The 138193-nt window shown below is 42.2% G+C and overlaps 2 protein-coding genes across 5 annotated transcripts; one reads left to right on the forward strand and one right to left on the reverse strand.

Moving 5' to 3' along the window:
* Window positions 1-27856: 27856 nt before the first annotated feature.
* Window positions 27857-91726, reverse strand: LOC140122050 (cytochrome P450 2J2-like). Of its 3 annotated transcripts, XM_072142427.1 has the most exons (11): window positions 91681-91704; window positions 82920-83192; window positions 82151-82344; window positions 76158-76320; window positions 63200-63349; window positions 48328-48488; window positions 42809-42982; window positions 36457-36598; window positions 34009-34196; window positions 30861-31002; window positions 27857-28533 (listed from the first exon to the last, which is right to left on the reverse strand). In XM_072142427.1, the coding sequence occupies exons 3-11, from the start codon at window positions 82316-82318 to the stop codon at window positions 28358-28360; spliced, it is 1464 nt and encodes a 487-aa protein (XP_071998528.1). In that variant the 5' UTR covers window positions 82319-82344; window positions 82920-83192; window positions 91681-91704; the 3' UTR covers window positions 27857-28357. The 3 variants fall into 3 exon arrangements, with proteins under 3 accessions (XP_071998528.1, XP_071998525.1, XP_071998526.1); XM_072142424.1 differs by lacking the exon at window positions 82920-83192 and having other exon boundaries at window positions 91681-91726; XM_072142425.1 differs by lacking the exons at window positions 82920-83192; window positions 91681-91704 and adding an exon at window positions 85590-85767.
* A 33201-nt stretch (window positions 91727-124927) lies between these two features.
* FYTTD1 (forty-two-three domain containing 1) lies at window positions 124928-135146 on the forward strand. 2 transcript variants are annotated; one of them, XM_072142428.1, is made up of 9 exons: window positions 124928-125171; window positions 126878-126994; window positions 127086-127192; window positions 128376-128482; window positions 129711-129807; window positions 130522-130583; window positions 133059-133127; window positions 133244-133364; window positions 134245-135146. In XM_072142428.1, the coding sequence occupies exons 1-9, from the start codon at window positions 125117-125119 to the stop codon at window positions 134338-134340; spliced, it is 831 nt and encodes a 276-aa protein (XP_071998529.1). In that variant the 5' UTR covers window positions 124928-125116; the 3' UTR covers window positions 134341-135146. The 2 variants fall into 2 exon arrangements, with proteins under 2 accessions (XP_071998529.1, XP_071998530.1); XM_072142429.1 differs by having other exon boundaries at window positions 129738-129807.
* The last annotated feature ends 3047 nt before the right edge of the window (window positions 135147-138193 follow it).

Genomic DNA, 138193 nt, shown 5'->3' on the forward strand with positions numbered 1-138193 from the left:
GATTGGGTAGCTAGCTCTGACTTCTCCCCCAATTTCTGAGTTGTTCTGACATCTTTTCCATAGTCCAGACACTGTACAGCTGCAGTGCATCACACGCAACCATGTGCTCTCCTCAGGGGGTTCCAGGATCTTCCCACCAGTCACAGGTGTCGGACTTGCTCACTGCTGGATTTTTCCCACTATCCTATGGTGGGAAGGAAATTTTCTGCTGCATAGGTGCATATGTTAACTCTTGTAATGCTGGAGCAGTGAAACACAATCAATCAGTACAGTTAAATAGTGCAGGGGTTTCTAACCCGATCTAGAAACCAGGTTCAGGCAGGTTTAAAGCTGATATAAGGCACATAATTAAAAATCCTGCCACTTGCAATGTACTCACCAAGGACCCACAGTGGATGGGGCCATTTAGGTGGCTAGGAGTGGAGGCTCTGGCTTGGTAGTGGCCCTGCAGCCAGTGTCATGGTGGTTTGGTCCTATAATAGCCTTGTCTACTGCTGTCTGGGTCAGCAGGGTAGAAGCAAGAAAAGGACGGAGAGGCCGTAGTATGATAATTCCCCTGGAGCACTCCCAGTCTATATAGGTGGTCAATCCCTTTCAAGTGACAGAAGGGTTAATGGCAGGCAAGGGATGCACACTGGAGATGATGAAGTAATGTGGTAAAAACTTCTTCATTTCATGGCAAACAGTCCAAACAGCAGAGTACCGGCAACAGTTTCTTCTGTGGTTAGTAGGTCTGTCTGTTGGCTGGCTGCTGATGTCGGCAGTAATCCTGTCCCACCCGTGCCTGATGATGCTACCTCAGACACTAGTAGTCAGTGACACAGTGTGTCATTATTATCTAGTATCTTACAGGTGATGAACTGCTCCATCAGGAAGGGGACTTTATGATTTCTCCCGACCATAGTTTTTCTCCGCTGAATTCTTCATAACATCAAGTCAAACATCTTCACATCTTCACTCTATACAGCACAACTTCACATGGCGCCCCTAAAAATAGGGGCCCATTTGCAGTGAACTCATTAGAAACACTACAGCTCCTTTAGAATACTTATATACAGTCTCCAAGACAGAACGCTAAGAGAGTAAACCCTTGGTGTTCCATGACATACTATTACATAAATGAATTTTTTCGTTAGGTGATTCGGGCAGGCATGGGCACCCGAATCACTCGCCTCATGGCAGATGCGGCCCTGGCTACAAAGATAAATCCAGGCACACTGCATTACTTCCTTGAGGCTGGTACGCTGCTTGATTCTGCGCCCAAAAAGTCGCAAACTGCAAAAAGTCCCACAAAAAAAAGAAAAAGGAAGCAATGGGAGTAATACATGTCCCATGGCCTTTAGCAACCAGGGGACTGTCTGTTCAAGTAAGAAGAGGAACGGAAACACAGGCAAGCTCACACAGGTGCTGTCAGTGGGATATTTAATTATTAGGTGAACAAACAGGGCAATCTGTCACAAAGACTGTGCATACCAAACAGTGGGGCACATTTACTAAGGTCCTTGTAACAGTTTTCTGTCTGACTTTGCTCATTCTTTTCAGTAAAAACTGCTTGCACAGGTATTTAACCCCTAGGCACACCTGGACGTTATAGTACGTCCCGGTGGCTAGATACTTAGTGCACCAGGACGCACTATAACGTCATGCTTCTGGCACCGGCTCACGAACGGCCACATATTTGGTATTGCCACATATTTGGTATTGCCGTGTCCGTAACAATCTATATAATAAAACAGAATCATTACTAGACCTGCATGGTAAACGCCAGGGGGAAAAAAATGCTAAAAACCTTCCGAAAAAAGATAATTTTTAATTAATACCTTTAACCCCTTGAGGACGCAGGGTTTTTCCGCTCATTTCTCGCTCTCCAACTTCAAAAATCCATAACTTTTTCATTTTCACGTGTACAGACCTGTGTGAGGGCTTATTTTGTGCGTAACAAATTTTACTTTCCCGTAATGTTATTTATTTTAACATGCCGTGTACTGGGAAGCTGAAAAAAAAATTCCAAATGTGGAAAAATTTAAAAAAAAAAACGCACATGCGTCATGTTCTTGTGGGCTCAGTTTTTTCGACTTTGACTGTGCACTCAAAATAACACCTCAGCTTTATTCTTTGGTTATGTGCGATCCCGGTGATACTAAATTTATACAGGTTTTATTGTGTTTTAATACATTTTCAAAAATTAAACGAATGTGTACAAAAAAGAAAAAAAAATTTTTGCCATCTTCTGAAGCTAATAACTTTTTCATACTTTGGCGCACAGAGCTGTGTGAGGTGTCATTTTTTGCGAAATGAGCCGATGTTTTCATTGCTACCATTCTGAGGTCTGTGCGACATTTTGATAATTTTTTATGTGAGGTAAAAAGGTGTAAAAGTCACATTTCGGACATTTGGGCGCCATTTCCCGCCTCGGAGGTCACCGCCGGCCGTAACCGTTTTTATATTTTGATAGATAGGGCATTTTGGGATGCGGTGATACCTAATATGTTTGTGCTTTTTACTGTTTATTATGTTTTATATGAGTTCTAGGGAAAGGGGGGTGATTTGAATTTTTAATATTTTATTATTTTTTTTATTTTTTAAACTTTTTTTTTTTATTTTTTTTCCCACTATTTCTTAGACCATCTAGGGTACATTAACCCTAGATGGTCAGATCGCTCCTACCATATACTGCAATACTTCTGTATTGCAATATATGGCATTTTTGCAGCACATTCATTACAATGAGCCACTGGCTCATTGTAACGAATCTGCAGAAGCCATGTAGCCTCGTGTCAAAAGAAGACCCGAGGCTACCATGGCAACCGATCACAGCCCCCCGATGACGTTCGGGGGCGCGGCGATTGTAATAAAGATAGCGGCGCCCTTGCGCCGCCGTCTTTTAAACGCTGCCGGCGACTTTGCCGGCGGCAATGAAAGGGTTAATAGCCGCGATCGGTGCAAGCACCAATCGCGGTTATTAGCGGTGGGGGTTTTCTGCAATATGCAAAAACCCCCACCCTTGTATGAAGAGGACTCAGCCCGTGAGCCCTCTTCATACACTCCTTATACCTCTGCACCGTAAGGGGAGAGAAAAATGCTAAACATAAAAATTTTCCTAAAAATTGATGATTTTCATTTCCTCCACCAACAAACAGTTAATAAAATCTCCCCAATTAGCTATAGATGCCCCAAAATTACGTACCAGAAAAGTGCATCTCATGTGGCAAAAGAAATAAGCCCCTATAGGTCCTCAATAAAAAAAGAAAAAAAATTATAGCCTGTACAATGTGACATAGCAAATCTGCTCTGGATGGCGCCTCCTTCCCTTCTATGCCCGGCTGTGCGCCCATACAGCAGGTTACCACCACATATGGGGTATTGGTGTACTCGGGAGAAATTGGGTATCAAACTTTGTGGAGCCTTTTTTCATTTAATCCATTGTAAATGTTTAATTTTCCACCCAAAATGAGTGTATTGTGAAAAAATATTACAATTTGTAGACCGCATCTCCATTTTGTTTTAACCCCTATAAAACACCTGAAGGGTTAACAAACTTCTTAAAAGTGGTTTTTCATACGTTGAGGGGTGTAGTTTCCATAATGGGGTACTTTATGAGTCTAGCTATTATTTAGGCCTCTCAGTGTCAATTAGAAGTTGAGCAGGTCCATCTAAATACGGGTTTTTTACAAAAAATGTGAAAAATTATACCTAAATTCTGAGCCTCATAACCTTCTAGTAAAATATGTGGAATCTTAAAAAAACATCCAACATAAAGCAGACATTTGGGAAATGTAAGTTATGAATTTATTTGGGTGCTATGACTATCTGCATCAAAAGTAGAGAATTTAGAACGTTGAAAATAAAGAATTTTTCCAAATTATTGCCAAATTTTGTTTTTTTCATAACTAAACACAAAAGATTTCATCCAAATTTTTAAACTAATTTGAAGTACAATATGTCATCTCAAAATCCCCTCAAATAAGGGGGCGTTCCAGAACTCATTCCGACCGTGCGCCAGATTTATCATGCAAAGTCAGAAAAAAGTGTGTCACAAGCCCTTTGTTAAAGGTGCACCACTAAAAAGTAGGGGAACTCTGTCCAGCCAGTGCAGGGAAGTGCCACTTTTTTTATGAATCTGGCACAGCAGTTTTCACTACTCTTAGTACATGTGCCCCAGTGTGTTGTTTGCTGGGGGCTTGGGTTCCACATGTTATTTCAGGGAATTAGGACATAACATGGTAGTTTTCTCTGAAATACTTCCTGTACCACGTGCCACACCAGAAAGGCAGTTTAGGAGATAAGCAAGTGGCTCAAAAGATGGCGTAGGAAAGAGTGGTTTGGTTTCATGGAGAACTGGGTTTACCGTATTTTGCTGTAGGTTAAAGGCTCTACAGCAGGGATGAGCTGCAGCTCAATGAGGGTGCAGCTGTTTTGGGGGAAAATGGCTAGAAGGTTGGACATTTTTGGGAGGTTTTCAAAAATATTCTATAAAGTTTGTGTGAAAATACCCATGTGGGAGGAAGCATAAGAGCAACAAGAAAACCCCCCACTAAAACAGACAAATCACTGCACCCAAATGGCATACACTCAAGGGTACTGCATGAATTATTGTCCAGGCAGTCACTTACCTCGCTGGTCGGATGATGCTTTGCTTCGCCAGCTTCCCTAAGTAGTTATAAGTACTGGATTATGCTGCCAGTGACAGGTATTATGTGGAGCGAAACCAAGGACAGGACTAGCAGATGACAGAGCAGTGTTTGGAGTCAGAAGTTGGATAAAGAACAAATTGAGTAGATCACGAACACTAAGGTCATTAAACAGCATTAAACGGAGCAAGCAGAGGGCTAGAACACACAAAAGAGACCTAATATTCTAAGCAAGACAAATGGTTCAGGAAACAGATTTATAGCCCATGCCACAGAGAAGATCTGGTGAACTCAGGAGGAAGTTGCTGGATAAAACTGCAATGCTGAGAACCAGCCACCAGATGGGGCTTAACAAGTAATCTGCATACTAGCCACTAGAGGGAGTCAGATGCAGAAGTTCAGTGCTATGTACTGTGATAAATAAAAAATATTTTTTAATATTTAAAGATTCATGAAGGGCAGGTTCTGTAACACAGTTTAACTTTGGTTGTACGGAAAATATTTGAGGGGTTTGTTATACATAACCTTAAAACCCAGCATCAGGATGGGGGATGGATCCTGTAAGACTAATTTGATGAGCTCTTATGAGGAGGTAGGTTCTAGACTACACCTGTGGGAGGCTGTGTATGTTGTGTATCTGGACTATTTCAAGGCATTTAGTTCAGTGCTGCATAAAAGGTTGATACATAAAACGAGACTGTGTATTTAGATTAGCAATTGACAGTGAAAGAAAACAGAGGGTCATCATTAATGACACATTCTCAGATTGGGTTGAAGTTACCAGTGGAGTGCCACAGGGGTCAGTATTGACCCCTTCTTTTAAATATTTTTATTAATGACCTCATAGAGCAGTGATCACGAAACTTTTCAAGACTGAGTGCCAAAATGACTACAAAAACCTGCTTCCTTATTGAAAAGTGCCAACATCACAATTTAAACAGTAACTTATTTCTCGCTGCTCTGTCACAGCTTTCAATCGAATCAGCATCCTGAGGACACAAATACAGTAAAAAGAAAGTGGAGAAATTTGGTGTATCATTGTAGCTTCCCTCCAGGGTCCCCTGAACAGGAAAAATGGTGGGGCCTGCTGCAAATCCAGCTCTATCCACACCTTCTGGCTCCTCCAGTAGTCTCAGGTAGTCTACAGGAGGTGAAGTTCATAGTAGAAACTGTTAGTGTTAGCATGCGCTGTATGGCAAAATGGCCACCTGCACATGTATAAGACAACACAGAAGTTGTAATATGGCCGCTCCTACATATACTGTATGTATCTAAACAGTTTGGTGTATTAACATGGCTACTATCGCTGCAGTTAGACGCACATGCGTGGCTGTACACAGATTAGAACTAACATGGCCCCCCGTCTTCGTGTCAGATGCCGTGCCAGAGAAGCCAGGCCCAAGTAGTAATATACCTGCTTGCGCATGCGCAGAATGAATCTAACAAAATGAAGAGAATGCACCAAAAACTCATCAGACGGTAGATAGAGATAAATGGAGGCTATAAAACATACATACAGTACATGCATGGAAATGCCTTGATGCACAATTGAAAACCTTAAATACGGAGGAAAAACATTAATAAAATACAAAATGAAAAAATAATAAATTATATTGATAGATAATTGAATAAATAAATAAATGAAGTGGATGGTGAATCAAATAAATGAATACATACTATTCATGAGGGAAACTATTACTATGTTGGCACACAATTTATAAAAAGCAGTGAAACTACTATGAATAACAAGTAAATAACGACAGTGGGACAGTGAGGGAATTCGTTAAAATGCATGCCTTATTATGTTGCTATGCATTTTTCATCTTTGAAAGTGTCTTCTTTGCTGAAGTGTAAGCAGCTGTGTCCCAATGTGAACGCAGCTGCCTACACCTTCAGCAATAAAAATATATATATATATATTTGTACACACATGTTTATATAATCACATACATTTATACACTCATATATACACACATTTTATATACACCATAAAGTTCTACACTCAAACTCACACTTTTATATACTCTTACACATGTACTTACAGCATACAGGTATAAACTCATACACACACATATATGTACTAAGTGTCAGGTTACGGGATGAGTGGATCCTCTGGACCACCGCGGGAGGTGGTACTAGCCGACACCTGGGACCGGAGTCTAAGTGGCACCCGGTCTTCACCAGAGCCCGCCCCAAAGCGGTTATGGTCTTGCTGCAGCAGGGTACCACCAGGTTGTTCCACAGGTGCGACTAGCACGCGGTGGTAGCTGAGGTTGAGATACCTTAGCGGAAGACAGTCTTGTGGTCAGGTCCAGACACAGGGTCACGGCAGGCGGTAGAGATGCAATGTCAAGTCCAATCTAAGGTCAGCAATGAGAGGTCCAGGCAGATGAGAATGGGAACAGAGGCACATGATACACAGGAACGCAGGAAATTGGAACTCAGGAGCAGGAACACACAGGAGCAGTAACGCAGGATACATGGGAACACACAGGAATGCTGGAGAGACAGAAACGCGGGAGACACAGGAAAGCTGGAGAGACAGGAACACTGGAGACACAGGAAAGCAGGAGACACAGGAAAGCAGGAATATCGCTGAAGAGCTTTCTCTAAGGCGTAGGCATAAAGATCTGACAGGGTATGATGGGGGAGGCAGTTTTAAATAGCCTATTAATGGTGCACTTAGCCAGCTAGGACATGGAATCAGGAGCCGGGTCAGGCGAGCAGTGCTGCGGCTTCGGCCGCGGGCAGTGAGGGCACGGGTGAGCTCGTGACCAATGATATGGGTTGCGGGAACACCTGTGCCCTGCCCTTAGGCCTCCCACTCCTCTTGGGCTGGAGAAATCTCTGCAGGAGATCATGGTCCAGTTTGTTGTCCTCAGGCTCCCAAGATCTATCCTCTGGCCCAAACCCCTTCCAGTCAACCAAGAAGAACCGCTTACCCTTCACAGTCTTTATATCAAGGATCTTCTTTACTTCATAGATGTCAGAGGAGTCAGCCACAGGAGCAGGAGGAGATACTTGCCAGGAGATGCGGTTCAGGACGATAGGCTTGAGTAGGGAGACATGGAAGGAGTTTGGGATACGCATGGTGCAAAGAATCGTGGACCAAGCTTGTACCCGGGAATCTTAAGCCGGATGTACCTAGAGAAGTGATGGCGAACCTTTTAGAGACTGAGTGCCCAAACTACAACCGAAAGCCACATATTTTTCACAAAGTGCCAATTTAAAGTAAATCATTGCTCCCAGCGCTGTCACAGATTCGAACGTATTGGTGTCCTGAAGACACCAATACAGTAAATAGATAGAGAAATTTGGATTATTATTGTAGCTTCCCTCCAGCTCTGCCCACTCCTCCTTGCTCCTCCCTTACTCTTCAAGTCACTCTAAAATAGTGCTGACCATGGCACGTTCTGGGCTGCCTGTGGCTGCAGGAGGAGGAATCCTGAATGGTGACCTTTGTGCTGGGTGCCCACAGAGAGGGGCCCGAGTACCACCTCTGGCACCCGTGCCATAGGTTCGCCACCACTGACCTAGAGGATAACCAGACCTTGTCACCAGAAGAGAAGACAGGAGGAGGCCTGTGTCTATTGTCAGTCTGGAGCTTGGTAGGGGCAGAAGCCTGTAACAATGAAAGGCGAGTCTGATCCCAGATGGACTTTAGATCTCTTACCAACTCTTCAACAGCAGGGACATCCGAGGGCGTGGATGCTGTCCATAGACAATGAAGAAGGGAGCGGAGCCAGAAGATTCGGAATCCAGGGAATTATACAAGAACTCCACCCATGGCAACAGAGCGTAACAGTCGTCTTGATGGGCGGAAATAAAATGACGGAGATAACATCCCAGAGTCTGGTTAACCCTCTCCACTCATCCATTGGACTGAGGGAGGTAAGCTGAGGAGAAATCAAGATATATGAAATGTCCATCTCGGGTGTTAAATTCTATCTTCCATTCGTCACCCTCGAGGATCCGGATGAGGTTGTAGGCCCCACACAGGTCAATGCAAGGATGCAAGGAGCCTTCCCTCTTGGTAACAAAGAAGGATCCTGTGCCTGCAGGAGAGGAGGACTTCCGTATGAAACCTCTTTGCAGGTGCTCCTTGATATACTCCGACATGGCTGTAATCTTGGGAATGGAGAGCGGGTACACCCGACCTCGCGGAGGAGAGGTACCCAGCAACAAATCAATAGGACAGTCATAGGGTCGGTGAGGCGACAAAGTCTCTGCCTACTTCTTGGAGAACAAGTCTGGAAAGTTCCGGTAACAGGTTGGTAGACCTTCCAAGGGCTTGGGAGACACGGAGGAGACCAAGACGGGTACTGGTAGAAGCGCCACCATGCAGTGGGACTGGCACTCTGGACCCCAACGAAGAATTTCCCCCATCATCCAGTTGAGTACTGGTGCAAAGAGCTGCAGCCACTGAAGGCCCAACAGGATGGAGGACATGGACCGTGGTAGTACACCCGTGACACTGAGATATACATTTATACACTAATACATACAGTATTACAGTAAGGCACTCATACAGAATATGCATAAACTCACATACAGTATATACACACACAAACAGAAATCAATATATATGCATATAGAGATAGATACATGCATCACATCTAAACTTATATATCTAAACTTATCAAGTATATTTTTACCGCCCGGGCAAAATAAACGGTTGTCAAGGGCTTCAAACAATGGGAGCCCCTCCCCCACAGGATAGTGCATTACGGAAGAAAAAGAAGACGTCAAGAAAATTTAAACACAAAGAGGCTTGACATGGACTGTAATACTTTGATGAAATCTAATACCAATAGGGATACCATGAATAGAATCCCTTTTGTCACTACATATAGCGACTGCAGCTCTGAGACAGCTAATATTATTAGACGACATTGGACTGTGTTGATGAGAGATCCCAAAGGGGTCCAGAATTTACTACTCCTCCTCTCATGTCATATAAAAGAGCTAAAAATCTAAGGGACAGGTTGGTTCGGGCGGATGTAGGACCCCTTAAGACGTTAACACAGACGGGAAAACACTATTTAGATTGCAACAGCGATCATGTTATCTATGTATTGAAATGTCCATGCGGGTGGGCGTACATTGGTGAAACTACATTGGATTTTAAAATCCGGTTGACAAACCACAGGTACACCATCCGCAAAAAAAGGAAAGACCTCCCAGTACCTAGACACTTTGTGGAGATGGACCCTCCGAACCCAGTTGAAATTTTCTCATAGACCACATACTTCCCCCCCCCCACCATCCACACGTTGTGGGGGGGATAGAGAAAGGATGTTACTAGAGATGAGCGAGCACTAAAATGCTCGGGTGCTCGTTATTCAAGACAAACTTTTTCCGATGCTCGAGTGCTCGTCTCTAATAACGAGCCCCATTGAAGTCAATGGGAGACTCGAGCATTTTTCAAGGGGACCAAGGCTCTGCACAGGGAAGCTTGGCCAAACACCTGGGAACCTCAGAAAAGGATGGAAACACCACGGAAATGCATGGATGCCTCTGAGGCTGCTTAACCCCTTCCCGACGCGCGCCGTACTAGTACAGCGCGTGCCGGGTCCCGGTGCATGGAGAGGACTCGCGGGCCGAGCCCTCTCCATAGCCGGTAAGTCTTTGCTGCATATTGCAGCAAAGGCTTACCGGTAACACCCGCGATCGGTGCTAGCAAAGAGATGGCGCCGCCATCTTGTTGTGGATCGCTGCTCCCCGATGACGTCACGGGGAGCGGCGATCCGTCGCCATGGTAACCTCGGGTGTTCGGAACACCCGAGGCTACTTCGTTTTAACCCATGTATTACAACGTGCTAATTGCACATTGTAATGCATGGGGAGTAAAATCCACATATACTGCCATACTGTAGTACCTAGGGAGTCTGAAAAATAGTAAAAGTAAAAATAAAAAAAAGTTTAAAAAAAAAAAATTATAATAAAAAAACCTAAAAATTCAAATCACCCCCCTTTCCCTAGAACTGATATAAAAATAAATAAACAGTAAAAATCATAAACACATTAGGTATCGCCGCGTCCGAAAATGCCCGATATATCAAAATATGATAATGTTTTTTCACTATGTTTAACCCCGTAACGGAAAATAGCGTCGAAAGTCGAAAATGGCATTTTTTTGCCATTTTGAAAAATATAAAAAAATTTATAAAAAGTGATCAAAAGGTCGCACAGTCCCAAAAATTATAGTAATGAAAACGGCATCAAAATTCGCAAAAAATGACACTATCCACAGCTCCGTACACCAAAGTATGAAAAAGTTATTGGCCCCAGAAGATGGCAAAATAAAAAAAAAATATTTTGTACAGGAGGTTTTAATTTTTTTAAATGTATGAAAACATTATAAAACCTATACAAATTTGGTATCCACGTGATCGTACCGACCCAAAGAAAAGAGTAGACATGTCAATTGGGACGCAGAGTGAAAGCTGTAAAAATCCAAGCCCACAAGAAAACGTCACAAATGTGGTTTTTCAACATTTTCACTGGATTTGGAATTTTTTTCCTGCTTCCCAGTACACGCCATAGAATATTAAATACCATCACTATGAAGTGCAATTTGTTACGCAGAAAATAAGCCATAACACAGCTCTTTATGTGGAAAAATAAAAAAGTTATAGATTTTTGAAGTTGGTGAGTGAAAAATGGAAGTGAAAAAACTAAAAAAGGCCAAGTCGTTAAGGGGTTAATCGTACCATTATGCCAAAATTATGGGCAACAGCATGGCCATGACAGAGTGACCGAATGAGGCTAGATAGCATCTAAAACATGCAATAATTGACCCTGACACTATAGGGGACGGCATGCAGAGGCAGCGGCAGCAGCGGCAGGCTAGAGAGTGTCATGGCGACATACCCTAAATGGACTCAGGTTTCACCAAAGGAGGTGAAATGATTTCCTATGTGAACAAAAGGTTGACGGTATATTTAGTCGATAACACAGCATGGTGGCGACATAGTGACCAAGTTCCATAACGTATCTGGTGAAACACCCGAAAAATGAGCCTGACACAGCTCTTTTGATAAGGGGATGACATGTGGAGGCAGCCATGGAGACAACTTCCATGATTAAGAGCGACAGTATGGGGCATCCATATTGCGCTGCTATGATTGCAACTTCAGGTCTCCAGCATGGCGGCGACAGATGGGCCGAGTTCCATTATGTATCTGGTGAAACACCTGAAATTCTGCCTGACACAGCTCGTTTGATAAGGGGATGATGTGCTGCATATCCTCTCGTGCTCCAGCGTCTGGGGTATAGAGAGTTGAAAGTTGCGCATGGAGACATTGGTGGACGCTGTGGAGGATCGTGGAGGCAAAATGGACAGGAAACAGCAGGGGCAGCATGCATGGATGCCTCTGAGGCTGCCTAATCTTGGGATGGAGCTGGCGGTCCGCTGCCAGGCGAGCTTTCGCCTGTCCAAGCCCCTGTCTCTCGGCTCCTCCTCACCCAAAATGGGCCTGGGGGCCAGAAGCGTTTACTTTGAAAAAATTATAATTTTCAAAGCAGGCCGGGTCGTTTGAATATTTCACCTAGGAATAATGGAATAGCATAGTGGTTCTATTTTTAATAGTTTTTTCGGAAATGGTTCCATGATTAAGAGCGACAGTATGGGGCATCCATATTGCGCTATGATTGCAACTTCAGGTCTCCAGCATGGCGGCGACAGATGGGCCGAGTTCCACTATGTATCTGGTGAAACACCTGAAAATTCTGCCTGACACAGCTTGTTTGATAAGGGGACGATGTATGGAGGCAGTGAAGTAGTAGTAGATTAAAGGTGCTGTAGTTAAAACTATGTTAGTTGGATCTTGGGATGGAGCTGGTGCTCCGCTGCCAGGCGAGCTTTCGCCTATCCAAGCCCCTGACTCTCGGCTACTCCCCAAACAGCACTTCTAAGAACCTATTGTATAAGATCAAGTGTAGTAGTGTTCTTATAAGTTTGGGTTATGGCGGGTGAGGGGAATGTAAACAGATGCGCAAGAAGCGCTGAAATAATATCGGTAAATGATAAAAGTTTGCCAGTATATTTTGTGGATATCACAGCAGGGTGGCGACAAAGTTAACAAATTTGATGTGGAAGCCATGAAAACAACCCAAAATTCTGCCTGACACAGCTCGTTTGATAAGGGGACGATGTATGGAGGCAGTGAACTAGTAGTAGATTAAAGGTGCTGCAGTTAAAACTATGTTAGTTGGATCTTGGGATGGAGCTAATGCTCCGCTGCCAGGCAAGCTTTCGCCTATCCAAGCCCCTGACTCTCGGCTACTCCCCAAACAGCACTTCTAAGAACCTATTGTATAAGATCAAGTGTAGTAGTGTTCTTATAAGTTTGGGTTATGGCGGGTGAGGGGAATGAAAACAGATGCGCAAGAAGCGCTGAAATAATATCGGTAAATGATAAAAGTTTGCCAGTTTATTTTGTGGATAACACAGCAGGGTGGCGACAAAGTTAACAAGTTTGATGTGGAAGCCATGAAAACAACCCAAAATTCTGCCTGACACAGCTCGTTTGCTCAGGGGACGATGTATGGAGGCAGCTATATGGACGACTTTTGGAGGCAGCTATGGAGACAATTTAATTTGGAGGTAGCAATGGAGACAATGGGGCACATTTACTTACCCGGCCCATTCGCGATCCAGCGGCGCGTTCTCTGCACAGGATTCGGGTCCGGCTGGGATTTAAGATGGTAGTTCCTCCGCCGTCCACCAGGTGGCGCTGCAGCGCCGAAAATAATCTTAACGCCCCGGAATGCACCATCCCATAGAAGGTGAAGGTGAGCGCTCCCCAAGCGACACAGTTTCGGTTTTTAAATGCAGCGGTTTTTCCGAATACGTCGGGTTTTCGTTCGGCCACGCCCCCCCGATTTCTGTCGCGCGCATGCCGGCCCCGATGCGCCACAATCCGATCGCGTGCGCCAAAAACCCGGGGCAATTCATGTACAAGCGGCGCAAATCGGAAATATTCGGGTAACACGTCGGGAAAACGCGAATCGGGCCCTTAGTAAATGACCCCCAATGTGTGGAGGCAGCTAAAAAGACGACGTGTGGAGGCTCCTATGGAGACAATTTAATTTGGATAGTGCCTGTATGTGGCAGTCCAAAAAAGTTTTCAAACCAGAGGAGCAGGTAGGTGGTCCTCCAGAAAAATTAAATACATAGAGTACTATAGCTAGAGCCAGTTGGCCCTGGCAAAAAATAGCCAGTTTCCTCTGCTTTAGTGTACAAAGAGGAGGAGAAGGAGGAAAATGAGGAGGAGGAGTGCATAAATTATTCAGGTTGAGCTTCCTTTACCTGGTGGAGAATGGAAATCCTGAGAAATCCAGGCTTTATTCATCTTGATAAGCGTCAGCCTGTCAGCGCTGTCAGTCGACAGGCGTGTACGCTTATCGGTGATGATGCCACCAGCTGCACTGAAAACCCGCTCGGACAACACGCTAGCGGCAGGGCAGGCAAGAACCTCCAAGGCGTACAGCGCCGGTTCGTGCCACATGTCCAGCTTTGAAACCCAGTAGTTGTAGGGAGCTGTGTGATCATTTAGGACGATGGTATGGTCAGCTACGTACTCCCTCACCATCTTTCTGTAAAGATCAGCCCTACTCTGCCGAGACTGGGGACAGGTGACAGTGTCTTGCTGGGGTGACATAAAACTGGCAAAGGCCTTGTAAAGCGTACCCCTGCCAGTGCTGGACGAGCTGCCTGCTCGCCTACTCTCCCTCGCTACTTGTCCCGCAGAAGTACGCCCTCTGCCGCTAGCGCTGAAATACTGTTTCAGCTTGTGCACCAGGGCCTGCTGTTATTCATGCATTCTCACACTCCTTTCCTCTCCAGGGATGAGAGTGGAAAGATTTTGCTTGTACCGTGGGTCCAGGAGAGTGAATACCCAGTAATCGGTGCTGGAATAAATTCTTTGAACGCGAGGGTCACGGGATAGGCAGCATAGCATGAAATCTGCCATATGCGCCAGAGTACCAACACGCAAGAATTAACTCCCATCACTGGCCATTTCCTCCTCCTCCAACTCCTCTTCTTCTGCCCATACACGCTGAACAGTGAAGGACTGTCTCGCCAACATTCTCCTCCTCTTCCTCCTCATCCTCCTCCACCTCCTCCGATATGCGCTGAGAAACAGACCTGAGGGTGCTTTGGCTATCAACAAGGGAATCTTCTTCCCCCGTCTCTTGTGACGAGCGCAAAGATTCCGACTTCATGCTGACCAGAGAGTTTTTAAACAGGCAAATCAGCGGGAAGGCGAGGCTGATGATGGCGGCATCGCCACTGACCATCTGTGTTGACTCCTCAAAGTTACTCAGCACCTGACAGATATCAGACATCCACGTCCACTCCTCATTGTAGACTTGAGGAAGCTGACTGACCTGACTACCAGTTCTGGTGGAAGTTGACATCTGGCAGTCTACAATCGCTCTGCGCTGCTGGTAAACTCTGGATAACATGGTTAATGTTGAATTCCACCTCGTGGGCACGTCGCACAACAGTCGGTGAGTGGGCAGTCGGAGGCGGCGCTGCGCTGCCCTGAGAGTGGCAGCATCTGTGCTGGACTTCCTGAAATGCGCACAGATGCGGCGCACCTTCGTGAGCAAATCAGACAGATTGGGGTATGTCTTGAGGAACCGCTGAACTATGAGATTTAACACATGGGCCAGGCATGGCACATGTGTCAGTCTGCCGAGTTGCAGAGCCGCCACCAGGTTATGGCCGTTGTCACACACAACCATGCCTGGCTTCAGGTTCAGCGGTGCCAGCCACAGATCAGTCTGCGCCATGATGCCCTGTAATAGCTCTTGGGGGGGTGTGCCTTTTATCGCCTAGGCTCAGCAGTTTGAGCACCGCCTGCTGTCGCTTAGCGATGGAACTGCTGCTGTGCCTAGAGCTACCGACTGATGGCGCCATGCCCACAGATGGTAATTCGGAGGAGGAGGTGGAGGAGGGGTGGGAGGAGGAGGAGGCAAAGTAGGCCTGAGAGACCTGGACCGAGGTAGGCCCCGCAATCCTCGGCGTCTGCAGTATATGACCAGCCCCAGGGTCAGACTCGGTCCCAGCCTCCACCAAGTTAACCCAATGTGCCGTCAGCGATATATAGTGGCCCTCCCCGGCAGCACTCGTCCACGTGACCGTGGTCAGATGGACCTTGTCAGAAACGGCGTTGGTCAGGGCACGGATGATGTTGTCTGACACGTGATTGTGCAGGGCTGGGACGGCACATCGGTAAAAGTAGTGGCGGCTGGGGACCGAATACCGAGGGGCGGCCGCCGCCATGAGGTTTCGAAAGGCCTCGGTCTCTACCAGCCTATAGGGCAGCATCTCCAGGCTAAGCAGTTTGGATATGTGGACGTTGAGGGCTTGGGCGTGTGGGTGGGTTGCGCTATACTTCCTTTTGCGCTCCAGCGTCTGGGGTATGGAGAGCTGAATGCTGGTGGATGCTGTGGAGGTTCGTGGAGGCGAATATGGGGTTTTCGCACGGGAGGTGTTTGGGCCGGAGTCCTGGGCAGGGGGCTGACTAGCAGATGACACAGGGGAAGGAGCAGTGGTGTGCCCGGCCGGAGGTGAACGGGCTTGGTGCCATTGAGTGGGGTGTTTAGCATTCATATGCCTGCACATACTGGTGGTAGTTAAGCTAGTAGTGGTGGAACCCCTGCTGATCCTGGTTTGGGACAGGTTGCACACCACAGTCCGTCGGTCATCCGGTGTTTCTTTAAAGAACCTCCAGACTTCTGAAAATCTAGCCTTCGCCACGGGAGCTTGACTACGTGAAACATTTGGCGCTGATGCACCAGCTCTGGCCCTACCTCTCCGTCTGGCCCCACCACTGCCTCTTCCAACCTGTTCTGGTATAGGACTCGCCTCCGTCTCAGAAGCACTGCCTATCAACCCAGCTTGGGTCTGTCACCTCATCATCCTCCGATCCCTCAGTCTGCTCCCCCCTCAGACTTCCTGCCCTGACAACAACTTCACCACTGTCTGACAACCGTGTCTCCTCATCGTCCGACACCTCTTTACACACTTCTTCCACTACGTCAATAATGTCGTCATCACCCACAGACTGCGACCGGTGGAAAACCTGGGCATCGGAAAATAGCTCAGCAGCAACCGGACAAGTGGTTTGTGACTGTGGGAAGGGTCCAGAAAACAGTTCCTCAGAGTATGCCGGTTCAAATGCCAAATTTTCCTGGGAGGGGGCAGACTGGGGGGAAGGAGGCTGAGGTGGAGGAGCTGAAGGAGTGCTGATTTCGGTGACATGGGTGGACTGCGTGGAAGACTGACTGGTGGACAAATGGCTAGAAGCATTGTCCGCAATCCACGACATCACCTCTTCACTCTGTTCTGGCCTCAACAGTGCTCTACCACAGGTCCCAGTAACTTGAGATATGATGAACCTAGGGAGTGTAGCTCTGCGGCATTCCCCTGCTCCCTCATCAGAAGGTGGTGTCTCACTCCGCCCAGGACCACGGCCTCTGACCCCTGCAGTAGTTGGACGCCCACATCCACGCCCTCGTCCTCTACCCCTAGCCCTCGGGTTAAACATTTTCAAAATTAAAGTGTAAACTGTAAATTTTTTTGTTTTTTTGTTTTTTGTGTTTTTTTTTTTTTTTAAACAAAACGATGCTATCCTATTGCTATGGCTAGTTTCTAACCTACACTGACAGCACACAACTGGATTTTGTGCTGTGCCTGATGACTTTAAGTTATAAAAGTAAATAAACGTAAAAAAAAATAAATCAGCAGACTGTGCCTAATTCAAATCAACCCCTAATAAATTGTCCCACTTCGGTGTTTGAGGTGGATATGTGTGTCACTAAGAGCTAAACACAACGGTCGCAAGTCTCCCTGCAAATTCCCCACAATATGGTACTAGCTGCACTACTAGTGCCAGCAAGCCCAGCCACAAGCAAACAAAAAAAAGTAAAATATAACGCTATTGTAGGCCTAAGTAAGCCGTTGGGGTTCTCCTATGGCTATTTTCTAGCCTACACTGAAAGCACACTGCTTTGCCAGATTACTTTGAGTTATAAAAAAAAATAAACGTAAAAAAAAATAAATCAGCAGACTCTGCCTAATTCAAATCAAACCCCTAATAAATTGTCCCACTTAGGTGTTTGAGATGGATATGTGTGTCACTAAGAGCTAAACACAACGGTCGCAAGTCTCCCTGCAAATTCCTCACAATATGGTACAAGCTGCACTACTAGTGCCAGCAAGCCCAGCCACAAGCAAATAAAAAAAAATATATATATAACGTTATTGTAGCCCTAAGAAGGGCTGTTGGGTTCTTGTAGAATCACTCCTGCCTAACACTATTCTAATAGAACACCCTAAGGCCCCTTCCACACTAGCGTTTTTCACGCGTGAGTTCTGCGCGTGCTTTTGACGCGCAGAACTTGCATTGCACTCTGTCCCATTGTTTCCAATGGGCCTTTCCTCATTAGCGTTGTTTTTCACGCGCGTGCTTGCGTTTGTTTTGACGCGCGTCAAAATCGCAGCATGCTCTACTTTTGCATTTCACAAGCGTTTTTCCCGCCCCATTCAAGTCTATGGAGACGCATCAAAAATGCATTGCACTCGCAAGCATTGCAAGTGCAATGCGAGTGCAATGCGTTTTAAATGGATAGGTTGCTAGGTGATATGAATAATTCCCCTGCTCGAGATCGAGCATTTAATTAAAAAAACACAGTGAAGAACAGTGAAGAATAGAATAAAAACAGTGAACACAGTGAACACAGGATCATTTAAGTGAAAAACACAGTAAAGAACACAGTGAAGAATAGATTACAGATGTTCGGCACATCTGCTTACTTGTCGGGAGATACGCGCGGAACGGTGCGAACAAAATAGCATGTGAAGAACACTATATATGTGTGTAAAGAACACATTGCAGATGTTTCCATACATCCACAATGTGTTCTTCACACATATATATTGCGCGCAACAGTGAAGAAAAGATTGTAGATGTTTGCATACATCTGCTAACTTATCAGAAGACATTCTTTTTCAATTAAATAAAACATTTTATTCCCGAACCACGGTCCCTTTGAAAAATGCTCGAGTCTCCCATTGACTTAAAAAACGCGTGTGAAAAACGCACCGAAAACGTAAAAAACCGCAAACAATACGCCAGTGAAAAAAGCAAAAACGCTAATGACTCCAAGGAAAAATGGAACAAAAACGCAGCCAAAAACGTCAGTGAAATGCAACGCTAGTGTGGAAGGGGCCTAACGCTTTCCCTGACCAGCAGCAGCTCTCTCCCTAACGGCATCCAGACAGAGAATGATCCGAGCAGCGCGGGCATGGGCTAGTCTATTCCAGGGTCACCTGATCAGGCCAGCCAACCACTGCTATCGACGTGTAAGGGTACCACGTCATGCTGGGTGGAGTGCAGAGTCTCCTGGCTTGTGATTGGCTCTGTTTCTGGCCGCCAAAAATCACAACGGCGGGAGATGCCATTTTCTCGAGCTGGCGAAATACTCGTCCGAGCAACGAGCAGTTTTGAGTACACTAATGCTCGAACGAGCATCAAGCTCGGATGAGTGTGTTCGCTCATCTCTAGATGTTACGCAAAAGAGAACTAAAATGGATATATGAATTGAACAATTTGGAACCACACAGCCTTAATGTAGATTACAATATTAATGCTGTTTTCTAGATGATACAACACCCTACATAGAAGAATGTGTTGACCTTATATGTAGCCATAAGATAGCAAAAAAAAAAAAATGTTGTTATGAGAAACATTTTGTCTCTGTTTGAATTTAATTTTGTATTCTTTTTTTTCTTAGATCTCTTTAAATACTTACCTTCAATCACTGTTATGAAGATCAATTAGGAAACTGACAATATTTTTTGTGGCCGCTTTTGCTGAACAGTTGTAATTTTCTGTATGAAATTGTATGGCATTCTTGTGCCCATTATCCTCTCCGTAATATGGGAGTATATATTCCCCGCTACAAGTGGTGTATGCAGTCACTCATGTGAGCGACTGACCACATTGGTTTGTGGTAAATGTCGCTTCCTAGTGTACACTGTGCTCCGGCTATGTGCAGTATGTGCTCCAGGATGTGATTGCCGACATGCATCCCATGCGGATAAGAGACGCCAGGTACCATGATCTCATTAATATAGCAGTTGTCACATGATTATACGGTATAATGTTTTTGACCTGTATGTATGAATTTGATACACATGAATTTTTCATATATATGTCTATGCACTTGCACTTTACTATATGGCCTCACAAATTTTATATTGTGTATGTCTATGATTAATACTATTGACCCTTTGTATAATTAGCCACACCCATTTTGAGTATATATATGTGTTTGTAACCGTTTGCACATTGCTTAAAAAAAGGTGCACACTGCACCGAAACGTGGCCTGTCCTGGAATAAATCACACCCTCCTTTTATATCAACTCTCTGGAGTGCTGCTTCCTTTCTTTTGGATAAATTTATCTAAAGACAGTTACATGCATTTTGGAAGGCCCGAAGATGAATTGCTTGGTGGGTGGGCTGGTAGCCTGAAGATGAGGTTTGCCTGCCGGTAGGTCAGCAGCCCGAACATGAGGTGCTCTTGTGGGTGGGTCAGAGGCTCGAGGATGAGATGCACTGGTGGGTGGCCGGGGGCCCAAAGCAAGGTCCGCTGGCAATCTGGTGGCAAGAAGATGAGGTGCGTCGGCTGGAAGCCCGAAGTGGCCGTAAGATGCACACACATGGTCAGGGGGTGGGCAGAGAGATACGGGCCCAGGAGAATGGCCTTAACAAATTTTGGTACAGCCATCCGTCCCAGGCCCCTATGCACTCACTGTATGGGAGTATGTTGCATATGGCCCTGTATGTATCTGTACATGCACATGAGTGTATTTATATGTGTGTGTATACTAATATGCATATTTTTAAGTGGGAAGGGGGGCCCTGTTCAGTAGCCTGCTAGGGAGCCCTGTCTCTCCTAGTTACGCCACTGGACACAAATATAATTGAAAGCTGAGTGGGTCCCTTAAGGTCATGGGGCCCAGGGACATCACTCCCTTTTGTTTCCATACATCCGCAATGTGTATGGAAGCTATGCCTCTGCTCATAGTATAACATTAAAGAGGGATTTGTGGAAGCTGGAGAAATGGGCGTAGAAAAGGCTGACAAGGTTTAATATAGATAAATATAAGGTGAGGAGGAGGAAGGATGTCATGTAACAGTGCTCTGTTCAGGATGGTTTTCAGGACTGAGGATACAGATATCTCCTACACAGAATAGTGAGGTACAAGATTTCCCCTGTTCCCTATCAGTTCCTTCATCCCAGTCTGTGATTCTAAAGAAACTTCTGTCTCGCTCTTCACTTCATGCTGCACCCCTCCCCCACCTTGTACTAGGCACTTTTTGTGTCCTGCAGAAGCTATTAATCGTTAGAGCTTACGCAGCATAGATTATACACTTCATGTAACTGTATTACTTTTGATTACTACCACTTATTACATGTTGCATACTCTTATGTGTGATGAAAGATGTCAGGCTGTTAAGGTAGATGATCTCCTTATGAGGAGACCCCCCTTTTTATTAGTTGTTGCTCCTGTTTAATTGGGTTTAATTGATTTATACCAAGTGCATGGGTAAGGATGAAACCAGACAGGAAGACAGGAAAAAAGTATTCTGTAATAATTCCCTCTTAGTCAGAGGCAATGTCCATTCTGCTTTATTCAAGAAAGTACACAAACTCATATAGAAACAAGAGTAGGTTTTGCGAGTTTTTTCTCTTTATGTCTCTTCTAGATAGGAAGTTCCACAATGACCAAGTCTTCAGGGTGGGCACATTCCAGTTTATCTCAGATACAATGTCATCTGACAGTCTTCAGACATACACGCCATCTTTAGAGCAGAGTAATTTCACAGTAGTTGTAGACAGTTATCTGATCACATGATGAAAGGTTAATAAATGTATTTTGTGCACACAAGCAACCTACGAAGCATAATCTTGAGATTTGTCCTTTGACAAGGTTAGTTACCATATACATCCTGTATGTACAATATATAATGTTCAGTAGATTCACTTGTAGGAATCTCACTGGATTTGCTGCTAAATTCCTAAATGAGAGGTATCATGGGATCTATGGGCAAAGTGTATTGGACTCAGCTTATGGGCAGATACAGGAAGAAGCTAGTGTCACCCACTTCACCACTGGTCAAACACTTTCAGAACAGAAAATGGCATAACTTTGGAAAAAAAGGGTGAGTAATATGACAATTGGGTAAAATCTTAATAACTTTGGAGTTACTCTTTAATTTTAGAGCCAGGCAGCTGCTAATAAAGCAAATAAAATTGATGGATCTATCAAAAGAGGAATAAATTCTCATTGATAAGGACAGAGGGGTACATTTACTGCCTATGTAGGGTGCAGTTTGCGCCAAATTCATGATTTCTGTCTCACATTCTTTAAGAATCTTGCGCCCCCTGCACTGCTCTGACAGAGTGCACCATTATTTTTCTGGTGCACCTTTAACATGGGGCGTGCAACACATTTCTGTCGGACTTTGCATGATAAATGTGGTGCATGGTCCCACTGAGCACTGGAACGCCCCCTTCAGTTCAGAAATTTGTGTTGCATCGGGTATAGTGCGGCATGCGTTACAAAGTGTCACGTACGCCACATGTGTGTAACATGCACCAGAAATGTGTCTCAGACACAAGCAGTTTGTACTGAAAAGAAGGAAAGAATGGCTTTGGCCTTATACAAATCACTGGTCAGAACACACATGAAATATTGGCCCACATTTACCTAAGGGCTGTGTGCCAGTTTTCTGTCAGACCTTGCACATTCTTTTATTGCAAACTGAACTGCACTACTTTCTGCACTGTGCTTTCCAGTGCTCAGTTGGACCTTGCACCACATTTAGCATGCAATGTACGACAGAAATGTGTGGCATGCCCCATGTTAAAGGCACACCATAAAATGGTGCACTTTATCGGAGCAGTGAAGAGGGCACCAGATTCATGAAGAATGGGCACCACAAATCATGAATGGGCACCCTGCACATTACACATAGTGCAGCTTGCACTGTCCTTAGTAAATGTGCCCCATTGTGTACAGTTTTGAGAACCAGTGAATGAAAAGGACCTAGTAGAACTGGAACGGGTGCAGAGGAGAGCAACCAAGATTATTAGGGGAATGGGGGGGACTAGAATACAATGATAGAGTACTAAACTTGGGGTTATTGGGCTTAGAAAATGACAGCTGAGGGGAGACCTCATACCAGTACAAATATCTGAATGAGCAGTACAAGGATCTCTCTAAGTATCTTTTTATACCTCGGCCTGTGACCAGGACACGGGGGCATCCTTTACACCTAGAGAGGCGGTTCTACCATCACCATAGACGAGGATTCTTAACCGTAACAGCAGTTAACTATGGAACTATGGAACTCTCTGCCACAGGAGGTTCATATTGTGAATTCTTTCTACATGTTCAAGAGGGCCCTGGATGCCTTTATTGAGAGCAAAAATATTACTGGATATGAGGAAAATCCATTTGTTTAATTCTGATTGGTTGGACTAGATGGACTTCCTTCCAACTTTTTCCAACTTTCTATTCTAAGAAATTGGGGCAGATAAATGGTTGAACACTGAGCTCTGCTTCCTCTTCCTGTACACTTTGAGCCTGGCATGATCTCCTGCTGTGCTCCACCCCCTCCGCTGACGCCAAATGCTGCAGTGAAAAGAGATGAAAGGGAGAGCAGGCTGGCTTCCAAAAATGCAGGCCCGATGCTTAAGATGGCTCTGGGATGGCTCTCCTGTCTGGGCCCCTGAATGGAGCCCTAGTACTTAACACATAGTAGATTGACATTAATACGTTTTGTTTTAATCACCAACATACTGTTATTTACATTGTGAATAGCACTGCAAATTATCAGTTTAAAATTGCATATGGTTTGGTGAATTAAAATATTTAAAATATTTAGATATATATATATTTACATTAACCAGATCTTGTTATCATGCCCCTAGAGTTTTTAGCAATGTATTTTGTTATGAAGACAAGGTATCCAACGGAGCCCTAGTTTTCGCGATCTGCAGAGGTCTTAGTACTGAGACCCTCACTGATCAGGAAGTTAGGCCCTATCCAGTGGATGCCTAACTTCTCTTTGTGGGAAACCCGTTTAAAGAGAGACTGATGATGTAGATTGGTCCCACTTCTGTTTGTTACACATAACCCCACCCCTACCCTCACCCTATAAGCATTTAAACATGTAAGATAGGATGTGCTATTGCCATTTCACAATGCTTCCTGAACATATGACAAATATTATCATTTGTGGATTTGAGAACCACAATTTGAATATATGATACTGTACCTTCTAAGTTGTTATTGTGTTTATAACAAAATAATAAAAAGACATATACAAAAACAGAGACTGATTCATGAGAAGGGCCTAATACAATATCATGGAGTTCCTATTCAGGTTCTGCCAGATTTCTCTGCATACACTTTGGAAATGAGAACGAACACAAGGCTGAGGGACTCACTTCTTGCTGTTTCATTATTTAACACTTCTCATCTCTTTTTTGTCCTTTTATTGAAACTGGGTTTGATAATGATATGCCGCCCTCCTATGGTGCCGCCCTACTTTCTGTGTACCTGGCTGTGACCCGTTGCCCAGAACGTTATACATAAGGTTGTTAGGCCCGAGTTTAGAGGCCCCTGACTTACCACTGAGTTCTTAGTCCAGAAGTTGGCACCCAGAGATCCTTCTGGCTTTCTGGAATATCATTATTAGCCCAATTTATTGCCCCTACCGCAGTGTGCTGTTTCCCTTCACCATAGAGCCTGGGGTTGCTAGTTCTGGCTCTTTGATTGCCCTATGAGGCACTCCCAGGTGTGCTTCTGGTTAACCTTTGGAAAGTTAATTTCTACTTTTATCACTACATATCTGTGTATTGTAAGACAAATTCTAACCCCCCTGCTCTAAGTGCTCTCTTTCTCTGTGCCTCTTAACTTTCTCAGTCTTTTTCCCTTTCTCTTACTTTCTTCATTTTGTCCCCCATTTTCTAAACTCCTTTTTTATCCTCCCTTCTCTCAACCCCTCCTCTCTTGGGCCTGTTACCGTTACTGTTATTGAGGGAACCGTGCACCAGAGAAGCAACAGTTGAGAGCATAAGTAATCTTTCTTCAAGAGAGATTCAGAGATTCTCCAGCCATTGCTTTCCCTTTTGGCACCTTGGTTGCTACAAAGGTGTGAGCATACTCCTGTCCCACATGATGCCATTGGTCTTTATGGACTTGAGGTCTGACTGTAAGGTCTTTTTGTATTTGTCAAGGGAACAATCTACTGTCACCTTTGCGGACCTCGAGCTGACTGGCTCAACCAGCTATCTTGGCAGGGCCGCCACGAGGAGCTGTGTGGCCCCTGACTGAAAGATTTTTGTGCTCCCCCCCCCCACCACCAATATCCATTTCCACATTGATACATAACATTATACGCTATTTTTTTTTTGACCAAAATATTTTTGAGCCAGATTCTGCATGTGCCCACTCAGTATATAGATAGCCCCTGCACGTCCCCACTCAGTATATAGTTAGTCCCATATAGTCCCAGAAATGTCCTGCCAAATTCCCCCTTTAGTGAAATGTCCTGCCAGATGCCCTCCTTTAATGAAATGTTCTGCCAGGAGCCCCCTTTAATGAAATGTCCTGCCAGATTCCCCCCTTTAATGAAATATCCTGCCAGATGCCTCCTTTTAATGAAATGTCCACCCTTTAATGAAATGTCCTGCCAGACCCCCCTTTAATGAAATGTCATGCTAGATGCTCCCCTTTAATGAAATGTCCTGCCAGATGCCCCCTTAATGAAATTTCCCAACCAATTCAGACTCAGTCTCTAATGCTCTAGTTTGTTAGAATAAGGCACATAGATGTTACATCGGAGATGTGTTTATGTGAATGTGGGAGAGTGAAACAGGAGCAGTACGCCTGTAAGGCCTTAATCAACTTTGTCTGAGAGCAACTACGCTCTCTATATTTGGTAAATGTGAAATAATTTCTGGAGAAGTGCCACAGAGTTTTTTATGAACATGGTAGTAAGCCCATTAAAATCGTGCAAAGATCGGCCAATTATGTCCCACACATTAACCGCAGTATCTGTGCCAAAGTCCCTTTCCCAGACAGAATTGCAAAGTCTTTCAGAAATTTTTATTCCTTTTTGTTTCAATTGCAACCCCACAGACCTCCCACAAATAGGAACATTAGACAATGGGGCTCATTTACACTTTTATTGGGTTTCCCGAATATTTCCGGTTTGCGGCGAATTGCCCTGGGATTTTGTCGAACGCGATTGGATTGTGGCGCATCAGATGTCATCAGTCGGACTGTGGGAACCCAAGAGATCAAAATAGTGGCTTATACCAATGATTTACTGTTTTTTCTTTGTACTCCACTAGTCTCTGTCCCAAACTTTCTTAAGGAACTAGCCACATTTGGGAGACTCTCGCATTTTAAAATCAACATGAAAAAATGGCCCTTAACATTCCCCTGCTATGCATTGGAACACCACTTTATGTGCACGTTGGGCATTGCTCCTCCGTGGTGTTTAAATTGTGTTTTAAAACTCAATGAAAAGGTTGTTGAGATTCCGGCACAGGCACTTTATAAATACAGTTGCAAGCAGTTTGCATGTTCTTTTTAGTGCAAAGTCAGACATAAAATTGGTGCAAACATTTTAACCCCTTAACGACCTGGCTTTTTTGTTTTTGCATTTCCAATTTTCACTCCCCGCCATCAAAAAACTTTTTTATTTTTACACGTACAGACCTCTGTGAGGGCTTGTTTTCTGCATAACAAATTGCACTTCATAGTGATGGTATTCCATGCCGTGAACTGGGAAGGGGGGAAAAAATTCCAAATGCAGTGAAAATGGTTAAAAAACGCATTTGCCCCGTTTTCTGTACGGCTTTTACTGTTCACCCCAAATGACACGTCTACTTTATCTTTGGGTGCCTAGCAAACTCTCCATATACTGCAATACTGTAGTAACTCCAATTTCAAATCTCTCCCCTTTTTCTAGAACTCATAGAAATTAAATAAACAAATAAAATCACAAACATGTTAGGTATCTTCGCATCCCACAAGTCCCGATCTATCACTATTTAGACACTTCCTGACACTGAACCCCAGAACGGCAAATAGTGCCTGAACGTCCAAAACGCCACTTTTTTGTCATTTTTCAACAGCAAAAAAATTCATAAAAAGTGATCAAAAGGTCATACAGTCCCCTAAATGGTAGCAATGTAAATTACATCATGTACCGCAAAAAATTACACCTCATAAAGGTCTGTATGACGAAGTATGAAAAAGTTTTTAGCATCAGAATAGGTCAAATTAAGAAATTTGTTTGCACAAGAGGTTTTAATTTTAACAAGCCTGCACACATTTCTGTAAATGGGAAAAATAAAAAAGTTATAGCTTTTTGAATGAGGGGAGTAAATAACAGAAATGAAAACAGGGCTGATTCCTGAAAGGGTTAAATGGCCAATTTAGGTAATTACAGTAAACCTGCATCATGTATTAAACTAAGGCTACATGGACACGAACGTGTGACCGCCCAGCCGTAGCCGAGCGAGCACACATCCAGCATCATGTATCCCCTCTCCATAGGGATACACGGTGCATGGTGCCGTAACACAGGTAAAGATAGGACGTCTTACCTTACCTGTGTATGGAGCCATGCGTGTACAGCACCGTATTGCTCAGTGCGGCCATTGCTGTCTATGTGGGACATATATACGGCTGCAAGCTTGTGGCCATACATACGTCCCCCCGACAATCGTGTGCATGGGGCCTGAGGGTCTACTCCCACTGGTGTATTTTTCACATCAGTAATGTTTCACATATACAAATTGGTTTTCTCTTCCTGACTTAGTGATTTTTCGACTGACTGAATTATTCTTTTCAATGGGCTTTATCACACATCAGTGGAAATAACTTTTGAGCCACGTCCTTTTTTTTTGTTTACCTAAAACATTGGGTCAGTGGAATAAAACTATAAAACTACAGCCTACAGACCAGACTGTGATTGATGCAGCTGACTCCCCAGTCCAGACTCTGGGTGACACCCAGAATACACTCTGGATGATTCTGCAAATTCACCCACACCAGACTGTGGCTAACCCTGCCCCCCCCCCCAATCCCCTCTCCCCCAATCCCCTCTCCCCCACCAGATATACAGATACATATAACAGAGATCTTGGATCACTGTTATCGGTGATCTGTATACACAGCCATGCAGAGATGATGCCAGCTCAGATCCCAGCTCAGAAACCTGTTAAATACCTGTCAAAGCCGTGTAATCCCCAAAAGTCCAACAAAAGTGCGATCCGCGACCCTTAGTAAATAAGTCCAAGTATGTACACAACATACACGGACTGCAAATGCACGCCCTAAGCAAGTAATTTTAAAGTTATTGCTCATTGATGTATATTTCTAGGTCATAATTTGGTGATAGAAAAGTATGATTTAAGAAACAAGAACATGCGTAAAATAAGGAATAATGGCTCATTTAGTCAGAGGTATCTCTGCCATGTCTGCAAAAAATGCACCTTGATTCAGTTTGCTTGTTGTCCATATTGTATCCTTGCCTGTATGGCATTTCATGTCTGCAAAAAAATCGTATATCATTGTTGATATTAAAAACACCCATCTGAATGAGCCCTAAACAAACTAACGGGGGATAACACAGATTTTATATGGATGAGGTGTAGATGTAGTTCCCCGTCCATTCAAGTTACTTTTAGTGACTCCACTGGGAAGGTGAAATCTTAAAGTCTTCATTAGGATTGTGAAGAAAATAAAGATCTCAGTCCTGGCCATTTGTTCTCCAATACAAATCCGAAGACCTGTCAAAATATGGGATAAATATAATTTCTAAAACATTCTTATCAAATTAACCAAGGAAATCCCTAACTCAAACTGTCAACTTAATTGGACTAACTCATCTTCCTCCACGTCTTACTATATTTATGGCTTACATAGCATCCCTTGGGTCTTAAAGGGGTATTCCCGTTTCTTAAATGTACTCAGGACAATAAAATAACACATTCATTAATTCATTGTTATTAACAAAAATGCAGCATTTCACAGATATAATTCCAACCTGTCTCTATCAGTCCTGGTGTACACAATTTTGGTTGCCCCTAGACCCGACTCTGGATCTTCTGAGTTTAGGGTCGGCACACATCTTGTTCTTCTGACTGAGCTGGGGTTCTTTTTGCTCTCTGCCTCTAGCCCCGACCCTTGCATTCCAGGACGAGCTCACACAGACACACACTGACTTCCTGTCGGCAAACAACTGCAGCAAAGTGAGGAGAGTAAATCTACGAGCTACAGACAGATAAGATCTTTATCCAGGAAAGGGGGAGAGAGGCATATAGCAGACTGTGTATGTTATGGCATTGATAGTAGAGCTCATATTGTCATGTGTAATATGCATCTCATGGATCTCATTATCTCTCATCTCTGAATGTCTCATCTCACTTTTTATGTGTCAGATACTAGTACAATGTTCAAAAGCTAAATGGGAGTGCATATGAACCTGTACCCTGATAATCTAACCACATTGATATGACATAAAACTCGAGGAATCATGAAGTGTCTTTTAGAGAGTCCCCATCCACACTCTATCACTGAGTTATAGGAGCTTAAACAGCAATAAAACTGAGTAAAATTGTAAAATAAGGGGTTTAAAATGATCTTTATTGTGTAAACATAACTAGGGGATTGAAATTTGAGAAGTTTCTTTCATGGGCAACCCCTTTAAGGTGCATGTGCAGACTCTGTGGGGGAGATTTATCATTAGGCAGGCTCTTTCTATGATTACCCTTGGAGCTATGCTACCTTTCAGATTTATGGCATTAGCCTTAATAAATCTTTTTGAGATTTTTTTTCTTAACAATCAGAAAATAATAGCAATTAGAATATAATAAGTGCAACAGCACATACACTGGGAGAGGTACTGTCCTTGCAACTTTTTTGTGACTATTTTGACTAAAAAATCATAAATCTGGCTTTTCACTGCGTTGCCTTAGCAGTGGTTTTATATTTAAGCCACTATTGCGGATATGCAGGAAAAGACCCTTGCGATTTTTTTCCACCTTTACTCCAAAAAGTCAGTGGTAAATCTCCTCCAGTTGGCGCCCTGTGACTTTTGGCCAGATGGTTCCCTATGACTCTGGCCAGTGGGGACACTGTGACTCTTGGCCAGTGGGGCCCTGTGACTCTTGGCCAGTGAGGGCCCTGTGACTCTTGGCCAGTGAGGGCCCTGTGACTCTTGGCCAGTGGGGGCCTTGTGACTCTTAGCCAGTGGGGGCCTTGTGACCTTTGGTTAAAGACAAGCCTGTTTGGGGCCCTATCATTTTGACACATTTCACAAAGCCTTCCAAATACAGTTTAAAATAATAACTCTCATCCATGCATAATGAGAGTTATCTCTGTATCTCTCTTCTCTCATCTCAGTCTGTTGCCTATCCTGTGATCTCCGACCTGCCAGTGATGTTCAATTAATCTCTACCTTAATTTGAACCTTTCATGCATGTCTCCAGGACTTCTCCCGAGATGCACCAATTCTCTGGAATGACCTTCTCTGGACAATTGGACTAATATCCAGCCTCCAGAATGTCAAAAGTGCTCTTAAAACCCATCTCTTTAGGCAAGCCTATCACATTTGCTAACTGCAGTCAAATCTCTTTACCAACTCATCCTCTGTCCTCATCCAATCTGTTATACAGCAGACACCAGATATATACCAAGTCCGAGGCTTCTCTGTAGTACCATTCACCTTGAACTCTGTATATAAGATGGTGATTGATGATAGGTTCAAGCAGCAGAACTTGTATTTATTAAATTATTTAATTCTGTTCCCTTTTAAAGAATGGTTGGCCCATAATACAAGCTTTTATAACTCTTCCTCATAGACTGTAAGCTCTTGTGAGCAGGGCCCTCGCACCTATTGTTACATATGAATGTTTGTACCCTGTGATGTAATATTATATGTCCCCTATAATTTGTAAAGCGCTATGGAATATGATGGTGCTATATAAATAAACATTATTATTACAGTAAAACTGCGGCTTAAGACTAGCATACATACTACATGACTTTATATCATGGGGACAATTTACTTTGTAAATGTGTTTTCTTTAAATCAGCACCAATACCAAGAGTTTACCTGTCGAAAATGGAAGGAATGCTTCATTGTCTTGAAACTTTCCTTCTTTGTTCAAAAAGTTTGATGGGTTGAATGAATCTGGAAATTTCCATTTCTTGGGATCCATGTGTACAGAAGCCAGGTTAGTTTCAATAATAGTACCCTAAATGATTAATAACACATGTTAATGGTGTAAACAAATACTGTAAGTTTCAAGAAGTTTTATACTAAAAAACATTATATGGCAGTTGGGACATTCAGTCTCTTTGAATTGACATGTTCAATGGGCCACAAACAATGGCAGTCATGTCCATGAAGCCTTACATCCAGGAGAACAGCTCAACTAATACGGTAGTATCGGGGCTTGTAATGCAGACAAGCCAAGATAAATAGTGGTTGTAGGGGACTCTATAATCAGGAAGAATGATAAATACTTTGTTGCCAAGACCAACCCAAATGGGGTCTCCCTGGTGCCATGGTTTTGGCATGTGGGAGAAAGAGTGGATACATTACAGGGAGAGCTATTGATGACTGAACTGTTGTGGTCCAAGTGGGAAGCAAAGACATAATAAAAGACGAAAAACTAAGTTCAAAGCTCAAGGGAAGGAACTCCAAGGTAGTATTCTCTGTAATACAACCTCTGCCATGTGCCACAGCAAAAAGACAGCAGGAGCTCAGGGAGTTAAATCCATGGCTCTGAGCTTGTTGTAGAGCAGAAGGGTTTGTGTTTCAACATCACTGGGCAGACTTATCATTAAGGTATGCTGTATTTTGCAGATAAGTTGAATACGGTAGACGGTCGGCTATACTGGGGAGAAGATCCTAGCAGGAGTTAAGGAGTTTATAAACTAAAAAGGAGGAGGGAGGAAAAGGAATAAACTATAGGTATAGATGGGTCAGAGAGTGTCCCCTGCCCATATATAGCCTGCAGCCCCTGCCACCCAGTATATAGCCTGCGGCCCTTGCCCCCAATATAATGCCTGTGGGAAAAAAACAAACAGTGTACTCACCTTCCGACACCCCCCAGGCAGGCCCTCTTCCATACATTGCGGCATCGTCTCCGTGTCCCCGCGCTGTCCGTCACAGACACCATCACATCAGCCGCTTGCTGACATCATAGGGTGTGCCAATGCCGGTGCACAAAGTGGAGCGAGTGGATGACGTCACGATCCCTGCGATGGACAGTGCGGGGACACAGAGCCGACGCCGGATCATCATTGTATAGAAGAGGACCTGCCGGGGGGGCGTCAGTAGGTGATTTGTGTTTGTTTTTTTCTTGACTTGAATATAAGCTGAGGTGTGGTTTTTCAGCACATATTTTGTGCTGAAAAACTCAGCTTATACTTCAGTATATATGGAAAAATAAAAAAATTAAAGCCATTCATCTGTGAAGGAGAGACATTTAATCAACTTATGTGGGCTAATACTATGGGACAGTTTCCTACAGGACCTGATACTTTGTTGAATCTTGTAATTTGTTGAAACTTGTCTAGCATGTCAGTGTCCAGTGGCCTTGGGAACAGTGATCCTAATAAAATTATTTTTTTCCTTACTCTAAGATATACAGTAGTCTGTGAGCAGTTAGTGTCACGTAATGATACTAATTTTAAATGGGAGACCATCAAATTTCTACTGGTCATTATATTCAAAAATTTATATATATAGGTAAAAAGTATAGACAGACTAAATTACATCCTGCACGGTTAACAGCTCGAATTAAAAGGATAATAAATAATAAAATTAGGGCATTTAAAATAGTGTGTATAAATCTGAAGGGTCACTTGAAGCATTAATTATCACAATTTACATCAATTAAAATCTGTAAAAAATTGTGTAAATTGAAATCCATAGTAAGCGACCCGTTATGGAAAATTTTCTGTCCTACAGGCCTTAAAATAGACACAATGGGGCACATTTACTTTCATGCAACACAAATTGGGGGCATGGCCATAGGACAAGCCAACTGATTTGGACTAAGTGCGGGATTTAACATTCAAAAGCCATGTACTTACATCCACCAGGAAGAAGATGGTGAACACAGGCGGACCTGAGCGGGGAAGCGTCACATGCAGGAAATTGGTCGCACGATCTTAGTGAATCGCGGCAGCTCCGAATCCTCGTCGGACAATGTACCTCAGGGATCGCGACGGGACGGGTAAGTAAATGTGCCCCAATTACTGCATAGCCATGAAATGCAAAAATTTCCCCTTTGTGCACCTCCAAGTGGTTGTAGAGGAGAATGAAAGGGGCAAAACCCAGCCACGGAGAGGGCTGCTGTGATACTTTCCGCCTTTGCAAAAGTGATAGCCTGGGCCAGGAACTTCCGAATGTTAGAACACAATACTACTCCAGGCAGGAACTAGCATAGAATTGCCTGGCCATTTTCATTTATATTTCAGATATTTATTGATGAGAACGCTTTCTGGGTGGAGGAAAATAAAAGCATCAATTCTTGTTTTTAGCACTTTTTTATGGTACTGACTCATTGGGGCTTATTTACTAAGGGTCCATACGGCAGCACGGTTGCTGAGTGGGGAGCACTTATGCCTTGCAGAACTGGAGTCTTGGGTTAAAGTCCCACCCAGGTTAACATCTGCAAAGAGTTTGTATGTTCTCTCTGTGTTTGCGTGGGTTTCTTCTTTGTACTCTGGTTTCCTCTCACACTCCAAAACATACCGGTAGGTTGTTTAGATTGTGAGACCCTAGGTGACAGGGACCAATGTGGCATTCTTTGTGCATCGCTGCGTAATCTGTAGGTGCTATATAAATAATTATTATTATTGCGCATTTTTGTCGGACTGTTCGTCTTTTCCAGGGATTGCACAGTTTTTATGGGGTATTTAACAGGTCTGCGCTGGCATTATGTCGCATGCGATCGGATTTTGGCGCAGCTGCGGTGGCTTTCATGCAACACAAATTGGGGGCGTGCCGTCAGACGATCCAAATGATTCGTACTGAGCGCGATTTAACTTTCAAATTGTGTCAAAAGACAATGCACTTACATGCACCACGACGAAGAAGGTGAACTCCGGCGGATCAGAGCGGGGTAGCGACACATGCAGGATATCGGATATTTTTTTTCAGTCTTCAATGAACAAATTTGTGTCTAGTTAACATCTTTGTTAACGTTTTTTTTTCTAAATAGTTGTCCCAAATTCAACACTCTTACCTTTGTGATTGAATAATTCTGCAGTTTAATATCTTGTGTACAAATCTTCGGCAGGCCTAAAGGAGCCACATTAGAGAATCTCTGTATTTCATGGATTACAGCATTGGTGTAAGGCAAATTCGTGCAATCTTCATACTGAAGATTTTCATTGTTTTCTAGAAATGCATCAATTTCTTTGTGGACTTTTGCTATAAAAAATTAAAATATTTGATCTTTTAAAAATAAAATGTTATTGGTTTAATACTCTGTTAAATATGTTCAAAAAACTCCCTAGGAAAATTATCATGAGGATTAAGGCCCACAAACCACAACAAACTATTCCAAAATGGTGTAAAGTACCCAATGATTTTCTTTTAATATTCCTGGAGATTACTGTATATACTCGAGTACAAGCCGAGTTTTTCAGCACAAAAAATGTGCTGAATAACCCAAACTCGGCTTATACTCGAGTGAAAAAAAAACAAACAAAAAAAACCCCTCACCTCTCCGGCGCCCCGGCAGGTCTTCTGCGTGATCCATCAGTCAGCGGCAGGTCCCTGTGACGTCGCAGGCCCTGTTGTCAGCGGCGGCCGCTGGAATAGTATTGTGTGTGCCGGCAGCCGGCACACACACTGATCTCAGAGGCAGCCGCTGACGTCAGACCTGCCGCTGACTGATGCATCACACAGAAGACCTGCCGGGGCGCCGGAGAGGTGAGGTTTTTTTTTTTTTTTTAATCTAATGTCTGTATACCAGGGCGGGGGAGGGGCTACATAACGCGGTCTTTTAGGTATAACAGATCGGGGGGGGGGGCGCCTGCATTACGGGGTAGGTGATGGCTATAAACTGGTGCACGGGGGCTGGCAGGCTATACAAAGGTAGGGCATGGGCTAGATGGGTATATACTGGAGCACGGACTGGATGGCTATATACTGGGGCAGGGGCTGGATGGCTATATACTGGGGCAGGGGCTGGATGGCTATATACTGGGGCAGGGGCTGGCAGGTTACATACTACAGGGGCTGGATGGCCATATACTGGGGTAGGGGCTGGCAGGCTATATACTACAGGGGCTAGCTGCATACCACAGGGGCTGGTAGGCTATATACTACAGGGGCTGGTAGGCTATATACTACAGGGGGTTGGCTGGCTATATACTGGGGAGGGCTTTGACCAATGCATTTCCCACCCTCTGCTTATATTTGAGTCAATACGTTTTCCCAATTTTGGTGGTAGAATTAGGGGCCTCGGCTTATACTCTGGTCGGCTTATACTCAAGTATATACGGTAAGCTTTATACTAAAAAAAACTATTAAGGTAAAGAAAAGACATCCCCTACTAGCTTAAATAAAGAACAACATTGAAACACTGAAGTCGTTTTTAGAGTTTTATACATTTTTATTTACAAAGCTTTTTTGGGGGGTGGGAGGGAGGTGTATATTGTTTCAGTATTTGAGCCATCACATTAAAGGAGCAAAACCTGTGCACCTAAAGGGGTGTGTTAGTACTTAGTCAGATTTTTCACCACAATTCAGCAGTTTGAACAAAGTGCACCAAAAAATATGATGAACACTTCCAGAGCAGTGCAGCGGTGGCCAGATTAATAAAGACCTTGCGGCAGTTTTGATGATTCTGGAGCAGCCTGCACACTCCAGACAAACTGCACATAGTACAGACTGCACTAGTTATGATAAATGTGGGCCACAGTATATTAAATTATGTTTTTCAGTTTTCAGGTTTCTGTAATCTTACAGCTGTAGTCTGGATTTATTTTGTATCTATTCTAGCGACATTTTGTTTATGCCATGGGTGGATTATTGCGAAATAAAAATAGACTGCACATAAATATTATCATTTTTATTTGCGAACTCATTGATATTAGTCTGTTGTTCACAAATCTGAAAAAAAAAAAACCTTCTCTAAACCTAAGTGATTTTAGCTTCCACCACTCATCATGTGCAATGTGCAGATCAGTGACAAACATTGTAGGTTCAGGTCCCTCAAACCCGGACTTCAGTCAGATTTGGAGTTCGGCTCACCCCCTGGTAATCTAACAGCTGATATTGGTTGTTAACTTTTAAAATGCTGCCGGGTATTTACATGCCAATGGTGCATGACGCTGCCATTTTGGCGAAGGGCATGGCTCCCCGATAGCAGCTTTGCAATCAGCAAGACGTAAAGTAGGACTCCTGAGGTGCTCTGGCACTTCAGCCTATTTTGCATATTTAGTATGTAATTTTCGGCCTGGAAGCAGCAGATGGAAAATAAACATGTGGTTGGCATGTATGGGAATACCCTCATGTCTTTCCATTATGTCCTGATAAAACTTACTGTGTGTACTTTCTTATTTCTTTTGACTGGAAATGAATGTGCCTCGGACCTTTAGATGACCTTTATCAGAATTTGTTATCAAAGTAATTCCCGCCTCCCCCAATATGTACACTGCAAAATAACCAAGAAAAAAATAACCTTGTACATCTTGGTGCACTGCCATGTTCAGTAATGCCATTTGTAGGGTAGCTGCCACATTTGCATAACCAGCTAGAATTAAATCAACCAGCAATTGAATCAGATTCTCCTCATTTATTGTGGTAGAAGGATCATCGTGCACCTAGGGGATAGACACAGATAAGAATACAGAAACTTGAAGGCAACCTGTGACCAGCATGTTCACTTCTAAACCAACAGAAACTTCATTTTGTAAGAAATGTAGCTATGTATGTTCCGCTGTCTAGATCCTCCATGTGCTTAGCAGCTACTGTGCTCCGGGCCGGATTATAGGCGGGGCTCCTGGGCCTCGAGCCCCGGGGCCCCCACCATCTTGCCCTCCCTTGGGGCCCCCACCAAATCGCACCCCCTGCGGGCCCGCGCCCCCCCTCCTGAGATGCCCGCAGCATCGCGCTGCATGAAGGAGCCGTCCACCCCCCTTGGCACGAGTGACACCAACTCTGCCTCAATGCCTGCCATCCCCACCCCCACCTCGACACAGGTGACACTTCCTCCATGCCCACCCCGGCACAGGTGAAACCACCTCCCCCCCCGGTACAGATGATACTGCGCTCGCCTTTCCGCCCGCACCCCCAGCACAGGTGACCGTCTCCCGGCCTGCCCATCCCCCGGCAAGCAACACCGCTCGACACCCCCCCCCCCCCCCGCTAGAACAAGCACCCTCCGCGCCCCACCTTCGGCCCCCGCTAGAACAAGCACCCGCCGTGCCCCCCCCTAGGCCCCCCCGCTAGAACAAGCACCCGCCGCGCCCCCCCAGCGCCCACCGCTAGAACAAGCACCCGCCACCCCCCTCCCCGGCCGGACAAGCTACCCCCCTCCGCTCTCGCGCTAGAACAAGCACCTGCCGCCCCCTCCCCTTCCCTGGCCGGACAAGCGACCCCCCCCCCCCCGCCCCAAGCTTGAACAAGCACCCACAGACCCCCTGACCGACCCCCACCCGCCTGAACGCCCGCCTGAACGCCCGCCTGAAGCCACGGCCGGTCACCCTAAAAGGTAACTATATACATATCAATTTATCTGTGTGAATATACACTCACTGGCCACTTTATTAGGTACACCATGCTAGTAACGGGTTGGACCCCCTTTTGCCTTCAGAACTGCCTCAATTCTTCGAGGCATAGAGTCAACAAGGTGCTGGAAGCATTCCTCAGAGATTTTGGTCCATATTGACATGATGGCATCATACAGTTGCCGCAGATTTGTCGGCTGCATATCCATGATACGAATCTCCCGTTCCACCACATCCCAAAGATGCTCTATTGGATTGAGATCTGGTGACTATGGAGGCTATTTGAGTCCAGTGACCTCATTGTCATGTTCAAGAAACCAGTCTGAGATGATTCCAGATTTATGACATGGCGCATTATCCTGCTGAAAGTAGCCATCAGATGTTGGGTACATTGTGCTCATAAAGGGATGGACATGGTCAGCAACAATACTCAGGTAGGCTGTGGCGTTGTACCAAGGGGCCCAAAGAGTGCCAAGAAAATATTCCCCACACCATGACACCACCACCACCAGCCTGAACCGTTGATACAAGGCAGGATGGATCCATGCTTTCATGTTGTTGACGCCAAATTCTGACCCTACCATCCGAATGTCGCAGCAGAAATCGAGACTCATCAGACCAGGCAACGTTTTTCCAATCTTCTACTGTCCAATTTCGATGAGCTTGTGCAAATTGTAGCCTCAGTATCCTGTTCTTAGCTGAAAGGAGTGGCACCTGGTGTGGTCTTCTGCTGCTGTAGCCCATCTGCCTCAAAGTTCGACGTACTGTGCGTTCAGAGATGCTTTTCTGCCTACCTTGGTTGTAACGGGTGGCGATTTGAGTCACTGTTGCCTTTCTATCATCTCGAACCAGTCTGCCCATTCTCCTCTGACCTCTGGCATCAACAAGGCATTTCCGCCCACAGAACTGCCGCTCACTGGATGTTTTTTCTTTTTCGGACTATTCTCTGTAAACCCTAGAGATGGTTGTGCATGAAAATCCCAGTAGATCAGCAGTTTCTGAAATACTCAGACCAGCCCTCCTGGCACCAACAACCATGCCACGTTCAAAGGCCTCAAATCACCTTTCTTCCCCATACTAATGCTCGGTTTGAACTGCAGGAGATTGTCTTGACCATGTCTACATGCCTAAATGCACTGAGTTGCTGCCATGTGATTGGCTGATTAGAAATTAAGTGTTAAAGAGCAGTTGGACAGGTGTACCTAATAAAGTGGCCGGTGAGTGTATGTATGTACAGTGTATATGTGTATATACAAGGTATATGTGTATATACAGGCCATATGTGTATATATGTATATACTGTGTATATATGCATCTACTGTGTATGTGTATATATGTATCTACTGTGTATATATGTATATACTGTGTATATATGCACCTACTGTGTATGTGTATATATGTATATACTGTGTATAGATGTATATACTGTGTATATATGCATCTATTGTGTATATGTGTATATACTGTTTATGTGTATATATTGTGTACATGGGTATATATGCATTTACTGTGTGTGTATATATATATATATATATATATATACTGTGTATATATGTATGTACAGCGTATATATGCATCTACTGTGTATAGGTGTATATACTGTGTAAATGGGTATATATGAATCTACCATGTATAGATGTATATACTATGTATATGGGTATATATGCATCTACCGTGTATAGATGTATATACTGTGTATATTGGTATATGTGCATCTACTGTGTATAGGTGTATACACACTGCGATCACCTGTCCTCCTCTCCAGCACGCCCGACGTGTGCCTGCCAGGCTATAGTCAGCGGTATTACTGGGGGGTAGGCGGCTGTATGTAGCTGTGTTACTGGGGGTGAGGCGGCTGTATGTAGCTGTGTTACTGGGGGCGAGGCAGCTGTATGTTGATGTGTTACTGGAGGCGAGGCGGCTGTATGTAGTTTTGTTACTGGGGGGAAGCGCGGCTGTATGTAGCTGTGTTACTGGGGGCGAGGTGGCTGTATGTAGCTGTGTTACTGGGGGGGGGGGGAGACGGCTGTATGTAGCTGTGTTACTGGGGGCGAGGCGGCTGTATGTAGCTGTGTTACTGCTAGGACAGTGGAAAGGAAGCAGGAAGACATGTGTGTACGCTACACTCAGGGGGGGCCTCCACCAGATTTTGCGCCCAGGGGCACCCACCAACCTTAATCCGGCCCTGACTGTGCTGCTTTCTTAACTGTGACCTGCTGCTCCCTCTAATGAGAAGATGCCTTGAAGAGAAGAAGCTTGATATGAGGGTAAGAAGTCTGCTGAATTGTACATATAAATACTGTATGTATATGTTGTATATGTGAGTGTATATGACATATATGCTGCATGTAGTTGTATATAAACGGTTTATTTACTGTATGTGTGTATACATCATGTGTATAACTGTATGATGTATATAAAAATGTGTGATTTTATAAATCTATCCTAATGTACCAGCATGTAGAGCATTATACACGGACAATGCATTCCAGTGACCCTGTAAGTAAATGTGCCCCATAATCTTGATCCACACTGTGGGCTTGAACACCAAGCTAAGTAAACATGCCAAAGTGGACACGGGACCAATAATTGTACCTCTGCCTTGCCTTACTAGTAGGTCCAGAAGGTATGATATTTGAATATACTAGAGACCACCACAAATACTACGAAATATGGTATAGACGGTTACCTGACATAAAGAACTCTTAAATCTCTACTGGAAAAATATCTGTTGTTGTAGGGTGTCCTGGATATTTCAGGGTCAAGAGCCTCTCACAGTTTGGGGGAAAGGGCACAATCCTATTCTTTCCCTAGAGTGTCCCTGAGTCTACCACATCGCCGTGATGTGTTTCTGCTTGTAACCAAGCATCTTCAGAGGTAAACTTTAATGATGACTTAGGGTCCATATACATGTACTGTTGGACGGTACAAATCTGTGGTCCCACAATAGTAGGGGAAATGCAGTGCCCATCTCCTCTGTGGCAGTGAACCACAATGTTCACACTAGTTGCTGGTGTGTAATGTTGAGCCCACGTGTGTGTGCTCACGCTGGAAATAGAGAACAGCTTACCTGTCTCTTGGTAATGAGGCAGGGAAGTACTCTGGGCCGCCATGCAGTCGATGATGTAATCTGTACTGGGAAGTCTGTGATATTTGTCCTTACCCCTCAACCAATCGGAGTACACTGATCGTGTGTCATGCACAGAAGCGTCACCAAAGTAAAATGATCCCTGAGAGGCCACTCCTAGGTGTAATAATGGCTTATATGCCGAAATTATACAAGAGGATGGGGTGAATGTAACATTAACTTTATCCAGAGAAATGGAGTAGGCCCCTTTTACAGGATAGCATATATCATGAGGGGTAGAGATAATGGAAATAAAGAGGCATCTATGATACAAATATGCAAAAATACAAACATATCCTGATAGGGCCACTTTGACTATACAAAACATGCATAGTGCAGCTGTAAATTCAAACAATTAGGCACAACTGTATTGAGTTGATAAATGCATCTTGCCTCTCCTTGTAGGACTTTTTGCTCCCAGTAACCTCTCCTCAGTAAATGTGGTACCAACTTCATACCTACAGAGGACATTAAGGCCTTCCTTGATGGAATTGGTGTATATGTCTGGCTATGGGTGCATCCCTAGAATGTTCAATATCATTAAGATGATTTCCCATTATCCTTTGGAACACCTGTATTGCCTTAAAGGAAACCTACCACTTGAAGTGGCAGGTTTCAGAAGAAAACACCTTATTTTTGTTAGTGTTTTAAACCGCGGTATTGCGGTTTAAAACACTTTTTAAACTGTATAGCCGGCGCAGGGAGGTACGCGCTCGGCGCTTACCATGCGCGCGACCGTGCGCGCGGCTACATAGGAAGTGAAGGAGAGCCGTGCGCATGGTAAGCGCCAAGCGCGTACCTCCCTGCGCCGGCTATACAGTTTAAAAAGTGTTTTAAACCGCGGTACCGCGGTTTAAAACACTAACAAAAATAACCACCGGCACCAGCTCAGCCTGAGCTTGTGCTCGGTGTTTTCTTCTGAAACCTGCCCCTTCAAGTGGTAGGTTTCCTTTAACTATGTATTCGATCCAGCGCATGGAGGTGGCTACCCCTACTGACCTACAATTGATTAAGTCTCTAATTGTGTAGGTCCTTTAGTGACATTGCTGTGAAATGTTTTCGCAGTTGCAAGATATGGGCAAGCTATATATCCGCTGCACCTTTTTTTGACCACAAAATGACAAGCCGATCCCAAATGGAACATCTCTTTCTGAACGTAAGTAGTGATTGGTCCATTATTATTTCAAAATGGACTGAAATTGTCTTAAGATTTCTCTCACTTTCTCTGCCCCATGTTCGTAGGTGAATATCACCAATTATCATTTGTGTAACGCTAGAAAAGTTCAGCTCTTTCAATGTTATTTGAAGGTGATTTGCCAAATTACCCTGTGGTCTCCCACTAGGCCAGGGGGTGCAGGTACCCATCACTGTACCCCTGAGCTAGTGGTATATCTCATTATCTTATAGAAACAAATGGAGTCAGTGAGAACTGTAAGAGGTCTAGTACAAACTGATCCTGCTCTCTAAATTGTTGGATGCCTACTGCTTTCACTCCCTTATCAAGCGGAATGGATGAGTACAGAGCCTCAACACTGGCCAGATTTGTATTTCTTTTTTAGCAAATTCTGTCTCTTTCTCAAATTTGCTTATGTCAGTTTGTTCTGTCAGGCGCTTCTGTAGTGATTCAAGATTTATTCCCAGCCAGATGAAAGATGTGAATGCTTTATTTATGTCTTGGTTGTCTTGAGTTATAGCGGCAATGTCTGTATAGGATACAGGAGCCTGGCTAAATCTATGATTTTGATTAATTGAACTCTCCCTGATATGTTGGGCAGTAGAGTTTCCCACCGCTTCAGCTCCACTTTGATTTTATTAAAAAGCTCTGCATTGTGGGTGGGCGAGACCAGACCCTGACAGGTCGGTTTAATTCTAAATTTTTACAGTGCAAAGGAAATCAACCTCTAGCCTTGATCAATCTCCCCCTTATGTGTACAAAAAGACATACAATCACCTGAGCATCATTTATGTAGAATTAGATGTAGCATTTAGGGGCTCAGAAATTTATCTCAAAATTGTTTCAGGTACAAAGTCACCTATAGCAATCAATTAACACTCAGCTTTAACTTTGATAAAATGTAGTAATGGAAGATTCATTGGCTAATTATTTGCTACGGCAGTTTTATTTCCTATGTAATAGAGACATCCTTGATGTCTGAAGACACAGTTTTACTACTTACTTTTGAGATCTGCTCCAGGTAATAATCTATAACATCCTGAGGTTCAGCTGAAGGATTCTGTTGATGTTGCCTTATTTCATACAACATATATTGTTTCAAAAAGTGAAGATGTTTGTACATGCTCTGTTGAGGACCCGGGAGACGATGCATGAACCAGGGAAAAGCATCATACAACTGAATGACAACAGAAGAAGAGACATGAATCAAAATGAGCCAATACCGCAAGTGATTTTTTTTAATACACACTTTTAAATGTAAGTTTATGTGTACAACAAATAGAAAAGTTTAGTATCTTCTCTTTACTCCATGCTTAGAAACAGGTAAAGTACAATATACAGCAGTCTCAAAAATGCCTTATGTGTTGTATGATTCCATCTTTTGCAATCATAGACAAAGGTTTTACGGACAAGTACCTTAAAGATATCACCTAAAATTATCTGCCAATGAGACACTGTACTCTAATAACAGCCGTTTTTCTGATATGCAAATCGATAGAGAAGAGTTCCTTAAATAAAATTACATAAACGGCACAAACAAGAAATGTTAGTGACATTGCGTTTTATGAAAAAATAGAAAAATGTGTGTTTGCCAATAATACACAAAATGGAAAGCGTATTTTTTATTAAGGAATCCACAGCAGAAATGTCAGACAGACTTAGTTTCAGGTTTATTCCTTGCTATGAACGCTGTTCCTGATGCTTTTGGAACATAATTTCTTTGGGGGTGATTCATTATGCCTTCTCCAACTGTTTTCAGGCAAAAAAAGCACATGAATCCACCTTTATCTCTGCCAGGTTTTGTTGACCCACATGCCACTTTGGGTGTGATGGAGCAAAGAGTGGGAAATGGCTGGGGAGTGAACGCTAGCCCCTACACATTCACTATAGTCTATAGGCCAAGGCCTCTTAGAGGATATTGGTGCTGGAGCACCAGTGGTGGTAATTTTAAGACTGGAGTTCAAATGCTAGTCTTAATGCTGGCTCTCTTATCAGATGGAGGAGCAGGGAAGTGAAAGAAATCATAAGTAAGCCAGTTACATGCAGTGTATAACCTGTGCTGTCTGAGAAGGGTAAATAGCTTATCTGCACAGAGCGGATACTGCAGATGACAAGGTGGGGGAGGGGAGCAGCATGAGGTGCAAAGAGACAGAAAAGTTCTGTAGAATCACAGACTGGGATGGAAGGACTGATAGGGAACAGGGGAGATCTTGTACATCAATATTCTGTGCAGGAGAGCTCTGTAAACACAGTCCTGAACACTCTGAGCTCTGCTACATACACAGAGAGAGCTCTGTCACATGACCTCCTCCTCTGTGAGCAGGGAGCAGCAACTCCTCCCCTCCCAAACTATGGACTCACAGGGCTTATCAGCACATGGGGAGGAAGCAGCCATTGCAATAATGAGGTAATCTGAAGGGTATAGCAAAGAAACTACTAGATATAGGTAACAAAGATAATAGACAAAGTTGTTTTACATCCCAAGAGCTATTGATTTGTGGGGAAAAAAACCTTTACAGTTACTCTTTAATAAAGATGAAACCTACTGGTAGGTTTAAGCACAGAGGTTACTCTACAATGATTATAAAAGTAGCAGCAAAAAGGTAAAGCCTAGAATAGTGAAAAGGCTTAAGAACGAAGCCTGAATTTAAGTTCTAAGAGATAAGCAGTGAAAAACCTTATCAGCAATTTCAGTACAAATCAGAAATGTGGCTCTGAAATATACCGTCACAAAAGGCAATTTAAAATGTGTTCTAACTGCATCAAAAATTGTTCTAAATGTACCTTTATCATGAGAATATGATATTGGTAGTGATGAATCGACCAGAACAGCAAAGTTCGGGTCCATACCGAATTTCACGGGTTTGGTACCCACAAGACCAGAGCACAAGCACCCATCATTTTTTGGTATCCGGGTCCATGTTCGGAAAAAATCACAAAGCTGCTTGATTGACTGCAGAAGCCCTTAGTGAATGTGCCCCTATATGTCCACACATCTCCTGCTACTGAAGGATGGGTCCTCCTTCTTCAATTTTTAGGTTGGAATCTTTGACAGAGCTTGCCCTCTATGCCTTGAATGTGCTGTCCTGCCCTGCAGCAAGTGCGCTGTCAGAGTGCAGTGTTCTGCACCGCCAGTGGTGTCATCACCAGCAATAGGATCCACCTCTCCAAGCATTGTGAACATCCTAACATTTATTAAGATGAAGAAAGCATGAATCCCACACAACTGCCAGTTTTGTGAAGTGTCTGAATAAGTTCCGCATCCCCAGAAGATCACTTTCCAATTTTTCAGTTCCACATTCCCAGAACATCACTTTCCAATTTTTTGGTAACGCATTCCCAAAACATCACATTTAAAATTTTCAATTCCACATTTCCAGAACATCACTTTTCAAATTGGAACTTTAAATTCAAAATCTTTGAGTAGCCTATTGTGGGCAGGCCAACTGTCCTGTTATTACTACAATTCTTCAGCCCTTACTAGCACCTTTTACAGCCATTTTTGGATGTTAAAATCCGGGTCACCATTGACTTCAATGGTTCATGTTCAGGTCAAAGTTGAGCCTGAAGTCTGGGTCCCGAACTGAATTTTGTCCTGAAATTGGGAAATGCATCTTCAGTTTCAGGGCCATGTGCAATTTGTTGGCATCAATTTGTTGTCCCAGTGCTATTGCAGCACGTAGAGCACTAGGGAGACCTTGCTGCTGAAGGGACAGTGAGAGATATTGCTATATAATGTCGATTTTAAGACATGGTCAGAAGTCATAGTCATAGATCATATAAAGACATATTTGATACCTGAGACTGACACCTGAGACTGACACCTGAGATTGACACCTGACAGCTGAGGCCAAGACTGACACCTGAGGCAGAGACTGACACCTACTGCCTATAAAACATGCTCAAATGATGTGTGAGGCTGATATTTGACAGTCTTCAGACCTCCCAGCTTGGTTTCAGAGGCTAGTGTACTGGATACATTGTATATTTTTATAAACTGTGGCTTTTAATGAGGAAGGGAGCAAGGGGAGGGGAAATGACCAAGAATCCAGTGCAATAGTTGTTTAACCGGTTCGCGACCGCCCGCCGTGTATTCACGGCGGCGGTCGCGTCGCGCTGCATGGAGAGGGCTCACGGGCTGAGCCCTCTCCATAGCCAGTAAGTCTTTGCTGCATATTGCAAAGCTGCCGGCAGCCTCAAACAGATAGCGGCGCATGGTAGCCGTCTCCATGGTAGCCTCGGGTCTTCCGAAGACCCGAGGCTATTTCGTTTTAACCCCTTCATTACAATGTGCTGATAGCACATTGTAATGAATGAGGAAGAAAATCCCCATATACTGCCATACTGTAGTATGGCAGTATATGATAGGATCGATCAGACAACCTAGGGTTAAAGTACCCTAGGGAGTCTGAAAAATAGTATAAATAAAAATAAAAAAAAGTTTAAAAAAAAAAAGTTAGAATAAAAAAACCTAAAATTTCAAATCACCCCCCTTTCCCTAGAACTGACATAAATATAAATAAACAGTAAAAATCATAAACACATCAGGTATCGACGCGTCTGAAAATGCCCGATCTATCAAAATATGATAACGGTTTTTCAATGCGTTTAACCCCGTAACGGAAAATAGCGCCCAAAGTCGAAAATGGCACTTTTTTGCCATTTTGAAAAATCTAAAAAAATCTATAAAAAGTGATCAAAAGGTCGTACAGTCCTAAAAATGATATCATTGAAAATATTATCAAATTTCGCAAAAAATGACACCACGCACAGCTCCGTACACCAAAGTATAAAAAAGTTATTATCGCCAGAATTTGGCAAAATCAAAAAAAAAATTTTTGTACAGGAGGTTTTAATTTTTGTAAATGTATGAAAACATTATAAAACCTATACAAATTTGGTATCCCCTTAATCGTACCGACCCAAAGAATAAAGTAGACATGTCATTTGGGGCGCTCAGTGAAAGACGTAATATCCAAGCCCACAAGAAAATGGCGCAAATGTGTTTTTTCACCATTTTCATTGCATTTGGAATTTTTTTCCCGCTTCCGAGTACATGGCATGGAATATTTAATACCATCATTATGAAGTGCAATTTGTTACACAGAAAACAAGCCATCACACAGCTCTTTACGTGTAAAAATAAAAAAGTTATAGATTTTTGAAGGTGGGGAGTGAAAAATGGACATGAAAAAACAGGAAAGGGCCCGGTCCTTAACCGGTTAAAAAGCTTCTATATGTTGTATTGAGCTGTGGAACTTTGTAGTGTAGTGTTTCACACAAAATCATACAATTGAATGCAACGTATGAGTTATCATTTCATGTAGGTTTATCTTTGAGGTGTGTGGGATATGGACTGTGTAGTGATAAGATTTCACTTGTATAACATTTACCCAGGAAAATATTCCAAGTATTATGGTTATACATGATGCAGGGTGTCCTTATGCTGTTGTGCTGTCCGTCTCTGTTAGTATATAGAGACTGGTGCTGCCCGGTTGGTCTTGGTTAGTATATACAGGCTGGCGGTGCGCTGTTGTCTCTGTCAATGTATACAGGCAAGCGCTGCCCTGTTGGTCTCTGTTAGTATATACAGGCTGGCGGTGCGCTGTTGTCTCTGTCAATGTATACAGGCAAGTGCTGCCCTGTTGGTCTCTGTTAGTATATACAGGCTGGCACTGCCCTGTTGGTCTCTGTCAGTATATATAGGCTGGCGCTGCCCTGTTGGTCTGTGTGCACAAATAGACAGTGGCCGTGACAGACTGCACAACAGCTGATTTTCAGTGATAAGAGATGTGTGCAAATGATTGACATATATAGCAGCTATAAGTCAATTACATACCCCTGCCGCAAACCGACATAACAGTATGTCATCGTGTGGTAAGGGGTGTATGGAGAGGGCTCACGGGCTAAACCCCGTCCATACATATCAGCATATTGCAGCAAACATTACCGTTAACACCAACAACGCTGGTACCATGGTCTTTACATGCCACCAGCAAAGCTTCGCAATCTTGGTCATCTGTGTCATCTGTGATCATCACACCCCATGAAGTCACCGGAGAGCGATGTTCCATTGCCATGACAGCCTGGGGTCTTTATAGGACCCTAGACCCTGTCTTTTCAGCAGATCTGTTACAAAGTGCTAGTGTCTCATGTGCAAAAATTACCTATAGTTCTATACTGTAGTACGGCAGTATATGGCAGGATCAATCACATAAAAAATAAGAAAAATAGTAAAACTAAATTTTTTTCAAAAAGTTAAAATCTTCCCCCTTTTCCTAGAACAGATACAAAAATAAATAAACAATAAAATTCATAAACATGTCAGATATTGCCGCATCCCAAATGTCTTGATGTATTATTGTTATTCCCAGTGGTGAACCCCATCACGGAAAATGTCCGAAACACCATTTTTTGGCATTTGCAACTCATAAAAATTAAATTCAAATTCTTACAGTTCCACAAATGGTATGAATGTAAATGTCATCACATCCCGCAAAAACAGAAGTAAATCTTACTTACCTGACCACAGTAAGTACGAAAAAAATTTGTCATCACATCAGAAGATTCAATAATACGATGTAAGAGTAGATCTTTTGGTGAGAAGGTATGACCAAAGCATACAGCAGACATCACATTAGTGATGGCAAGATTTATGAAATATTTGTGGTCAATGGGGATTCCTGAAAGATTAAGAATTTGAACAGAGTTTCAAATGTGGAAAATAATATAATTAAAAGCACAAACCAGAGGAAACTCAACATGACATCATGCACATCATGCACAGAACATAACTGTATATTAGGTCATCAACATCACTGTTCTGAAAAACTTTTTATTTTATTTTAATATATTGTAAAGTAAAACATAACATCCATTTATATGGATACACCTAAATAAAATGGGCATGGTTAATGATATCAACTTCCTGTTTGTGGCATATTAGTATATGGGAGGGGGAAAATTTTTTAAGATGGGTGTTGATGACGGGGGGAATGTAGTACCCAGGTCATTGCAGCAGATTTCAATGTAAAACACCCCACAAGACAATCTCCCATGCTAAAGTTAGCAAACTGCTTACCGAGTTCTGTACCTTAATACTACAAAAGTGGTGGGAGTGCAAGGGAGACTGGAGCGTGAGCATGTAAAAGTCACACCTAAATGATTATATGTGATATATATCATCATTTGTGATTCATGTATGATCTGTTGTTTGAAATGTGAAATGGACTGCGTTCCTGTTCTTCTTTTTGTACTCTGGCTACCAATGAAAATAAAAAAAACTGCTTGCCAAATTTCGTGAAACAGGTTCAGTGTTAGATTTGCCAAAATATGGAAAACCGCCACAAATGAAGAAACAGCCCATGCCATGGCACTCACCGCATGTCACCGGAGAGTGGCATCAGTCGAACAACAGCTGCTGCAGCATCTCCATGAGGATCCAGACTTAAGCGACTGTTGATGGAACTGCTACTGCTCCTACCTCCCCAGCTCCCCACAGCAGCCGTGGTGGTAGTACATGAGCAATGACTGCCAGGAATCCCCCGATCAGACCTGACAGAGGATGGACATTGGTGCACATAGGCAGCGGCCAACTGTGTGCTCAGTATTTCTCTATAGTATGCCAGTTGTTCCTTCCTCTCAGCAGCAGGAAAAAAGTCACCCATTTTGGACCGGTAGCAAGGGTCCAAGAGGGTGGAGAGCCAAAAGTCATCCCTATGCCGGATATTGACTATTCGGCTGTCACTAGTTAGGCAAAGCAGCATGCTGCGGGCCATCTGCGCAAGTGACTCTGAGGGACTCCCGGTCTCCATATCCACAGTATACTGCCACGGTGCTTCTGGGTCATCTGCCTTGTCTTCTACCTCCTCCGGATGCTCCTGCTCCTCCTCTCCTGTCACCTGAGTATAAAAACCACAAATTGAACCAGACTCTGCTTGTGCTCCAATGTCCTCCTCCTCCTCCTTCTCCAGTTCAGCCCCCAGCGGACTCATGTGGCCATGAGATGTAGTCTCCACTTCTCCATTGCCCTGACCAGATGGATTTTGCAGCATGAGTTTCAGGACATGAAGCAGTGGAATGACGTTATTCATCCCGCAGTCCTGGCGACTGACAAATAACGTGGCCTCTTCAAAAGGTGTCACGCATGAGCTGCCAGTGGCTGACATCAAAGTTACACAGGGGAGTGCTACGGTCCGCTTGCATCATCAAAAAATCATTAATGGCTTTTCTCTGTTCATACAGGGGGTCTAACATATGGAGGCTGGAATTCCAACGGGTGGAAACATCGCATATCAGACTATGTTGGGGTAGGCCGTTCTGGCACTGCAACTCGAGGAGGGTTTGCTTGGCTTTGTAAGAATGGCTGAAGTGCGTGCACAGTGTCCTGGCCATTTTTAGAATGTCTTGCAGATGGGTGTAAGACTTACGGAGCTTGTTGACAACCAGATTGAACACATGCGCCACGCGGGGCGCATTGACCATCCCTCCTCGGTGCAGCGCGGACACCATGTTACTCCAATTGTCTGTCACCATGGTTCCGATTTTTAGTTGTCGTGGAGAAAGCCACACATTGATTTCTTCTTGCATGACGCGGAGCAGTTCCTCCCCTGTGTGACTTCGTTCGCCCAGGCAAACCAGGTGTAGAACTGCGTGACACCGCTGTGTCCTGCACATGTGGTATGATGGAGCAGCATGTGTGGAGGCTGAGGTGGTGGTGGAGAAGGAGGAGGCGGACACTGGCGCAGGAGCAGCAGTTTGACAACGTGGAGGAGAAAGCGTCGTCTCTTGTGGAAGTTGTTGGTGTGGCTGGGCGGGAAGCACATTCACCCAGTGGGCCGTAAAGGACATATACTAGCCCTGACCATAATTACAGCTCCACACGTCCGCGCTGCCGTGCACCTTGGAAGAAACTGATAAGCTCAAGGACTGGCCCACCTTCTGTTGTACATATTGGTGAAGGGCTGGCACAGCCTTTTTGGAAAAAAAATTGCGGCTTGGAACTCTCCACCTCGGTTCGGCACAAGCCATTAGTTCTCTGAAGGGTGCAGAGTTCACGACTTGGAAAGGGAGAGACTGCAGCACCAACAACTTCGACAAGAGCACGGTCAGCTTCTGCACCTTAGGATGGTTGGCATAGAGTTGTCTTTTTGTAATCGCCTCGCTCAACGACTGCTGGCGCCATGCGTAGCGAGGAGCAGGAGCATCTGGACCAGGAGATGATGTCAAAGACAAACAGCTCCCTTCGGCAGAGGTGCTGGAGCCTTGACTTGCTAAAAAACAGAATGCGTGCCACTAGGTGCTGCTGCTGTTGCTGCACCTGCTGAATGGACCGCATCTGACACCCGTTTCTCCCAGGCCATTGGATGGTGATGCTACATGTGTTGGCGCAGGGCCGTGGTGCCAAGGTTAGCTCCCTGGCCATGCTTCACTTTCTGCCTGCAGATACGACATATACCCACGCTTGGCTCCTCTGGTGTCTTTACAAAAAACTGCCACGCCGCTGAGGTGGTAATTTTACCGCCAACACTCTGCACTGAGCGACTACTACCGCCGCTGCCTCGCTTAGCCTCTTTGCCACCGCTTATTTGGGCCTTCGAATTGGGATTTGTACCGGACATTTGGCTCCCGTCCTCGCACTGCTGCCACCCTGCTGACTCACAGCCACAGTAGCAACTTGCTGCCTGCTCAGCCAGCTGACACTCACTTCACCCGGTGATGAAGAATCCCCTCCTACACCCAGCTCCAAGTGCGATTGGCTACATCATCGTCAATTTGCGTTTCCCAGTCACTGCTACTCTCCTCACCGATGTCAGTTTGCACAGCCTGCCCACTGCAGGGAGCAGTGGAAGTCTGCCCCACCTCTTCACTGCAAAGCAGCTGCTGACTGTCCTCAAACACTTCATCCTCGCTGAATAGTGGCGCTGAGCCCAGACCACCTAGTAGCTCTCTGGCTGCGGAAAGGAACAGGACAGAGCCTGGTTGAGGACAGGTGAGGGCCGCTGACCTGCTCCTGGGCCATGCCAACTAATTGTTTATCAGAGGAACCTACGGACTCTTGGCTGGGGTTGTCAAATGTTATATTTAAGAAATTGGATGACCTAGTCAACCATTCAACAGCCTTTGGGTTGTTGATCAACACACTGCCACTAGATGACAACGGCAGTTCTAGCCTCAGAGTCACCCCTGCTGCGACATCCCCTTACTGTGCTGCCACCTCTGCCTGCTCCACCTGCCACCTTTCTGTCTGACATAGTGGTTTATAAACTACGTGGATGTGACACGTAAATCTGGCTGTAAACTAGAGCCCCCAAAAGGTATTGCAATGTGCGTTTTACAGATACCCCACAACTGACAGTGTAATTTCAGAGAAAATCACTGTATAAACTATGTGCATTTGACACGTAAATCTGTCTGTAAACTAGAGTCCCCAAAAGGTATTGCAATGTGCGTTATACAGATACCCCACAATTGACAGTGTAATTTCAGTGAAAATCACTGTATAAACTATGTGCATGGTCTATAAACTAGAGCCCCCAAAAGGTATTGCAATGTGCATTATACAGATACCCCACAATTGACAGTGTAATTTCAGCAAAAATCACTGTATAAACTATGTGGATTTCACACGTAAATCTGGCTGTAAACTAGAGCCCCCAAAAGGTATTGCAATGTGCGTTATACAGATACCCCACAACTGACAGAGTAATTTCTGTGAAAATCACTGTATAAACTATGTGGATTTCACACGTAAATCTGGCTGTAAACTAGAGCCCCCAAAAGGTATTGCAATGTGCGTTATACAGATACCCCACAACTGACAGTGTAATTTCAGTGAAAATCACTGTATAAACTATGTGAATTTCACGCGTAAATTTGGCTGTAAACTTGAGCCCCCAAAAGGTTTTGCAATGTGCGTTATACAGATACCCCACAACTGACAGTGTAATTTCAGCAAAAATCACTGTATAAACTATGTTGATTTGACACGTAAATCTGGCTGTAAACTAGAGCCCCCAAAAGGTATTGCAATGTGCCTTATACAGATACCCCACAACTGACAGTGTAATTTCAGCGAAGATCACTGTATAAACTATGTGGATTTCACACGTAAATCTGGCTGTAAACTAGAGCCCCCAAAAGGTATTGCAATGTGCGTTATACAGATACCCCACAACTGACAGTGTAATTTCAGCGAAAATCACTGTATAAACTATGTGGATTTCAGACGTAAATCTGGCTGTAAACTAGAGCCCCCAAAAGGTATTGCAATGTGCGTTATACGGATACCCCACAACTGACAGTGTAATTTCAGTGAAAATCACTGTATAAACTATGTGGATTTCACACGTAAATCTGGCTGTAAACTAGAGGCCCCAAAAGGTATTGCAATGTGCGTTATACAGATTCCCCACAACTGACAGTGTAATTTCAGCTAAAATCACTGTATAAACGACGTGGATTTCAGACGTAAATCTGGCTGTAAACTAGAGCCCCCAAAAGGTATTGCAATGTGCGTTACACAGATAACCCACAACTGACAGCTCACTACTGCAGATACATGAATGTCAAACAGATTTCTTCCTATTCGATTTTGTCACTAAATAGAACTGCTATTTGGGGTATACAGATCCCCCTTAAAGAACAACCAGGGATTAGACCACCAATCACTACTGCAGATGCATGAAAGTCAAACAGATTTCTTCCTATTCGATTTTGTCACTAAATAGAACTGCTATTTGGGGTATACAGATTCCCCTTAAAGAACAACCAGGGATTAGTCCACCCATCACTACTGAAGATGCATGAAAGTCAAACAGATTTCTTCCTATTTGATTTTGTCACTAAATAGAAATGCTATTTGGGGTATACAGATCCCCCTTAGAGAACAGCGAGGGATTGCAGCAAGAATCGCACAGCATAATAGCAGCAACTGGACGCTACAACATGAAGTGTGAAGTGCTGAGATAGAAAATGGCTGGATTTTATAGGTCTGTGTGACATCACATAAGTCTGCCGGTCGCTGATTGGCTTACAGGTATGCAGATGTCATCGGGGGTGTTCCTTTCTCCTTCCCAGAGTTCTCTGCCCCATGTAACACGTTGTTCTCGCGTCCATTTAGCAGAAACATGAGGGGGAAAAAACAACTTCGTTCCCGCGAATCAGCATAAACTTCGGCTTCGTGGCGAATCAAATTTTTCCTAAAATTCTAACCGAAGTTAGAATCATTAGAATCGATTCGTCCATCTCTAGTTAACACCTGTGACTGGAGAAATCTCTCATCAGACGTGTTATGGCTGTAATATACCAGCTCCACAGTGCCATTACCAGAGGCAGGACATAATAGTATGGCACAGGTCAGGAAACTACCTCGGCCCTTTGCAGTTCTGTTACATCCAGCATCGGCAAGGGTTAACTATTAATGACAATTCTTTTTGATTTGTTCCTGGATTGCAAACAATCAAGTTAGCTCAGATGGACAGAATCTTCCTTAACCTGGATGACAGGGAACTGGTCCAATCACCTACTGGGCAAGGACACAAATAACAAATATCTCATAAAAATGTTAGCTGCTATTTCCCCTATGGTTGCTATAAGTCTACTTGGGATCTTGCTAGTATTTATCTTGACTTCTGTTTCTTGGATTCCTTGACCGTTTGCCTATTGTCTAAACATCCATTTTACCCATTGATTCTGTACTTCATTTTTCTCTTGGTTTTGACCTATAGTTGTTGACTACTCTTCTATGTAGTATTGTCCAGTCTTTGTCTCTGGCATTTTGGCACTGGAAGGAAATGGAAACCAGGTGTCACCTACCACTCAAGTGTTTACTTACTTGCTATTTGATCATATCCAAAATTGGGGGAATTCTGAAATCAGGTATTAAGAAATACATGGTCGTCTTTGAGATTAGATTCCGTTATTTCTTGTTTGCTTCTATAGTAAGAAGACAAATTCCTTAAGAGGAAAGATATATGATGAGCAAAATCTTATTCCTAGCCCAGTGTTAGCGAGCTGTGAAATACGCAGATTAGAGTGCATAAGGCCTTATTCTGTGAAAAATAACAGTTGGGATTGCAGTGTTTTTTCATTCTTAAAAAGAACCTGACATCCATAAAAAGACACTAGGAGCTGCTTACTGAAGTAAACAGCTCCTAGTGCTACATCAGATATAGCAATGTTACACTGCTAGCTTTATCTGAACCCCCCGATAAAGATAGCAGACACTGCCGCACTGTACAATAGAAACGCAAGGGGGGGGATCAGGGGTGGTGACTGCCGCATGAAGCTCAGCAGTCACCGCTGGCCTATGCAGTGGTAGGGGCAGTCCAGGGTAGAAGCAGTGTATCGGACCGCCCCCTTATGAATACACCAGACGGCTTACAGCGTTGTCAAGCATTTGCATTGTACAGCACGGCAGTGTCTTCTACTTTTATCTGAGGTTTCTGATAAAGCTAGCAGTGTAACAATGCCACATCTGTTGCTACATCTGTTGTAGTACTAGGAGCTGCTTACTTTAGTAACCTCCTACTGCCTTTTTATGGATGACAGGTAGACATGGGAAAATTTGTTAAAATTCGGTTTGTCCCGATTCGCCAAATTTTTCGAAACAAAATTCAGTTCAACCCGAATCGAATCATGGCGAATCACGTTAAAAAACAGGTATTTCCTGGCTGCAGAGAGCCTGTAGGGTGATGTAGAACATTGTGCAATGCTTAAACAAGCATAGGGAGCGTGGTTTGGTCTTCAAACAATGCTGTGTTTTAGTATGACATGCACATGGCAGCCGCTGCTCTTAGAATCGCTTCACTCTTCACTTCCATGTGCACTTACAGAGGCCAACTTCACCAAATAAGCGAAGCGGGAACGCAGCCTGACAAGGTAACGCCTGTGCCAGCTCGAAAGGACTGAGCTGAGAGCCAAGATCCCACTATAACATCAAAGAGTGCACTCTTTTTACAATGACATCAGATGATTCCATAGATTACGACAGAACCTGTTCTGTTAAACGCAGATACATGTAGAAACCCCCCAAAATAGTTGAGAGGGTGTCGGCAGTAATTTTGCATTGACGTCACTGATCATTTTGCCCTTCTTTTCACCCGTCAGTGTCCTCTTTCAATCAGTCAATAATCCATCAATATTGCTAAAGCCAAAAACAAACAGGAGTTGATCCAGAATAGAGATGAGTAAATGGGATACTTGCATGTCCTCTGTGTTCTGTATCCACTCCTGCTTTTGTCTATTAATCCTGAAGCTTTTCATCCATCTGACAGATGAAATGAAGGGGAAAACCAAATGTCATAGAGTGGTGGAGGGTGAAAACAGCATTATGGAAATCACAGGGTGTTCCAGGGAGACAGCGGTCAGTTGGCAGCAGCATGAGTAGGCTGCAGAGTGGCACAATGACAAACTATGGAGGTGGCAGAAACATGGTAGGCCACAAAGTGGCACAATGATAAGAGTGTGGAGGTGGCGGCAGCAGAAGCAGCAGCATGAGCCCACAAGTGGCAGCAACATGGTGGCAGCAACATGGAAAGCCACAGAGTGGCACAATGATATAGTGTGAAGGTGGCATCAACAGGAGCCCACAGGTGGCAGCACCATGGAGGCAGCAACATGGAAAGCCACAGAGTGGTTCAATGGCAGAGTCTGGAGGTGGCGGCAGCAGCATCAGCAGCAGTAACAGGAGGCCACAAAGTGGCACAATGATAAGAGTGCGGAGGTGGCAGCAGCAGAAGCAGCAGCAGCAACAGGAGGCCACAAGGTAGTACAATGATAAGAGTGTGGAGGTGGCGGCAGAAGAAGCAGCAGCAGGAGCCCCCAGGTGGCAGCAACAGGGAAAGCCACAGAGTGGCACAATGATATAGTGGGGAGGTGGCATCAGTATCAGCAAGAGCCCACAGGGTGGCACAATGATATATTGTGGAGGTGGCATCAGCAGCAACAGGAGCCCACAAAACCCACAGCAGAGGAGGCCACATTGTGGCATAACGATGAAGTTTGAAATGAATTTGAATTCAAAATATTCAATGTAAATTTTAATTTGTAGATTCAAGACACCACATCCATAATACATTACAGTTTTAAGCGAAATCACTGTATAAACTACGTGGATTTGAGACGTAAATCTGTCTGTAAACTATAGCCCCAAAAAGTTATTGCAATGTGCGTTATACAGATACCCCACAACTGACACTGTAATTTCAGCGAAAATCACTATATAAACTACGTGGATTTCACACGTAAATCTGGCTGTAAACTATAGCCCCAAAAAGGTATGGGAATTTGCGTTAATAAGATACCCACAACTGACACTGTAATTTCAGCGAAAATCACTGTATAAATTACGTGGATTTGACACGTAAATCTGGCTGTAAACTATAGCCACAAAAAGGTATGGCAATTTGCGTTATACAGATACCCCACAACTGACACCCAGTGAGAGGTCCACAAATCACTACAGCAGCTGCATGAATGTGAAACAGATTTCTTCCTATTCGATTTTGTCACTAAATAGAACTGCTATTTGGGGTATACAGATCCCCCTTAAAGAACAACCAGGGATTGGTCCACAAATCGCAACTGCAGATGCATGAATGTGAAACAAATTTCTTCTCATTCGATTTTGTCACTAAATAGAACTGCTATTTGGGGTATACAGATCCCCCTTAAAGAACAACCAGGCATTGGTCCACAAATCACTACTGCAGATGCATGAAAGTCAAACAGATTTCTTCCTATTCGATTTTGTCACTAAATAGAACTACTATTTGGGGTATATAGATCCCCCTTAAAGAACATCCAGGGATTGCAGCAAGAATCGCTACTGCACAGTACAGTAGCAGCAGCTAGACGCTACAGACAGCACATGCAGTGTCAAATGCCGGGATTGCAAATGGCTGACAGTTTTATAGGGCTGTGAGCCTGTGTGACATCACATAAGCCTGCTGGTCGTTGATTGGCTTACAGGTCTGCAGATGTCATCGGGGGTATTCCCTTTTCCTTCCCAGAGTTCTCTGCCCCATGTAACACGTTGTGCTCACGCCCATTTAGCTGATAAAAGAGGGGAAAAAGAAAACTTTGTTCCCACTAATCAGCATAAACTTCGGCTTTGTGACTAATTGAATTTTTTGTGAAATTCGTATTGAATTCCACTTCGTTAGAATCGATTCGCCCATCTCTAGTGACAGGCCCTCTTTAAGCTAATTTTGCCAGGAGCTACAGGTACAAATCATCAATGTTTTCAGGTTTTGATGAGAACTATTAAAATTGCTTAGTAAAGTACCAATTTCAACTCCAGAGGGTGGAGCATGTGAGCGGATGTCCGGTCCGCCGCCCCCGCCCCCCGTGCCGTGGCACCTAGACGGCCTCGCTGGGATGCATCATCTCTAGCCTGCACTGGACCCCGGGACCGGCGCGTAGCTCGATTCTCGATCTGCGCGCTAATTAGTTAGAGACACATGAGCACCACAAGGAGTGGGCTGCAGAGCGAGGAGCACAGACTACCATCGTTTTCTCCTGTGGACGAAGGGCGTTCGTTTTCTTACCTGGCTGGAGCTGTCGGCTGGTTTGCATGTCCCTAAGGGGAGGTGTGGAACCTGGAAGAGGAGCCTGCCCTGGTGGAGCGAATGCCGATGTCTGCATAGAAGTTGAGGAAGTTTCCTGTTGCTATAGCTCGACTGGATGCAGTTAAGTGTCTGCTGAATTCCCTCCTGTTCCTGGGCTATACATCTTCCTAGGAAGCGCCACAGTTGGCCATATCTCTAGAGTATTCACACAGTTTTTTTTTTTTTGTTTTTTTTTTTCTTTTTCTCTTTTTCTTTTTCTCCTTTCTCTCCCCTCTTCCTGTTGCATTTCATTGGTGGTCAGCTCTCGGTTCGAGTGGTCAGTCCCCCTAATAAGTTTTGGTCGACTTGAGAGCACTGAATGAAAGTTTTGTCATGGAATATTAGGGGGCTGGGCCCCAGGAACAAACAAGTTGCGATTTTTGATTTGATCAATAAACACCGTCCTGATATTGTTGCATTACTGGAAACCCATTTGACCACTGAATCAGCGGTCAAAATTGGAAAAAAATGGATTGGATGGATGTATCATTCTTTTTTCTCCTCATATTCGAGAGGGGTAACATTAATTTTTCGGCGGGATTTGGAGTACCAGGAGATTCAAGTAAAGGTGGATCCCGAGGGGAAATACATCTTTGTGTATTGTATTATAGAGGGTAAATCATGGGTTATTGGTAATATATATGTCCCACCCCCATTTTCCACAGGCGTAATAGTAGAATTTTTCACCTTTTGCACAAAGATGGGAGGATTATACACGCTATTAATAGGGGACTTCAACACAATTTTGGACATAGAGGCGGACGTTGCCCAGTTGGGTCCGGCTAAGCGTTCCTATCACAAACCTCATATGCTTAAAAATTTATTGGAGTCATTCGGATGGTATGAGACATGGCGGGAATTAAATAAAGGAAAAAGGGGTTTTTCATATTTCTCTAAAACTCACAATGTTTTTTCACGGTTAGATATGGCACTCATTAATGCTAGTACTTTGACCCTCTGCACGTCATGCACTTATGGGACTAGAGGGGTCTCTGATCATACACCTTTAATATGTAATTTTAATTTAGGGAAAAAGATAAATACTAGGTGGTTTAAAATCACCCCATCATGGATAAACACATTAGGGAAAAGTGATTGGGTGGTAAATCAAATTAATGAATTTTTTTTGTTTAATAAGGGGATCTCCCCACTAGATTTAGTATGGGACACGGCCAAGTCTTTTATTAGAGGTATATTTAAGGCACAAATACTTAGGCATAAGAAGGAAACACAGAAAGATACACAGGTTTTGGAAAATAAAATACAATTACTTGAGGAAAAATATATGTCAGACCCCTCGGAACAAAATAGAATCAATTGGGAAGAAGCACAAAATTTACATTCTGACCTTATCCAGGCCCAAGTAAATAAGAAAATGGGGGACCATGCCAGAAAGGGTTATATAGAAGCCAACCTCCCTGGGAGAATGTTAGCAAATTTAATTAAAGAGGAGAAAAAGCGGGTGATAATTAAATCTATAGAGGGGTCAGGAAATGGGACTCTCCATCGGCCGGAAGACATCCAGAAGGCCTTTGTGGAATATTATGAGGAACTTTTTGAGTCCAAGAGTACAATGACGGGCGATCAGTTAAGGAAATATCTTTCGCAGATTCCATTACCGCACCTATCAGGGGAGGAGAGAGCACTGTTGGAGGCCCCTATAACCCATGAGGAAATATTGAAAGTCCTCTCACACACGGCGCGGGGCAGCTCCCCCGGTTTGGACGGGATCCCGTTTGAACTGTACGAGTTATATAAAGATGAACTAATATCCCATTTATTGGAAGTATGGAATCACGCGATAACCAAGAGGGAGCTTCCTCCATCCATGAGGGAAGCCCTCATAACTTTGATCCCAAAAATAGGGAAAGACAGTAATAAGCTGGACTCATATCGGCCAATCTCCCTGATCAACACAGATAATAAGCTGTTCGCTAAACTATTGGCTGAGAGACTGAAGAGATGTATTAGGAGTGTGGTCCACGTGGACCAGTGTGGCTTTATGCCGGGCTGCTCCACGATGGACAATCTTAGGAGACTGTTTCTTAATCTCCAGTTGATCCCAGCCAATACGGGGGAACGTACTATCCTAATGCTGGATGCATCTAGAGCGTTCGATACTATAGAATGGGACTATCTTTGGGCAACTCTGGAGATAATGGGGTTCGGTGATAAGTTTATAAACCTGATAAAAACTTTATATTCAGGCCCCTTAGCCAGGATTTTGGTGAACGGGGAAGTTTCTAGGGTACTTAAACTAGGTCGAGGTTCTAGACAGGGTTGCCCTCTTTCCCCGTTATTGTTTGCCATAGCCTTGGAACCCCTTGCATGTCAAATTCGGCAATCCCCAAATATTAAAGGATTTAATCAAAGGGGTACCGAGGAAAAGATTTCGCTATATGCGGATGACATCCTGTTATTTCTGGGGGCCCATGAGGCCATCCCGAGGGTTTTTTCAACATTTGATGTGTTTGGGAGGGCCTCCGGGTTGACCATTAACTGGCAGAAGTCGGCATGTCTGCCAGTGGACCCTCTGGTAAAATCTATACCCCGGGGACTTAAGACGATTGAGGTAAACGGATGGGTGGAATATCTTGGGATTAAATGCTCAATAGATATAACCAGATATACGGAGCTTAATATAATGCCAGTGATAGGGTATATTAGAAGTAAGATCAAAACGTGGAAAAAACTACCCATTAATTTGATAGGTAGAATTGCCCTTATTAAAATGCAACTTCTCCCTAAACTCCTTTACGTGTTGGCTGCGGCTCCTATTTGGATCCCAGTAAAAATCTATCGGATTATAGAAAGCCTCTTTAGGGAGCTAGTTTGGAGAGGTAGGCAACCACGCCTGAAACTGGAGGTTATGATGCTCCCATATGAAGAGGGGGGCTTCAACCTCCCGGATATAAAAGTTTATTTTTTAACATCACAAATTAAACATATCTTGACCTGGGATTGCTCTCCCCTGACAGGTCTTCCGGGTAGTGTGATCGGTTCAGGGGATCATACGCTTAAACTTAACATTTTTGAAGCTCTAGAGACTGGTAACTGGGAAAGACAGCCTATGAGGAAAACGCATCCCACACTATCCCTGATGGTTCAAGTGTGGCGTGAGATTAAATCCCTATGGGATATTGAAGATATTTTCCCCTTCTCCCCCATATGGAAAAATGCAAACCTGGGTTCACCCGATATTATAGAACGTCCATGGATAGAGAAGGGAGTAATTCATGTCCACCAGCTTGTCAGAAACGGTAAAATAAGGCCATTTTCAGCTATAAGAGAGGAGTATGAGATTCCCCCCTCATGTTTTTTTGCATACGTACAATTGGCCCATTGGTGGTCCTCTCTTAATAAGACGGTCCTGGAATGGGAGGGGCTACCCCCAATTATAAGATTATTGTGGACATTTAATAAAAGAAAGATTAAGACTCAAAAAATATATTCTAGTATAGTCATACAAAGGCACCGTAGGTTACTTAATAGACCCAGGGAAAAATGGATGGAGGAAATTGGAATTGTTGAAGATCAGGCCTGGGGAGATACCCTGAGAGATATAAAAAAGATACTAAAAATCCCTGCACATAGGCTGATGCAATTGTCAATCCTGCATAGGATATACTATACCCCAAAAAAAATTTCATTATTTTCAGGAGAAATGGTCCGGTGTAAACGATGCGGGGGGGAGAATGCTGACGATGTTCACATGCTATGGTCATGTCCATTAATGCAAAACTATTGGGAAGGAATTATTAAAGAAATTGTAAATTGCTTTGACACCCAAATCCCATTTCACTTCACCACCTGTATTCTAGGCATATGGCATAGGGAAGATGATAGAGCACTAGGGAATTACGTAGTTAGAAAACTGCTGTTTCTCGCTAGATTTTGTATTGTCAAAAAGTGGATATCCTCAGACCCCCCCTCACTCGCTTTGTGGAAACGAATCACGAACAAGACAATCCTAGCTGAGGGTTATGAAAATGGTAGAACAAACACCAGCTCTAAATTGATCTATTTGAGAAACTGGCAGAAATGGATAGATTCCTATTTTGCAATAGAGGAAAAGAAGATTTTAGGGGTATTATAACTTCCCGTGAGATAGGGAAGGCAATATGGAAGTGGGGAGAGGGGCCATGAAATTGCCATACTTTGTTCACTCATTAATTTTATAATTCTTTTTTTTTTTTTTTTTTTTTATTCTCTTGTTAATGATTTATGGTGATTATCTAGGGATATGACTGGGGGGGGGGGGGGGGGGGGTAGGTAAGGGGTAGGGAGGGAAGGGAAATGGGGAGGGAAGGTAGGGGAAGGTCAAGGGGATATGGGAAAATTGTATCATGTTTTATAACGGTGACTACCCAAGTTAAAATTGTAAAGTTTGTTGTATATAAATGTAGTACCTTATACGTGCTTAAAATGTTTGCTATGTCCTGGTTTAAACATTGTTAATATTGATTATGCTATGTTTATGCGGATGGGTAGATGTATAATATATGTGAAAGATTGATTTGATCTATGTATAATGCAAGCTAGAGGCCCACCTCTAAACCTGAAAGTAAATAACTAGCCAGTTGGACTGGCAATTATTTAGCAAGCATCCATAACTAGTAAGGGTAGAAACCTAATACATGTTATAAATTTCTTATATGTAATGTAGCACTTTATTTGTTATATGATTGTATTGCTGGAAAAATCAATAAAAAAATTTTTATAAAAAAATAAAAAAGAATAAAAAAAAAAAAGTACCAATTTCACAGATATATCAGATAAATTACCTTTTTGAGAAACCAGTATTTCTACAAGCTGGCATGCTTCTGTCTTGATTCTCAATCCCAGAACCTTTTTGTCTAAGTCCATGTTCCGCAGAATCTTTACGACAAGACGTCTCTGCACTGTCCAATTGTGTCCATTAGCAGCAATGATTCCTATAATTAAATAACAAAATAGGGAACATTTTTAGATTTTGCTACTAGCATAATACAACAGTATACTGGGGACAAACTTTTGATACTAATAGTAAATCCAGGTTAAACCTGTTTTCCTATTTCCCAATGATCTGTCATGTTTGAGAAAATTTCATTTAATTTTAAATTTCATGCAAATGAGCTTCTGAATGTATTGGGGCACAAATGGCTGCACTGGTTTTTTGGCATGGTTTGCACAAAAGTACATAAATACAATTGTGCGGCAGTTTTGTGTAGGCCAAAAAAAACGAGTACTATCAGTTTAAACGCGATTGGCGAGTGCACAGTACGCTAGGTTATTTAAGACTATGCACTGGTCTTCATGTAGTGCAGTTTGTCTCACTAATGATAAATCTGGGCCATTGTATTTGTGGGTGTACCTGCTGATACACTCAGTTTCATCATTCTACCCGTTAACTCTTCTCGGACTGCCCGCTGACTTTAGACGTCGCTGCAGTTTACTACTGCTTCTGCACTTGCCGCGGTATCAGGACCCAGTCTCCGAGTGTCAGAGACAACCAAAGACCCTAGGGAGGAGGGATATGCGGTTCTTTACCGCTACTTTCTTCTCCGCACCTTACAGCATCTAATTAGACCCAATACAGCTCTGATCAGCACCACCAATAACAGAGATGCCTCATTTGCAGAGGAAAACTTGCAAAGTAAAATTAGAAAAAAAAATGAGGGAAAATGTTACCCAGGGGTCTTATATGACCTCATGGGGGACATATAAAGTAAAAACACACACACAGAAAAAATATTAATAAATATTCATAAAAGTACAATGACATTTCTCCATATAATAAAAAAAAAATCCCTCGCTACACTACAAAAAGCATTGCCATAGTCGCCCCATTTGCCCGAGACTATAAATATTATATATTAACCCCTTCCCGACCTTTGACGTAATAGTACTGTATGGCGGGAGGTGCGTTCCCGCATTTTACAGCATTATTATTAAGCTTCTGGCACCATAAACTGTGGGATTCGGCTGTTGTATTATTATTCCTCCTAACATGGGTGTTAACCCCTTACTGCCGAATTCACACTTGACCGCGGAGTGCAAGGGGCATTTCAAGTGATTCAGCCCCCCCCCCCCCCTGGCGTTTACCGGGGAGGGGGGGGGGGTCTGCTGCTCTGGACCTCTTCCTTCTAGTAGGAACCCGATGTAACACACTGAGCATGCGCAGCATACACAAAAACATAAAAAAGCCCCAGATATTTGGTATCACCGCATCCATATCAATCTGAAAATAAATCAGTAACATTATTGGACCAGCTTGGTGAGCGGCGTAAAAACAAAACCCGAAAAAAGGTGCCAAAAATGTAAATTTTTCATAAAATCCCATCACAACAATGTTAAAAAAAGTTATAAAAATAGGTTATGTGCGCCAAAATAGTACAACTGAAAAGGACAGCTGAACACGTAAAAAAATAAGCCCTAAACCAGCTCGGTCAACTAAAGAAATATTAAAGTGTCTCTATTAAAATGTCTCCGTAAAGATGGCAATATGAAAACAAATTAGATTTTCTCTATATTCGTTTTTTTGCAGTAAAATTGAAAAAATATACTAAAAAAACTATATAAATGAGGTATCACCATAATCATATTGATCTATAGAATAAATATATAGTACTTTTAGTGTACGACCCCCAAAAAATACAAAAAGAAAGGTTTTCTTTTCCTCCATACATTTCAAATTTAATAAAATATTATCAATAAGCTACAGACCTACTAGAATGAAGTATTTGTAAAGTGCATCTCATGTCACAGAAAAAATGCCCTTATATGTCCAAATTGCCAAAAAAATAAAGATTATATAGCCAATAAAAATGGCATAGCACTGAATGGCACAGCTTCCCTTTGATGCCATGGCGTGTGCCCATACAGCAGGTTAGCACCACATATGGGGGATTATTATACGTATGGTTATTTACGTTTATTTACGCTTTGGTATTTTATTCACTGAGAATTTGTATATTTTATGAAAAACACATTCTTTTAGCCAAAAAAATTTCAATTTCAAAATTGCATTTGATTTTGTTTTAACCCGGTAAAACAATTAAAGGGTTAACAAACTTCATAAAGTTACCCATGTTGGGGTAATTTATGGGGTTTTACTTTTATTTAGGCCTCTTAAAGTAACTTGGAACCTGAGCAGGTAACTCAATAGTATGATTTTGTTTTTTTTCTGAAAATTTTAAAAATCACACTTAGTTCATAGCCCCATAACAACCTACAAAAATGAGAGTATGCATAAGAAATCATGTCCACATAAAGTAGACATTCTGTGAATGTAGGTTATGCTGTTATGACTATGTGTGGAAAAAGTAGAACATTTTGAATTTCGAAAATCGAGAATATTTCCAAATTTTCACCAAATATCTGATTTTCTCATAAATAAATGCAAAACATACCACCAAAATGTTTCCACTATCATTAAGTACTAAGTGTCACAAGAAAAAAATTTCAAAATCACATGGATATGTTAAAGGGCTCCAAACTTAAAAGCACTTATAGTGCATTGAGAAAATGGGCCGTGTCAGGAAGATGTGGCTTCGGCCACAAAATAGGGAATTCATTAATATTGTTAATTTTGAGTTAATTTGAACATTTTTTATGAAATATGAACTATAGTAGAACTATAATATACCTAGAACTAGAACTATAAATTACAAAAAAAAAATACTTTTTTCCATTTTTAACCCCAAATAAGAATATAAATTTTTTTAAAAATCAAACTTTTATTATGTTTATTAGCTCTATGTGTCCCGGAAAAACACTGCAAAAAATGTTAAGGTAGCACCCAAAAAAAAAAAAAAAACTGTTATGGCCCTTAAACCGCTGCTTACCAGACCTCAGGGGTTAAGAAGGCTAATTACCCGAAATTCAGGGCTGCACTACAGGATATAGACTGGGATCAGTCACATGATGATACTAATGTTAAATTTCAGACATTCAAATCTATGCTGGGTCATTATACTTCTACATTTATCCTTGTAGGTAACAAGTATAGACAGGCTAGATTACACCCCGCGTGGCTTACAGCTACAGTTAGAAGGGCAATAAGGGATAAAAAGAGGGCATTCAAAAAATATAAATCTGATGGGTCACCTGAGGCTTTCAATACTTACAATACACTTACCAAAATCTGTAAGAAGGAAATAAAATCAGCCAAAATACAAAATGAAAGACAGGTGGCCAAAGATAGCTAAAGGAATTTAAAGGAAACCTACCACTTCTGATGGTAGGTATGAGATGTAAACACCGGGCACCAGCTCAGGGTGAGCTGGTGCCGGAGCTTACCTTAGCGAGTGTTTTAACCCGCTATATCGTGGTTTAAACACATTTTGATTTACATCCCCGAGGCAGCTTCGGTGCTGCGCGCGGCCGTGCGCACGCACGCCTCCATACGAAGTGCCGGAGGCGTCGCGCACGGCCGCGCGCAGCCCCGAAGCTACCTCGGGGCTTTAAATCAAAATGTGTTTAAACCGCGAGGTAAGGTAAGCTCGCTAAGGTAAGCTCCGGCACCAGCTCACCCTGAGCTGGTGCCCGGTGTTTACAACTCATACCTACCATCAGAAGTGGTAGGTTTCCTTTAAAGGGCACCTACCACCACAAATCTACCTATAAAGGTAGATTGGGTGGTAGGTGGATTAATGGGACGTGAGGATAGCCCTTTTAAGGGCTAATCCTCACGTCCCTGCACTTTTTTAATAACTTTAATTTGGTATTTATTCAAATTTACTTATGCGGCTACCGGGGCGTGGAGTAGCCGCATATGAGATTACACGAGGCGGCTACTCCACGCCCCGGTAGCCATTTTAGCCCTCCTACTCACCCATCTTCGGCGCGCAGCTCCGCGTAGCTGCGCGCCCTCGTCCGGCGATCCTGCCGTCTGCGCATGCGCAGAAGAGCAGGCCCGCGCCTGCGCGGTCACAACTCCGAAACAGGCGCGGGCCTGCTCTTCTGCGCATGCGCAGACGGCAGGATCGCCGGACGAGGGCGCGCAGCTACACGGAGCTGCGCGCCGAAGATGGGTGAGTAGGAGGGCTAAAATGGCTACCGGGGCGTGGAGTAGCCGCCTCGTGTAATCTCATATGCGGCTACTCCACGCCCCGGTAGCCGCATAAGTAAATTTGAATAAATACCAAATTAAAGTTATTAAAAAAGTGCAGGGACGTGAGGATTAGCCCTTAAAAGGGCTCTCCTCACGTCCCATTGATCCACCTACCACCCAATCTACCTTTATAGGTAGATTTGTGGTGGTAGGTTCCCTTTAAGTACATCAATGCAAAAAAAAAGGTCAGAGCAGGTTGGACCCCTATTTTCTGAAAATGGGGCATTGGTGATTGGAGACCAAGAGAAGGCAGAGATGGGTTTTTTTAGCCCCATTTATACAATAGAGGAAAGAACATCTGGAGTGGCTGTGCCAGTGTGGGTCATACATCCTGTAATATACAAAACTGGCTGAATCACATGATTCAATCTAAGCTCAATAAAATAAATGTGTACAAGGCTCTTGGACCAGATGGGTTACACCCCAGAGTTCTTAAAGTTAACAAATATCTTGGCTGCTGAGAAGTGAGCAAAACAACTCAGGGCTTGAGGGTGATGTCACACATGGCGTTTTTAGGCCGTTTTTGGGCCGGTTTTAGTTTTCAGATCGTTAAAAACGTATGCATTAAAAAGCGCATCTGTTTTTTATTCAAACGCATGTGTTTTTGTCCGTTTTTAACATGATGTTTAACTAAAAACGTCCCAAAAACATCCTAAAAACGCCATGTGTGACATCACCCTTAACCTTTACTTGCCTCTTAGCTCAGTCCTGTAAGTACATGTCAGTAATTATGTGGGCTTTTAGCTTAACCCTCAGTTTTGCAGTCAGCTTCAGTTTTTGTAGACCAGTGGAGGAGAGTGAAAGTGGAGTTGTGGCACCTCTCAATGATATGTTCTCACCCACTATGATATGCAGCTGCTTTCGGCTTCAAAAACTGCATTTTAAAGTCTGAGGGAGCGTCCACACGTTGAAGTTAAAATATCATTATCATTTTTTAGGTGATTTTAGGTTCAGTTTCTCATTTTAACAGGTGAACATGAACTGAACAGATGAATCCCATTTATTGAACAGGTTAAAGGAAACCTACCATTTCAAATGGTAGGTTTAAGCTGTAAACACCGAGCACCAGCTCAGGGTGAGCTGCTGCCGGTGCTTAGTTTCGTTAGTGTTAAAACCGCGGTATCGCGGTTTTAACACTTTTTAAACTTTATAGCATAAACTGCTTCGGCGCTGCGTGCGCACGATCGTGCGCGCGCCTACATAGGAAATTCCGCAGGTGTTGCGCGTGCACGGTCGCGCGCAGCGCCGAAGCGGCTTCTGCCTATAAAAATTAAAAAGTGTTAAAACCGCGATACCGCGGTTTTAACACTAACGAAACTAAGCACCGGCACCAGCTCACCCTGAGCTGGTGCTCGGTGTTTACAGCTTAAACCTACCATTTGAAATGGTAGGTTTCCTTTAACCATTCAAAATAAAATTCACCTGTTTAATTAACTCCTTCGGAACCTATTTTTGCCTCTGGGACGTGGCCCCATTTTTTAAATTTTTCCTGTGTCCTTATAAGTGGTTATAGCTTTAGAACGCTATAAGATATCCAGAGGATTTTGAGACTGTTTTCTCATGACAAATTATACTTCAAATTGGTTAAAAAATGTGGATGATATCTTTTGTTTTTTTTATGAAATAAACGGAAATTTGGCAAAAAGTTGGAAAAATTCTTTATTTTCAAAGTTCTAAATTCTCTAGTTTTGAAGCAGATAGTCATAGCACCCAAATTAATTCATAACTACCGTATTTTCTGCCCTATAGGGCGCACCGGACTATAAGGCGCATTAGTCCGATGTGCCTTATATATGTAATAATTACATATATAAGGCGCATCGGACTATAAGGCGCGGGGTCCGGCGGCCGGGGGCGTGGCGGAGGTCCGGGGGCGTGGCGGAGACCCGACGTGACGCGGCGACGGGACGCGGCGACGAGACGCGACGCCGAGACGCGACGGGGAACGCGGGGAAGGTGAGCGGGGAAGGTGAGGGGGAGGTGGAGGAGGGCAGCGGACCATACTTACATAGGTCCCCGCTACCGGAGACAGCAGATCTCCCGCTGGAGATCTCCGGTAGCGGGGACCTATGTAAGTATGGTCCGCTGCCCTGTGCCCAGCGCCATACATAGGGCGCACCGGACTATAAGGCGCACTTTGGATTTCCACGGAAATCCAATGCTTTTAAGTGCGCCTTATAGTCCGGAAAATACGGTAACATCTACCAAATGTCTGCTTTATGTTGGCATGTTTTTTTAACATTCCACGTATTTCACTGGAATGTTATGAGGCTTAGAATTTGGGTTCCATTTTTCACATTTTTTGAATATCACCAAAATCCGCATTTTGATGGACCTGCTCAACTTTTAATTAAAGGGGTATTCCGGGAATATGAACGTCTGACACAAAAACCCATGATGAGATAAATAAAAGAATACAACAATACTCAATGTCATTAGTCACAAAACGGAGCAAAAATAATATGATTTTATGATTTACAAAATTTATGGCCTCTCTAAAGTAGGTGGAGTTATCGCTAAGATGGCCGCCACTGGAAACTACAAGTTCCATGATCCTTTAGTTCTCAGTAACTCCTCCTACAACTTATGCTCTACTAACAGTGATGATCTAACAGGTTTTCTTGCTCTGTTACCATAGTAATGAGGTGTAACTGCCATCACCACAACACTGGCCATGCTGGATGCAATGCAACCAACTGACAACAGCCAAACATAGTGGTGATCACATGACCTGCCCAGGCAGGTACAGGACATGTGATGTGGACATGTGACCAGCAGCCATCTTCTGTCCTGCAACGGACCGCGCGGAGGAAATTAACGGACTGATTAAAGGGCCAGTAGCATTTTAATTCTTCATCACAGTGTATGTCATCAGCATTTTCTGCTAAGGGGACCAAATTTTTAAATAACAACTAATTACACATTAGCTTATATTTTGAGTGCCCACTTGTATATGAATTATGCTGATTCCTGGAATACCCCTTTAACTCTGAGAGGCCTAAATAATAGCAATACTAGTAAAATACCCCATTATGGAAGCTACACACCTCAACATATGAAAAAGCTCTTTTGAGAAGTTTTTTTAACCCTTTAGGTGTTTTATAGGGGTTAAAATAAAATGGAGGTGCAGTCTACAAATTGTAATATTTTTTGACAATACATTCATTTTCGGTGGGAAATTAAGCATTTGCAATGGATTAAATTAAAAAAGGCTCCACAAAGTTTGATACCCAATTTCTCCCGAGTACACGGATACCCCATATGTGGTGGTGTCCTGCTGTATGGGCGCACAGCCAGGCATAAAAGGGAAGGAGGCGCCATCCACAACAGATTTGCATTGTCAAATTGTACAGGCTATAATTTTTTTTCTTTTTAATGTGGACCAATAGGGGCTTATTTTTTTGTCACATGAGATGCATTTTTCTGGTACGTAATTTTGGTGCATCTATCGCTAATTGATGATATTTTACAACTCTTTGTTGGTGGAGGAAATGAAAATCATCAATATTTAGGAAGATTTTTTTGAGGTTTTTTTTTTTTGGCCGTTTATCATACCATAAAAATAGTGAATTATTTTTATTCTATGGGTCGCCATGATCACGTAAATACCTCATTTATATGTATTGTTTTTCCAATTTTACTGAATACAAAGTAATTTGGGAAAATGATGTTAACTTAGCGTCACCATCTTTCATATGCATAACTTTTTTATTTTTCGGCGGATAAATCTGCTTAATGGCTTATTTTTTGCGAGAAGCGTTGTTCTTTTTAGTTGTCTAATTTTGGAATGAGCAACATTTTTTAAATTACTTTTTAGAGCATTTTTTGAAGGGTATTATTAAAATTATCTTTTTGGATTGTTTTTTTTTTTTTAATGAGGTTAACTGTGCAACCTGCACGATAACATTTCTGTTTTATTATGCAGATTGTTAAGGACGTAGCAATACCAAATATGTGAGGGGTTTGTGTATTTTATTCAATTTTACTGAATAAAAACTAATTTGGAGAAAATCTTGTTCATTTTAGCATCACCATCTTTTTAAAAAAAATTACGTTGTTAATTTTTTGCTGACGAATCTGGTTAAAGGGGTTTTCCCATGAAAGAAATTTCTCATCTCTCAATCCCCTAGTAATGTTAACACAATAAAGATAATTTTTTACTTTTTTTTAACTCTTTACTTCACAATTTGCTCCTATCACTTCCTATGTTGGTCCCAGGGTGCGGGTGGGGACTCTTTAAGCAGACACATTATGATCCATCTGGGTGGCAATGTGATTACATTATAAGGGTACAAGGTTTAAAGGGCATCTACCACCAGGATAAAGGATTGTATGCAAATGAGCCTGAGTGGCTCCAGGTTCCATTAACACCCATGGAGCCTGGAGCATACAGTCCTTCATCCTGGTGGTAGATGCCCTTTAAATACACTTTCATTTAGCTTCTGAAATTGTACTAAAACACTGACACATAGAAAGAGAGATATGAGACAGATATGAGATCCACCAGATGCCTCAATATCAGATCTCCTCCTACATCTCTGCTATTCCACAACACACTAGATCTGCTGTGCCTCCCCAGATAAACAACTTAGCTGTAGTTTGTTGTTGTCCCCATGCTGCTGCTCCCTCAGGAACTCATTGGGGCAGATTTATAAAAAGTGTCCTAAGGTTAGACACTGCAGAGTTAGACTGGACATTCTTATTCTCCACCAGATTTATAAAAGTGTCTAATTCTGGATGATAAATCTGTCCTAGTATAAGACTGTCTAGTTGTACTCTGCACCTCCTATTAGTTCCTATTAGTACTTTGCACTAAATCAGTTAGTGAGGTCACGCCCCTTATGTGGAGCTAGTCGCAGGAGAGCCTGAAAACTGTCTAAAACCTTATATAAATGTGGTGCAGACAGTTTTTAGTACAAACTACTACTATGTAAAAAACCTGTCATCGTGGGAATACCTCTTTAAGACCTTATTTTTTTGTGCAAAGAGGTGGGTTTTTTTAGTGGTCTTATTTTAGAGTGCGTAACATTTTTTATCACCTTTTAGAGCATTTTGTGTTTGTATGGGAAAGTGACATTTTAGGGTCTCATATTTTAAGTCATTTATTTATTTTGTTATTTATTCTAATGTTTAAACTTTACTTTTTTTAAACTTTTTTACTTATACTTTTAACTTAAATGATGCAATGCTCTGATCGCTGGTTCAAGTCCAATACACTGTTCTACAATACTAATTCATTGTAGAGTAGTATAAACTGTCTGCCATGCAGACCCATGCACAGACAGTTTACAGTCAGACCCGGAAGGGCTCGGACTGCTTACGACATGGGCCAGCCCCGGGGTACTCGGCAGACCACGGGGCTGCCAATAAGAGGATCAGTTCCCCTGGTAAGCAGTACAGGTGATCCGATCCATAGGGGGAAGACCCTTACAGGAGTGGTTAAGATTAACACTTGTGATCGGTAATATACAGCTGACAGTCGCTGCCTCTGGTGCCAACTCCTTTCATGAGCCGGTGCCAGAAGCGGGGCGTAATAGAACGTCGCAGTGAGGGAAGTATCCTCCCTTAGGGATTTATTATAACGTCCTGGTGCACGTAGGGGTTAAAGGGGTATTCCCACCTCAGCTACTACAGTTAATTTAATCCCTTACCCCTCAAAAAAAACATTTCTTCAAAGCATTGTTTTTTTTTTAATTACCTTTATTCCCATAACAGTGTAAATGGGGCTTACCTGCCACCTAGTAACAGCCCTCTGTTATCACTAGATGCGGCCACTGCTGCTCTTCAGCAGCGGTGGCAGTGCAGGCGCTTAGAATAAGGCTTCTCTGAACCTGCCGCATAGCTAGCACATTTGAAGTTCACATATGCCTCGCTTGATCAGGACGGCTGCCGGGCATGTGCGGTAGCTTCACAGCAGTCCTGGTTGATCAAGCCTTACCGCGGGACAGCTGTGTACTGCAGCAAGCCGGCACTAGTAAGTTCTCTTCATCTAGTAGTGCTGGCTTGCTGCAGTACACAGCTGTCACGGGAAGGCTTGATCGACCAGGACTGCTGTGAAGTTATGGCGCATGCCCGGCAGTCGTCTTGATTTAGCGAGCGAGGTATATGTGAACTGTGCCTGCGCTAGTTATGCGCTTTCACACACTCCCAGCAGGTTCAGTGAAACCTTATTCTAAGCACCTGCGCGGCCACCACTGCTGAAGAGCGGCAGTGCCGCATCTAGTGATAACAGAGGGCTGTTACATTGTTACGGGAATAAAGGTAATTTTTTTTTAAATAACAATGCATTGAATAAATGTTTTGGGGGGGTTAAAGGATTAAATTAACTGTAGTAGCTGAGGTGGGAATACCCCTTTAATGTCTTGTACCTGTTTTAACAAATTAACAAAACTGCATCTAAAACCACATCAATACTGATCACAATGTAGTTTTAACTGTAACATGAACTGCACCCTCAGGGTGCGTTAACATGGGGCAGTAACACGTGTTTTCAAACGCATCAGAACTGCCGAGAAGAGTAGATTTTTTGTTTTATAACTTTTAACACTGTTACTTATCTTTGCGATTATGAGATTGTTTTTTCTTCACATGTTGTACTTCATTTTAGTGGTAAATTTTGGCTGATAATTTTTCAGTTTAATTTTAAAAAAAGAAAAAATTATGAATTTTTTAAAAAATTTGCCATTTTTAAATTCAAAATCATCACGCTTTCAGGCAGAAAGATTTACCACCTAACATTTCCCATATGTCTACTTTACATTTTCATCATTTTGGAAATGTCTGGATAATTTATTTTGATCTCACGCGGCTTACCGATCGAATATTGGTTTTCCATATTTTTTCCATATTTACAGAATATTTTGGGGATAAATACTGTTTTGAATGAAGTTTTAAGTATTTAGCATTAATAAAAAACCCTATATGATGAATCTATTTTCAAATCTGCAACCCTCAAACTATCAGAAACAGCTTTTAAGAAGATTGTTAACCCCTTGATTAACATCAAAATGGAGGTGAAATTTAGAATGGTCAAATTTTATCGGTTATACATTCATTTAGCCCTAAAATGTACACCTTTCTAAAAGATAAAAAGAGAAAACCCATCTTACAATTTGTTATGTAATTTCTCCCTAATACAGGGACCCCCCACATATGGCTGTTCCTTATCGGAACACAGCAAGACGCAGAAGGGAAGGAGCACCCTGCAGCTGCCAGGATTTTAGTTTTCTGATTGGCCCCTTTTGTCGGCTATAAAATGTTAGCTTTTTCGTTATTGGGGCCATATAATTGCAATTTTTTTTACAGGATGAGATGGTTTTTCCAGTGTTACCATTTTGGGATTGGTATCCCCAATTATTGAAAATGTATGAACTTTTTTTGGTGTTCGCCCTATAGCCCACTAATCATGTTATCTTTATTCTATAGGTCAATGCGATTACGGGGATACAATAATTGAATATTTTTTCTTATGGTTTTATTAAATTTGACAAATAAAAAATCTATCATTTGTTCGTCGCCGTCTTCCAAGTGGCATAACAATTTTACTTTTTAGGCTACAGAGCTGGTTGATGGCTTGTTTTTTGCGGGACAAGTTGTTATTTGCAACAGTATCATTCTGAAGAACATATGTTTTTCTGGTTATTTTTTACAGCATTTTTCGTGGGATTAAATAGTTAAATATATTAAACAGGTTTTTTTACGGCATTTATTGTGCAGGTTTAATAATTATTTACTTTTCTTCTACAAGTTATTACGGACACGTGATACTATATATGTGGGGTTTGTGTTATGATTTAGAATTTTTTGTCTCTTTAAATTATATGTCTTTTTGAATGTTATGATATGGGATGATTTTTTTATTTATAAATTTATTTTTTATTGAATGACATTTTTTTTTACTTTTTTATTAGATCCACCATGGGGCATGAACAAGCCTATGCATATATGAACAAGCCTATGCATATACTGACACTGTGCCTTTAGGAGCCATCTTACAGGCACTGCTTGCAGGCAGCCTTGGGGTCCTGATTGGACCTTAGGGCTTCCATAGGCACAATCGGTGCCTTTCGAAGACAGGAGGGGGGGCGATCGTGGCAGTGTAAACGGGTTTAACACCCGCGATCTGAGCCCACTCTGACCGCAGGTGTTACACTGGAGTGTCGGCCGTTAGTTACAGACAGCAAACCCGGATATCCAAATGCCGGCCCGACTCAGATCTCAAGCTGGGCCGGATTCAGCTCGGATGCTTAGCGGTAAAATCCAGTCATATATATGAGACGCAGAGTGCCAAGGGGTTAAATAGCTGTTAACATTAAGTTTACAAAATGTATGCTTTAGCACATGCGTCAATGCATGTGTTTGTTAACGCAATGTTAAAACATATATATAAGGAACTTAAATGCAATATTAACAGCGATGTAAGCAGGTAAATCTCCTCTTCTCAGCTGTTCTGATGCTTTTGAAAACACGTGTTACTGCCACGTGTGAATGCACGTTGAACGCGTGGACACACCCTCAGCATGATGAGCAGCTGCACCTCTGCCGGAGTTTATTGACCATAAGGCATAAAATTACATTCAAGTATCCTATGATATCATAAATTGGATTCTGTAGACTATTACATGTACAACTTATTTCATATTAGTTACCTTTTCCTTCGGCATAGTTCTTAAAGAAAGGTGTTATAGCTCTTTCAGAAACATGTCTTGAGTTGATTATTAGACATTCTCTTACAGCTTCATATCCATTCAGCACAATCAACGGTGTCTGTCCAACCCAAATTGTAATGATATTTCCATAAATCTCAGATAACTGTGTATAAATGAAAACGAAATGTATTATCAAAGGGTCCAGTTGTCACAAGTAAATATTAATTGTTTGAATAATGAAAATTGATACAATTTTCCAATATACTTTCTGAAGGAAATCCATGCATTTTCTAGATCTCAGTTTGTTAACATTCTGTAGGAAGCCTTTTTTTTAAACACGTAATGGAAACTTATTATTGGAAAGAGTGAAAATTGATAAAAACACTTTAATCATAACTAATGACAGTCAATTTTTTTCATATTATATGCACATAAATAATTAAAATATTGGAAGAAATCAAGAAATCTTTTTCTGTAACTTTGATAGTTGGCTGCTGGCCTCTGAAGTTGAAGTGTAATAATCCTGTGACTTTTTTAAAATTATTATATATTTAAAATTTTAACTGTCAACTGGAATAACTACATTAGAAATTTCCTTAACCCCTTAAGGACGGAAGGTTTTTCGGCTAATTTCTCGCTCTCCAACTTCAAAAATCCATAACTTTTTCATTTTTACGTGTACAGACCTGTGTGAGGGCTTATTTTGTGCGTAACAAATTTTACTTTCCCGTAATGTTATTTATTTTAACATGCCATGTACTGCGAAGCTGAAAAAAAATTCCAAATGTGGAAAAATTGAAAAAAAACCGCACGTGCGTCACGTTCTTGTGGGCTCAGTTTTTACGACTTTCACTCTTCGCTCCAAATAACACGCCTACTTTATTCTTTGGTTCGGTGCGATCGCGGTGATACCAAATTTATATAGGTTTTATTGTGTTTTAATACATTTTCAAAAATTAAACGAATGTGTACAAAAAAGAAAAAAAAATTTTTGCCATCTTCTGACGCTAATAACTTTTTCATACTTTGGCGCACGGAAATGTGTGAGGGGTCATTTTTTGCGAAATGAGGCGACGTTTTCATTGCTACCATTTTGAGGTCTGTGCGACATTTTGATCATTTTTTATTTCATTTTTTATGTTATGTAAAAAGGTGTAAAAGTCGCATTTCGGACATTTGGGCGCCATTTCCCGCCTCGGAAGTCACCGCCGGCCGTAACCGTTTTTATATTTTGATAGATCGGGCATTTTGGGACGCGGCGATACCTAATATGTCTGTGATTTTTACTGTTTGTTATGTTTTATATCCGTTCTAGGGAAAGGGGGGTGATTTGAACTTTTAATATTTTATTAATTTTTTTTATTTTTTAAACTTTTTTTTTTCTTTTTTTTTTCACTATTTTTTAGACCATCTAGGGTACATTAACCCTAGATGATCAGATCGCTCCTACCATATACTGCAATACTACAGTATTGCAATATATGGCGTTTTTGCAGGTCTTACATTACAATGAGCCACTGGCTCAATGTAACGAACCTGCATAAACCATGTAGCCTCGTGTCAAGAGAAGACCCGAGGCTACCATGGTAACCGATCGCCGCCCCCCCGATGACGTTCGGGGGCGTGGCGATTGAAAAAAAGATGGCGGCGCCCGCGACTTTGCGGGCGGCGTTTAGAGGGTTAATAGCAGCGATCGGTGCAAGCACCGACCGCGGTTATTAGCGGTGGGGGTTTTGTGCAAAATGCAAAAACCCCCACCTCTGTATGAAGAGTACTCAGCCCGTGAGCCCTCTTCATACATCCCTTATACCTCTGCGCCGTAGAGCTACGGCGCAGAGCGTTAAGGGGTTAAAGGGGTTGTCCTGTTTCAGCAAATAAAATTATATTGTTTGTATAATTAACCCCTTAAGGACACAGCCCTTTTGAGTTTTGGCGTTTCCAGTTTTCACTCCTCACTTTCAAAATTCCATAACTTTTTTATTTTTCTGCATACAGTGCTCTATAAAGGCCTGTTTTCTGTGTAACAAATTGTAGTTCCTAGTGACGGTATTTAATATTCCATGCCATGTACTGGGAAGCTGGAAAAAAAATCCAAATGAAATTGATAAAAACCCAATTTGCACCATTTTCTTTTGGGCCCTGTTTTAACGGCTTTCATTGTGCACTCCAAATTATACCTCCCCTTTATTCTTTGGTGCAGTACAATCACAGAGATACCACATTTATAAAGGTGTTCTTAAGTTTTAGTAGATTTTTGAAAATGTAAATCTTTTGTACAAAAAATAAGTTTTCAGTGCTACCAATATCAGGACTCTATGACATTTTGATCGCTATTTTCCGTTACAGGTTTAAATATTGATACATCAGGACTTCTGAGATGTGACGATATGCAACACGTTTATGATTTTTCATTGGTTTTTTTATGACTTTTTAGACCCCTTAGGATACTTTAAACCTGCAGGAAGGGTTGGTAGTAACCTCAGGCCGGGCTTGTAAAGATGGAGCCGAGTCTGGACAGTGGACCTCTGCTATAGCCTGGTCCCCTGACTGGCAACAGGTGTCAGGCAGCAGGCCTCAGACAACTCTGCTTCCTGGTAGTGTGACACTGACTCCTGCAGCACAGGTAGGTGCTGCACTCTGTTTACTGCATGTTGTGTGTATGAATTAAAATTATTTTTGTATACATGGTAGGCTGTAATTTCTAAAAAACAATATGATGATTTTAGGAGCTTTTTAGTTAGTGTGTTATATATTTTTTAACACATTTTATGGTTTGGTATATATAAGTCTATGTTATTATTTTTACCTCCATTTTGATGTGGGTTTTATGTAAGAATGAGTATAAGTCGACCCGAGTACAACCCTAGGCCCCTAATTTCACCACCAAACCTGTGAAAACCTATTGACTAAAGTATAAGCCGAGGATGGGAAATGCATTGGTCACAGCCTCCCAGTTTATATCCAGCCAGCCCCCTTAAGTATGCAGCCAGCCCCCTGTAGTATACAGCCAGCCAGCCCCCTTTAGTAGCCAGCCAGCCAGCCCCCTTTACTAGCCAGCCAGCCCCCTTTAGTAGCCAGCTAGTCCCCTTTAGTATTAAAACAGCCAGCCAGCCCCCTTTAGTAGCCAGCCAACCAGCCCACTTTAGTAGCCAGGCCCCATTAGTAACCAGCCAGCCCCCTTTCCTAGCCAGCCAGCCCCCTTTAGTAGCCAGCTAGCCCCCTTTAGTATTAAAACAGCCAGCCAGCCCCCTTTAGTAGCCAGACAGCCAGTCCCCTTTAGTAGCCAGACAGCCAGTCCCCAGTTTGTCCAGCCCATGGCCGTGGCTCTGCCAGCTGTTCAGCAGACAGAAGAAAGAAGAGGAGTCGTGGTGACAGGAGCATCACAGAGAAGACAGAAGAGAATGTGAAGGTGAGTATTTTTATTGACTCGTGTATAAGCCGAGGTGTTTTTCAGCACATTGTTTGTGCTGAAAAACTTGGCTTATACACAAGCACTGTATATACGGTTTGCCATTGTATTTTCAATGATTTGTTTTTACATTTTTTGTGTTTTTTTGGTCACAATATTGCATGATAGTGATACAGGCGGCTGTCAACTGTCATTCAAGACAAATGCAATCACCAGTTTGTCTTCTTTCAAAGAATATCTAGATTTTTGGGTCTGCCTTTGATTTTTAATCAGTTTAGTTGCTATATTTTGCCAGTTGTGACAGTCTTAACAAACAAATGGAAAGCTTTTTGTTTTTTTTGCAAATCAATAGCTCTTGGAATGTAGAACAACTTATTGGCTACTTATCACCTATTATCTTTGTTACCTATATCCAGCTATTTCTTTACTATACCCCTCAGATTATCTCAGTACTGAAGTAGTTACTTTCTCTGCCTGTTCTGACAATCCCTGGAGTCCATCCTATAAATAAACTTTACGGACTCATGGGAGGGGAGGGGCTGCTGCACCCTCCTCACAGAAGAGGAGGTCATGTGACTGTGCTCTGTGTGTGTGTGGAAAAGTTGTTTGTGTTCACAGAATGCACAGTATAGTGAGGTACAAGATCTCCCCTATTCCCTATAAATTCCTCAATCCCAGTCTGTGATTCTATAGAACATTCTATGTTTCTCTCCACTCCTCTTACTGCAGCCCTTCCCCCACGTTGTACTCCCCAGTGTAAGCTCTGTGCAGATAACCTATTAACTCTTAGTACTTATACAGCACAGACTATAGACTTCATGGACTAATAATTTCTTTTACTTATTACATGTTCTCTGCTCCTCCATGTGATGGAAGCTGCCAGGCAAGTCACCATATACATCCTCTATGATGTGCAGTGTTCAGTGGATTTACTTCTAGGAATCTGACTGGATTTGCTGCTAAATTACCTTGAGAGAGAACACAAGGCATCATGGAATATGTGGGCAACTAACTGGATTCAGCTGGAGGGTAGATACAGGAAGATCTAAGTCACATCTGGTAAGAAAGATTTTTGTCAAACAAAATAACTTTACCATTTAAAATTTGTATCTGCAAAGCAGATTTTGGGATATTTCAGTGATTTTATAATCATTTATTCATGTGAACATATGACTATGAGGTATTTGTAAACTGTACACATGTTTATCTATTTCATTTAGTTTCTCTCTCTCTCTCTGCTCCCTTCTCTCTAGCTCCGTCCCCTGCAGTCCAGGACGGAGCTGACACATGCATTGACTTCCTGCCGACAGCAGCATGAGGAGAACTATGAGCTACAGACAGATAAGTTTTTTATCTGGGGAGGCATAGTCGATCTAGTTTTACAACATCCTGGATGTCCTTACAGCTTGATAAACTCTGACCTGAAGTATATATTCTGTGATGGCTTCTAAGGACATTTGGTCATCTCTTCTCCACAGAGTCCAGGAATATTTAAACAGTTCTGTGTTTCCAAATCCTGATGCAGGGATGGGGGTAGGTGTGGAGAACAGATGACCAAATGTCTTATGAACTCATCACAGAACACACTTCAGGTCAGAGTTTATCAAGCTGTAAAGACCTCCAGGGTGTTGTAAAAACTAGCAGAATGCTTCAAGAGATACGAATTGTCATATAGGTAAAAAAATTCTACACACTGAATATAAGTCCTTGACTGACAACAATAGACATCTAATGGATCTCGTCATCTCATCTCTCTCTTTCTATGTGTCAGTGTGTTAGTACAATGTTCAGAAGCTAAATGAAAGTGTATATAAACCTGTATCCTTATAATCTAACCACATTGCCAGTTCACAGAACTAGATGGATTTTGTAGTGTCTGATTAGAGAGTACCCACCCACACTCTGATATTTTGCACTCACCATCACTGAGTGATAGGAGCTAAAACAGCAATAAAACTGAGTAAGATTGTGGAGCAAAGGGTTAAACAATATCTTTATTGTGTTAATATCACTAGGGGATTAAAATTTGAGATTTTTCTATCATGGGAAAACTCCTTTAATGCAATATTAAAAACGGGCAAGTGTCTGCTTTCGGAAAATATATTGTTTGTTGGGGTTTAGTATAATTCTTTATGCTGCAATTTAAGTTGTATTTGTACATGTCAAGATTGAAAAAATTGCTCTGGCCAATAACGCAACAGAAATACCTAGCAGGAAAAGGGTGCCAGAGACATTACTAGATTTATCCCTAGTTCCTAAGTCAAGAGACTACTTGAACTTTCTCCAGGTGTTTTAAAAAGCACCACTCTCTGCTTAAAGCAGAGCATCAAAGCAGAACACTACTTCTGCACCTTTGCAGACTTGCTTTGCCCTTCTCTGCAGAAAAATATTTCACGACCCTGTTCATATCCTGAGATTCCAGGCAGCACACCTGTTCCTTTCAAGGACTCCAATACATAGAGGGTCCGCGAGATGCTCCTCCTTTTTATGTTTGACATGCCAATATCACAATATTGGCCCTATTTAGATTTAAATGTGCAATATTATTTATTTATTTAAAAAGTACAGAAGCCTTAAAAAGTACCTTTAGTAGGATTCCATAATTAAGCTGAAATTTTGTTGTAAAAAGATTTCCAATAAAAGGCAGAGGAGTTGGTCCCGGGGGCAGAGATGCTGAAATATGACGAATTTTCATAAACTGGATACTGATGAGACTGAACAGCAGCACCACAAATAACCAGATGACATCCATCTTCTTTGGATACACAAATGTGTTCTCTAAATTTATTAACAAAAGTCCAAAGGGAAAATAAAATCAGTTCAGTTATTTTTTTCAATTTACTTAAATTAATATCCCATCAGAGTTAATGTTGCAGTTTATGTAAAATGTTTTTTTGATGATCAATTTTTATTGATTTAGCAAATTACAAAAATTTATTTCTGTGCTGAAACAATAAAATAGGAGGTATAAAACAGAAAATGTAGAACAGAAACAAAACACATATGGTAAATATATAAATAAACGCAAACATAGTAAGCACAAAGTGAAAGTCCACGGGGGCCAATTGTAAGTTCAGTTCATAGAAGTGACCACATTTAACCCTAGGACTTTTATGATGCTGGCTAGCAATAGAAGATGAATCAATCCTCTCTAGAGTAATAGTTGACCAGACCTATTGGTGCGTATTTACTAAGGTCCCGCAGCCGCATTTCTGTCGGGCTTACCAACGTTTTCGGGGATCGCGCCCAGGATTGCGTCAGAAATCGGGGGGCAGGCCAACAGACGATCCGACGGATTTGGACAACATGCGGGATTTAACATTAAAAAATTGTGTCGCAAGCCAAGTACTTACATGCACCGGGAAGAAGAAGGCGAACTCCGGCGGACCTAATCAGGGAAGCGACAGATGCAGGATATCGGGCGCACGCTGGTAGTGAATCCCAGCAGACTTCATCCTCGTCAGACATTCCGGATCGGGGATCGCGCAGGGACCAGGTAAGTAAATGTGCCCCATTCTATGTTCTTACTTTCCAGATGTTACATCACTTCTGAAAACAATCTGTTTCCATGAAGCAGCCATGCTTGGTCTGAATACCAGAAGGACATGCTGTGTTATGTACAAGAACTGAAAAAATTAACATAAAATATAGTAATATAAGATATAACTAAAATTCCATACAAATAAAAGTCCAAGTAAAGTATTTCAGGTATAACCCTTCCTAAGATATAGGATAGAATAGGACAACCATAGCACAGCATGGGGCATTCAGTAAGCTATACCCAGCGGTAATGCTAGATAGGTCTCTGCATGTATATGTACCTGTACCTTTGCCTCCTCTGAGAGATTCAGCCTTTCACCATTGTCCACATGCCGCACTCTGTGGGGTACATTTACTTACCCGGTCCTGCGGGATCCCTGCTGTGCGCTGTCCGACGAGAATGAACTTTGCCGCGATTCACAAAGATCGTGTGCCTAAAAATCCTGCATGTGTCGCTTCCCCGCTCAGGTCCGCCGGAGTTCACCTTCTTGTTCCTGTGGTGCATGTAAATGCATGTCTGGCCACACAATTTTAAAGTTAAATCCTGCGTTCAGTCCGAATCCGTCAGATAGCACACCCCCCCATTTCTATTGCATTAAAAAATTAAAAAAATGTTGCCACCAAAATTCAATAGCGTGTGACACAATCCCCTTCTAAATAGCTTTTACAGTGGCGTAAATCCCAAAAATTTCTAAAAGCCAATGAAAGTGCGATCCACGGGACCCTTAGTAAATAAGCCCCTATATCTCTACACAAGTTCCTGTTTCTCACTCCTTCAGTCCGTCCATAATGGCAGCCTCCAGTTTGTTTAAGGCAGTAAAAGCACATGGGTAATTTTTGTAAAAGAGTTGCCAACCCCTTTAAGGACCAGGCCAATTTTTAATTTTAATTTTGCACTCTCCATCTTTAAATATCCATAACTTATTTATTTTTCCCATCTACAGAGCTGTATGTGGGATTGTTTTCTATGTAACATATTGTCCCCCCTAATGACAGTATTTCATATTATATGCTGTATATTGGGAAGCTTAAAAAAATGTTTAAATGTGATGAAATTGTAGAAAACACAAATTTTTTGTGTATACTTGGGAAGCTTCAAATTCCGGCGTAGGTTGCACCACATTTACAAAAGGTTTTAGACAGTTTTCTGTCTCTCCTACGACTAGATCGACAAAACGGTGTGGACTTAAAAAGGGGTCGTGTCTCTTAGCAAATAGGTCTGGTATAAAGTAAGCCAACTAATAGGATGTGCAAAGTACGACTAGACAGTCTTAAAGTGCACCAGATTTATCACTCAGCACCAGACACTTATATGAATCTAATGCAGAAAAAAACAGTCTAGTCTAACTCTACACTAGACAGAGGGGCACATTTATCAGGGCCTCTGCGCCAGTGGGGCGTGAAGGGACATGAAGGGAAGGGGTGCGGCAGGCCGTGAGTCGACCGGCACGGGACGTTACTGTCTATTTTTCTGGTTGATATGATCACATGGATACCAAATTTGTTTTGGTCTTATGTTTTATGTTCTTCATTTTGCCCTATTCTGTACAGACTTGTGTGAGGTGCAATTTTTTGTGGAACGAGCTGATGTTTACATTGCTACCATTTTATGGACTGTACTACTTTTTGAGTACTTTTTATTCCGAATTTCCATTTTTAATAATTTATAATCATTTTTAATACTTTTGAGATCAATACTTTTGAGACCCGGTGATACGCAACATGCTTATTATTTTATGCAATATACTGCAATACAACTGTAAAGTAATAAAATATGGATACACAGATTTTTATTACAGCATGTCTCCAGTAGGCTTTCATAGAGAGCATTAATTGGCAGCCATAAGAGCCTCCCAGTGCCTCCCAGCAACCAATCAGCAACCCCTGATGATGTTGTGGCGTGCCGATTGGTAGTTATATGACTGTGTTATGGTGCCCGCCGTGTCAGGGGGCCCCTTCATATATAGCCATTATATTCATATTATGCAGCATTTTGTACAGCATACTATGTATATAACATATATGAGATTTATTTATGCTGTTTATGTGTGTGTATCTGTGATGTGTAAATAAGCTGTACATCTGTATATGGCAATGTATGTGTGTGTATCTGTCATGTGTATTATCTATATTTTTGACGAGGAAGATGGTCCATTCAGAAACTACCTATGGTCCCTCCTTCAACTAGTTATGTCCCTGATGGAGAGTCTGAATATGGTCAGATGGTAGAAAGAGATAAAATATGCAGGTATTTTCAAAGCATCAGGGTATGTTTTGAATAAGGTGTCCTGCCATAACTGATTATGGTTAAGTCCTTTAATTTCTCAGAGGTTATAAACAAAAGGTCACATGCTCTTTAAATACATTAAAGGGGTATTCCCATGAAGACAAGTTTCTTATATGTACTCAGGATAACAAAATAACACATTCTCGAATTTACTGTTATTAACAAAAATACACCATTTCACAGATATAATTCCAACCTGTCTCTATCAGCCCTGTACACAATTACAGTTGCCCCTAGACACGGCCCTGTAACGTCTGACTTTAGGTTCGGGCCGCCATCTTGGATTTCTGTGCTTGCTGAGTTTCTGCGTCTATCTGCTCTGTGCCTGTAGCCACCCCCTGCATGGAGCTCACAGACAATCACTGATTCACTTCCTGCCAGCACATCATGAGCAGAAAGAAGCTGCAAACTACAAACTAAAAGGAGATAAGTGATCCGGGGAAGGGGGAAACAGGCACATATCTGTGAAAACAGAGATGTAGCAGTGTTAAAAGTGTAAGGCTCCATTCACATGACCGTTGGGTGACGTAGATCCAAATAGCCCTTTGAAATGTGCCCACCCTCCAGCTTTTTAGTCGGCAAACTGCTGGGATAAGCTTGTAGGAAGGTACACAGAGGAGTATATCACACTTCACAGATAAAGTAAATATTGACTTTATCTGTTGCTAAAATTTGATAATGGATTAAAGGGGTATTCTCATCAAGGGCTTTGAAAAACACAATGCCCTCATAATGAATATAAGTAATATAATTGTGTTTTAAAAGTATTGGAGCATGGGATGTGGCATATTTATTGAGCAATAGCTCATTCTGTAGCACAGAACGTCATCATCATGTCTGCTGTGTGGGCGGGGCTTCTATCACACCCACTGGAGGAGCTGTAGAAGCACGTGCACGCTCCTGCAGCTCCAGTATAGTTGGAAGAAGAAGAGGTATGTAGTGTTATGCAGAGAACCATCAGTTCACTGTATTCACATTACTTACCTTCCCTCTTCCCACATAAAATATCACTCTTTCCCAGTCACATTCAGCCCACCCCGTCCCCTGCATCGATCATCCTCATCTGACAGGATTAGATCTTCCTGAACACATCTCATTGACAGTTTTATTCTGACAGAAATCAGTAGCTCCTAGGTTAGCTCTACTGCCAGCTTCATACAGAATGTTTCTGGCAAACAGGTGTGGGCACAGAGGAAAATGGCAGTCAGTCGGGCAGATTTATCAAGCTGTCTAAAAGTCAGAATATTGTTAGTAGCCCATGGCAACCAATTACAGCTCAGCTTTCATTTTAGTGCTCATGAATATATATTTCAAAGGAGAGCTGTGATTGGTTGCCATGGGCAACTAAGAATATTCTGACTTTTAGACAGCTTGATGAATCTGCCCCAGTGTGTCTGGGGATGCAGGTCTGGGCACAGAGAGGAATTCCAGCCACAATCTGTCTAGGGATGCAGGTGTGGGCACAAAGGGGAATAGCAGCCACAATGGGGCTCATTTACTAAGGGTCCGAACGTCGCAGTTTCGTTGGGTTTCCCAAATATTTCCGTTTTGCACCGAATTGACCTGGGATTTTGGCGCATCAGCTCGTACGTGACATCGGCTCGTACGCGACATAAATCGGGGGGGCATGGCCGCCGGACAACCCGACGGCTTCTGAATAAAACGTGGAATTTAAAAACGAAATGTGTCGCAAGATCAAGCACTCACATGCACCAGGAAGAAGGTGAACTCTTGCGGACCTCGGCGCAGCAGCGACACCTGCAGGAACTTGGGCGCACGATGTTAGTGAATCGCGCCAGACCCGAATCCTTGTCAGACAACGTACCGCGGGATCGCGACGGGACCAGGTAAGTAAATCTGCCCCAATGTGTCTAGGCATGCAAGTCTGGGCAGAGATGGGAATGGCAGCCACAATGAGGCAGATTTACTTACCCGGTCCATTCGCGATCCAGCGGTGCGTTCTCTGCGGAGGATTCTGGTTCTGCCAGGATTCACTAAGGTAGTTCCTCCGACATCCACCAGGTGTCTCTGCTGCGCTGAAGTTCATCGGAATGCACTGAAGTTCACCGTCCTATCTTGGGTGCAGGTAAGCGTGTGTCAAGCGACACTTTTCCGAATCCGTCAGGTTTTCGTACGACCACGCCCCCCAACTTCTGTCGCGTGTATGCCAGCGCCAATGCGCCACAGTCCGATCGTGTGCACCAAAATCCAGGGCAATTCAGGGAAAATCGGCGCAAATCTGAATTTTTCAGATAACCTGTCAGAAAAACGCGATTCGGGCCCTTAGTAAATGACCCCCAATGTGTCTGTGGATGCAGGTGTGGGCACATAGCAAAATGGCACCAACGGTGTGTCTGGGGATGCAGGTCTGGGCAGAGATGGGAATGGCAGCCACAATGTGTCTGGGGATGCAGGTGTGGGCACATAGCAAAATGGTAGCCACAATGGGGCAGATTTGCTTACCCGGTCCTGTCGCGATTCAGCGGCGCGTTGTCTGTGGAGGATTCGGGTCTTCTGGCGATTCACTAAGGTAGTGCGCCCGATGTCCACCAGGTGTCGCTGCTGCGCTGAAGTTCGTCGGAGTTCACCAACCTACGCTGGGCGCAGGTAAGCGCGTGTCAAGCAACCCTTTTTTTTTTTTAATACGGCGGTTTTTTCGAATCCGTCGGCTTTTCTTACGGCCACGCCCCCCCCCCCCCCCCGATTTCCGTCACGTGCATGCTGGCGGCGATGCACAAAAACCTGGGGTAATTTGGCGCAAATCGGAAAATTTTGTGAAACCAGACGAAAGTGCGGCGTTCGCACCATTAGTAAATGTGCCTCATTATATACATTTACACACATATATATATATATATACATACATACACATAGATATATACATACACACATATGCATCCATATACATTTATATATATACTCATACGTTTATACACATACATATATAATGTATATATTTATTTATGTATATATATCTGTGTATGTATGTGTATATATATGAGTGTGTGTGCATATATATTTGTATATGAATATACATGCGCACACACACACATATATATATACATACACAGATATATATACATAAATAAATATATACATTATATATGTATGTGTATAAACGTATGAGTATACACATACATACGGTCTCACTCATGGCAAACTACTAGTTTCTTTGCACCTGCGCGGCCACCGCTACCGAACTGCTGCGCGGCCGTAACCATTGACTACCGTGGCTTTACACAGCCATGGCATAGATGCAGTGTAATGAAGAAAGCTGAAAAGTGGTAATTTTTTTTTAATAACATTTATTTTGAAAATGTTATATATTTTTGAAATACATTTATCCAGATATGAATGCCCTATTGAGAATACCCCTTTAAGTTAACTAATGTTAACCAACTCCTACGAAGAACAATCTGAGAGTACATTTGCTTTCTGATTGTCTTAAATTGCATGATAATTTTTGTTTACATAAATTGAGTGAGAGGATGAACATTTGATCCTCTTGATTAATGTGTTCAAAAGGTTATATGTAACACAAAAAATGCACACACATTCCTAAATAAATTTTTATTTCATACTATCCTTCCATTACTTTATACCTAGGTTAAAGTGTTCTTACTTATGGATTCTTATGAACCACAGAAGGTTCCGTTATTTTGAAACTAATACAATGGTGTAAATATTATTCCCATCTAAAAGTGACCTTTGTTTATGGATATATAGTTTTAATTTGAGTTACTGTGTGTAAGGGAGAGTAATATATCTGCAAAAATTGTTTGGCACACCTGTGGATTTAACGTTCCATTTGCTGCATATTTTGGTGAATATTCATTTGTGGTGTATGTATAAATTACTCGCATCTTACTGTTTGGAATGTATATATTCCATATAAGTGGTTTGGATTTGTATATTAATAATTCCTTTATATAGCGCACACAGATTACGCAGCGCTGCACAGAGCTTGCCAAAGCATTCCCTGTCCCTATGGGGCTCACAATCTATTCAACCTACCATGCTCGAGTGAAAAAGTTGTTTTTGTATACATGATAGACCGGGTTTTCTGTAAAAAAAAATATTATTTTGATAATAAGAGCTTTTTACTTTGTCTGTTATATATTTTTAAACACATTTGGATTGCAACCAAATATTGCATGGTTTTTCTTATAGCATTTTTGGGAGTGAAAATTCTTGTTGGTGTTGTGTGTTGTGGTATTTATAAAACTGCTCACTTTGATGTGAGTTTTATGTAAATATGTATGTTATCATTTCATTTTTAATTAATTTCATATTTCAATATTTTGTGTTTGTCACAAATGATGATTTATGTAAAATGTATGTAGGAAAATGATAATATAAAACAATCAGAGCAGATTGTTCTGGGTAGGAGTTACTTTGCATGACAGTTGCATGGTACAGGCAGTCAACAGTTAATCAAGACAAGTGCAATCACCAGGTTGTCTGCTTTCAAAAAATATTTAAGCGTGTCTTTATGTTATAATCTCTTGAATCGCTATATTTTGCAGGTTGGGATTGTTTTAAAATTTCTAGCTGAAAGATTTTTGGTTACTTCAGTGTAAGTGATTTTGTGAACATATGACTATGAGGTATCTTTGAACTCTACATATGTTCATCTAATACATTTAGGAGGTCTGAAGCTATTTTCTTTCTGTTTGGGGCACATTTGTTGCCATCAAAGCACATTTATGCGCATTTTTTTAAAAAATTTAAATTTTATATCAAAATTACAAGAAGGTGCCCATCTCTATAAACTCTTTAATGTAATTTTAAAGATAGGGAGTGGAAGCTTTCAGAATATATGTGGTTTGCTGGGGATTAGTATAATTCTTTATGCTGTAGTTTCAGTTTTATTTGTACACATCAAAATAATGCCAATAACGCAACAAAAATTTCCAGAAATGCCTGGCAGGAAAAGGGTTAAGTAGATTGAGACATTTCGAAATAGGTAGAGAAATTTTGGTTAACATTGTAACTTTTTCAAGCCACCACTCAAAACAATAGGTGCAAAAATATATATTTTATCTTAGTGCTTAGGTAGGACAGACTTTCAGTGACCCATTTAAATTTGTATTTTGTAGAAAATTGTTTTACTTTTTTTTTTTTTGTGATAAACCCACATTGAGGATCTGACATTTTGTGAAATGAATTTTAAAGTAAAATAAATAACTAGAGTCAATTATTGCTATGAGGATGACAGTTTTATCAATCTTTATTTTTTATATTTTTTCTGGGCAATGGACTCCATAGCTTGGACAAAGATTAATGATGCCTGTGGGCTCACTTGGAACCGGGACCACACTTTTAACAATTGCTTGTTGATCATATTGTATTAAAGACATTGTTTAGCAATGGCCGTGGTATTAATGGATAATCGTTTAGAAAATATAAGGTACAGTAATAGCGGTATTTTTTTTCGTTCTGCTGGGGATTAAATATTTTATTTTTGTTATATATAGGGAATTTAGAATTTGGCAGCTTTAGATTTAATTGAGTAAGCAAGGAAACTGGAGGTTTTATAACACTTTCTAGTTCTTCCCTATGGAGAAGATATTGGGTTATGTAGAAACTTGTTCAAATGAGTTTAATTTGAACAAATGATGACATCACAATTTTGTTTAGCACATTTCTTCCAAAACATATACCTATTCAATGGCCTATTCAGCATATTCACATTCAGAGACGACAGTTTAAATACCATCAGTGGTAAAAAAATAAGCAGAAAATTGATGTGGAATTTTATAGACAGATGTTATATGTTTTCTGTTTAGATGGTGGTTATATTGTGTTCAGAGACTGTAACAAACACACTTCAAAGAAGACAGAAGCAAACATAAAGTAGCAATTAAATAAAAATGCATAAATTGATATTTGTAAGTTAAACAGTGTAGAAGTTAACTCCCTGGTTATTAAAACATGACTTCGGGGGGGGGGGGGGGGCAGATATCCAAAGTAAACCATTTCCAATCTGGGAAAGGAGAATGTAACATTGCAACATAGTAAATAGTCAGCTGAACCAAAATAACTGTACTCTGAAGGGTGTATCAATGAAAGTTAGTGCTCAATAGTGTGAAACAGAGAAACAAAGGAATAGTTTAATGGAGGGCTTTGACCAGTTTATGCTGCAACTTACCAGCAGTGATTTATAAATAGGATGAGTGTGACCTCTAAGGTATATTTTAAGACTGATATGAATATGTCACTTTTGTAAGCATTAATATACAGATTAACAACTTCAGTATAAAACATATAGAGAATTTAGCTCATACCGTGCAAGTAGCTGGGATACTTCAGAAACACAGTGTCTTGTCTTAAAATGAGTTTCCACTTTTTCAGAATATATAGACATAGTCAAGGGTTGGGCCTGTTTATTAATATTGTTTAATATTAACTTGTGCCAAAAGTACAGGCACAGCCACAGGCGACAGCATAACAACATCAATTGGTATATTATAGGCTCCTGTTTTGCAGAATAATAATATTTTGCAAGAAAAAAATCAATGAAGCGAATAAAACTAAAAGCTTTTCCGCTTCAGTGAACTTCTTTATATGTGACATATTATTAGTAGAGATGAGTGAAGCGATCAGGACAAAGTGGAATTCGATCAGTTTTTAACAAATGCTGATTTCATGGCCATTCAGGCAAACAACGTTTTCTCTAAAATGGCAACCAACATAAGGCTGAACACAGAAATGTAAAGCCTTGGAACACTACATCACATATTAAGATGTACAGATGTAATAGCTAATTAGCAACCCAGTGATGTCCAGGGCTATCACAGCCACTTTAAATGCCTGATCACGCTTGACTTATGCCATTTGTTTACTGACTGAGCAGGCTGACTTGGGCTCATTTACTAAGGGTCTGAATGCCGCACTTTCAACGGGTTTCCCGAATATTTCTGTTTTGCGCCGAATTGCACGCAACAGAAATCGGGGGGCGGGCCATCGGACAACTCAACGGATTCGGACAAACCGCGGAATTTAAAAAAGGATTTGTGTCGCAAGATCAAGCACTCACATGCACCAGGTGAACTCCGGCAGACCTCGGCGCAGCAGCGTCACATGCAGGAACTCAAGAGAATGGAGAGGAGAAAAAGAAAGGGGGATGCATATATGTAGAATCAACAAAATAAATCTTTTATTATTAAACATAGACATAAACACAATTAAAAACCATTAAAAAGTCCTAAGTCGGACATACACAATAAATCAGACTATGGTGTAGGGTTTATGTATAAGGGTGTAAAATGCACATGTGCACACAATGTAATAAGTGGCTATATATGCAAGGAGGCCAGAAGGAATTTTTATAATGAAGCCCCAATCGAAGTGGTGGGTAGTCAATATGAATATAGGTCTAATACAGGCAGTCCCCGGGTTACATACAAGATAGGGTCTGAAGGTTTGTTCTTAAGTAGAATTTGTATGTAAGTCGGAACTGTATATTTTATCATTGTAATCCCAGACAGAACTTTTTTGGTCTGTGACAATTGGATTTTAAAAATGTTGGGTTGTCATAAGAATCAATATTAACACTAAAGCTTCATTACAGACGCCTGTGATAACTGTTACAGCTGATCATTGTAGCCTGGGACTAAAGTACAATAAATTACCAATATCCAGAGGTCCGTTTGTTACTAGGGGACGTATGGTCTCCATGAGGTCTGCAAGGCAAAAATTAATACTAGCCAATAAACATATTAAGCATAATTTGTGCACATAGTAAGTGAATGAAAAGTAAGTTATCAAACCCAACCTGCGTCTGAGGAAGAGGACCCGACGCGTGTCGCCTATCAAGTAGGCTTCATCAGGAGTGAGCATGTAGCGGGGGAGGACCGCCTATTATGTCCGCGACTGCTCGGTGTGCAGTTCCGGTCCGGGTTATGGCACATGCGCAATAGTATGTCGCATTCGCCGGAAATACGTCAATGAGTACTGGTTGCTTGGTAACTGGAACGCAAGCTGCGTGTCACCAAGCTAAAGGAGTGTCATGGACACTTTCACCGGAACTACATCAATGGATATTGGTTGCTAAGTAAGTGAGACGCAAACTGCGTATCGCCGATCTAGAAAAGTACAATATAATCACCTTTGTAGGTAAGAAGCGGCGCTGCATAGCCTGAGATAAATAGGTATTACATGGTCCCAATAGTAGATAAAGCAACTGCGGAATGGTAAAGATGTAATGCCCATGGAGGACGGATATTGGAATCTCTTATATAGTAATATATTATATCGGTCAAATACTACAGCAAAAACGTAAACAAGCACTATCTAGATAGTATGGTAGGAATGTGATATAATATAGGAGCTGAGCATGTTTAGTTATCACGAAATATTGGCAAACGATAATATCTATTTTCCAAAAATTCATATAATAAAGTGACTAGTGTTGTTGAATTGTTAGTCATAACAAAATATTAGCCAACGGTAATGTCTATCTTCCAAGAATTCTTATACTAAAGTGACTAGTGCTATTGAATTAAATAAGGTACAAGACCCTATGGATAAGTGAGTTAAATTCATATTAAATGCAATACTACAGCAGTTTTCAATCTCAAATTCATATGATCGTAACATGAATGCTACTATAGTGGGCAGTTTATAGTCCTGTTTAGGTCAAAGAATGCCATCAGAAAAATGGCATTCCAGTCAGCCAATTCCTACGTATTAGACGTAACTGCTCATCAGAAACGGAATTTAGAACTCACGCTAGGGATCTAACATGTCGTCTGAAGGAACGGGGATACCCACGCAAGACAATCTCAAGGGCCTATATTCGGGCAAGAGACAGCGCACGCAATGATCTTCTGATTCCTAAAACCCGTCCTCAACAAGACAAGCCAAGAATTGTAGCGACCTTCAATAATGAATGGCACGATATCCAAAAAATCTTGGAGCGTAATTGGGGCATACTGAGAAGTGACACACGACTCCTCCCCCATACGGATAGTAAACCACAACTTACGGCCAGAAGGGCTAGAAATTTGAGAGACTTACTTACTAATAGCCACTTCTAACATCCCACCTCCTCTTTGGGAAGGGGCACATGCTTACACGGATCCTTTCCATGTGGAGCCTGTACAGTATGCCCAAAGATCATTACTTTGAGGACCCAGTGGGTCCAGGTAAATATAAAATTAACCCTTTCAGGACCTGGCCCTTTTTTGTTTTTTCATTTTATTTTTTTACTCCCCATGATCAAAAATCCATAACTTTTTTATTTTTCCATGTACAGAGCTGTGAGACGGCTTATTTTCTGCGTAACAAATTGCACTTCATAGAGATGGTATTGAATATTCCATGCCGTGTACTAGGAAGTGGGAAAAAAATTCCAAATGCAGTGAAATTGGTAAAAAAACGCATTTGTGCCGCCTTCTTGTGGGCTTGGATCTTACGGATTTCACTGTGCGCCCCAAATGACATGTCTACTTTATTCTTTGGGTCGGTACGATTACGGGGATACCAAATTTGTATAGGTTTTATAATGTTTTTATACATTTAAAAAAATTAAAACCTCCTGTACAAAAATTTTTTGGGGGATTTTGCCATCTTCTGGCGCTAATAACTTTTTTATACTTTGGTGTACAGAGCTGTGGGTGGTGTCGTTTTTTGCGGATTTTGATGACATTTACAATGTTATCAATTTTAGGACTGTTCGACCTTGTGATCACTTTTTATAGAATTTTTAAATTTTTTTAAATGACAAAAAAAGTGCCATTTTCGACTTTGGGCGCGATTTTCCGTTACGGAATTAAACGCAGTGAAAAACCATTATCATATTTTGATAGATCGGGCATTTTTGGACGCGGCGATACCTAATGTGTTTATGATTTTTACTGTTTATTTATATTTATATCAGTTCTAGGGAAAGGGGGGTGATTTGAGTTTTTAGGGTTTTTTACTAATTTTTTTTTTTTAACTTTTTTTTATTTTTATTTTTAGTACTTTTCAGACTCCCTAGGGTACTTTAACCCTAGGGGGTCTGCACGATCCTATCATATACTGCCATACTACGGTATGGCAGTATATGGGGATTTTACTACTCATACATTACAATGTGCTGATAGCACATTGTAATGCATGGGTTAACCTGAAGTAGCCTCGGGTCTTCGCGAGACCCGAGGTTACCATGGCGACGGATCGCCGCTCCCCGATGACGTCCCACGCGCCGCCATCCTTTTGAAGCCGCCGGCAGCATTGCCGGCGGCGATCGAGGTGAAAACACCCGCGATCGGTGCTAGCACCAATCGCGGGTGTTACCGGTAAGCCTTTGCTGCAATATGCAGCAAAGACTTACCGGCTATGGAGAGGGCTCAGCGCGTGAGCATCAACAATGCAACTTCAGATTTCCAAAAAAGGTAAGATGCTTTCCTCGGTTGCTTCGCATTTCTTACAACAACGTTGGGGCAACCCACATGATTTGCGTGTGGTGGGCCTAGAGAGAATCACTCAGAACATAAGGGGGGGTAGCATCACCCCCAGATTGTTACAAAAAGAATCTTGGTGAATTTATACATTGGATTGTGTCCCCCCCAAGGGAATTAATGAGGAACTCAATTTTTCTATAAAAAATAATAAATATATAATAATATAACATCAAGTTTATCCAGTTCTTTCTCCACATCCGTGTTACCACTCAATTCCCTTCCCTTTCCCCCTTTTTTTCGTTTATACACTATAGGGCCCCTTATTAATTTTATGTGCGCTGGACCCCCTACACAACTTTGCACCACGATATATTTTTGTGATGAGTAATTTTCTCTTTTCTCTTTGTCTTATCCACAGTATTCGCAAAGCCTTAAATTGATGTGTCCCACATTGATGACCCAACACTCCACCTCACCTAATCCTCATATTCACAGGACCCCGGATTGGAGATCGACCTAATTCCACCTACAGTTCAGTTCTTTTGCCAATGGCTCATTGGAAACAGCCATTCTTTGACCTAAACAGTACCTTTTTCTCCCTCTTTGTGTACTTTGCCAATTAGTACCCTCTCTCTGTGCACCATGCTGTAGAATACTTCCATTATAGGCAACACGTCGGGTCCTCTTCCTCAGACGCAAGTTGGGTTTGATAACTTACTTTTCATTCACTTACTATGTGCACAAATTATGCTTAATTTGCATCCAAGGCGCATCCAACTTGCATTGCGTGCTTGCTGGAATGTCCGGCCAAATGCATAAAAACCAGGACTGAACTCAGCATATCAGTTCAGTTGTGGTTTCTGGGAGTTGGGGTTCGAGTTGCACGCGGCAAAGTTGCTCCTGGTCAAGGGGCCTAATACTCAAGAGAAGAAAGCTCTAGATGAACACAAGAATCAAGAGAATATAATAATAAAACCCTCAGATAAAGGTGGTAATACAGTAATTATGGAGTTTACACGGATGTTAAAACGACTTCTATACAATCATGATACATGCAAAATTTTACAGAATGACACTGCTCCAATATATTTAACTGTGTTGACTATTATTCTGGATACTGTAAATAAAATAAAGCTTATCACTGAGGGTGAATATAAATGCTGAATGGCAAACAATACCATAGCAACTTTTTATGCTTTAGAAAAAATACACAAAGACATAGATCCAATCCCTGGAAGACCCATAGTTTCTGGTACAGATAAGGCTGCAAAAATAGAGACTGAGAGAAAAATTGCCAGGGAGAGCAAAAATAATCCCAAATTATTTTTCAATATAAATGATAAGAAACTAAAAACAGAGAGTGTGGGTCCCCTTAGAAATAACATGGGGGTCATGGTGGAAGGAGATGAGGAAAGGGCCAATCTACTGAATGTCGCCTTCTCAACTGTCTTTACCCAGGAAAATCCCCTGGTGGAAGACATAATGAGGAATAATGTAAATTCTTTTTGGAATGTCAACAGTTTAACCCAGGAAAAGGTACGGCGCCGCCTCGCAATCACTAAGATAGATAAATCACCGGGGCCAAATGGCATACACCCCCGGGTTCTACATGAACTATGTACCATGATAGACAGACCGTTAATTTTAATATTTGAAGATTCACTGAGGACTGGTTATGTTCCACAGGACTGGCGCATAGCAAATGTGGTACCAATATACAAAAAAGGATCAAGTAGCGATCCTGGAAACTACAGACCCGTGAGTCTAACTGCTGTGGTGGGGAAAATATTTGAGGGGTTTGTTAGAGATGCTGTCCTCGAGTATCTCACTGTGCACAACCTTATAACGCAGCATCAGCATGGGTTTATGAGACTAATCTAATTAGTTTCTACGAGGAGGTAAGTTCAAAACTGGATCTGGGGGACGCTGTGGATGTTGTATATCTGGACTTTTCAAAGGCATTTGACACCGTGCCACATAAAAGGTTGGTATATAAAATGAGACTGCTGGGAATAGGAGAAAATCTGTGTATTTGGGTAAGTAATTGGCTTAGTGATAGAAAACAGAGGGTCGTCATTAATGGCACATACTCAGATTGGGTTGAGGTTACCAATGGAGTGCCACAGGGGTCAGTATTGGGGCCACTTCTTTTTAATATTTTTATTAATGACCTTGTAGTGGGTTTACACAGTCAAGTTTCAATATTTGCAGATGATACTAAGCTGTGTAAAGTAATAAATACTGAGGTTGATAGTTTAGCATTACAGAGGGATTTGTGGAAGCTTGAGGAGTGGGCAGAGAAATGGTTGATGAGGTTTAATGTAGATAAATGTAAAGTTATGCACTTGGGCCATGGAAACAAAAAGTATTATTATGTTCTAAACGGTCAATTACTTGGTAAAACTGGAGCTGAAAAGGACTTGGGGGTATTGGTGGATGGTAAACTTAATTTTAGTGACCAAAGCCAGGCTGCTGCTGCTAAAGCAAATAAAATTATGGGATGTATCAAGAGAGGAATAGATTCTCATGATAAAGACATAGTTTTGCCCTTATACAAATCCCTGGTCAGACCACACATGGAATATTGTGTACAGTTTTGGGCACCAGTGTATAAAAAGGATATAGTAGAGCTGGAACGGGTGCATAGGAGAGCAACCAGGATTATTAGGGGAATGGGGGGATTCGAATACAGTGACAGATTAAAAAATTTGGGATTATTCAGTTTAGAAAAAAGACGACTGAGGGGAGACCTCTTTAAAATGTATATATACCTGAATGGGCAGTACAAGGATCTCTACAAAGATCTTTTTATACCTAGGCCTGTGACCCGGACAAGGGGGCATCGTCTACGCCTAGAGGAGAGGCGATTTTACCATCAACATAGACAAAGGTTCTTTACTGTAAGAGCAGTGAGACTATGGAACTCTCTGCCGCAGGAGGTTGTTATGGCGGACTCTATGTACATGTTCAAGAGAGGCCTGGATGCCTTTCTGGAGAGAAAAAATATCACGGGTTATGGGGATAAAACATTTATTTAATTCTTAAAGGTTGGACTTGATGGACGTCTTTTTCCAGCCTTATATACTATGATACTATGATACACTGCCTGAATTTGAGAAGCATTCAGCTCCCTGCCCCCTAACTTTGTCATGCTCCTTACCACATGGATTATAAAGGACACCTGTCATCACGTCTGTGTCACTTGTCCTGTCACTACTACCTATTGGAGCAGCTCACATGGATCCTATCCCAGCCTTTATCTAGTTATTTCATACATTATTAATTGTAAAATCATCTATTTTTTATCATGTAAATGAGGCTGGTCACATGGTCAGAGGCAGTGATGTCACCCCTGTTACCCCTCCCCTCTCCTCCCCCTGCTCATGTCTGTGTGTAATGTATAGTAAAGCATTGCTAGTGTGTGTGCTGCATCTGCTGACATGCTGCATCCTCCTAATATACAGGTGAGAGACACAGACATCAGCTACACATGAATCTGACATGTTCTGCTGTAACATTGCTGCCTGGAGCTGCTGTATCTCTCCTAAACACACACACATGCACACACAGGCTGCAGGGGGCGTGGCCACCAGCACCAGGAAGCACACCATTATACAGCCTCACATCATTATACAGGCTGTCAGTCATGCACTGGGGGTGTGGCTGTGCCTCCCACTCATGAATAAGGTGGACAGCTTGAATATGCTAAAGCTTCATTGGACATTTCACAGGTCATTTGCATACAGCTTTAGGACCTCATTGCTTAGGTTTACAGGCATGTAGAGGGACAATGAAGGGATAGAGGCAATGCTCTCTAATGGCAGTTTATGAAAATATATTTAGTTTAGGGGGTTATTTTGCATGACGGGTTCTCTTTAAGAACGTGTTAAATGTGTCAAAATACCTTTCATAATTTGGGGGCTCTATGTAAATAATAGAATCAAATAATGTCAGGAAATTATATAGAAATTAATAAATAGGTGATTGGAAGGCACCTCATTTTAATTTATTAGGGGTACAGTATCAGTTATTTAAGGGCTATAGAGTATTAATAAATTCAGGGTCGCAATATAATTTTTGATATATGCAGGCGGCATAGAGTCGTTTAATTTTCGGGCTATATTTGATAATAGAGGGGGCAGTGTGGTCAATTTGGTTATGGGGATAAATATTATCTAGGAGCACAGTGTGGGACATTTCTGTTATCCAGGTGACATTATATATACTGTAAATGACTGTGGTATTTTTAGTCGCACAGTGTGGAGATGTGCTGCCAGAATCTGAAAACATCTGTTGAAAAATTCTGCAGCCGTAAGTCATGGCACTTCTGGACATAAAGTAGAAGTTCTGTATTTCGTCAGGTAAGAGGTCAGACTTCTGCCTCTTTCTGATTATTCCTGTAGTCACTGACTAGCCTTCTAGCGTGAGAAAGCGTCAGTAAGCCAAGTCTTATTGGGTGACTCATACAAAGCAGCTGGGGGTTTGTGCAGCGATTGATTACTTCTGCCTGTCAGGTACAACACTGAATACAACGTTCTCTGGGAGCACTCAGTTCAGGGATTTAACAAAATATGTTTCTGCATCAGTGTAGCTACAGCATCCTCAAGGTATGTTTAGCTCATAATGCATCAAATCAAATGGTTGATTTCCTTTAGGGTCATCCCTGCAGCCTCAGTGTACAAACCAAGAACTGTGCATTAGCAGAGAGGGAAGGAGAAAGCAGAACTTTATATTATATTCTACTTCCCCCTCCAATGCCTATGCATTTCTAGACACCCTTGATATAGGTCGTATTTCTATGTAGTAGTAGGGTGGGCCCCCAGAATCATTTTCCCCTGTGGGCCCTTGGTACCCCAGTCTGACCCTGTGTGCACCTTCTTTGAAAGAATGGGGGTCATTTACTAAGGGCCCGATTCGCGTTTTCCCGACGTGTTACCCGAATATTTCCGATTTGTGCCGATTTTCCCTGTATTACCCTGGCATCGGCGCCGGCATGCACACGATGGAAATCGGGGTGTGTGGCCGAACGATAACCCGACGGATTTGGAGAGACCGCCGCATTAAAAACCGCCGCATTAAAAAAAAAAAAAAGTGTCGCGGGGCATGCACTTACCTTCACCAAGTATAGGATCGTGAACTCCGGCGGGCCTCTGGGGACTTCAGCGCAGCAGCGACATCTGGTGGACGTCGGAGGAACTACCTTAGTGAATTGCCGGAAGGCCGTTGGATCGCGAATGGGCCGGGTAAGTAAATCTGCCCCAATATGTCTTAAAACATAAATAAGTGTTAAAAAGCAAATAGTTCAATTTCATGATTAAGTCCATTAGGGGCCAGTATTTCTAAATTAAAAATCCATCGGCTTTCAGTCCGCGACATTTGGTGGATAAAATCTCCTCTTCTCCAATTCTTCTTGATTTTTTTCTAGACCAAATGCTATTGAACCAGTAAATTTATTCTGATGCTTCACATTATAGTGTCTAGAGAGAGGATGTCCTTCAAACCTCTCTTAATATTCTTTCAAACGTTTCATTTATATAATTTGCCACATGGACATTGAATGCAGCAGTGATGGCGACCTTTTAGAGCCTGATTTAGAGCCTGATTTAGAGCCAAATTTCAACCAAAAGCCACTAATTTATTGCAAAGTGCCAGCACAGCATTTTAAGCAGTAATTTATTTCTCCTTGTTCTTTGACAACTTTCAATCGTTCAGCCTCCTAAAGACACCAATGCAGTTGAAAGGAGGAGGGCAAATTCACCTATCATTGTAGGAAGATTCTGTAGGAAGATTCTTTGAGTCCTGTCTGGTGAACTTAATGCTGGGGTGATGGCCTGGGTGCCCACAGAGAGGGCTCCGAGTGCCGCCTCTGGCACCAGTGCCATAGGTTTGCCACCACTGTAATACAGTATATAATACCCTTTGTGTGGCAATTTTATACTGTGATCCTGTCAAACCTTCCTTACTAAAATCTAAAATAGGTTGTTTTAATTTAGTATTTTTGCAAACCTTACAAATGCGACACAGAAAGAAGCCTGGATGATGTAGATTCTTATTCACCTGTGCATCAGTAACTCTATTTGCTTGTATTGTGGAGGCCACTAAGTTCCCAAGGTTCTGTGCTCTTCTAAAGATAAATTTTGGCTTTTTTTGGGATAAGATCATCAATTATCTTGTCTTCGGTCAAAATATGCCAATATTTATGTAAAAATTGTTTAAAAGCTCCAGCATCATTTGTATATTGTACAATAAATGGCATTTCAATTTTTCCATCTGTATTTGTTCCTGTCCTGCAGGGGTTAATTCTTTCTTCTTCTGGATCTGTATTTTTAAGTAATTCGCTTCTAGGAATATTAGCTATTTCTGTTTTTACTTTGGATAGTAGGGCGCTGTCATAACATTTCTGTATAAATTTATTCTGTAAGTCCTCTGCCTCTTTATGGTATTCTTTCAGTACAATAACGTTGGTGTCTTAAAAATTGGCTTTTAGGGATATTATTTAGCCATATCAGTAGATGACAGCGGTTTCTGAGTATCAGGCTGTTACTATCAATAGGTTTGCTATAAGTCTTTGTTTTTAGCAGATTGTACTCCACATAAATGGTAAGATCTAGGAAATTTACTGTAGTTGAACTGAAATTTGGAGAGAATTCTAGTAAAAAATCGTTCTGGTTAGTTCACTACCTCACTCCTTGATCCCTAGCTCCGTTCTAGGTTTAAGGAACACTGCTGGGGTTCCTCCTCAGCACTCTGGCTCTCAGTGAGCTGAAACAGACAATGGGGCAAATTTACTTACCCGGTCCATTCGCGTTCCAGCGGCGGCTTCTCCGCTCTGGATTCGGGTCCGGCCGGGATTTAATAAGGTAGTTCTTCCGCCGTCCACCAGGTGGCGCTGCTGCGCTGAAAGTAAACTCATCGCGCCGGAATGCACCGAGCTGGACCAGGTGAAGGTAAGCGGTCCTTATGCGACACATTTTCGGTTTTTAAATGCGGCGGTTTTTCCGAATACGTCGGGTTTTCGTTCGGCCACGCCCCCCGATTTCCGTCGCGCGCATGCCAGCGCCGATGCGCCACAATCCGATCGCGTGCGCCAAAATCCCGGGGCAATTTAAGTACAAGCGGCGCAAAACGGAAATATTCGGGTAACACGTCGGGAAAACGCGAATCGGGCCCTTAATAAATGACCCCCAATGTCTTTACTGGATTCCAGTCCTCTTGGGACAGACCACCTTTCTGTCTCCAACTGGTCCAAAGTCCTCCTGCTGACTGCAGGACACACAGCACTGGCTTGCTGTGAGCTCTCCCTCTGGAGTTGGCCAGGGATGGGAGTGGTCAAGGTCCTTTTCAACCCTGGTTGTGGGTCGCTCTCCAGCACCCCCTAGGTTCACACTCTTACAATGTGTACATAGTATCATAGTATATAAGGTTGGAGAAAGATGCAAATCTCTCCAGAAAAGATTCTGCCATAACAACCTCCTGCGGCAGAGAGTTCCACAGTCTCACTGCTCTTACAGTAAAGAATCCTGGTCTATGGCGATGATAGAACCACCTCTCCTCGAGGCGTAGAGAATGCCCCCTTGTCTTGGTAACAAACCTAGGTATAAACAGATCTTTGGGAGATCCTTGTACAGCCTATTCAGGTACTTGTACATTGTAATGAGGTCTCCCCTCAATCTTTTTCTAAGATGAATAACCCCAAGTTTAGTAATCATTGTATTCTAGTGCCCCCCCTTTCCCTTGGTTGCTCTCCTTTGCACCCATTTCAGTTCTACTATGTCCTTTTTATAAACTAGTGCCCAAATTTGCACACAATATTCCATTTGTGGTCCATTTGGGCAGAACTATGTCCTAATCATGAGAATTTATTCCTCTCTTGATACATCCCATAATGTTATTTGATTTAGCAGCAGCTGCCTGGCTCTTGTTACTAAAATTACACCAATTCCACCAATACCCCCAAGTCTTTTTCAGCTGCAGTTTTACAAAATAATTGACTGTTTAGAACATAATTGTACTTTTTATTTCCACAGCCCAAGTACATAACTTATTGTATAACAATATTTATCTATATTAAACCTCATCAACCATTTCTCTGCCCATTACTCCAGGTTCCACAAATCCTTCTGCAATGCTATACTATCTGCCTCAGTATTAATTACTTTACACAGCATAGTATCATCTGCAAATATTGAAACTTGACTGCTTAAACCCTCTACAAGGTCATGAATAAAAATATTAAAAAGAAGGAGGGCCAATACTGACCCCTATGGCACTCCACTGGTAACATCAACACAATCTGAGAATGTGCCCTTAATGACAACCCACTGTTTCCTATCACTAAGCCAATTACTTACCCAAGTACACAGATTTATCCCTAGTCCAATGAAGTCTCATTTTATGTACTGCGCTGTATCAAATGCCTTGGAAAATTCCAGATATACAACATCCACATCCTCCCTCAAGTCCAGTTTTAACTAATCTCTTTATAGAAGCCAATCAGATTGACCTGACAGGACCAATTCCTCAAAAAACCATGCTGATGCTGGGTTATAAGGTAGTTATAATGTACAGTGAGATACTCCAGGATAGCATTTGTAAAAAACCCCTTAAATATTTTCCCAACAACAGAAGTTAGACTCTCAGGTCTGTAGTTTCCATGACTGATTTTTGATATTTTTTGTGTACTAGCAACACATTTGCTATTGCGCCCTTTATGTGGATCAGAAGCAGTCATAAAGAAATCTTCAAATGTTAAAAATAATATTCTGTCTATCATGGTACGTAGTTCATACAGTACCCGGGAATATATATTCTCTGGGCCTGGTGATTTGTCTATTTTTGTAGTTCCTCTTCCTGGGTTAAATCGTTGACATTCCAAAGAGAATTTACATTATTTCTCATCATCTCTTCCATCTTGGGATTTTCCTGGGTAAAGACAGTTGAGAAGGCAACAATAGATTGGCCCTTTTCTTCCCTCCCTCCACCATGACCCCCAGGTTATTCTTGAGTGGGCCTACACTCTCCGGTTTCAGTTTCTTATAATTTAAATACTTGAAAAATAATTTCAGATTTTTTCTCTCCTTGGCAATATTTCTTTCAGTGTCTATTTTTGCTGCCTTTATCTATTTTTTACAGAATTTATTTTTCTCTCTATAATCTATATAACACCCTACCTTCGCACTTTAGCAACCTAAACGCCTTATCGCTTATTGCTCACCTTATAGTACTAGTTAACCACATTGGCCTTTTCTTGTGTCTACTATACTGTTTCCCATATGGTATGTGTTTCTAAAAGGCCTTTTTTAGAATATTTGTGAAAATGTCCAATTTCTTGGAGTGCTTTTTGTTTTTGAGAACATTGTCCCAGTTTATGCCTATAAGGTCTTCCCTTAGCTGCTGAAAAATTTACCTTCTGAGGTTTAGAGTGTTCGTTGCCACTCTTCTAACCATCTTAGTAAAGCTTAATATAAAATTATTATATTGTAGGCACTATTACCCAGGTTACCCACCAGCTGTAATTTTGATACCCTGTCAGGTCTGCTGGTTAGGATAAAGTCAAGCAGTGCCTCCCTCTTGTTGCCTCCAGGACTAGTTGCAACAAGTAATTGTCTTTTGTTATTCACAAAAACCTACTAGCTTTGAAGGACCTGCAGGTTGCCCCGTCAATTGAAATCGACCATGAAAAGTATTTCACCATGCAACCATTTGACTTATCAGAATTTCCTCTGCTGCCTCCATTATATTTGGAGCCTAACAACAAACCCCTAGTAATATATTATTATTCTTTTTCCCACCCCTTACCTCCACCCATAGGGACTCCACATATTTTCATCATCAATGTCATTCCTTTTTTATTTATACGATCATTTCTAAACAAACTTTAACCCTCTATATTAAAAGCCCAGTCAAAAATTATTGTCCAGCCATGTTTCACTGATCACTATATCATACTTGCCCTACAACATTAAGAGTTCCAGTTCCTCTATTTTGTTGTGAGGCTTCTGGCATAAGTGTACATACACTTTATATGGTTTTCTCTATACTTATTCCCTGATCTTAACCAAAGCCCTTTTCCTCACCCATGTACCATGACTCTTCCCAGTTCCCTATCTACACTGTCTTCTTGGCCTACACGACTGTAGTTTAGACACTCCTCCAACCTTCTAGCAATTTTTCCCCCCAAACAGTTGCACCCTCCCCATTTAGATTCAGCCCTTCCCTACTGTAGGAATTGTAGCCAACAGCAAAGTCAGTCCAGTTCTCCATGAACCCAAAACCCTCCTTCCTACACCAACTTTTGAGCCATTTATTTACCTCCCTAATCTCCCGTTGCCTTTCTGGTGTGTCACATGATACAGGTAGCATTTCAGAGAAAACTACATTTTGAGGTCCTTGACCTGAGCTTATGGCCTTACTTTGTCATGACAGGTAATTCTATTTAATTGATTTGTAAGATAACATAAAAACTGAAGGCTTAACAGAACTATGGAAGTGAATGGTGTTCTTCACCCCATATTGTGCAACGATCAAAGGTGGTTGAGCAAAAATAAAAGAGGGTGGATTTTTTTGGAAACATTCCACAACTCTACATTCCCACTGATATACATCTCTAATTACTCATGACTTTATTTTCAGGTGAAGTGGAGCAAGATAAATGATTGATTATGAAAAGGGTAGTCATCCTCATTAGGTGTCTACATTTAATTTAGCTACTAGACAAGATAGACAGCATTTTTATTATACAACTCTATCAACATGTTTTTATATTGTATGCAATTCACATGAAAAGTGAATGAAACAAGCATACACACATAGATATATATACATATGTTCACCATATATACAGTAGATGTTGGTTTTGCCTGTCTGAGATTTGAGCGGGTCCGCCTCCCCGGCTTGTCTCTGAACTGGCTTCTGCTGAGCAGCCGCTTCAGAGAATCTAGGTACACTTTGGGATATGGCAGAGCAAGGGAACAATAAGTTCTCTGCTCTGCCATTGAACTATGGGTGCAAACAGGATGACGGCATTCTTGCGATGGTGTCGCAGTGTGTGACATCACTGCACTGACAGTAGCAGGACGCCGACGTCCTGTGTGTCATTATGGCACCGCAAGGGAAGAGAAGGGTAGCGTGCATCGGGGGAATGGGGAAAAGTGAGTACAATTTCCTTATTTTCCGGACGCTGCTTAATATGTGTTACTGGGGGCCATGTGTATAAGTGGGGGGTGGGGCCCATATTTATATCTATCACTGGGGGGGGGGGGGCAGTGTGTATATGTGTTAATGGGAGTGGAGGCAATGTGTATATGTGATACTGGGGTTGAGGGTCATGTGTATCTGTGTCACTGGGGGGAGGGGTGCCATAAGTAAATGTTGTACTGGGGGTGGGGCCATGTCTATATCTGGGGGTAAGGGCCATGTGTATATCTTTGGGTGGGGGCCATGTAGATATATTTTGGGGATTGTGTAGATTTATTTTGGGAGGATGGATATATTTTAGGGGCTGTCTAGATTTATTTGGGGGCTGTATGTATTTATTACGGAGGGGTTGTATATATGTATTACTAGAAACATTAAAAAAAAAATTACAGGGAGGGCCCCAACAAGTTTGCATCCAGGGGCAAAAAATTTAAAGGGGTCTGAATACTTTACGTACCCACTGTATGTTCAAATCATTTATGAATTGTGGCACAGAATTTGTTGTTTACTGTATATCCTGTGATGCATGCAAAATGTGAACAATACGCAATCTAAAGATTTGTACAATGAACATTTAACTGCTTTCAAAAATGGAAACAAAAATGCCTCTGGTGCAGCTTAACATGTTATTGAATCGCACAATAGAAACCTTGAAGGTTTTTAGTAACATACATGCTAGTATTGTCTTCTGTCTGCAGAATATGACTAAGAAGGTGTTGGTTCTCTTCAGTGTTTGTGTGTGTCAACTGTGGCTGGATTGCTGCTGTTTTCAGATGAATGAAACTACACACAGCTCCTCTGCAGCCTAGCCCTGTCCAGCAAGGGTTACTAAAGTGATGGAATGCCGATCCAGCCAGTTGCTAGGGGCGGCATCCAGGAACTCCTTTATATCTTCCCAGTTCAATTACACCTGTACTAGTCATATATGTTCCCAATTCTGCTAATTATTCCTTTGCTTTTTGGTGTATCGGACCTCTGCTGAGTTTACTTGGTGATCTCTCTCTGGTAATTTGATCTAATAATCTGTGCTTTTCCACCATCTAGGTTTTGACCTGGTTCTGTCCAACTCTACTTGTTTGTCTGTATCTGTTGTTTCTCTGTGTCCGTGTGTGAAGTCTGGTCTATCACTGATTTCAACTCACCATCCAGCAGCAGCCAGATGAAGTAAATTTTCCCTATCAACTTGCAGAGTTACTCAGAGACTGTTAGCAGGTTCCTTATATTGGGGAGTCGCCCCTTATCAGGGCAGCTTATCTACTGTAGGCAGGGCCATAGCCCGCAGGGACATTGCAGTGTTATTTAGCCTCCACTTACCCAGTGTGACAGCCAAGTCTGGTTGTGGTTGCACTGTTTGCTGGACAGAAGAACCAGCCCTAAAAATCTTTTGTACTGCATGTAGGGCCTTGCAGGCTTACTGGCTGACCTGGCAAAACAAGTTCATGCATTGACACAACTCCCAAGCCCATATGATAATGGAAGTAATCTTCTTAGTCCTGGGCTTTGAAATTACCCCTAGCTGCAGTGGAATGTTCATCCTGGAGCCATTCTTTCAATCCCTGGGTGCTATTTATTCTGAGTCTGATTAAGTTGGCCTTGCAGAATATAAAATTATTAATGGGGTTGTCCACTTTCATCAAATAATTTATATGGTTTGTGTAAGGAAAAGTTTATAAAAAACAATTTTCCAATATATTTCTGCATCAATTCCTCAGTTTTCTTGAGGAACTGATAGTTTGTATTACAGAAGGTTATCACAGCTGTGTGATATAACAAGCCCTGCACCTGTGTGACCATGGACAAATATCCATCAACTGGAAATGAACAAAGAATATTTCTATTGCAGGAAAGCAAGCGGAGATCTAGAAAACAGTGAGGAATTGATATAGAAAGTATATCGGAAAATTGTATAACTTTTCCGTACACAAACTATATAAATTATTTGCTGAAAGTGGGCATCCCCTTGAACTGTTATGTAAGGTACACATTTCACGTAGCAGTATTGTATGGAGTTCCACAAGTACTGAGTTATGTTAAACTGGTGTGAACTTGGGTAGGTCATCCTGATCCTGGCTCTTTGGAGCAAACAATGACATCAGCAGTTCGTATTGTCAGTCGCCTAAGGGATGGAAGCAAGATGGAAGCATAGTCTTTCTTATTGTCAAGTCTGAACAAGAGCCTTTGCAGCTAAGAATTTCAAATACCAAACGTGGAGACGTCCTGCGGGAAGACAGACTGAAAATCCTTCCCCAGGGATATTTAGACCCTCGGAGGAGATAGATCCCACAGTCGTAGGGTCTATGTGGTGGCAGAGGTTTTCTTATCAAACACATCATAGGAATCTGCAATGAAATCAGGCGGCTTTTCCTCTTCCAACAGGCATTCAGATATCAACAAAACAGCACAATGGGAAGAACATGTTAAACCCTATTTAACTAATTCTCCAGTACTCCATACTCCAACCAAAAACAGGGATGTGCAGCTCACCCAGACTTCTCAGATGATAAAAATCCAGAATGTCAGATTCTCAGCAAACAACTATGTTTGCTGGGAATTATGTATGTGCTGTTCACTGGGCTAGACTTTTTAGGGAATTGCAGGTAGACTGGTAGTTGGACTTTACATTCCTAACCCCTTCAATTCACAACTTGTGGACACAACTAGGGAAACCCAGATGACTGAGATTGTCCTAATTAGGGAAGCATATGTAGTCTGCTGTGAGAGCAGTCTATGGCAGTGCTTGGCTAAAAAGCCAGAAAGGTGTTTGGTCCTTCTGGAGACTGTCTTGAACTGTCATTTATAGGTGAGGAAGGGAATTTATGTTTAGTTAGTGCCCAGATGGGCAGGTATTTATTTTATGTTTATGATACAGGGCTAGGACATAGGGACAGGTGGGTGTGCCAGGCTGGGGAAAGCTGTCGGAACAGAGGTGCATGCCCTCGTAAACAGACATGTTGCAAGAGACCGGAAGTGCCAGGAGATAAACATCAGCCCTGCCTAGCCCACAAGCAAAGTTTTTGAAATAGTCGGACAACCCCTGTAACCAAGGAAAACCCAAAATAACATCAGAGGACAGTTTTTCTATGCATTTAAGACGGTAAAGGATTGTACACCAAGGCCACATAAGGATGGAATATTTTCCCTATAATAACACTCCTACAACCACATATAATAGTAGCAGCCCATCACGCTATTAAAAACATTGCTCATGGATATATTTTCAGATATTTATTCATATCTCACCATTGCTTCTTATCCAACCATGATTGGCATTTAGCTTGAAGCGGGTATCGTTTACACAGCACTATGGCAACAAACTGGAGCATGCGCAACGGAAACCAGTTACCACATCATTGGCACATGCGCTCTGGGAACTGGCGGACCGGCGTAGCTGGGAGTTGATGTGATTTGCAGCTTCTAGTCAAGCACATGGAACTCACGTGAACACAATGCAATTGGGCCCTCCTCTTAACAGCTGTTGAATTGTTTTTCAAAACGCCATGTAAATGCCTTGTGTGAACACACTTTTAATATTTCTATTCAAATATTAAAAGGTTTTCAATTCTATTGTAGGTATGGCCATAAAGTTGGAGGTGGAGCCATTGCATCCTGAGGTTGCCCTGGAAGAAGAGTCGTTCCCAAACTTGATGCGGTCCTTCCTAGGCCTATCTACCACCCTCTTCTCCTAAGCCTGTTGGAAAACAGCTGATTAATCCCAACCAAAATGAATATTTGTACAGCTATATGGCATCCACTAACAAACATATTTGAATCAAATCCCACCAAACAATTGTCCTCTACTCAGACATGAGTATGTCCATCAATACAGAAAACTCTACCATATTTTGTCCTCTGGACCGCACCTACTGAATAACACCACTAGATGTCTGTAGAGTGCAAAAATTTACATTTTATTCAGATGTTCCAATAAAAAACAACATATCAATTCAGTTACATTATCAATTGATAAGAATGCCCCTCTCTTGTACTGAGAAAAGTGTAGGTCAGGTACAAACAAAAAAAAGAAAAAGAGAAGAGGAATGTTAAAAACTATGCATAGGGCATGATGGATCCTGACTGGTGGGTAAAAGTAATAGGTATTGCACCATTGTTTGCACCAGTGTTTCTCATTACTGGATCCAGACATAGGGGCACATTTACTTACCCGGTCCAGTCGCGATCCAGCGGCGGGTTCTCCGACGCTGATTCGGGTTCTGCTGGGATTCACGAAGGTCCGTGCGCCGATATTCACCAGGTGTCGCTGCTGCGCCGAGGTCCGCTGGAGTTCACCTGCTTTTTTCTGGTGTATGTGAGTGCTTGATCTTGCGACACAAATGGCTTTTTAAATTCTGCGGTTTTTCCGAATCCTTCGGATTGTCCGGTGGCCACGCCCCCGTGAGGACCTTCAGCCCAGGAGACACCTCGACGCGTGTTTCACTAAACGCCTTTGTCAGGCATTGAATCAAATGCCTTTGCCCAGGAATTATCCAAAATACAAATCGGAATAATACTCCAGCCAGCCTGGCTTCCCCTATTGGTAATTTTAGTACAGAGGAACTTGATTTAACTTATATTTTAGTACATGACCTTACCCCTTAATGACCGACCACTCAGCACTTCAGGCCCACAATCTCTGTTAGGTGTCCATGAATGGGATCTGAGATTATGACATACCTTCACAAAGTGCAAAAATTTAGTTTAGGTTTCTTTTTTACTAATTTCCTAGCAATTTTACTTTGTATGTACCTAAATTTCATATTTCAGTTTTAACACATAGGGAAATTCCAGGCCTGACAGCAGTGACGTAAGAAAACAGTAGAATATCAAGGAAAGCACCAACAAGGGATCCAACAGAAAATATAACCAGCGTTGTACTAGCCGTGAGACAGATATATGTATATATATATATATATATATATGAAACCAGAGTGTCTCAGGCCCAGCTGACTGGAGCAGAGCTCTCTCCTTCACAGCTAGTTAAACTGGGTGTGGTGCAATAAGATTCAAACACAGGCAGCAACATAAAGTACAGTTCACACAAGGAATGTTAAGAAGAAACAAAAAGAGAAAAATAAATAATACAAAGAAGCATTCTGCAGACAGAAGAAGACTGCCTGAAATGTTACAACTATGTTAATAAAAATGGAGATGTATGTTTACTTGTTTCTAATCGAAGCACATGAAAGACCACAAATGTTAGGGGGAAAATGTACATTGGCAAGAATAACACTGGGTAAACAATAATAAACAATCATTGTAGTCTGCTCTTGCTCAGAATATAGCTACCATGGCATCCTCCTGGAAATTTGGACACAACATCAATGATGTTCATCCAAGGCCCACATGCTACCTGCACTTTGATAGAGTTGTACTGCTTCCTGTTTCTAAAAATCATCTCAAATGAAGAATCAGGACTAAGTGTTTACAATCAATCAATGCAAGCACATTTGGAAATCCAGGTTTGTCATAGACAGCTTCCTTATATTTTATTTTTGTGTTTGAGGTTTGCTTTTGTTGTTTTTGTATTTTTTTAGTCACTGACAGAATGGTTTGCACCAATATCTTTAGAATGTGGCTAAATGTTGATTGTGTAAGTCCACATCTTGCTGCAACACAATGGCCACAATAAGAGGCCTGGCCTGGCCTGATTGCAGAGGATTGAGGAAGCATGGTGGATTAGCTCCTGTCTTTGCAAATGGGTTAAGCCGTGCCATCGCCGAAGTTGTGCCAGCCATGCCCTTCAAATGTGGGTAAAGAAAAGCCCCAAGACTCATCATATATTGCCAGCATTGGGGCCACCGCTTCTTCACTGGTCGCACCTAACATGGCAGCTGCTCCGTCTCTATCAGTGGACCCATCTCTGGCACCACAGGACTTGGACCAAGTCACGGCACTGGGTTTAGATCTACCAGCTGGACTTCCCGCCAGTGGAACCAGCAGGGGAGCACCGCCATTAATCCCCAACATCACGAGTATGCCACTGACACTTTGTTGTGCTCTGCACAGCCGGCCTCCCCCCCAGGTGCGCTTCTCTGCCCACAGATTCCCTGGGGGATGAGAGTCAGAACAGTGTAGAGGTGCACTCTGTTGAGTCCCCTTCACCTTCCCTAGAGACTGTGTCTCCACAATATACCTTATCAGGCTATCGGGATAACCGGCCACTGGGACATGTGGACCCCTACAATGCATATGCTACCCCACCACAGGGAGATCTGGGGTTGCTGCAACCCAACAGGGACCACAGAGCCCACCCTCCATTTTTCCACATGGTTGTGGTAACCAGGCCAGCCTAGCAGCCACCCCTCAGCCTGGTTAAGGCTGCGGCCACGGGTTTGGAAAACAGCATCACTTCCCCCCAGCGCACAACATGGGGAGACCACAGCTTATCACCCTTTGGTGACCACTTAGCAGTGGGGGGGGCATAGCAGACCGAGACACATAGGAGGATGAGACTGACCCTATTGGGGCATCCACCAAACAGCACACACTGGCCTTATTCTCCTGGAGGCATACCCCAACCACCTCACCTCCCACATGCTACTTCACACCAGGGGTTGGAACAGACCACTGCAGACTCGTTCTTCTCCAGACACTTACACTTCTTAGCTGGTACCTCTTTTACAAGAATTGGGCACTCTGACAGAGCTGAGAGCCCTGCATTCCCACCTGCTCTTCATCCCAACCAGGGAGGATATGGAGAGCTATGTTGTTAGACTGGAACAATCATATAGTGCAGAGCTGTCCGTGATACGTGAAGATGTCCAGTATTTAGATGCCAGAGTTTCTTCAGTAGAGGCTTCCTATCCTGCCACACAAGATTGCCTGGAAATTCATGAAGCTGTTTTAGCCACCCACTCTTTTCAACTCCAATTGGATGATTTAGAAAACAGAGGGTGGCGTAACAACATCAGAGTAAGTGGCCCCCCTGAAACAGTTAAGATTCCCATGTTGTACAAGACTTTGCGTGAAACTCCTTGCTTGAGGTCCCAACCTAGAACCCCTTTGAGCTGGTTAGAGCTCACTGCTTGTTGCAGGCTCAACCCTCTCCATGTACCCACTGAGGGATGTAACATGTAGGCTCCATCATTTTCAATTGCAGGACACCATAATGGCCAAAGCATGCTCAGCAGGGGACATTCGATACTGGGGTGCTAGCATCCAATTGTTTTCTGACCTGTCACGCTTAACTCTTCTGAAGTGCTGAAGCCTCTTCTAGAGAGACAGCGTAACATCAAGTACACTTGGAGAATCCTGTTCCGCTTGCAAATACATCTTGGAGAAAATAGCCTGACCCTACATCATTTGTCAGAAGTTCCATACACCTGAGCTCACGGAATGGCCTAGCCTTCCTGTACCTCTGGATCCTACACCGAAGCTTTCAAGGTGCCAGGTTCGATGTGGACGAGCCCGTCAAGGAGAGCAAAGAAGAACATCACCCAGGATGAACTCGACCTCAGCTCCACGCTTCTCTTGGTTCTTGGGGCTCATTGTTTTGACCCCACTTGGGAATTGGGGGACCTCATTCAGGTTACAGGTTTCTACTCCAGGTTGCAGTTATTCCGGAGATATTCCCTGTCTCATGAGGCTATAGCATTATAATGATGTTGGTGTTCATGCTGTGGTTTCATCCTATACTTTCATTTCCCCTTCTATACTTTTTTTTTATTGGCTGGAATTTCACTTCTCTTTGTGTACATTTTCAGGACCTTAAGGGCGGGCTGCCCATAGTATATGTAGTTCATAGGTAGTTAGTCACTCTCCCACTGAGGCATATGCATTCAGTTGCCTGTCTGCAGTTATTGGTTTGCCTCAATGTACCTGTAAACCCTTTCTTTTTGCTTGGGTTTCTTCTTTATTCGAATAATAATTTCAAAACAATTGAGGTAGGGGTAAAGTACTACTCAGTGGTCCTCTATGTTGAATTCGTTATGTCTGTAACTGGTAATAGATATACAAAGCCTACTCAAGAAAAAACACCAGACTTGCACAGAAAAATTTGTTATAAAACATATGGCAAAAACTTTATTCAATCATTTGCAATAAAAACATACAATGAGGATAAAATACATGGAACAGATGTTTTAACACTGAGAGAGAATCAGCTGATGCTGGGGAAATGGTCATAAAAACATCAAGGAGGTGTGGTAATGAGAAGGTATTTGATAAGTAAATGTATTAGATCAATCTATTGTGCCAATAAAAGAAGTGGTGGAGTAAGGACAATAGCATATCATTAAGTCATGTGTGACGGGAGAAACAATGTAACAAGTCCAATACTACAATTACCTAGGCACCAGGATATGCACAACCTCCTGGATGGATAGACACCCCAACGCACGTTTCAGCATGCTGCCTTCGTCAAGGGGTCTTCTTTATTCTTCTTTATTCCCCTATTTTCTTTCTTTTCTCTGGAATTTTACGGGCCTTCTTCTCTTTCTGGTACTCGCTATTGCTCTCCCCTTGCCTTATCACTCCTTCCTCCATGTCACCCCCCCACAGATGGCGCCCATTACCTGCTATTCTCTTAATGCCAGGGGACTGAATGTCCTGCATAGATGGAATCAGATTCTTTATTATATGCATAAACTATGGGCTAATTCATTTCCATAACGCACAAGTTCCTAACATCAGAGACCGGTACTTCACTTCTTGGTTCCAAAGCACAAATCCTGAGGCTCAGTCCAAGTGAATATCTATTGCTATACACCAACGGCTTCCCATGAAATTGTGGACACAAGGATAGACCCAGGTGGTAGATTCGTCTTCTGGAAGGTAAGACCTAGGGGCCAACTACTTACACTCTGCCCAATCGTGATCAGATTTGGGAGGGTCACAGGATACTGAGTAATTTGCGGAGGGTGTAATCTGCAGAGGGTGTAGCAGTACTAGGAGGGAGTTTTAACTTTACTATGGATCCCCTGGTGGATTGTTCAGTCCCTTGTCCCCCTCTGGCCCCCTCCCAGATGCTGACCTGGTGGTGGTGTTTAAACAATAATTTACTTAAAGATTCAGTCTGTATGACGGGTCTAAATGAAGAGACCGATGAATTCCTCTCTACGCATGCGGATAGTCAAACATCCCTTCCTATTCAGAGGGAGTGTTACAGGGGAACATTGTTCCCAACTGGACCCTCTGCTCTATGATTATATATATTACATATAGTGTAAATGGATACAGTATACACTGACCGCAGTCACTGATATTTTGTGGTGAGATGTCAGTGTGTACTGAGGCCATTTGGTCATTAACATACAAAAGGCTTTGAACAGGAAAAAGCCACCATGAACCAGGTGTGAGATTCTCCATCTACACATACTGGGGTCTATCCTGAAGGGTCTTAGGGTTGAGTTCTGAAGGGTGGGCAGGGACGGCCCACAGGGATATTTAGGCTGGTGAAACCAGAAATCTTGCTCTCTTGTTGCCAAATCCCCTTTATCAGGGAGACTCTGAAAGGCATGCTCTATTTAGTTTTGATTAGGCATAGTGCGTGCCTAAAGAGGGAGAGATTAGACAGAACTCTGGAATTATTGTCCAGAACACATTGGGGAACATTTACTAAGAGTTTTGCGCCAGTTTTCTGATGGACTTTGCACATTCTTTCTAGTGTAAACGGCTTGCACAGGTATTTAAAAAGTGTCTGCACCACAAATGTGATGCACGCAACCATTTTGTGGCGCAGCTGCACTAGCCACCATGCCACACAAATTAGGGGGCATTCCAGCACTCAGTCGGACCGTGCGGCAGATTTAACGTACATTTTAGAGCCATCATGTGATCCTGACGGGCAGCTAGTGAATGAGGCCTTGAACAGCACTGGCGCTATAACAGCACAGTAAAGTTCTGTGTGAGCTATGACCAGTTTATCAGCCCCAGAGGAATACATTAGCCCTGGAGCCAGGGAATTTGTCGGCACCATTCCTCAATAATTCAGCCCTTCTGGTGTACCCTCCTTAATGCCATCACAAGCTCCCTGCTCTGCTCCTTCCATTCATCAACCAAGTTTGGATCCTGGTTACATTGACTGTAAGGCCCCTTCCACACTTGCGTTTTTCACGCGCGTTTTCTGTGTGTGCTTTTGATGCGCAGAACTTGCATTGCACTCTGACCTACAAGTCTATGGGGATGCATCAAAAACGCATTGCAGTCTGAGACACTTGCAAGTGCAATGCGTTTTTCACGCATTAATTGCCATAGAAAAGATAGAGCTCAGTCTTGAGTCCATTTCACACGCATTTTCTGCGCGTGAAAAATGCATTGAAATTGCATTGAAAACCCTTTAAAAACTGAGACACTGAACAAACTCTGACTGAAAACTGATTGAACTCTGATGCAAAATGTGCGGTTTTCACTTACCAAACCCTGATCGCACCCTGATCAGACTCTGATGTGATCTGCAACGCAAGTGTGGAAGGGGCCTCAAATTCTGATCAGGGTGCGATCAGTGAAAAACGCACATTTTGCATCAGAGTGCAATCAGTTTTCAGTCATAGTTTGTTCAGTGTCTCAGTTTTTCACGCGCATTTTCAATGCAATTTCAATGCGCTTTTCACGCGCAGATTATGCGTGTGAAACGACTCAGGACTGAGCTTTTGATGCATCTCCATAGACTTGTATGGTGCGTTATTCACGCGCGTGTGTGCGTGAAAAAAAAATGCAAGTCTGAAAAGACCCATTGATTACAATAGGTCAGAGTGCAATGCAAGTTCTGCGCGTCAAAAGCACGCGCAGAAAACGCGCGTGAAAAACGCAAGTGTGAAAGGGGCCTTACTCTGCTATCTTCCACATTGTCGCAACTCTGAAAATATAGTTTGTTCGGGAGTCCTTAAGTTACCTTGAAAATAGCCCGGATCTTGCTAAAATACGGCGCTCTAGAGTTATTCTGCTATCTTTAACATTGCGCAGCTGCCCAGCTGTTTCCCCGCATCAATTTCAACTCTCTGGCACCATCTTGTGATCATACAGGAGATAGCAGGCCTGCAGACCTGGTAAAGAACCGTTCACCTGATATGTCAGAAAGTTTCATAACCTGTCTGCTGTGCACAAAATTACTCTACCACAACTCTACTGTTTCACATGATCTACCGTCTATTCCACAATTGCTGGGGCGATTGCCTTTTCTTGTCACCAGTAGATTTTTGAACAAATTGATAAATTTGAACAAAATGACGTGACCCTGTTAAATCTGCTCCCCATTTTCTCCTCTTCCCAACTTCCTCTGGCAACAGGACATGAAAAACTTCAAACTGACTCGATATCCTGATATATCTTCTAAATCTTCACAAGCCACCTCCTAAAAGGGATTTAAAATTACCAAAAAAGATCAAAAGTTGGCCCGCAAGTGCACTCAGGCTCCATGTGCTACCAACGCACACTAACAGGAAAAAGCATAGTGTTCACCGCCTTCAAAATATGTCACCCACTTACAATGCCCCTTTGTCACCAGAGACTACACTTGACAGGCCAAGGGGGGTCACCCAAGAAATCTCTTGTATCCTTTTGCCAGGTGGTTGTAAAAGCATCCTCCAAACCTGGCTCAGCTTTAATTTTATAAGCAGCTGTAGGAAAGTGAAAGCTGAGCTCTGGTTGGTTGCCATGGGCAACTAGAACAGTTCTGCTCAAGGGATGTAGGTAATATCACGGATGACCAATGGGAGGGGATACTGGAGGCGATCCCGTCTATGTCCATCAATGAACCTGGTAGACTCAAATCTCAAATCTATATTTTACACCGCGCTTATCGTACGCCTAAACTATTGCATGCTATAGGTATCCGTCCTGATGATAACTGCCCAAAGTGTGGGGAAGCTCCCGCAGATATGGCTCACATGTTGTGGACCTGCACACATCTGTCATCCTTTTGGTCAGGAGTGCTGAATCTTCTTGATAAGGTTTTCTCTACACATTTGCCTAGGAACATACTGCTGTGTGTGTTGGGATGCATGGAGGAAGTGCAGTTGACTAAGAGATGTAAAACGGCGGTTGGCCGCATACTATTGGTTGCGCGAAAGACAATTGCTGCCCACTGGATACAGGCTGTATCGACCACCAAGGCGGAATTCCTCACAAAAGCGAAGGTTGTTTTGTTTGTTTTTTTTTCCTAATTGGGGCATTGTTGGCGCTGTACTGTTTGCCTTAAAATGTAAAAATAAATAAAGATCAATCTGATTTAAAAAAAAAAAGAACAGTTCTGCTCTAAGAGACCTTAGATAAATCTGCCCCATAGAGTTTGTTTTACAAGACTGACTGATAGGAGTGTTCACAAATATCTTTAAAGGGGTATTCTCGTCTGGGCATTCACATTCAGTTTGATAAATCTGCCATATATATACATTTCTTCAATTAGATGTTATTAAAAAAATGTTCCTGTGTGAAGATAATTTCTCATAAATGTAGTCATTTTATCCCTTAGAAATGAGATAGCTTCCTCGGATACGGCCACCTCTGCTGGAGGGATTGCACAAAGAAACAAAAAGGTTTTGGTATATGAAATGTCCGGCAGGTCCCACAGCCGTCCTGTGGTAATGATCACTGAATCCAGGAGGTCAGGCAGGACTCAATAGCGCATGTCTGGCCACCGCTGCCAGAGTGTGACGTGGTCGTAACCGAGGAAGATATCTGGTTTCTAAGGGACAACATGGCTATGTTTATAGGAAATTATCTTCACACAGGAACATTTTTTTTCATAACATCCAATTGAAGAAATGTTTATATTTGGAAGATTAGTGAAACTGAATGTGAATGCCCAGACGAGAATACCCCTTTAATGGCATTCTGGGACAAACAGAAGAAACTAAAATTTAAATAGATGAGCTACACGTACCACGAGTAGAGGGGGATCACAAAACGCAGCCAACCCTAGAGATATATTATGCTGTCTACATTATTACCAACAGAAAGAACCAATATTGTGCAAAGCATGGGAAGTAGAAGATTTAACATATGAAAGATCACAGATATCATTGTTTCTAGATGTCTCAAAAAGAACATTGGCTATAAAACGTATTCTTAAACCCCTTCTGTTGAAAGTCTGTGAAGTAGAGGCCTCATATAGAAAGGGTCACCCATTTCATTTAATCCTGCAGAAAAGTGGTAGAACATACGTGGTTCGTTCCTTTCAGTTTCAGTTCCTGGACGTGGGGGAAACTGAGGATTGGACCCCTTTACAAAGGGGTCAGAGATTTAACCAAAATGAGAACAGATGGGTCATTTAATCACACAATCTGACTTTCGCCTTGAGTTGGGGACAGAATTACCAAAGTGATGTAGAATATGATCACTAAGAGGTGTGAATAGAGGGAAATGAGAAGGGTGGAATTGGGGGGGGGGCGGGGGGATAGAGGGATAAAGAAAGATACAATGATACAAAATGCACATGCCTCCCAGTAGATAGGTAGCCCCAACACACGCCTCCCAGTAGATAGCTAGCTCCAGCACACACCTCCCAGTAGATAGGTAGCCCCAGAACACGCCCCCCAGTAGATAGGTAGCCCGAGCACACGCCCCCTAGTAGATATGTAGCCCCAGCACATGCTTCCCAGAAGATAGGTACCCAAAGCACATGCCTCCCCGTAGATAGGTAGCCACAGCACAAACTCCCAGTAGATAGGTGGCCCCAGCACATGCTTCCCAGAAGACAGGTACTCACAGCACATGCCCTCCGTTAGATAGGTAGCCCCAGCACATGCTTCCCAGAACATAGGTAGTCACAGCACATGCCTCCCAGTAGATAGGTAGGCACAGCACATGCCTCCCAGTAGATAGGTAGCTCCAGCACATGCCTCCCAGTAGATAGGTAGCCACAGCATAACTCTCCAAGTAGATGGGTAACGCCAGCACATGCACCCCCAATATATAGGTAGCCACAGCACATGCTTCCCAGAAGATAGGTAGTCACAGCAAAAAAAAAAAGAATATTCACCTACCTCCGCTCCTTGCAGCCAGCTCATCAATCCCATGCTCCTCTCTTTGACCCAGGCTTAGACGATGGCGGCGATGGTGCCTGGGTTGCACAAAAGATGTAGGCAACAGTAACATCACTGCCTGTGTCCCGTGATCAAGACACACAGCAGCCATCACTATTTAGTAAAGATCTGTCTGAGAGACACAATATGTATCTAGGATTGTGTCTCTAAGTGCCAGGGACCTGGCTATATCCAGAGCAATTTTTTAAATCATTTCTATCATTTTAACAGTTAATATATCCAGATCCTTTGAAAGTGGAAACACATCTCTTCTTTCAGAGGAAAAAAATCCTGAGATTCTCAGTGCCAGGATTTTAGCCTTTTTAGCTGGCAGGTTGCAGGGAGAAGCTAGAGGTGGATATACAGAGAAGCTTCTTGCAGCTCACAGATAAAGTAAACGTTGACTTTAGCTCTAGCTAAATTATTAAAAGTGATAAAATGTTATTAACCATCTCCTACCCAAAACAATCTAAGAGCACACTTAGTGAAGGAAAACTACCAGTTAGTATACCAAAAGACAAACCAGGCATACTCGCCAGGCATCCAATCCCTGTTAGCTGTTAGCTCCAAGGCTTATGAAACAACATAAGAACAACAGTTAGCAGGTAGCAGACAACGGGCCTAAATTGTCAAACAGCAGATCTGGATTCTGGTACTGGAGTGGTCGCGGAGAGTGGTCCGCAGGAGTAATGCACCAGCCTGATGGTAGGCTGGGATGATGGAGATGGAGCTGTGTCCAAAGTGTGGAAGCTGCAGCTCTGGAGTAGGGTCTCCTGACTCAGTTCCGGGGATTGGTTTCTGTGGCAGCACTAAAGGTGTGCTCCACACTCTATCTCTCTTTCACTCTGACCATGTGGTCTGGACTGCTGACTGGCAAAGAAGACCATGTGCTCCAACTGCACAGGGGTTTTATACTCTCCCTGGTCAAGTGGTAGCACCTCTCCAATCACACTCCAGATTACAATACAGCCACATATTGGATAACGTCTTACACCCATTTAACTATTGCCTTTCAAGGCCCCCTCACGCCCTATGGATTCATTAGATACAGCCCCCATCACCCCTATGGATTTCTTATGTACAACCTCATGTGAGTTCACTGCAAAGGGGCCTATCACCTGAGGCTGACTGAGGCTCTGTCACCTATTGAAACCTGAAAACGACCCTGAATTCATGGAAATAATTGTGAAACCTGTCACGGAAAGCAATAAAAGTCTATGATCAGTTTTTTTTTTCACCGATGAGGCTGGGGATTCAGGTGTCATGTTTTCAAACCAATGTTAAACCTTCAGTGAAAGCAGAAACATGCTTTCACATGAGGAACACAATGAACATTAGTAAAGTAAATCCAGCTCAAATGGAGTAAATAGAGATGGGAGATTTTCAGAAGTGTTTCAGAGCATCAGGGTGCAGTCACACATACCGCTGGGGTACAGGGGTGGGAATCTGCCGATCTCATATGCATTTCTATGGAAACTTAAGCGATCAGTAAACCGAATTGCATTTCGGTTCTGGTTACTGATTGTGTGTGATTTCTGTCCCGAACCCTAGCGCTGCGTTTGTAAACGGTAATTGTGACCGCATCGTAACTGTTCTAGTTTGCCATAGAAATCAATCAGGGTTCAACTTTCACTTTCCCACAGCAGTTTATTAACCCCTTAATGACTGCCATATTGGCTTTTTACGGCGGGCATTAAGGGTACTTCTTCTGACGCGCACGCCTTTCTACGGCGGCGCGTCAGAAGAAGATTTTGGGACACCGGGTCCTGCAAGTGCTGGTGTCGAGATATGATCTTACAGCCCAGACCCGGCACTAACACCCGGGATCGGAAAAACTCCGATCTCGGGCGGGTGTTTAAGCATGACCGCGGCGTGCAAGTGTGTCCCCTGTGGATTGGACACCCCCCCGGTGTGCTTACCGGGGGATCCGATCGGTCCTGCTGCTGCCCCCGGGTCCGGCGAGTGACCCTGGGCTTCCGGCTCCTCTACCCGCCGGGTTCTGCCTTCCTGGCAGGACCCGGCTGTGTAACTGAGCATGCGCAAGTGTATTGCAGTGTAAAGGCTTGAGCAAGCGATCGGATGAAGTAGAAAATGTAAAAAAGTAAAAAAAAAAGATGACATCATTTTATTATATAATTAAATAAATAAATAAATAAAATAAAAGTCCCATAATCTCCCCAGTTACACATGAAATGCAAATAAAGTATATAAAACACAAAAACACGTACATATTTGGTATCACCACGTCCGTATCAATCTGTACAATAAATCTAAATCAATATTGAACCCGCTCGGTGAACGACGTAAAAAAAAAAACTCGAAAAACTTCCCATAATATACAATTTTTCATCAAACACCATCACAAAAAATTATCTAAAAAGTGATCAAAAAAGTTACGTTCCCTAATATGATAAGACTGAAAAGAACAACTCTTTTCGCAAAAAATAAGCCCTCAACCAGGTCTAACAACAGAAAAATACAAAAGTTATGGCCCTAAAAATTGTCAATAGTAAAAACAATGCGATATTCTCCAATATTGGTTTTGCTCAGGAAAATTGAGCAAAGATAAGAAAAACTATATAAATGAGGTATCACCGCAGTCGTAGTGAACCAGAGAATAAAGATAAAATATTATTTTTACGTTACGGTGAGCGGGGGAAAAAAATGCTAAAAATCAAAAATAAAAATTGATTATATTGTTTGTGTCCCCCTTGAAATAGTTAATAAAATCTCATGTATAAGCTTTAGACCCCCAAAATGAATTATCTATACATTATATCTCATCCCGTAAAAAATAAGCCCTCATATGTTTGCATTACCAAAAAAAATAAAAATGTATAGGTTGTACAATGTGCCAATACAAATCTGCTGTGAATGGAGCCTACATTCATTCTATATTCGGCCATACAGCAGTTTACCACCACATATGGGGTATCAGTAAACTCGGGAGGAATTGGGCATCAAACGTTGCAGTGCGTTTCATCATTTAATTTATTCTGAAACTGTCAGTTTGGCCAAAATGAATGTATTTTCCAAAAAAATTCCATAGTCTCTCTAGGTCCATATTGTTTTAACCCATGTGTAACACTTAAAGGGTTAATGGACTTAATAGAAGTTGTTTTACATACGTTGAGGGGTGAAGTTTCTATAGTGGGGTAATTTATGGGGTTTTATTATCATTTAGGCCTTTCAAAGTCACTTGGAAGCTGAGTTGTCCCTCAAAGTGTGAGTTTTGGCAATTTTCATTAAACTGAGAAAAATCGCACCTAAAGTTCTGCGCCTCATAACATCCTGGAAAAATGACAGGACGCATAAAATATCATCCCAACATAAAGCAGATATTCTGTAAATGTTAATTATCAATCTTTTTGGGTAGTTTTACTTCCTGTCTGGAAAGCAGAACATTTCAAACTTGGAAAATGAAGAATTTTTACAAACTTTTGCCAAATTTTCACTTTTTTTCAGAACGAATCGCAAAACTTATCACTTAAATTTTATAACTAACATGAAGTACAATGTGTTACGAGAAAACATTCTCAAAATCACCTGGATATGTTAAAGCGTTCCGAAGTTATAACCAATTATCGTGAGACATGTCAGATTTGAAAAATCAAGTCTGGTCATTGAGCTGAAAACTAGTGTCGGTGATAAGGGAAGCTGAGAACCCCCCCCCCCCCCCCCCCCACCACCACCTATGATAACATGTGGTATGAGGCTTTTGTATGCCAGAAAGGCTATGAATGTCCCCCATTAATGTGATAGAGCTGGTTTATTTCTTGTTTGGTCTAGCTTTTCTCTGTATATATGCCTAATAATTACAGTACACAACCCGCCACATATCTCCCATAAGCTATAAAAAAAACAAATTATAGTCTAAAACCGCATAAGGAAATGGTGTAGAGAATCCTTATACAACCTAAACCTGTCCCTGTGAGAGGAACAACAATAAATAGACACTACTCAACATCACGTTTCGATTTACGTCACATACTTGCCTCTCCAAAGATGGCCGCTGCGTCCTACCGCGGCGTCACGATGGACGTCAGCTGATGCACAGGCAGGTCACTCAGCGAGCAGTGCTTGGGCCTAGAGGGTCGTACAATAATTCTGAGTGGCTTCTGTGCGGTCCACATAGGCCATAGACCTGCGCGGGAGGTGTTTTACAGACGGTGACCGAGATGGTGCCGTCTACATCCGACATGACTGACATTGACAAGATTGATATGTCGCTTGGTAAGCAACTTGTCGCCCATAGACAGCCTGAGGTAGCTGTGTGTGAGGGGCGCTGCCATGTCTCTCCTCTGTCGTCCTGAGCATCTGCTTGTCAGTACAAGTCCCTGCACGCGCAGTCACCCTCCTTTCCCTTGCTTCAGAATGGCGCAGGCAGCCTAATGTTAGAAACAGAAGTCTGTACACACAGAGGCCAGTATAGGTATCAGCTATTACCTCCACCATGTCTCCTACCTCTTCATGCTGCCAGTGTAAACAAGAGGCCAGCAGGTCCTGTGACAAGTTAGATAGCTTGGACTGTGTTCACCTCTGTGTGGGGGCTTTTGTATATGTAATCGATACTGGTAACTTAGTGAGACAAGATCTGTCCTGTGACTGACACAAGTGTAACCTGATGGACTACATGTCATCTAATAGGATCCGTCTGGTTTGCAATGTGGACCTGTCATATAGGGGGTAAAATGCGTCATGCAGCCCTCTCTATATCCATAATTTGTCATGGGAGTTTTTAGTGTAACTTCCTTCCATATACTTTAACTTATTAGAAGACCAGTTATCTGAATGTCCAAGACATTAAATTGACATCTAATTTGCTGTCAGATTTGTCTGGAGTCTTCAGGATTCGCTCCAGAAGTTAAAGCTCTGAGTGTTAGGTCTCATACACATGAACATTGGTTCGCTAGCTATACAGAATATTTTGTGGAAGGTAAATTGCGCTATGCATCCCATATGTCGTGGGCAGCACATGGGTCCTTACAGCCTTGCACCTCTGAGGACCTGGGTTCAAGTGCCAGGGTCAACATCTGGAGAGTTTGTATGTTCTCTCTGTGTTTGCGTGGGTTTCCTCCAGGTACTCCAGTTTCCTCCCACACTCAAAAAATACTGCTAGTTGATTAGGTGCGAGCCCTATTAGGGACAGGAACTGATTTGGCAAGTTCTGTGCAGCGCTGCGTAATCTGTGTGCTCTATATAAATAAAGGAATCATTAATAATTAGGGGACATATTTTTGCACCTTCTATATTTAAATGTGACATCCTCATAAGATACAATTGAATTCCCCAGATTTACATGCTAAATATAGGTAAGGTTGGGGCTTACCATCCGAAGCTTATGTGTCTCCCCAGGAGTATCCTCACAGTATACAGCACATGTACATGCATGTACAATGTTTGCATAGAGAGATGATAAATTGCATTGCGGCAGAGCACTTCAGGCTCATTTAAATATTTTAAAAACTTCTTTGGAACAGCTGAAATTGGTGGAAAAATTGTTTGTTTGTTTTTTTAAATATTTAATAGCCAGAAGTGCTTTGCAGAGCACCTCTGAATTCCACCGTGATGTAATTTATTCACGCCCTCCGCCCTGCAGAGCATCTGAGGCTCATTTCAATATCTTAAAAACCTCTTTTTCTACTAAATGTGCGCTTATTGGATGTACCCTTGTTAAGCACGTGTTGGTGACATATCCTATGTGTCGTTCTTTAAGATTCCATGCAGCAGCAGATGTGGGGTTGAGGGCGCTTCTCTGCCCTCTCCATAGTGACCTAAGTATTATTGGACCTGCGTTGTTGTTTTTTTTTTTTCTTTGCTCTTCTACATTTTCTTGCATTTTATTCTACTTCATGTGAATTTCTAGATGCTGTGCATTCTTACAATGAATTTGGAAGATCTTTGAATCTTCTCTGTTTCACTTAATTTGCTTTCTGCAGATGACATTATCAAGTTAAATAAGCAAGAACAGCAAAACCAAGCACTATTTAATGGAGGAGCACAAACAAATTCTTTCCAGCAATATAAACGCAAGTGGGGTCCTCAACGCCCAACTGGTATGTGCAATTGTGGTAGTATGTTCTTTCTGAATATTTTTCCAGATGAAACTCATTATATGTGTGGTTCTTTTTATGTTTGGTACTGTAGGCTCTGGATACATGGGAGTGCAGAAGCGACCATATGGTGCCAAGGCTTTGCGTAGGATGTCTTCTTGGAGCGGAGTTAGTCCTTTGAATCGTTCACTTCGCATGAGGGTGAATTTATTATTTTCTTCTGTTTGTTCACAAAGCCATTTCTGTAATTAGTTTGACCTAAAATTCATATCTATACTCTAAAGTCACTAAAGCTGGAAGTTACACCAGTATTACAGATGTTGAAATTTGTCTCTTTGACCATTTACACCCACATTGTTACCTGCTCAATAATTGTGATTGGCACTTTTTTTATTTTTTAATGCGAGAGAGATCAGTTTTCTTGTAGTTTAGGCAGTTGCAATCAATCTTCGTCTTGGTCTGATTGGAGAGTAATTACCCCTTTTTTTTTTTTTTTATTTTTTTTTTTTTTTTTTATTTTTTTTTTTTTTTATTGGATAGTTAAAGGAAACCTACCACTTGAAGTGGCAGGTATAAGGGGGAACTACCGAGCACCAGCTCAGGGTGAGCTGGTGCCGGAGCTTAGTTTTGTTAGTGTTTTAAACCGCAGTATCGCAGTTTAAAACACTTTTTAAACTTTATGGGCCGAAGCTGCTTCGGCGCAGGGAGGTACACGCTTGACGCACCATGCGTGTGGCTCTCCTTCACTTCCTATGTAGCCGCGTGCACTGTCGTGTGCATGGTGCGCCGAGCGCGTACCTCCCTGCGCCGAGGAAGCTTCGGCCATAAAATTTAAAAAGTGTTTTAAACCGCGATACTGCGGTTTAAAACACTAACAAAAATAAGCTCCGGCACCAGCTCACCCTGAGCTGGTGCTCGGTAGTTCCCTCTTATACCTGCCACTTCAAGTGGTAGGTTTCCTTTAATACACATTTTTATGTGTTGTATCATCTACAGGTAGTTACCTGCAGACAGAGGGGGAAACTATAAGAGACATGACCCCATAGCAGACTTCTGAATGGGGCCCCCTACCACTTAAAAGTACACAAATTACACTCATATATAGACATGCATTTCTAAACCTATATACATAAAAATAGAGTTCTTTACACATTTGTGCACTCTTGCACACATATAGAGCATGTACATATCACATATAGACACACATACGTGTCAATATGCAGTCATAAAACATATATACACATCACACATTCCCTATGGCATGAAATTTATTAAGTGCAGATCTTCCCAACATTCAACAAAGTGATGGTGTCTTCATATATTTATGTATGTTTTTAAACTAGATTTTTTTTTTTTTTTTTTTAAATATATACTGTCTTTGTAGAATACGGCACCACACAGGCTGCCTTTCAGGAGAAAAATTAATTTTTCAAGACCTATGGATTTGGCAACCAAGTCTTCAGGAGCATTGCACAGATATCCTTTTAACAGGTCCGTTTGTTTTCACCCTAACAGTTGAAAATTGAAAAAAAGCCCAAATGCCCTAGGGTGCTTTCACACATAAATGGATGGTTAATCCTTCTCCTTCCTGCTACATTAACTTTTAGTTTTGGCTTTAAAAAATATATCAGACTAGTGGAACTTGTTTAAAAGTCACTGGGGCGTATTTATTAAACGTATACAGGCGGTCCCCTACTTAAGAACACTCGACTTACATACGACCCATAGTTACAAACGGACCTCTGGATATTGATAATTTACTGTACTTTAGTCCTATGCTACAATAATCCGCTGTAACAGTTATCACAGGTGTCTGTAATGAAGCTTTAGTGTTAATCCTGATTCTTATGACAACCCAACATTTTTAAAATCCAATTGTCACAGAGACCAAAAAAGTTCTGGCTGGGGTTACAATGATAAAGTATAGAGTTCCGACTTGCATACAAACTCAACTTAAGAACAAACCTACAGGCCCTATCTTGTATGTAATCCGGGGACTGCCTGTATAAAAGTAAGATGGCACTAAGTTGTAAGACTTGTCTAAAATTGCACCAAGTTCTGAACAATAAATGTTTAACCCTTTGCCGAAAAAAAAATCGCCTACTATTAAATCGTGATGTGGTAAGCCGGTTTGCAGCATTTAAATGAGTTGCTTTCTTATTGACTTCCATAGGATAAATTGGATACAGAAAACTTCAGCACATATAATCTGGTGCAAGTTTGTGGCCAAGACCATAATGTGTGATTCAAACAATACATCTTAATTACAGGCACCATTGATAACTGTTAAAGCTGTTTATTGTAGCTTGGGACTAAAGTACAGTAAATATCAAAATCCAGAGGTCCGTTTGTAACTAGGGGTAGTATGTAAGTCAGGTGTTTTTAAGTAGGGGACCGCATGTATTATTCCAGACAGATATTTAAAGAGTATTGCATCAGTCACATTTAATATGTACAAAATGTGAAACATGCCAATTCGTATTTAATACATTAAGAATAGCTGAATATCATTTGCAAACTATACATTTGTAATTCATATTATCTTTTGATTACAATAAGTGATATACCTCATTTAAGGCAATTTTCTATTTATACCACCATTTTGCTGTCTTGCTTGTGTGAAAACAGTAAGTCTTTTATTATATAGAAACTCATTTTACATGTACAGTTGAATACAGCTGCTTTCAGAACCTCTTCATCTGTTACCTTAATATTTTAGTAACTATGCTCCTGCAAATACCTTTAGAAGTGGACTCAGAATGAGGCAGCAAAGAGACAATAGACAAGCCACATATTTTCTTAGGAGAGGCCTGAAGGTAATTCTGCTTTGAATATCTGAATTAAATTCCTTATTGTTGTATAGTAATGATCTCATCCCTCCTCCCTTTAGTCTTGCTCCTCTCCTCACTCCTCTTCAAACCAAACCCTTGCGCATCCTTTCTCTCCTCCTTGTTCCCACTGCAGACAACTGTTTTTAGATTTGAAGATTCTAAATTCAAAGACAAGATTCTTACCAACTCTGAGATATGACTGTCTTTCTGCAGGTTTTGCTTGCATTTTACCACGTTAAACTTAAAACACAGTTGTGCAAGTGGTGGTTGGATGTTACAGGCCAAACACTGTACAAGACACAAGGAGTCTTTACTTCAATATTTTACAGCACTGCGCAATCCAGCCACCACACAGATCAGTATTCAAGGACCTAGTATCGCTGTTTTTTGGGAGGGTTTTTTGCCTTAGGCTGAATTCACATGAAAATATGGGAGACTTGTATACGGCCGCACATGTGTGAGGTACAGTACCGCTCTGTACATGGGTAAAATATACAACATATCCTATCTTTCCCAGTGTACTGTGCATCTCTATGGAGAAGGGAAGGGTCACCCCTCCTCCTCTCCAGAGCGCCGGGCGTATGCCTGCCCAGTTTGTGTGAATTTGGCCTTAGAGAAAAGAATGGGAAATGCTACAGTAAATGCAAGATAAGCTTGTCCTATAACATCTCAGAATATTACTCATTTCTTCTTTGTCAGGTCCAAGCAAGAATGGAAAGTGATCAGCGTGAGAAAATTCAAGACTTGAATAGAAATCATACGTGAGTTTAATTGCTTGGTAAATTACATGTTGCTATGTGTTCCTAAGTTGTATGGGACCTGCAGGTCGATTTGGGACAATGAACCCCCAACAGGTCCTTATGAACCTGTGATTTAGTGTCCCAAATCCCCCTATATGAGCTCTGTACTGCTAACAACATAGTACATCCCTGCTTGACTGCAGATGTTGGCAAAGCATTGGCAAACAGAGCACATAAAAGGCAATTTTGGAAACTAAAACGAAAGTCCATATAGAGCTGTAGAGCTTAGTGGCTGAAATCCATCTGAGAACGGGCTGGGCATCAAGGGTACCTGACTAACAATGTCTGCTGATATAGGGTTAAAAGTCCTCCCCGTATCAACTGAAATTACCTTGCAGTGGGGCATTGTACCTTTAATTACATTAGTTTTTCTGATAAGCAAATTAGCTTTTCTGACTCATGTCTGCTGGGTTTGACTCTTCTCTCTCCTGCGCTGCCAGTGAACTATACCGCCATATTTTGACTGATGGCTCTGCTTTGTGTTATCTTCATGCCATGTGACCAAAGTGACATCATCTCAGGTGCTTTAGTCACCCAACATTAGCAAACGGTACCCTTACTGTAGTGTATGTATCTGATGACATGAAATCACAGCAGCCTCCATGGAGGATGGAGAGGAATAGAGAATCCATGGATGCTGCTGTGATTTCATCTCACCAGATACATACATGGCGTACATTTAGCAAATGTAAAGGGTACCGGACCTTTGATGACATCACCCTGGTAACATGACATAAACTGGTAAGTAGAATGTGTCCCACAGACAATTCTGTACACAGGAATTTCAAAAAGTTATGGTATGTTGAGAAAAAAGGGAATGAAGAACCGAAACTTTAACCCCTTTCCGACATTGGAAGTAGTACTATTTCACAGGCAGAAAAGACTACGTCCAGCTTCTGGAACCGGCTGAAGAACGACACCAGTGGCAGAAGCTGCGGCTGTATTATAATATCCAATATCCGCTGCTAACTCTTGCGATCGGAGATTCTTCTGATCGCGGGTGTTAACCCCTTACATGCCGCGGTCAACTAGATCGGACCCCCTCGCGGCGCTTACCGGGGGGGGGGGTTTGGTCTGATGCCCGGATTGCAGCCCTGGGATTGCCAGTGCCCGCACGGTGAACGCCGTGGAAGCAAAACCCGAAAGACTTGCCAAAAATGTAAATATATCATAAAATCCATTTACAAAAATTTTCCAAAAAGTCATTTTAAAAAGTTAAAACCAGCTCTATCAACAAAAAATTAAAATATTAAAGTTATGTCTCCAAAAAGATGGGGATACAAAAATAAATGAGATATTCGTGATTCTTCAGTAAAATTGTAAAAACATATTCTAAAAAAACTATACAAATGAGGTATCACCGTAATCGTAGTGATCCATAGAATAAAGATAATATGTTATTTTTATGGTAAAGTGTACAACTCCCTAAAAATACAAGAAGAAAGGAAACCAGAATTTACGATTTTCTTTCCCTACATATATAAAATCTCATCAATAAGCCAATAACCAACTAAAATGAAGTATTTGTAAAGTGCATCTCATGTCGCTGAAAATAAGCCCTTGTATGTCCAAATTGCCAAAAAAATATTGTATAGCCATTATAAAGTGACAATGCATAATCTGCTCTGAATGGTGCAGCTTCCCTTCGATGCCCTGGCGTGTGCCCATACAGCAGTGGGAGATTGTTATACTCGGGAGGGATTGGCTATCAAACTTTGTGGAGCGTTTTGGTATTTTATCCACTGTGTACATTTTTTTGAAAAACGCATTCATTTAGCCAAAATTTCAAAATTGCACACAATTTTTTTTTAGCCCCTGTAAACAATTAAAGGTTTAACAAACTTCATAAAAGTTGTTTTGCGTACATTGAGGGGCGTAGTTTCTATAATGGGGTAATTTATGGGGTTTTACTTTTTATTTAGGCCTCTTAAAGTGACTTGAAATCTGAGCAGGATTGTGTTTTTTATGAAAATGTGAAAAATTGCACCTAAAGTTCAAAGACCCATAACATGAGAGGATGCAATAAAAAACCATGTCAACATAAAGCAGCTTTTTTTTTTTTCTGTTATGACTATGTATGGAAAAAGTAGAACATTTTGAATATCGAAAAAAATGAGAATTTTTCCAAATTTTTACCAAATCTTTTTTTTTTCCTAAATAAACGCAAAACATACCACAATTTTTCAACTAACATGAAGTACAAAGTGTCATAAGAAAACAATTACAAAATCGATATAACCACTTATAGTGACACAAGGCAGATTTGAAAAAAAATGGGCTTCAGCGTTAAGGGGTTAAAAGCCCAGAGATTCAAGGGGTTAAGCACTCATTACTTGGTTTGGTAATAAGTGTTTGTCTTCCTCTGCTGTAGAAGAATTGTGATTGCAATACAATGAAGGGAAAATTAATTTACTTCTCGACAATCTTTCTTTCCAGATGGAGGACCTCCATGAACAGAAGTGGTCTTCTAACTGTTTCATTTGGTAATCCCTCTGCTGCACCTAGGTAAGCGTTTTATGATTCATTCACATTTGAAGTGTTTATTTTTTTTCCTTATTGATCCTGTTGTTCTATAGTTTTCTGTAATACTGTTTTATTGTGTCTTACTTTATCTTCAATAGCAATATCGAAACAATGTTGTCAAGACCCCCTTTGCCCTTTTTACTGAAAAAGGAAGGTGCAGAAACAAAGGTTCCCAAGGGGGTTCAACTTGACTTTGACATAAACAGCGTTGCTAAACAGGTAACTATTAATCGCCTAGAGCTTCATAGCATTGGGGCAGGTTTCCATTATTTTCCATTTGGGGAAGTTAAATCTAATAAATGACTTCCAAGCTATTGTTTTCCATTTGGAAAAAATACGTAAGCAATGTAAGCAAAGGGGAAGATTTATCAAGTTTCTTATAGCAAAACTGTTCTTGTTGCTCATGGCGCCTAATTGGCGCACAGTTTTCCTTTTACCACAACAGTTCCAGAAATTAAGGCTAATTTCTGATTGTCTGTGAGCAGAATTGTTCTAGATGCTAATGGCAATCACTCAGATCTCCTGCTTTAATTTTATGAAAGCTGAGCTTTGATTGGTTTCCACGAGCAACAAGAACAGTTCTGCCCTCAGTGTTGATCAATGAGGCCCAAAGAGTACATAGTAATGATAAATTGTAGTAAAAAAGGGGGCCAGAACTTGGCCGTGGTATGTGGCCAAAATAAACGTTGGACCCATGTCCTTTAAAGGGCTTATAAACGACCATCGTTTCCATTGCCCCATGTGTGTGCTGATGGCCTAAGCAGCAAATTATAGAGTAGGTCCTGTTCCTTCCAATTTTGGTGGCTTGGACAATTTTATTTTTTTTTTTTTTCCCTACAGTCATCGCATGTGAGCAGTACTTGCATACTTATAACATATGGACTGCAGACATGAGGCCATGGGTCTGTTTGCAGCCAGAGAACAGGACAATTTCATGTGCTTTACACTTTTTTTTTTTTTTTTTTTTTTTTTTTTTTAATTTTTTTTTTTTTCACTTTTAATGTCAATTAAATATGCTTTTGTAGTACAGATCTTCTTTAACATTGTTTTACTTGTCAGCATCCTGAGGATTAAGTTTTGCTTTATCTTCTTTCCTTAGACTGGAATTACACTGAATGAGCGCTTCAAGATTCTGAAGGAACAAAGGCTGTCTCAGAGTCTGAATAAAGGAAGCAGATTTGTTACTGTGGGATAAGAACTGTTGCTTGCCGAAGGCTGTACTCTTTACGTTCCTTTTTGTTTTTTTACCTGACTGTAATTGCTGAGACCAAGAAATCTCCAAGACTATGGTTCATCATACTTTGTTTTTTCTTTTCTAAGAGCTCAAAAGTGGAGAACGTTTTGTATTGTTTGTACTGTGAAATATGGATAAAAGAATTTATAAGCCTGGAAAAGTGAAATCTTACATGGAATTCCTTATTCCTTTCTTTTACATCTTGGCTTCAGTTGAAGTACTGTTATAAATACAGATTCAGTCTACATTTATTTTACCTGGAGGAGATGGTTTCTGTGTAGTTACACAGACTGTTTTATTTCCTGCACTGTTCTTTCTTGTACAGTTTTATGTATGTTACAACCTGTATACAGTAAATGACAAACTGAAGGTTTACCTTCTTCCTCAAATACTGTGGGTTGTTCCACCTCTGATACCTGTTCAGTCTGCAGCGCTGTACACGTCTAATGGTTTCATCTTGAACATTTGATTTATAAAAGTGTATAAGCTATTATTTCAGAGGTGATGTGTTAATGCCATTGGCAACAATCTGCTTGTTGACAGACATTTGGTAAGAATTTTGACAGGAAGTGCACTGTGAAGTGTTGCTCAGTAGCGTATTAGTAACCATTCAATAACAAGGTTCAGGTTTTGGTGAGATTTCTCCAAGCGTATAGGCTGTAAACCTTGTTTGTCTTGGTTAATTACACTTTTGCTACAGTTAAATTAAGTTGGTAAAAATAATATAAATCCTACCTTTTTTCATAATAAACAGTTTTGTTCTGAAATTTGTATCTTTAATGGTTTTCAACTCGATATTCCAGATGCTGAGCTGATGCCGGCTCAGCTCGACATCAGAGTTGAGCCGGCGTTGGGGAAACCCTAACAGCCGACATCCCAGTGTAACACCCGTGGTCAAAGTGGGCTCCTGCTCCTGACACATTGATGCTGAGACCTGGGTGTATTTACCTGTCACCTAGCAGATTCTACTACCAATGATACACAGACTTAAGTCATGGTGTATAATTACTACACAAAGTATGCAACAGGGTCTGTTTCACCTTTTGGAAACTGACCAAACAAATTATTGGCATACTTTCATCTTTAGACTTTAAATCTTCTTAACTACACCCAAATTACTGCATTTGCATAATTTTTATAGCCTTTTATTCTTGCAAACAAGGGCATAAAAAGCTTAAAGAAGATTGGATCCTGCCAAGGGGGCACACACCAGTTTGTCGGTGTTCTTGCTTTACATTTGTTGATCCTGGTCGTAGATGTTCTTTAAAGGGAAACTGTCACCAGGGACCTCATTTTCACTAAAGACAGGTTGCAGAAGCCCATCACACCTGTTGTGCAAATATGTCTCTCTGCCTTTTATAAGTATTTGCTTTACAGTATAATTGTATGTTATAACTTGCCTTACACCTTGACAAAATCCTCAATGTAGTCACAGGGGATGGGCTTTGGTTTGGATGCATTTAAAAAAACATGGGACCTGTCTGTGTTACTCACTCCTCAGTTTTAGGCCCCCTCTATGTGGTCCTGTACAGCCCCTCCACCTGCTCCTTCAGAGGTCACAGCCTGGTGAGCTGACATCAGTGGGTGAGGGAGGAGCTGTATAGGAGCACAAAGAAGCCTGCAGTACAGACAAGTCACATGTTGTTTTTTTTATTAAGTGCATCCAAAGCCCAACCCATTTGACTACACAGAGGATTTTGTCAGGGTGCAAGGTAATTAGCTGCCATTGACAGTAATAACCGTTTAAAAATCAAAATGGAAAAGTAAGGGCTCCTCCACTGTTGGTACCCACTACCTTAGTAAGGCCCCTGGGGCTTCCTATCATACATGTCACTGGTATGTCCAAATAGGCTTACTTATGGCTAAAGCTGACAAAAAAATACCTTTAGTAACTGAATTAAAACCCCTATCCAGTTTTTTTTATTCACATGAGAAATTATTTGGATCAATAATGTCGGGGGAGGGGGGGGGGGATATTTCCACTCCTTAAGAAACTGTAAAATTAATTATCCCAATATATACTTGGAGAACCTGCAAATTTAACCCCCAGAACTAAATATGTTTTCATAAACTGCAATTAGAAAGCATTGTCCCTTTCCTTACATTATCCCTCTACTCTTATCACTCAAACTATCAGGTCCTAAATCTGTATGCAAATTACCTGTGATGAGTGCAATGAGACATTATCATATTCAGCAGTATTATTCATGAATAAAGAAGTGTGAGGAGCAGCTACACCCTTGACTGACAGCCTGTATAAGGATGTGACGCTCCTGGTGCTGGCTGCCACGCCCCTGGCAGCCTGTGTGTATGAGATATTCCTATACACATGACTGATAGCCTGTATAATGATGTCATACTCCTGGTGCTAGCTCCTCTGTGCTTCCTGGTTCTGCCTGCCATTTCCACTGTAGCCTGTGTGTGTATTAGATACTCCTATATACGACTGACAGCCTGTATAATAATGTGATACTCCTGGTGCTGGCTCCTCTATCTGCTTCCTGGTTATGGCTGCCACGCCCCTGTGTGTGTGTGTGTGTGTGTGTGTGTGTGTGTGTGTGTGTGTATATATATATAATATATATATATATGATACTCCTATACACATGATGGGACACTCCTGATGCTAGCACCTCTGTGTTTCCTGGATCTGGCTGCCACGTCCCCTGCATCTTGTGTGTATGTATTAGATACTCCTATACACATGACTGACAGCCTGTTTAATGTGACACTGGCTACCTATGTGGTCTTCCCGGTACTGGCAGCCATGTACCCTGCAGCCTGTGCCTATGAGATACTTCTATACACATGGCTGACAGCCTGTATAATGACACTCCTCGCGCCAGCTACTCCATGTGCTTCCTGGTTCTAGCAGCCACGCCCCCTGTAGCCTGTGTGTGTATGAGATACTCCTGTACATATGACTGAAAGCCTGTATAATGATGTGACACTCTTGATGCTGGCTCCACTGTGTACGTCCTAGTTCTGTGGCCACTTGTGTAGCTGATATCTGTGTTTCTCACATATGTATAGAAGAAGAGAGCATGTCAGGTACTTGTGCTTCTGATATCTGTGTTTCTCACAGGCAGCAGATAAAGGTGAAACACTGGCATTGCTTTACTATACAATACAAAAAGACACAAGTAGGATAGGGGAAAGGTAACATGGGTGACTGTTATGGCTTGGGGTCAGTGAACCTCCTAGAACACAGCGGTCGATGACAAAAGCAGACACCTAGGACCGGAATCTACGTGGCACCCGGTCTTCACTAGAGCCCACCGCAAAGAAGGATGGTCTTGCTGCGGCGTGGTGCCACTAGGACGTTCCACAGGTGCGATTTGCCCGTGGTGGCAGTCAAGGTCGAGGTTCAAACTTACAGTCCAGACTCGAGGTTGAGGACAGGCAGATAGTCAAGGCTGGTGGCAACGGTGAAGAATCAAATTCAGGTACAAGGTCACAACAGGAGATCAAAGCAGAATGGGAACAGGAATCGCAGAGGAAGCTTTTTCTATAGCACTTAGCTTAAAGGGGTTCTCTGGAGGTGGAAAAACATGGCTGCAGTCTTCCAAAAACAGCGCCTCACCTGACCATGGGTAGTGTGTGGTATTGCAACTAAGCTCCATTCATTTCTATACAGCTGAGCTGCAGTACTGGCAGTAACCATGGTCAGGTGTGGTGCTGTTTTTGGAAGACTGCAGCCATGTTTTTCCACCTCCTGAGAACCCCTTTAAAAATCCGGCGGGAGTTGATGGGAGCAGTCCGCCTTTATAGAAAACTCGGAAGTGGCCAGCGCCAGTAAGCGGTGTGCTGGCCC

Source organism: Engystomops pustulosus, chromosome 3, assembly GCF_040894005.1.
Source record: "Engystomops pustulosus chromosome 3, aEngPut4.maternal, whole genome shotgun sequence".
NCBI classification, from domain to species: Eukaryota; Metazoa; Chordata; class Amphibia; order Anura; family Leptodactylidae; genus Engystomops; species Engystomops pustulosus.

Coding starts and splice junctions, on each gene's coding strand:
- LOC140122050 (XM_072142424.1), bottom strand. CDS start 82,318: ATGGATGTCATCTGGTTATTTGTGGTGCTGCTGTTCAGTCTCATCAGT. Junction 63,350..76,157: donor GAACTATGCCGAAGGAAAAG/GTAACTAATATG, acceptor ATTTAATTATAG/GAATCATTGCTGCTAATGGA. Junction 42,983..48,327: donor TTCGTACTTACTGTGGTCAG/GTAAGTAAGATT, acceptor GTTGTCATTCAG/TTGTATGATGCTTTTCCCTG.
- FYTTD1 (XM_072142428.1), top strand. CDS start 125,117: ATGGTGCCGTCTACATCCGACATGACTGACATTGACAAGATTGATATG. Junction 125,172..126,877: donor CAAGATTGATATGTCGCTTG/GTAAGCAACTTG, acceptor TGCTTTCTGCAG/ATGACATTATCAAGTTAAAT. Junction 133,128..133,243: donor AATCCCTCTGCTGCACCTAG/GTAAGCGTTTTA, acceptor TATCTTCAATAG/CAATATCGAAACAATGTTGT.